Source organism: Aegilops tauschii, chromosome 6 (genome assembly GCF_002575655.3).
Source record: "Aegilops tauschii subsp. strangulata cultivar AL8/78 chromosome 6, Aet v6.0, whole genome shotgun sequence".
NCBI classification, from domain to species: Eukaryota; Viridiplantae; Streptophyta; class Magnoliopsida; order Poales; family Poaceae; genus Aegilops; species Aegilops tauschii.
In genome coordinates, this window is record NC_053040.3 from 35,167,824 (window position 1) to 35,312,002 (window position 144,179).

Consider the following 144,179-nt stretch of genomic DNA (forward strand, 5'->3'; position numbering starts at 1 on the left):
TGCATCACCCTTTCCTCTTCAAGGGAAAACCAACGCAGTGCTCAAGAGGTAGCAAGAAGGATTTCTGGCGCCGTTGCCGGGGAGGCTTACGCAAGGTCAATTCAAGATTTGGACTCCCGACAACGAGCCATTTCTGGCGCCGTTGCCGGGGAGGTCTACGCAAAAGTCAACATACCAAGTACCCATCACAAACCCTTATCTCCCGCATTACATTATTTGCCATTTGCCTCTCGTTTTCCTCTCCCCCACTTCACCCTTGCCGTTTTATTCGCCCTCTCTTTCTCGCTCGCCTTCCTTCGCCATGTCGGAACCAAAAAGAGTTGGGGGTTCTCTCCCGAGCTTTAGTGCTTTGGACAATCCTTCTATTCTATCTAAACTCATAAATAATACTATGGAAAAACCTACCGGAGTTGTTAATGAGAGTCCTAATAATTTTGATGAAGATGATTCTGGAATTTTTCATTATTTACTTGATGAATCTTTGAAAGATGCTTGGGATAGGCTGTTAAGGATCCGGGCTAGCTATGTACCCCAGTATCAAATTGAGGTTTATCTAAAAAGCTTTTATGTTGGGTTGCCCGCTTCGTTCAAACAAGTTTTAGATTCTATTTTTGAAGAGGGTTTTCTTGAAGGGGACCCCATAGATACCTATGAAAAGATGAAAACTATATTTGGGCATCCCATGAATGAGAAAGTTGAATCCACGTCTCTTTTGCTCTCCTACCAAAACAAATCTATTAAAGAGATAAAAGCTAGCCTAGATGCAAATTTCCGCAACGTGCTTAATCTTTATTCTACCATCAATAGCCACATGCTTTATCAAAATAGAAAGATTAATTCCATAGATAACAAGTTTGCTCTTTTCTTCCCTAAAACCAAAGATGGCAATACCTAGATCTATCCTTGCTTCTATGCCTAGCTAGGGGCGTTAAACGATAGCGCTTGTTGGGAGGCAACCCAATTTTATTTTTAGTTTTTGCTTTTTGCTTATGTTTAGGAATAAATATTTGTTCTAGCCTCTGTTTAGATGTGTTTTTATGTTTTAATTAGTGTTTGTGCCAAGTTAAACCTATAGGATCTTCTTGGATGATAGTTATTTGATCTTGCTGAAAATTCCAGAAACTTTCTGTTCACGAAAATAATTTTTAAAAATCACCAGAACGTGATAAAATATTGATTCCAATTGCTTCTGATCAATAAACAAATTGTCTAGGTCTTCCTATTTTGGCTGAATTTTTGGAGTTCCAGAAGTTTGCGTTAGTTATAGATTACTACAGACTGTTCTGTTTTTGACAGATCTGTTTTTCGTGTGTTGTTTGCTTATTTTGATGAATCTATGGCTAGTAAAATAGTTTATAAACCATAGAGAAGTTGGAATACGGTAGGTTTAACAGCAATATAAATAAATAATGAGTTCATTACAGTACCTTGAAGTGGTCTTTTGTTTTCTTTCGCTAACGGAGCTCACGAGATTTTCTGCTGAGTTTTGTGTTGTGAAGTTTTCAAGTTTTGGGTGAAAGATTTGATGGATTATGGAAAAAGGAGTGGCAAGAGCCTAAGCTTGGGGATGCCCATGGCACCCCCAATATAATCTAAGGACACCTAAAAGCCAAAGCTTGGGGATGCCCCGGAAGGCATCCCCTCTTTCGTCTACTTCCATCGGTAACTTTACTTGGAGCTATATTTTTATTCACCACATGATATGTGTTTTGCTTGGAGCGTCTTGTATTATTTGAGTATTTATTTTTTTAGTTTACCACATTCATCTTTGCTGTACACACCTTTTGAGAGAGACACACATGATTCGGAAATTATTAGAATACTCTATGTGCTTCACTTATATCTTTTGAGTTATATAGTTTTTGCTCTAGTACTTCACTTATATCTTTTAGAGCACGGTGGTGGATTTGTTTTATAGAAACTATTGATCTCTCATGCTTCACTTAGATTATTTTGAGAGTCTTAAATAGCATGGTAATTTGCTTAAATAATCCTAATATGCTAGGTATTCAAGATTAGTAAAAACTTTCTTATGAGTGTGTTGAATACTAAGAGAAGTTTGATGCTTGATGATTGTTTTGAGACATGGAGGTAGTGATATTAAAGTTGTGCTAGTTAAGTAGTTGTGAATTTGAGAAATACTTGTGTTGAAGTTTGCAAGTCCCATAGCATGCACGTATGGTAAACGTTATGTAACAAATTTGAAACATGAGGTGTTCTTTGATTGTCCTCCTTATGAGTGGCGGTCGGGGACGAGCGATGGTCTTTTCCTACCAATCTATCCCCCTAGGAGCATGCGCGTAGTGCTTGGTTTTTTATGACTTGTAGATTTTTGCAATAAGTATGTGAGTTCTTTATGACTAATGTTGAGTCCATGGATTATACGCACTCTCACCTTTCCACCATTGCTAGCCTCTTCGGTACCGTGCATTGCCCTTTCTCACATTGAGAGTTGGTGCAAACTTCGCCGGTGCATCCAAACCCCGTGATATGATACGCTCTTTCACACATGAACCTCCTTATATCTTCCTCAAAACAGCCACCATACCTACCTATTATGGCATTTCCATAGCCATTCCGAGATATATTGCCATGCAACTTTCCACCATTACGTTTATCATGACACGTTCATCATTGTCATATTGCTTTGCATGATCATGTAGTTGACATAGTATTTGTGGCAAGGCCGCCGTTCATAATTCTTTCATACATGTCACTCTTGGTTCATTGCATATCCCGGTACACCGCCGGAGGCATTTATATAGAGTCATACTTTGTTCTAGTATCGAGTTGTAATCATTGAGTTGTAAATAAATAGAAGTGTGATGATCATCATTTTCTAGAGCATTGTCCCAAGTGAGGAATAAAAAAAGAGAAAGGCCATAAAAAAGGCCCAAAAAATGAGAGAAAAAGAGAGAAGGGACAATGTTACTATCCTTTTACCACACTTGTGCTTCAAAGTAGCATCATAATCTTCATGATAGAGAGTCTCTTGTTTTGTCACTTTCATATACTAGTGGGAATTTTTCATTATAGAACTTGGCTTGTATATTCCAACAATGGGCCTCCTCAAGTGCCCTAGGTCTTCGTGAGCAAGCAAGTTGGATGCACACCCACTCAGTTCCTTTTGTTGAGCTTTCATATATTTATAGCTCTAGTGCATCCGTTGCATGGCAATCCCTACTCCTTGCATTAACATCAATCGATGGGCATCTCCATAGCTCATTGATTAGCCTCGTTAATGTGAGACTTTCTCCTTTTTTGTCTTCTCCACATAACCCCCGTCATCATATTCTATTCCACCCATAGTGCTATATCCATGGCTCACGCTCATGTATTGCGTGAAGGTTGAAATTTTTTGAGATTACTAAAGTATGAAACAATTGCTTGGCTTGTCATCGGGGTTGTGCATGATGAGAGCATTCTTGTGTGACGAAAATGGAGCATGACCAAACTATATGATTTTGTAGGGATGAACTTTCTTTGGCCATGTTATTTTGAGAGGACATAATTGCTTAGTTAGTACTCTTGAAGTATTATTATTTTTATGTCAATATTGAACTTTTATCTTGAATCTTCCGGATCTGAATATTCATACCACAATTAAGAAGAATTACAGTGAAATTATGCCAAGTAACATTCCACATCAAAATTCTGTTTTTATCATTTACCTACTCGAGGACGAGCATGAATTAAGCTTGGGGATGCTTGATACGTCTCCAACGTATCTATAATTTTTTATTGCTCCATGCTATATTATCTTCTGTTTTGGACATTATTGGGCTTTATTACACACTTTTATATTATTTTTGGGACTAACCTATTAACCGGAGGCCCAGCCTAGAATTGCTGTTTTTTTGCCTATTTCAGAGTTTCGCAGAAAAAGAATATCAAACGGAGTCCAAACGGAATGAAACCTTCGGGAACGTGATTTTCAGAACGAACGTGATCCAGAGGACTTGGACCCTACGTCAAGAAAGCTACCAGGAAGCCATGAGGTAGGGGGCGCGCCTACCCCCCTGGGCGCGCCCTCCACCCTCGTGGGCCCCATGTTGCTCCAACGACGTACTCCTCCTCCTATATATACCTACGTACCCCGAAAATACCAGATATGGAGCCAAAAACCTAATTCCACCGCCGCAACCTTCTGTACCCGTGAGATCCCATCTTGGGGCCTGTTCCGGAGCTCCGCTGGAGGGGGCATCGATCACGGAGGGCTTCTACATCAACACCGATGATGTGTGAGTAGTTTACCTCAGGCCTTCGGGTCCATAGTTATTAGCTAGATGGCTTCCTCTCTCTTTTTGGATCTCAATACAATGTTCTCCCCCTCTCTTGTGGAGATCTATTCGATGTAATCTTCTTTTGCGGTGTGTTTGTTGAGACCGATGAATTGTGGGTTTATGATCAAGTTTATCTATGAACAATATTTGAATCTTCTGAATTCTTTTATGTATGATTGGTTATCTTTGCAAGTCTCTTCGAATTATCGGTTTGGTTTGGCCTACTAGATTGATCTTTCTTGCAATGGGAGAAGTGCTTAGCTTTGGGTTCAATCTTGCGGTGTCCTTTCCCAGTGACAGTAGGGGCAGCAAGGTACGTATAGTATTGTTGCCATCGAGGATAACAAGATGGGGTTTTTATCATATTGCATGAGTTTATCCCTCTACATCATGTCATCTTGCTTAAGGCGTTACTCTGTTCTTATGAACTTAATACTCTAGATGCATGCTGGATAGCGGTCGATGTGTGGAGTAATAGTAGTAGATGCAGGCAGGAGTCGGTCTACTTGTCTCGGACGTGATGCCTATATACATGATCATACCTAGATATTCTCATAACTATGCTCAATTCTGTCAATTGCTCAACAGTAATTTGTTCACCCACCATAAATACTTATGCTCTCGAGAGAAGCCACTAGTGAAACTTATGGCCCCGGGTCTATTTTCCATCATATTAATCTTCCAACACTTAGCTATTTCTTTTGCCGTTTTTATTTTACTTTCTTTACTTTGCATCTTTATCATAAAAAAATATTACCTTATCATATCTATCAGATCTCACTCTCGTAAGTGACCGTGTAGGGATTGACAACCCCTTATCGCGTTGGTTGCGAGGATTTATTTGTTTGTGTAGGTGTGAGGGACTCGTGTGTGGCCTCCTACTGGATTGATACCTTGGTTCTCAAAAACTGAGGGAAATACTTACGCTACTTTGCTGCATCACCCTTTCCTCTTCAAGGGAAAACCAACGCAGTGCTCAAGAGGTAGCAAGAAGGATTTCTGGCACCGTTGCCGGGGAGGCTTACGCAAGGTCAATTCAAGATTTGGACTCCCGACAACGAGCCCAGGGGGGTAGGCACACCCCTGCCTCGTGGCCTCCTCGTTGATTGCTTGACGTCCACTCCAAGTCCTCTGGATCACGTTTGTTCCAAAAATCACGTTCCCGAAGGTTTCATTCCGTTTGGACTCCGTTTGATATTATTTTTCTGCGAAACACTGAAATTGGCAAAAAAACAACAATTTGGGCTGGGCCTCCGGTTAATAGGTTAGTCCCAAAAATAATATAAAAGTGTATAATAAAGCCCATTAAACATCCAAAACAACTATATAATAGCATGGAACAATCAAAAATTATAGATACGTTGGAGACGTATCAAGCCTCCCCAAGCTTAATTCCTGCTCGTCCTCGAGTAGGTAAATGATAAAAACAGAATTTTTGATGTGGAATGCTTCTTAGCATAATTTTCAATGTAATTATTTTTATTGTGGCATGAATATTTAGATCCGAAAGATTCAAGATAAAAGTTTAATGTTGACATAAAAACAATAATACTTCAAACATGCTAACCAAGCAATTATGTCTTATCAAAATAGCATAGCCAAAGAAAGCTCATCCCTACAAAATCATATAGTTAGGCCATGCTTCAATTTCGTCACACAAAACGTTCTCATCATGAATAACCCCGATGACAAGCCGAGCAATTGGTTCGTACTTTTTAACGCGCTTCAGCCTTTTCAACCCTTACGCAATACATGAGCGTAAGCCATGGATATAGCACTATGGGTGGAATAAAGTATAATGATGGGGGTTATGTGAGAAGAGAAAAAGGTAGAAAGTCTCACATTGACGCGGCTAATCAATAGGCTATGGAGACGCCCATCAATTGATGTCAATGAGAGGAGTAGGGATTGCCATGCAACGGATGCACTAGAGCTATAAATATATGAAAGCTCAACAAAAGAAACTAAGTGGGTGTGCATCCAACTTGCTTGCTCACGAAGACCTAGGGCATTTTGAGAAAGCCCATCATTGGAATATACAAGCCAAGTTCTATAATGAAAAATTCCCACTAGTATATGAAAGTGACAACATAGGAGACTCTCTATCATGAAGATCACGGTGCTACTTTGAAGCACAAGTGTGGAAAAAGGATAGTAACATTGTCCCTTCTCTCTTTTTCTCTCATTTTTTTGTTGGGCCTTCTCTTTTTTTTCTTTGACCTTTTTTTTAGTCCGGAATATCATCCCGACTTGTGGGGGAATCGTAGTCTCCATTATCCTTTCCTCACATGGGACAATGCTCTAATAATGATGATCATCACACTTTTATTACTTACAACTCAAGAATTACAACTCAATACTTAGAACAAAATATGACTCTATGTGAATGCCTCCGGCGGTGTACCGGGATATGCAATGAATCAAGAGTGACATGTATGAAAAATTATGAATGGTGGCGTTGCCACAAATACGATGTCAACTACATGATCATGCAAAGCAATATGACAATGATGGAGCGTGTCATAATAAACAGAATGGTGGAAAGTTGAATGGCAATATATCTCGGAATGGCTATGGAAATGCCATGATAGGTAGGTAAGGTGGCTGTTTTGAGGAAGATATAAGGAGGTTTATGTGTGATAGAGCATATCATATCACGGGGTTTGGATGCACCGGCGAAGTTTGCACCAACTCTCAAGGCGAGAAAGGGCAATGCACGGTACCGTAGAGGCTAGAAAATTGTGGAAGGTTGAGAGTGCGTATAATCCATGGACTCACATTAGTCATAAAGAACTCATATACTTATTGCAAAAGTTTATTAGCCCTTGAAGAAAAGTACTACTACGCATGCCCCTAGAGGGATAGATTGGTAGGAAAAGACCATCGCTCGTCCCCGACGGCCACTCATAAGGAAAGCAATAAAAGAACACCTTGTGTGTCAAAATTGTCACACAACTTTTACCATACGTGCATGCTACGGGACTTGCCAACCTTAACACAAGTATTTCTCAATTTCACAATTACTCAACTAGCACACTCTAATATTACCACCTTTATATCTCAAAACACTTATCAAGTATCAAACTTCTCATGATATTCAATGAACTCAATATGGAAGTTTTTATTATGCTCATCTTGGATGCCTATCATATTCGGATTAATTTCACAATTAAAGCAAATTAACATGCTGTTTAAGACTCTCAAAATAATATAAGTGAAGCATGAGAGATCAATAATTTCTATAAAATAAAACCACCACCGTACTCTAAAAGATATAATTGAAGCACTAGAGCAAAAACTATATAGCTCAAAAGATATAAGTGAAGCACATAGAGTATTCTAACAAATTCTGAATCATGTGTGTCTCTCTCAAAAGCTGTGTACAGAAAGGATGATTGTGATAAAATAAAAAGCAAAGACTCAAATCATACAGGACACTCCAAGCAAAACACATATCATGTGGTGAACAAAAATATAGCCCCAAGTAAAGTTACCGATAGACGAAGACGAAAGAGGGGATGCCTTCCGAGGCATCCCCAAGCTTAGGCTTTTGGTTGTCCTTGAATTTTACCTTGGGGTGCCTTGGGAATCCCCAAGCTTAGGCTCTTGCCAATCCTTGTTCCATAATCCATCAAATCTTTACCCAAAACTTGAAAACTTCACAACTCAAAACTTAACAGAAAATCTCGTGAGCTCCGTTAGCGAAAGAAAGCAAAACACCACTTCAAGGTACTGCAATGAACTCATTCTTTATTTATATTGGTGTTAAACCTACTGTATTCCAACTTCTCTATGGTTTATAAACTCTTTTACTAGCCATAGATTCATCAAAATAAGCAAACAACACACGAAAAACAGAATCTGTCAAAAACAGAACAGTCTGTAGTAATTTATAACTAACGCAAACTTCTGGAATTCCAAAAATTCTATCAAAATAGGACGACCTAGATAATTTGTTTATTGATCTACTTCAATTGGAATAAGTATTTTATCACGTTCTGGTGATTTTTAACAATTGTTTTCGTGAACAGAAAGTTTCTGGAATTTTCAGCAAGATCAAATAACTATCATCCAAGAAGATCCTATAGGTTTAACTTGGCACAAACACTAATTAAAACACAAAACCACATCTAACCAGAAGCTAGATGTATTATTTATTCCTAAACAGAACCAAAAAGTAAGAAACTAAAATAAAATTGGGTTGCCTCCCAACAAGCGCTATCGTTTAACGCCTCTAGCTAGGCATAAAAGCGAAGATAGATCTAGGTATTGCCATCTTTGGTGGGAAATTCTTCAATAAGACACCTATAACCCCTAGGAGTTTCTTTCTTTTTATTAATTATCAAACTCCTAGGCACGAAATTGAGAAAATCATTTGTAGCAAAAGGTTCCTTAAGGATATCGAGAAAGTTGGGGTGAACACTTATGGATTTGAGGTCCGCATTTCCCGTACTAGAAGTTTCACCCTTATTTTTAGGAACATACATTAATTTGGCAATCTTAGCATTAGGAGGAGAGTTTTTCACGGAAGAAAAGGCAGACCCTAGGTTGGTAATAATATCCTCAATTTTATCAATTCTAGTGGAATCTTGATCTATCTTTTCATTAACCATAGGTTCTTTTTCTTTAAAAAATTTAAGAGCAACTCCTACCTTAGATCCGTATTGGGTAATTTGGTTATGGATCTTTTTATCCAAATTTTCAATCAACTCTACGGTGGCAACTTTATTTTCAATAATTTCAAGTCGTTGCATCACATGTTCCAAAGTTAAAATAGTTCCATTAACCAAAAGAGGTGGTGGGCCAAACAAATCTATCATAGCATTATAAGAATCAACAGTATGGCTACCCAAGAAATTTCCTCTGGTAATGGTATCAAGAATATATCTATTCCAAGGAGTGATGCCTACATAAAAATTGCGAAGAAGAACGGAAGCAGATTGCTTCCTAGTAGATCTATTTTGCGCATTGCAAATTCTGTACCAAGCATCTTTTAGATTTTCTCCCTCCCTTTGTTTAAAATTAAGAACTTCATTTCTCGGGAGACAAAGGAGTAGATAAAGGACTAGCCATGATGGCACACGGGACACAAAAGGCAAGCAAAAAAAAGAGGCGTACGGAAAAGAGGGCGAATAAAACGACAAGGGTGAAGTGGGGGAGAGGAAAACGAGAGGCAAATGGCAAATAATGTAATGCGAGGGATACGAGTTTGTGATGGGTACTTGGTATGTCTTGACTTGTGCGTAGACTCCCCGGCAACGGCGCCAGAAATGGCTCGTTGTCGGGAGATCAAATCTTGACTTGACTTGGCGTAAGCCTCGGCAACGGCGCCAGAAATCCTTCTTGCTACCTCTTGAGCACTGCGTTGGTTTTTCCTTGAAGAGGAAAGGGTGATGCAGCAAAGTAGCGTAAGTATTTCCCTCAGTTTTTGAGAACCAAGGTATCAATCCAGTAGGAGACCACGCTCAAGTCCCTCTCACCTACACAAACAAATAAGAACCTTGCAACCAATGCGATAAAGGGGTTGTCAATCCCTTCACAGCCACTTGCAAAAGTGAGATCTGATAGAGATGATAAGATAATATTTTTGGTATTTTTATGATAAAGATTAAAAGTAATGATTGCAAAATAAACGGTAATAAAAATAGCTTGTTGACGGAAGATTAATATGATGGAAAATAGACCCGGGGGCCATAGGTTTCACTAGTGGCTTCTCTCAAGATAGCATAAGTATTACGGTGGGTGAACAAATTACTGTCGAGCAATTGATAGAATTGAGCATAGCTATGAGAATATCTAGGTATGATCATGTATATAGGCATAACGTCCGTGACAAGTAGACCGACTCCTGCCTGCATCTACTACTATTACTCCACACATCGACCGCTATCCAGCATGCATCTAGAGTATTAAGTTCATAAGAACAGAGTAATGCTTTAACCAAGATGACATGATGTAGAGGGATAAACTCATGCAATATGATATAAACCCCATCTTTTTATCCTCGATGGCAACAATACAATACGTGTCGTTTCCCCTACTGTCACTGGGATCGAGCACCGCAAGATTGAACCCAAAGCTAAGCACTTCTCCCATTGCAAGAAAGATCAATCTAGTAGGCCAAACCAAACTGATAATTTGAAGAGACTTGCAAAGATAACCAATCATACATAAAAGAATTCAGAGAAGATTCAAATATTGTTCATAGATAATCTTGATCATAAACCCACAATTCATCGGATCTCCACAAACACACCGCAAAAGAAGATTACATCGAATAGATCTCCAAGAGAATCGAGGAGAACTTTGTATTGAGATCCAAAGAGAGAGAAGAAGCCATCTAGCTAATAACTATGGACCCGAAGGTCTAAGGTAAACTACTCACACATCATCGGAGAGGCTATGGTGTTGATGTAGAAGCCCTTCGTGATCAATGCCCCCTCCGGCGGAGCGCCAGTAAAGGCCCCAAGATGGGATCTCACGGGTACAGAAGGTTGCGGCGGTGGAAATAGGGTTTTGGCTCCTCTGCTGATGGTTTGGGGGTACGTAGGTATATATAGGAGAAAGAAGTAGGTCGGTGGAGCCACGAGGGGCCCACGAGGGTGGAGGGCGCGCCCAGGGGGGTAGGCGCGCCCCCTGCCTCGTGGCCTCCTCATTGATTGCTTGACGTCCACTCCAAGTCCTCTGGATCACGTTTGTTCCAAAAATCACGTTCCCGAAGGTTTCATTCCATTTGGACTCCGTTTGATATTCTTTTTGTGCAAAACACTGAAATAGGCAAAAAAAACAGCAATTTGGGTTGGGCCTCCGGTTAATAGGTTAGTCCCAAAAATAATATAAAAGTGTATAATAAAGCCCATTAAACATCCAAAACAGAATATATAATAGCATGGAACGATCAAAAATTATAGATACGTTGGAGACGTATCAGGGAGTTGCATAATCTCATAGTCACAGGAACATGTATAAGTCATGGAGAAAGCAATAGCAGTAAACTATACGATCAAGTGCTAAGCTAACGGAATGGGTCAAGTCAATCACATCATTCTCCTAATGATGTGATCCCGTTAATCAAATGACAACTCATGTCCATGGCTAGGAAACTTAACCATCTTTGAATAACGAGCTAGTCAAGTAGAGGCATACTAGTGACACTATGTTTGTCTATGTATTCACACATGTATTATGTTTCCGGTTAATACAATTCTAGCATGAGTAATAAACATTTATCATGATATGAGGAAATAAATAATAACTTTATTATTGCCTCTAGGGCATATTTCCTTTAGCATCAAATGACGGGCTCCTCTGGCGTGGGACTGGCCGCCGCCGGTGTGCTCGGCGTCGGCGTGGCTTCGGTGCTCGGGCTGGTCGGCGTCGGCGTGGCTTCCGTGCTCAGCGTCGGTGTGGCTTCATCGCTCGGGCTGAGCGTCGGCGTTGGGGTCGGAGTGGGCGTAGGCGCGGTGGTCGAAGGCATCTGGTTCAAGATGAGGCCGCGCTCCGCCAAGTACCACGCCTTGACCTGCTTGTCCATCATCGACATGTCCGCCCCCGTCAAGAATGCCAGGTTGGTGTTCCACTTCTTAGCAGCGACGTTGGTCCGGAGTAGGTGGAGCTTGACGGCGCTGGTTGTCATCAACGCCGACCACCGCGCGTCGGATTTCTCCTCCCTCCTTGCGGCGTTGCTCTTGCCGTCGGCGATGCACTGCTCGATCGATGATTGCAGTCGCTCGGCAGCCGGTGTCGCGCCCCTCGTCATCTTGACTCTTTTGTTGCCATCAGGGCGCCCATCAGCCGCGCCCGGGGCGGGCGCGTCCGGCTTGTAGGTCTCCTTGGCCTTGGCGAGGGTGAGCCGGACATCCCTCCACTTCTCGCACGACTCGATCGGGGAGAACACGTGAAGGAACTTGAACTATTGGTCTCTGTAGTCCTGGCGGTACATGGTGAACATCCGGACCATCTGCGCAGCCGAAGAACAAGTGTCGGCGACGTGCACGACGAAAGAAATGGGCCGGTGGCTGGACATACCTGACCCTCGACGTTGGCGCTGTGATGACCCAAAAGTATAGGGGATCAATTGTAGCTCTTTTCGATAAGTAAGAGTGTCGAACGCAACGAGGAGCAGAAGGAAATGGCAAGTGGTTTTCAGCAAGGTAATGTCTACAAGTGCTGAAATTGTAAGTAACAGAGTAGTTTAGCAAGATAATTTGTAATGAGCAAGTAACGATAATAGTAGCAAAAGTGGAGCAAGGTAGCCCAATCCTTTTGAGGCAAAGGACAGGCCAAAACGGTCTCTTATAGTAAGCAAAGCGTTCTTGAGGGTACACGGGAATTTCATCTAGTCACTTTCATCATGTTGATTCAAGTCATGTTCGCTACTTTGATAATTTGATATGTGGGTGGACCAGTGCTTAGGTGTTGTTCGTACTTGAACAAACCTCCTACTTATGATTAACTCTCTCGCAAGCATCCGCAACTACGAGAAAAGTATTAAGAATAAATTCTAACCATAGCATTAAACTTTTGGATCCAATCGGTCCCTTACGGAATAGCGCATAAACTAGGGTTTAAGCTTCTGTCACTCTCGCAACCCATCATCTAATTACTACTCCACAATGCATCCCCTTAGGCCCAAATATGGTGAAGTGTCATGTAGTCGACGTTCACATGACACCACTAAGGGAATAACAACATACATACTATCAAAATATCAAACACATATCAAGTTCACATGATTACTTGCAACATGATTTCTCCCGTGACCTCAAGAACAAAAGTAACTGCTCACAAATGATAATCATGCTCAAGATCAGGGGTATTAAATAGCATATTGGACCTGAACATATAATCTTCCACCAAATAAACCATATAGTAATCAACTACAAGATGTAATCAACACTACTAGTCCTCCACAAGCACCAATTTATAGTTCCGGTAACAAGATTGAACACAGGAGATGAACTAGGGTTTGAGAGGAGATGGTGTTGTTGAAGATGTTGATGGAGATTGCCCTCCCCAAGATGGGAGAGTTGTTGGTGATGATGATGACGATGATTTCCCCCTCAGGGAGCGAAGTTCCCCCGGCGAAATCGCTCCGCCGTAGGGCAAAAGTGCTCCTGCCCAAGTTCCGCCTCGAGACGATGGGGCTCCGCCCTGAAAGTCATCTCTTTATTTTTTTAGGTCAAAATGACTTATATACTAGAAGATGGGCATCGGAGGTGGGCCTGGATGAGCACAACCCACCAGGGCGCGCCTGGGGGACCAGGCGCGCCTGGGGGACCAGGCGCGCCCTGGTGTCTTGTGCTCACCAGGGTGGCCCCCTCCGGTACTTATTTGCTCCAATATTCCTCATATATTCCATAAAAAATCTTCATAAAGTTTCAGCTTGTTTGGAGTTGTGCAGAATAGGTGGCCTGACGTAGCTTTTCCGGGTCCAGATTTCCAGCTGCCAGAATTCTCCCTCTTTGTGTGTACCTTGCATATTAAGAGAGAAAAGGCATTAGAATTACTGCAAAAAGCATTATTATGCATAAAAACATCATAAATAACAGTAGGAAAACATGATGCAAAATGGACGTTTCAACTCCCCCAAGCTTAGACCTGCTTGTCCTCAAGCGAAAACCGAAGTCGAAAAACATGTCCACATGCTTAGAGAGAGAGAGGTGTCGATAAAAAACAAAATACGGACATAGAAGCATCATGTTGATTATTATAACAGCAACAAATTTAAACATAAGACTTTTATCATAGAACTCTTATCATACACTTATCATGAATAAGTGACAATTCATCACACTATCGAAGTATAAAGCATAAACTCTACTAGAAACCAACAACCTATGTTCTTAGTCAGCTTTGAAACTACAATTCGTCATCTTTTCAGGAAGGGTCACGTATCGGAGCCTTTAGGCAAGTCCACATACTCAACCAGCATATAGTCTTCTTTGATTGCTAACACTCACCGCATACATATGAGCAAAACGTTTCAACCAGACACATAGAAAGATAGAGGCTTATAGTTTCGCCTCCCAACGTATTCACCTCGAGGGTGATGTCAACAATAATAACTCATGCTACCCATGTTCAACTAGACATATGTTCCTAGATCTTTCCTCACCACATGATGCTTGCCAAAGGAGAAAAATAAAAAGGAATAGAGAGAAAAACATTGACTCTTGCATAAAAGTAAATACATAAAATTAAAAGATAGGCCCTTCGCAGAGGGAAGCAGAGGTTGCCATGCGCTTATTTGTTTGTATGCTCAACCCTTTAGTGCAAAAGAATGTCACGTTGTATTGCCCCTTGTGATGGAAACCTTTATTATGCAGTCTATCGCTTTTATTCTTCACCATCACAAGTTCGTACAACGCTCAATTTTCTCTTACACTAAATGATCTCACACTTATGGAAGCAATTTTTATTGCCTTATTGCACCGATGACAACTTACTTGAAGCATCTTGCTCAATCCTGATAACCCACAAGTATAGGGGATCGCAACAGTTTTCGAGGGTAGAGTATTCAACCCAAATTTATAGATTCGACACAAGGGGTGCCAAAGAATATTTGAAGGTATTAGCAGCTGAGTTGTCAATTCAACCACACCTGGAGATTAATTATCTGCAGCAAAGTGATCAGTAGCAAAGTAGTTTGATAGTTTTGATAATAGTAACAGTAGTCATGGTAACGGTAACAGTGATAACAGTAATTTTGTAGCAAGTGTAACAATGATGATAGCAATAGTAACTTAGCAAGAACAATATAAGATACATTCGTAGGCATTGGATCCGTGACTTGTTGGATGATATTCATCATGAGATAGTTATAACCTAGGGTCATACGACACTAGCTCCAGTTCCTCAATATAATGTAGGCATGTATTCCGTAAATAGTCATACGTGCTTATGGAAAGAACTTGCATGACATCTTTTGTCCTACCCTCCCGTGGCAGCGGGGTCCATATTGGAAACTAAGGGATATTAAGGCCTCCTTTTAACAGAGAACCGGAACAAAGCATTAACACATAGTGAATACATGGACTCCTCAAACTACGGTCATCACCGAGAGTGGTCCTGACTATTCACTCCGGGGTTGCCGGATCATAACATGTAGTAGGTGACTATAACTTGCAAGATCAGATCTAAAACATGGAAATAATGATGATAACATAAACGGTTCAGATCTGAGTTCATGGCACCCGGGCCGAAAGTGACAAGCATTAAGCATAGCAACATCAATCTAAGAACATAGTGGATACCAGGGATCAAGCCCTAACAAACTAACTCAATTACATGATGAATCTCATCCAACTCCTCACCGACCAGCGAGCCTACGAAGGAATTACTCACTCCCGGTGGGGAGCATCATGGAATTGGCGATGGAGAAGGGTTGGTGATGATGAAGAACGAAGATCCCCCTCTCCGGAGCCCCAAACGGACTCCAGATCTGGCCTCCCGATGAAGAACATGAGGTGACGGCGGCTCCGTCTCGTGGATCGTGATAATTCTTTCTCCCTGATTTTTTTCTGAAAAAATAGGATTTTATAGCATCGATTTCAGGGTCTGTGGGGCCACCAGGTGGGGACAACCCACCTGGGTGCGCCTGGGAGGGCTGGCGCGCCCTGGTGGGTTGTGCCCACCCAGGTGCCCCCCTCCGGTGGCTCTTGGCTCCAGAAATTCTCTTTATTGATATAAAAAATCCTCGCAAAGTTTCATTCCATTCTGAGAAGTTTTATTTCTGCACAAAAACAACGCCATGGTAGTTCTGCTGAAAACAGCGTCAGTCCGGGGTTAGTTTCATTCAAATCATGCAAATTAGAGTCCAAAACAAGAGGAAAAGCGTTGGAAAAGTAGATACGTTGGAGACGTATCAACTCCCGCAAGCTTAAACCTTTGCTTGTCCTCAAGCAATTCAGTTGATAAACTGAAAGTGAAAAAGAAAAACTTTTATGAACTCTTTTGCTCTTGTTTGCATAAATAATCTTAAACAGCACCCAGGTTTTCGGCCAATATTATAACTAACCGTGCCGACAATAACTATTAAAGATTATATTAACTCATATCAATGACATAATCAGCTAGCGAGCAATAATAAGATATCTCAGATAGCAACATGTTGTCAAAACAACCATGATATAATATGACAATAGTGGTATCTCGCTAGCCCTTTCTGAGACCACAAAACATAAATGCAGAGCACCTCCAAAGTTCAAGCAGCAACTAAACATTGTAATTCATGGTAGAAAAGATCCAGTCATGATGCACCCAATATTAGCTACGCACAATGCATAAGTCATGACATCAGTGCTCTCAGGTTCTGGCGCTTGTTTTAGAAGGTGATGACACAACATAAAAGTAAATAGATAGTCCCTTCGCAGAGGGAAGTAGTGATTTTCAGAGGTGCCAGAGCTCAAGTTTTTAAAACAGAGGTAAATGATATTTTGAGACATGCACCCTTCTCATTTACTTCACGACTATCAGTTATCAATATCTTCCATGCTAAGCACGCTAGTGGCGGTTCCCAAGCGATAAAAGTAGAGGTTTTGACTCCATTGGGAGTTTTTGTTTGATTATTTGTAAGCTTTTTCTGTTTGCAGTTTGGGACTGGGCATCCCTATTACCGCCCTTTTCTCGTGCGATGGCGAGTGAATAAACACTCGACCTGAGAATAACCCGCTTAGCATAGAAGATACCAACCACCTCCTGTCGTTCCATGAACAATCCAGGCACACAAAAAGGATATTTATTAGAAGTTTTTAGAGGTGGCACATGCAAATTTACTTAGGACAGCAGGGTAATACCGTATATAGGTAGGTATGGTGGACTCATCTGGAATAACTTTGGGTTCAAGGTTTTTGATGTACAAGCATAATTCCCACTTAGTACAGGCGAAGGCTAGCAATTAGGTCGAGAAGCGACCAGCTAGAGAGCAACAACGGTCATGAACATGCATTATGCATAAGTAACATTGGACACTAGCATGAGTAGGATATTGATAGCCCACAAGTATGGGGGATCGCAACAGTTTTCGAGGGTAGAGTATTCAACCCAAATTTATTGATTCGACACAAGGGGAGCCAAAGAATATTCTCAAGTATTAGTAGTTGAGTTGTCAATTCAACCACACCTGGATAACTTAATATCTGCAGCAAAGTATTTAGTAGCAAAGTAATATGGAAGTAACGGTAATGGTGGCAAAAGTAACAGTGATAGTTTTGTAGTGATTGTAACAGTGGCAACGGAAAAGTAAATAAGCGAAGAACAATATGTGAAAAACTCGTAGGCATTGGATCGATGATGGAGAATTATGTCGGGTGCGATTATTCATGCAACAGTTATAACATAGGGTGACACAGAACTAGCTCCAATTCATCAATGTAATGTAGGCATGTATTCCGAATATAGTCATACGTGCTTATGGGGAAGAACTTGCATGACATCTTTTGTCCTACCCTCCTGTGGCAGCGGGGTCCTATTGGAAACTAAGGGATATTAAGGCCTCTTTTTAATAGAGTACCGGATCAAAGCATTAACACATAGTGAATACATGAACTCCTCAAACTACGGTCATCACCGGGAGTGGTCCCGATTATTGTCACTTCAGGGTTGCCGGATCATAACACATAGTAGGTGACTATAGACTTGCAAGATAGGATCAAGAACTCACATATATTCATGAAAACATAATAGGTTCAGATCTCAAATCATGGCACTCGGGCCCTAGTGACAAGCATTAAGCATAGCAAAGTCATAGCAACATCAATCTCAGAACATAGTGGATACTAGGGATCAAACCCTAACAAAACTAACTCGATTACATGATAAATCTCATCCAACCCATCACCGTCCAGCAAGCCTACGATGGAATTACTCACGCACGGTGGTGAGCATCATGAAATTGGTGATGGAGTATGGTTGATGATGACGATGGCGACGGATTCCCCTCTCCGGAGCCCCGAACGGACTCCAGATCAGCCCTCCCGAGAGAGATTAGGGCTTGGCGGCGGCTCCGTATCATAAAACGCGGTGAATCCTTCTCTCAGATTTTTTCTCCCCGAACGTGACTATATAGAGTTGGAGTTGAGGTCGGTGGAGCTCCAGGGGCCCCACGAGGCAGGGGGCGCGCCCCCCACCCTCGTGGACAGGGTGTGGGCCCCCTGGCCTTGATTCTTTCGCCAGTATTTTTTTAATATTTCCAAAAATAATCTCCGTTGATTTTTAGGTCATTCCGAGAACTTTTATTTCTGCACAAAAATAACACCATGGCAATTCTGCTGAAAACATCGTCAGTCCGGGTTAGTTCCATTCAAATCATGCAAGTTAGAGTCCAAAACAAGGGCAAAAGTGTTTGGAAAAGTAGATACGACGGAGACGTATCAACTCCCCCAAGCTTAAACCTTTGCTTGTCCTCAAGCAATTTAGTTGATAAACTGAAAGTGATAAAGAAAAACTTTTACAAACTCTGTTTGCTCTTGTTGTTGTAAATATGTAAAGCCAGCATTCAAGTTTTCAGCAAAGATTATGAACTAACCATATTCGCAATAACACTTAGGTCTCATGTTTACTCATGTCAATGGCATAATCAACTAGCGAGCAATAATAATAAATCTCGGATGAGAACACTTTCTCAAAACAATCATGATATGATATAACAAGATGGTATCTCGCTAGCCCTTTCTGAGACCGCAAAACATAAATGCAGAGCACCTCTGAAGATCAAGGACTGACTAAACATTGTAATTCATGGTAAAAGAGATCCAGTCATAGTCATACCCAATATAAATTAATAGTAATGGATGCAAATGACAGCGGTGCTCTCCAGCTGGTGCTTTTTAATAAGAGGGTGATGACTCGACATAAAAGTAAATAGATAGGCCCTTCGCAAAGGGAAGCAGGGATTTGTAGAGGTGCCAGGGCTCGGTTTTGAAATAGAGGTAAATAATATTTTGGGTGGTATACTTTCATTGTCAACATAACAACTAAGAGATCTCGATATCTCGCATGCTTCACACATTATAGGCGGTTCCCAAACAGAATGGTAAAGTTTATACTCCCCCTCCACCAACAAGCATCAATCCATGGCTTGCTCGAAACAATGAGTGCCTCCAACTAACAAGAGTCCCGGGGGAGTTTTGTTTGCAATTATTTTGATTTGATTTGCATAAAGCATGGGACTGGGCATCCCGGTGACCAGCCATTTTCTCGTGAGTGAGGAGCGGAGTCCACTCCTCTTGAGAATAACCTGCCTAGCATGGAAGATACAGACAGCCCTAGTTGATACATGAGCTATTCGAGCATACAAAACAGAATTTCATTTGAAGGTTTAGAGTTTGTCACATACAAATTTACTTGGAATGGCAGGTAGATACCGCATATAGGAAGGTATATTGGACTCATATGGAATAACTTTGGGGTTTATGGAAGTGGATGCACAAGCAGTATTCCCGCTTAGTACAAGTGAAGGCTAGAAAAAGACTGGGAAGCGACCAACTAGAGAGCGACAACAGTCATGAACATGCATTAAAATTAATAAACATCGAGTGCAAGCATGAGTAGGATATAATCCACCATGAACATAAATATCATGGAGGCTATGTTGATTTTGTTTCAACTACATGCGTGAACATGTGCCAAGTCAAGTCACTTGAATCATTCAAAGGAGGATACCACCCTATCATACCACATCACAACCATTTTAATAGCATGTTGGCACGCAAGGTAAACCATTATAAACTCCTAGCTAATTAAGCATGGCATAAGCAACTATAATCTCTAATTGTCATTGTAAACATGTTCATTCATAATAGGCTGAATCAGGAACGATGAACTAATCATATTTACAAAAACAAGAGAGGTCGAGTTCATACCAGCTTCTCTCATCTCAATCAGTTCATCATATATCGTCATTATTGCCTTTCACTTGCACGACCGAACGATGTGGGTAATAATAATAGTGCACGTGCATTGGACTAAGCTGGAATCTGCAGGCATCTGACATATAGGAGAAGACAAGGTAATATGGACTCTTGGTTAAATCAACAATAATGCACATAAGAGCCACTTCAGCATTTTAATTATGGTCTTCTCCTCTCGACCCCCAAAGAAAAGAAAAGAAATAAAACTATTTACACGGGAAAGCTCCCAACAAGCAAAAGAAGAACGAGAAATCTTTTTTTGGGTTTTCTTTTAATTACTACTACAAGCAAGGAAAATAAACTAGCTAAAAGCTACAACTAATTTTTTTGTTTTTTTCAAAAGGTTTTTCAAACACACAAGAAGAAAGCATAAAAAGGAAAATAAACTAGCATGGATAGTACAATGAAAGAGTATGAGCACCGACAACTAGCATGAGTGTGCGAACATGAATGTAATGTCGGTGAGAAATACGTACTCCCCCAAGCTTAGGCTTTTGGCCTAAGTTGGTCTATCTCCACGGCTGGCCTGGCGGATATCCAAAGTTGTAGTTGGGTCGTACTGAGATGCAGTGGCTATTGCATGATGGGCTGCAGCTTGAAGGCGAGTTGTCTCAGTCCTCCTCTCATACTCGTTCGCCTCCTCCCTGGTTATAACATGTCTCTCTTTTGCCTGAAAGTCAAAGAAAGTAGGAGCAGGGAGGGCGACGTGGTAGGTGCGTCGTCTGTCAAAGATTAGTCGGTACTGGAGGAATTGATCGTTCCTCTCAACAAACTGATGACGAACCATAGCCTCGTAATCTAAATAAACAGGAGGCAACTCAACATCATACTCACGTACGGGTATATCAAGAAAATTAGCTAAAAGGGTTGCATAAATTCCACCAAAGAAATCTCCATTAATTCTATTATTATGCAACCTACGTGCAACAATGGCTCCCAAATTATAATGTTTATCTCCTAATACAACACTCCTGAGAACACTGAGGCCAGGGACACATATGTGGCATGCTTCATCCTTACCATTTATGCACCTACCTATGAAGAGAGCAAAATAATGTATAGCAGGAAAATGAATGCTCCCTATGGTAGCTTGTGTTATATCTCTAGACTCTCCCACAGTTATACTAGCAAGAAAATCTCTAAACTCAGATTTGTGAGGCTCACTAGTGCTACCCCATTGTGTAAGTTTGCAAGCAGTATTAAAATCCTCTAAGTCCATAGTATAAGAATTTTCATAAAGATCAAACAGGACAGTTTGATAATTGTGTGATGATGAAAATTCAAACCTTCTCACAAAGGAATCAGTGAGATAGTGGTTGACGGCACTTATCTGCCTTGAAGCTCTCAAGATCAGCATTACGCACATATGCGTTAAATTCTTCCTTGATTCCTGCTCGATCCATAAAGTCCTCTGAAGGCCATTCACAAGCCCGCACTTGAGCTTCCCTCGGTGGTTCATCGTCCGCATCGCGTATTGCGAGCCTGGGTCCTTGCTTCCTTGAAGGACCACCTTGATACATTTTCCTAAACATATTTCTTCCTCTGAAAAATTTCTGAAATTTTTAGTAACTTCAAAATAAAAGTGTACCAAACTCGACAAGATTGATAGCAACTACTCCCACAAGTGCCTAGGGGCCATATCATGCATTAGAACTACTTGGAACCATATAAATTTGTCATGCAAGCTCAAGAACATGGTCACCTAGGCAGCAAAAATTTGCAATGAATAAAGCACTAGAACAAAAACTAATTGGACCATTGGAGGAGTCACATACCAAGGAACAATCCCCCAAAGCAGTTTTGTGAGAGGTACTTTGAGCTAGGAGATCGAAAATAGCAGCAAGATGAGCAAGAACTCGTGCTTGAGCTGGTTGGTGATTTTTTTGGGAGGAAGAAGGAGTGTGTGGTGGCTGGAATAAGTAGAGGGGAGCTACCATGGGCCCAGGGGGTGGGCGCTCCCTGGACCCTCGTGGCCAGGTGCTTGCTCCCCCTGATGTGTTCTCAAAGCCAGATATTCTCAAATATTCCAGAAAAAATCATATTTCAATTTCGGGGCATTTGGAGAACTTTTATTTTCGGGGTATTTTTTTATTGCATAGATAATTCAGAAAACTGACAGAAAAATACTAATTTTGCTTTATTTAATCTAAATAACATAAAGTAAAAGAAGGGTACAGAAGGTTGTGCTTTCTAACTTCATCCATCTCATGCTTATCAAAAGGAATACACTAACAAGGTTGATCAAGTCTTGTTAACAAACTCATTCCGAATCGCATGAAACCGGAGAATTTTCGAATAGCACTAGGTTACCTCAACGGGGATATGCACATCCCCAATAATAATAATATCATATTTCTTCTTGACAGTAGGAAGAGGAAATTCAAAACCTCCAATAATAATCGATGGAATTTTTCCAATAGAATTTATACTATGAACTTGAGGTTGTTTCGTCGAAAAGTGTACCGTATGCTCATTACCATTAACATGAAAAGTGGCATTGCCTTTGTTGCAATCAATAACAGCCCCTGCAGTATTCAAAAAGGGTCTTCCAAGAATAATAGACATACTATCGTCCTCGGGAATATCAAAAATAACAAAGTTCGTTAAAATAGTAACGTTTGCAACCACAACAGGCACATCCTCACAAATACCAACAGGTATAGCAGTTGATTTATCAGCCATTTGCAAAGATATTTCAGTAGGTGTCAACTTATTCATATCAAGTCTACGATATAAAGAGAGAGGCATAACGCTAACACCGGCTCCAAGATCACATAAAGCAGTTCTAACATAGTTTCTTTTAATGGAGCATGGTATAGTTGGTACTCTTGGATCTCCAAGTTTCTTTGGTATTCCACCTTTAAAAGTATAATTAGCAAGCATGGTGGAAATTTCAGCTTCCGATATCTTTCTTTTATTTGTAACAATATCCTTCATATACTTAGCATAAGGATTCATTTTAAGCATATCAGTAAAACGCTTACGCAAAAAGATAGGTCTAATCATTTCAGCAAAGCGCTCAAAATCCTCATCATCCTTTTTCTTGGATGGTTTAGGAGGAAAAGGCATGGGTTTCCGAACCCATGGCTCTCTTTCTTTACCGTACTTCCTAGCAACAAAGTCTCTCTTATCATAACGTTGATTCTTTGATTGTGGGTTATCAAGATCAACAGCAGGTTCAATTTCTACATCATTATCATTACTAGGTTGAGCATAAACATGAACATCATCATTAACAGTATCACTAGGTTCATGTTCATTTCCAGATTGTGTTTCAGCATCAAAAATAGAAATATCATTGGGATTCTCAGGTGTGTCTACAACAGGTTCACTAGAAGCATGCAAAGTCCTATCATTTTTCTTTTTCTTCTTTTTAGAAGGACTAGGTGCATCAACATTAGTTCCTTGAGAATCCTGCTCAATTCTCTTAGGGTGGCCCTCAGGATACAAAGGTTCCTGAGTCATTTTACCCCCTCTAGTCATAACTCTAACAGCATTATCATTATTCTTACTATTCAATTCATTGAGCAAATCATTCTGAGCTTTAAGTACTTGTTCTACTTGAGTGGTAACCATAGAAGCATGTTTACTAATGAGTTCAAGTTCACCTTTAACTCTAGACATATAATCACTCAAGTGTTCAATCATATAAGCATTATGTTTTAATTATCTACCAACATAAGCATTGAAGTTTTCTTGTTTAACAATAAAATTATCAAACTCATCTAAGCATTGGCTAGCAGACTTATAACGAGGAATATCACCTTCATCAAATCTATAGAGAGAGTTTACCTTTACTACATGTGTCGGGTTATCAAGACCATGCATCTCTTCAATAGGTGATGGATTAAAACCATGTATTTCTTCAATACGCGGTAAATTAAGACCATGTATTTCTTCAATAGGAGGTAAATTCTTAACATCTTCAGCTTTGATACCTTTTTCCTTCATAGATTTCTTTGCCTCTTGCATATCTTCAGGACTGAGAAATAGAACATCCCTTTTCTTCAGAGTTGGCTTAGGAGTTGGTTCAGGAAGTGTCCAATTATTTTCATTGGTCAACATATTATTCAATAGAATTTCAGCTTCATCAGCTGTTCTTTCCCTGAAAACACAACCAGCACAACTATCCAGGTGGTCTCTGGAAGCATCGGTTAGTCCATTATAAAAGATATCAAGTATTTCATTTTTCTTGAGAGGATGATCAGGCAAAGCATTGAGTAATTGGAGAAGCCTCCCCCAAGCTTGTGGGAGACTCTCTTCTTCAATTTGCACAAAATTATATATTTCCCTTAAGGCAGCTTGTTTCTTATGAGCAGAGAAATATTTAGCAGAGAAGTAATAAATCATATCATTGGGACTACGCACACAACCAGGATCAAGAGAATTAAACCATATCTTAGCATCACCCTTTAATGAGAACGGAAATAATTTAAGGACATAATAGTAGCGAGTTTTCTCATCATTAGTGAACAGGGTAGCTATATCATTTAATTTAGTAAGATGTGCCACAAGAGTTTCAGATTCATAGCCATAGAAAGGATCAGATTCAACCAAAGTAATTATATCAGGATCAACAGAGAAATCATAATCCTTATCAGTAACAAAGATAGGGGAAGTAGCATAAGCAGGGTCATATTTCATTCTAGCATTAAGAGATTTTTCTTTCAGCTTAACTAATAATTTCTTAAGATCACTTCTATCATTGCAAGCAAGAAAGTCTCTAGCAGTTTGTTCATCCATAACATAACCCTCAGGCACAACTGGCAATTCATATTTAGGGGGAGAATCTTCATCATCACTTTCATCAATATTATCAGTTTCAATAATTTCATTCTCTCTAGCCCTAGCAAGTTGTTCATCAAGAAATTCACCAAGTGGCACAGTACTATCAAGCATAGAAGTAGTTTCATCATAAGTATCATGCATAGCAGAAGTGGCATCATCAATAACATGCGACATATCAGAATTAATAGCAGAAGCAGGTTTAGGTGTCGCAAGCTTACTCAAAACAGAAGGTGAATCAAGTGCAGAGCTAGATGGCAGTTCCTTACCTCCCCTCGTAGCTGAGGGATAAATTTTGGTTTTTTCGTATTTCAAGTTCTTCATAGTAGCCAGCAGATATAAATCCCAAGTAACTCAAAGAATAGAGCTTTTCTCCCCGGCAACGGCGCCAGAAAATAGTCTTGATAACCCACAAGTATAGGGGGTCGCAACAGTTTTCGAGGGTAGAGTATTCGACCCAAATTTATTGATTCGACACAAGGGGAGCCAAAGAATATTCTCAAGTATTAGCAGTTGAGTTGTCAATTCAACCACACCTGGATAACTTAATATCTGCAGCAAAGTAATATGGAAGTAACGGTAACGGTGGCAAAAGTAACAGTGATAGTTTTGTAGTGATTGTAACAGTGGCAACGGAAAAGTAAATAAGCGAAGAACAATATGTGAAAAACTCGTAGGCATTGGATCGATGATGGAGAATTATGTCCGATGCGATTATTCATGCAACAGTTATAACATAGGGTGACACAGAACTAGCTCCAATTCATCAATGTAATGTAGGCATGTATTCCGTATATAGTCATACGTGCTTATGGGAAAGAACTTGCATGACATCTTTTGTCCTATCCTCCCGTGGCAGCGGGGTCCTATTGGAAACTAAGGGATATTAAGGCCTCCTTTTAATAGAGTACCGGACCAAAGCATTAACACATAGTGAATACATGAACTCCTCAAACTACGGTCATTACCGGGAGTGGTCCCGATTATTGTCATTTCGGGGTTGCCGAATCATAACACATAGTAGGTGACTATAGACTTGCAAGATAGGATCAAGAACTCACATATATTCATGAAAACATAATAGGTTCAGATCTGAAATCATGGCACTCGGGCCCTAGTGACAAGCATTAAGCATAGCAAAGTCATAGCAACATCAATCTCAGAACATAGTGGACACTAGGGATCAAACCCTAACAAAACTAACTCGATTACATGATAAATCTCATCCAACCCATCACCGTCCAGCAAGCGTACGATGGAATTACTCACGCACGAAGGTGAGCATCATGAAATTGGTGATGGAGGATGGTTGATGATGACGATGGCGGCGGATTCCCCTCTCCGGAGCCCCGAACGGACTCCAGATCAGCCCTCCCGAGAGAGATTAGGGCTTGGCGGCGGCTTCGTATCGTAAAACGCGATGAATCCTTCTCTTTGATTTTTTTTCTCCCCGAACGTGAATATATAGAGTTGGAGTTGAGGTCGGTGGTGCTCCAGGGGGCCCACGAGGCAGGGGGGCGCGCTCCCCACCCTCGTGGACAGGGTGTGGGCCCCCTGGCCTTGATTCTTTTGCTAGTATTTCTTATTATTTCCAAAATAATCTCCATTGATTTTCAGGCCATTCCGAGAACTTTTATTTCTGCACAAAAATAACACCATGGCAATTCTGCTAAAAACAACGTCAGTCCGGGTTTGTTCCATTCAAATCATGCAAGTTAGAGTCCAAAACAAGGGCAAAGTGTTTGGAAAAGTAGACACGACGGAGACGTATCAGATATGAACAGCATGAACATGAATATCATAGGCTATGTTGGTTTTGATTCAACTACATGCATGAACATGTGCCAAGTCAAGCCACTCGAACATTCAGAGGAGTACCATATCATAATAGTACATCACAATCATTTTAACGCAATGTTGCTATCCAAGATAAATCATTATCCACTCCTAGCTACTTATGCATGGCATGAGAAACTATAATCTCTAATTGTCATTGCAAACATGTTTAATCATAATGGGCTGAATCATGGATACTAGGTTAAACATATTTACACAAACAGAACAAGTCGAGTTCATACCCGTTTCTCTCTGCCACGGCCAGCCCATCGAATATCGTCATTATTGCCTTTCACTTGCACGACCGAACGATATGAAAATAATAATAGTGCAAGAGTGCCGTGGACTAAGCTGGAATCTGCAAACATTTTATTCAAAAGGAGAAGACAAGGTAAAATGGGTTCTTTATTAGATCAACAGTTATTCATATGAGAGCCACTCAACATTTTCATCATGGTCTTCTCCTTGATATGACTCGAATTAAAAGAAAAGAAATTCAGAGAAACACACTAAAATATTTTTGGAGTTTTTGGCTTTCTTGAGCAGGCAAATAAAAGAGAAAAGCAAAAACGAGAAAAAACTATTTACACGGGAAAGCTCCCAACAAGCAAAAGAAGAACAAGGAAATCTTTTTGGTTTTTCTTTTTAATGCTACAGCTAAGCATGCATAGAAAGTAAACTAACTACAACTATTTTTTTTGTTTTTTCTAAGGTTTTTGAAACACACAAGAAGAAAGCGAGAAAATAAAATTAAGCATTGATGATACAATGGAAAAGTGTGGAAACCAACAAATGAAATAAATGAACATGAATGTAATGTCGGTGAGAAACACGTACTCCCCCAAGCTTAGGCTTTTGGCCTAACTTGGTAATCAATCAGTAGTTGGGGTGCTGAGGAGCGGGCATCCACTCATCCCACTGCTGAGGCTCCTCCTCTGCTGCAGCTTGATCGTTCCGGTAGGCGATGATATCCGCAGGCATAATCCTATATCCGCCCCTGGCAACAGGATCAAACAAAGTAGGAGCAGGCAATGGAATAATATCACGAGTCCTCACATTAAAAACAGGGTTATATGGAATAGGGATGTCAGGAGAATTGTTATCAGTGACATGATGGTGATCCATGGCCGCGCGATCTAGGTAAACTTTGGTAAGAGGGTGATCATGGAGGCGTATCTCAACATTGAAGTGAGCCACCCAACGAGTAGCAAAAATCCCACCATGTATCTTACCCTTAGACTTACTGATGTGGAGGCGACGTGCCACAATAGCTCCCAAGCTATAAGTGTTGTCGCCCTCTAATGCACGACGCAAAACAACAGGTCTGGTGAGCTGAGCGCACCCATCTTCTCTCTAGCAAGCAAGCATTTTGCAATGAAAAGAGCAAAGTAATGAACAGCAGGAAAATGCAAGCCAGCGGCAGTGATAGCAGACACCCCTCTCTCATCTCCCACTATCAAGGTACGATAAAAGGCCTCAAACTCTGCTGGCCTAGGCTCGGCTAAGCTCCCGTCAGAAGGGATCATGCATATGTTACAAAATTCAGTGAGTGGTATCTGACGGGTTTCAGCATATAAATCAAACCGCACCTCAGGAGGATTATTCCTAGGGAGAAAAGTAAAACTTTGAAAAAAGATGTTTGTGAGGAGATGATACTGTTCACATTCAGCTGTGATAAAGTCGGTGAGGCTGGCATTAGCAGCATATTGTGTGAACTCCTGAAGAATTCCAGCCTCTTCCATGAACTGGGTGTGCGGCCATTCGCATGGCCGTACCTCCGCCAACCTCCGAGGATGGAGATCACTGTCAGACGACTCCCCAGTAACACCCTTGGAGTTCTCCTTATAAGCAAACTTCCTAAAGATATTCATCCTTTTCCTATGAACAAAAATTCTGAAATTTTTAGTCCACAAACTTTTCTCACCAAAACTTCTCAAAATTGATAGCAACTACTCATAGGGATACATAGAAGCCATAGCAAGCATTCAAACTACTTATAAATCTAAGAATTCAACATGCAAGCTCATCTACAGAAGCACCAAGAGTAGCTAATTATTCAAAATATAAACCACTAAAACAAAAACTAATTGGACAAACGGTGGAGTCACATACCAAGCAACAATCCCCCAAAACAGTTTCGGAAACGAAGCTTTGAGCAAAGAGATCGAAATCCGCGGGTTTGAGAGCAAGAACACGGGAGAGAGAGAGAGCAAAGGTGAATTTTTTCTGGAGGTAGGTGATGATGTGGTGTGAAGAGATAAGTGAGGGGGGCCACATGGGGACCACAACCCACCAGGGCGTGCCTGGGGGTCCTGGCGCGCCCAGGTGGGTTGTGCCCACCTGGTGCACCTCCCTCTGATATTATTTACACCCGAAATTCTTAAATATTCAGAAAAAAATCGTATTAAATTTTCAGAGCATTTTGAGAACTTTTATTTTTGGGTCATTTTTTATTGCACGGGAACTTCAGAAAACAGACAAAACATGGCATTTTGTTTTATTTAACTAATGAAAACAGAAAACAAAAAGTAGGGACAGAAGGTAGTGCTTACTAAATTCATCAACTTCATACCTCTCAAAAATGATCCATTAATAAGGTTGATCAAGTCTTATTAACAACCACTTTCGATTAGCATGAAACCGAAGAACTATCGTATATCACTAAGTTACCTCAACGGGGATATGAATGTCCCCAACAATAAGCATTTCATATTTCTTTTTGACAGTAGGTAGAGGTATTTGAAAACTTCCAATAGTGATTGTCGGAGATTTTTCAATAACATTAATACCATTCGCTTGGAATTGTTTCTTCGGAAAGTGCACTGTATGCTCATTACCATTGATGTGAAAAGTGACCTTGCTTTTATTGCAATCAATAACAGCTCCTCCAGTATTCAAGAAGGGCTAACTAAGGATAATCAACATGTTGTCATCCTCGAGCATCTCAAGTATAACAAAGTCAGTCAAAATAGTAACATTAGCAACAATAACGGGCACATCCTCACAAATACCAATAGGTATGTGATGTCTACTACGCAACTTTATTCTTGTAGACACGTGTTGGGCCTCCAAGCGCAGAGTTTTGTAGGACAGTAGAAATTTTCCCTCAAGTGGATGACCTAAGATTTATCAATCCATGGGAGGCATAGGATGAAGACGGTCTCTCTCAAACAACCCTGCAATTAAATACATGAAATCTCTTGTGTCCCCAACACACCCAATACAATGGCAATTTGTATAGGTGCACTAGTTCGGCAAAGAGATGGTGACAAAAGTGTAATATGGATGGTAGAAATATATTTTTATAATCTGAATAAATAAAAACAGCAAGGTAGCAAATAGTAAACGGGCACAAAAACGGTATTGCAATGCTTGAAAATGAGGCCTAGGGTCTGTACTTTCGCTAGTGCAATCTCTCAGCAATGCTAATATAATTGGATCATATAACCACCCCTCAAAGTGCGACGAAGAATCACTCCAAAGTTCATATCTAGCGGAGAACATAAGAATAAATTGTTTGTAGGGTACGAAACCACCTCAAAGCTATTCTTTCTGTTCGATCTATTCAAGAGTTCATACTAAAATAATACAAAGCTATTCTTTCCGTTCGATCTATCCTAGAGTTCGTACTAAAATAACACCAAATAAATTCATATTCATAATACTCAATCCAACACAAAGAACTTCAAAGAGTGCCCCAAGATTTCTACCGGAGAAACAAAGACAAGAACGTGCATCAACCGCTATGCATAGATTACCCCAATGTCACCTCGGGAATCCGCGAGTTGAGTGCCAAAACATATATCAAGTGAATCAATACGATACCCCATTTTCACCATGAGTATTCATATGCAAGACATATATCAAGTGCTCTCAAATCCATAAAAGTATTCAATCCAATAAAACGAAATCTCAAAGGGAAAACTCAATTCACAACAAGATAGAGAGGGGAAAACACCATATGATCCGACTATATTAACAAAACCCGCAGTACATCAAGATATTGACATCTCAAGAACACGAGAGAGAGAGAGAGAGAGAGAGAGAGAGAGATTAAACACATAGCTACTGGCACAAACCCTCAGCCACGAGGGTGGACTACTCCCTCCTCAACGTGGTGGCCGCCGGGATGATGAAGATGGCCACCAGAGATGATCCCCCCCTCTGGCAGGGTGCCGGAACGGGGTCTAGATTGGTTTTCGGTGGCTACAGAGGCCTGTGGCGGCGGGACTTCTGATCTAGGATTATTTCTGATGGTTTCTCTATTTATAGGATTTTTGGGCATCGGTTTCACGCGAAGATGGGCCTCGAGGTGAGCACAACCCACCGGGGCAAGCCAGGCCCACCAGGCGCGCCCTGGTGGGTTGTGCCCTCCTCGTGGCTCTTCTGGCCCCCCATGAAGCTTTGGGGTCTCTTTTGTTCCAAAAAAATTGTCAAAAAGTTTCAGATCATTTGGAGAACTTTCATTTCTGCACAAAAAACAACACCACGATAGTTCTGCTGAAAACAGCGTCAGTCCAGGTTAGTTCCATGCAAATCATACCAAAACCATATAAAATTGTTGTAAACATGGCATGAATACTTCATAAATTATAGATACGTTGGAGACGTATCAGCATCCCCAAGCTTAATTCCTACTCGTCCTCGAGTAGGTAAATGATAAAAGAAATAATTTATGAAGTGTGAATGCTAGCAAAGTGCATAAGTTTGATCAATGATAATTTCAATCACTTTTCCTAGAATCATATCAGCAACTCTTTCTCATAAAACTTATCATGATAAAGTAGCAATTGAAAATGGAATATTTGTTGTGGAAAGCTATCTATCATATTCATCCCATACTCTTTTCTTTTGTAGTATGGACATTTGGACTTTTATCTGGTTCAAAGCAATAGTCTAGTTTTGACATGAGGACTTAAATACTCAAGCATACCAACAAGCAACCATGTCTTTCAAAATATCAACGCTAAAATAAGTTATCCCTAGCCCATCATGCTCAATCATTGATCCATTCATGAAACACACTCGCATATTAGCTACACCCAATGCTCAAGTACGATCATAGTGCCTCCTAGTTGGTGCTTTATAAGAGAAGATGGAGACTCAAATTAAAAATAAAAATTGCATAAAGTAAAAGAAATTCCCTTCATAGAGGGAAGTAGGGATTTGTAGAGATGCCAGAGCTCAGAGCGAAAATTGAGAGATAAAAAACATTTTGAGAGGCATACTTTACCCACCAACGAAACCAACTTAGAGCTCCCAATACTTTCCATGCTAGATATATCATAGGCGGTTCCCAAACAGAAAATAAAGTTTATTCCTTTTTCCACCATACTTTCACTTTCCATGGCTAACCGTATCCACGGGTGCCCTCCATACCAACACTTTCCAAGGAATTTATTATTTGACATCATAAAGTAAATTCATTTTCATTTCGGGACTGGGCATACCTAAAACCTTTGCCTTATTCTCGTGCAATGACAAGTGAATAAACACTCATCGTGGGAATAACACATCTAGCATGGAAAATATTAGCCACCCCTCACCGCCTCGCGAGCGGTACGAGCACACAAAAGAGAAATTTATTTGGAATATTAGAGATGGCACATACAAATTTGCTTAGAACGGCAAAAGAATACCACATATAGGTAGATATAGTGGACTCATGTGGCAAAACTGGTTTAAAGGATTTTGGATGCACAAGTGGTGATCATACTTAGTGCAAAATGAAGGCTAGCAAAAGATTGAGAAGCGACCAACCAAGAAACGAATAATCTCGTAAGCGAGAATTGAGCATAATTAACACCGAATAATGCACAACAAGTAGGATGTAATTTCATTGCACAACTATTGACTTTCATGCTTGCATGGGGAATCACAAACCTTAACACCAATATTCTTACTAAAGCATAATTACTCATCAACATGACTCACATATCACATCATCGTATCTCAAAACTATTACGAGGAATCAATTTTATTTTGTCCAATGATCTTCATGAAAGTATTTATTATATCCGTCTTGGATATCTATCACTTTGGAACTAATTTTCGTGTGTTGCTTTTGATAAGCTCAAACAAATATAAGTGAAGATCATGAGCATAATATTTCTTTCTCTCAAATTAATTTAAGTAAAGCAAGAGATAATTTCTTCAAAAGACTAAAGCACACCGTGCTCAAAAAGATATAAGTGAAGCACTAGAGCAATTCCATAGAAAAGAGCTTCGTTGACGGGATGTGAGCGTCGCTTACCTAGCCTCCCTGGCAACTATTTGAGGACTCTATTTTATTTAAAAACTTTTAGATCTAAGTACTTTATTAAAACAGCAAGCAAACAAAATGAAATGATTCCAAGGATAGCACACATCATGTGGAGAAGCAAAAACTTAGGATCAACCGGTACTAACTGATAATTGTTGGTGAAGAAATGTGGGATGCCTACCGGGGCATCCCCAAGCTTAGATGCTTGAGACTTCTTGAAATATTATCTTGAGATGCCTTGGGCATCCCCAATCTTGAGCTTTTATGTCTCCTTAATTCCTTTTATACCACGGTCTCCTAAATCTTACAAACTTCATCCACACAAAACTCAACAAGAACTCGTGAGATAAGTTAGTATAAACCAATGCAAAAACCTTATCATTCCCTACTATAGCAAATCACTAAAATTATTATTCGACATTTCATACTAAATGCCTCTGCATATTTAATACTCCTATCCTCAAATAGAATCATTAAACAAGCAAACATATGCAAACAATGCAAACATAATAGCAATCTGCCAAAACAGTACAGTCTGTAAAGAATGCAAGAGTATCAATACTTCTTAAACTCCAAAGATTATAAAATCTACCACACTGTAGAAAATTTATCAGAGCTTATTTTTCAAAAAAAAATCAACATTTTATCACATTCTGACTTTTCTAGGGAATTTTTGCAACAGCGGTAAACTTTTTGTTTTCAAACAGCAACATGTAGACTTGTAAAATAAGCATAGTAAAGGCTATCATTGCCAATTTTATTGGAATAAAATATGCAAAACATTATTATAAATAACAGCAAGCAAATCCTAACAAAATAAATTGACGCTCCAAGCAAAACACATATCATGTGATGAATGAAAACATAGCTCCAAGTGAGGTTACCGGTAATGTTGGAGACGAAAGAGGGGATGCCTTCCGGGGCATCCCCAAGCTTAGTTGCTTGGATATTCCTTGAATATTACCTTGTGGGTTCCTTGGGCATCCCCAAGCTTAGGGTCTTGTCACTCCTTATTCTCCTCATATCGACATCTCACCCAAAACATGAAAACTTCAATCACACAAAACTTAACGAAACTTCGTGAGATAGGTTAGTATGATAAAGAGCAAACAATTTCACTTTGGTACTGCCAAAGACAAGATTCATAATTGTTTCCAAACAATGCATACTGTAGCATATCATTTCCACAATTTATATTGAGCAATATAAGCCATAGAAACTAGAAAACAAGCAAACTATGCATTGAAAACAGAATCTGTCAAAAACAGAACAGTCTGTAATGATCTGGATAACTACCATACTTCTACTACTCCAAAAATTCTGGAAAATTGGAAAAAGTAGAAAATTTGTATATCAATCATTTGTAAAAAATTCAGAATTTTATCACGCTCCGGTGAATTTTCAAAATTCCTGGACTGAGCGCAAAAGTTTCTGTTTTTGGACAGAATCAAGTCAACAATCATCCACACTATCCCAAAGGCTTTACCTGGTACTTTATTGAAACAAAAGCTATAAAACATGATTACTACAGTAGCATAATCATGTGAAAACACAAAAACAGTAGGTAAAAGTGTTGGGTTGTCTCTCCCAACAAGCGCTTTTCTTTAATGCCTATTAGCTAGGCATGATGATTTCAATGATGCTCGCATAAAAGATAAGAATTGAAACACAAAGAGAGCATCATGAAGCATATGACTAGCACATTTAAGTCTAACCCACTTCCTATGCATAGGGATTTTGTGAGCAAACAACTTATGGGAACAAGAATCAACTAGCATAGGAAGGCAAAACAAGCATAACTTCAAGATTTTCAACACATAGAGAGGAAACTTGATATTATTGCAATTCCTACAAGCATAAGTTCCTCCTTCATAATAATTTTCAGTAACATCATGAAGAAATTCAACAATATAAACATCACATAAGGCACTCTTTTCATGATGCATAATCATAGAAATTTTGTTACTCTCCACATAAGCAAATTTATTCTCATCAATAGTAGGGGGAGCAAATCAACAAAATAACAATCATGTGATTGAAAATTAAAAGCATGATGACAAGTTTCATGGTTATCATTATTCAATATAGCATACATGTCATCAGCATAATCATCATAGATAGCAACTTTGTTTTCATAATCAATTGAAACCTCTTCCGAAATAGTGGATTCATCACTAAATAAAGTCATGACCTCTCCAAATCCACTTTTATCATTATAAAAATAAGATTTAACACCCTCCAAAATAGTGGGATCATTAGTACCTAGAGTTGACACACTTCCAAACCCACTGTCACCAATATAATTATCATAAATAGGAGGCATGCTTTCATCATAATAAATTTTCTCATCAAAACTTTGGGGACTAAAAATACCATCTTCATCAAATATAACATCCCAAGCTTGTAGCTTTGCATATCCTTAGCATCATGGATATTCAAAGAATTTATACTAACAACATTGCAATCATACTCATCATTTAAATATTTTGTGCCAAACATTTTATTGACTTCTTCTTCTAACAATTAACCACAATTTTATGATCCATCATTTTCAAGAAAGATATTATAAAGATGATCAATAATATGATGCAACCTCAATTCCATTTTTTGTAGTTTTCTTTTATAAACCAAACTAGTGATAAAACAAGAAACTAAAAGATTCAATTGCAAGATCTAAAGATATACCTTCATGCACTCACCTCCCCGGCAATGGCGCCAGAAAAGAGCTTGATGTCTACTACGCAACTTTATTCTTGTAGATACGTGTTGGGCCTCCAAGCGCGGAGTTTTGTTGGACAGTAGCAATTTTCCCTCAAGTGGATGACCTAAGGTTCATCAATCCGTGGGAGGCGTAGGATGAAGATGGTCTCTCTCAAACAACCCTGCAATCAAATACAAGAAATATCTTGTGTCCCCAACACACCCAATACAACGGCAATTTGTATAGGTGCACTAGTTCGGCGAAGAGATGGTGACAAAAGTGTAATATGGATGGTAGAAATATATTTTTCTAATCTGAATAAATAAAAACAGCAAGGTATCAAATAGTAAACAGACACAAAAACGGTATTGCAATACTTGAAAATGAGGCCTAGGGTCCGTACTTTCGCTAGTGCAATCTCTCAGCAATGCTAATATAATTGGATCATATAACCACCCCTCAAAGTGCGATGAAGAATCACTCCAAAGTTCATATCTAGCGGAGAACGTAAGAATAAATTGTTTGTAGGGTACGAAACCACCTCAAAGCTATTCTTTTTGTTTGATCTATTCAAGAGTTCATACTAAAATAACACAAAGCTATTCTTTCCGTTCGATCTATCCTAGAGTTCTTACTAAAATAGCACCAAAGAAAATTCATATTCATAATACTCAATCCAACACAAAGAACTTCAAAGAGTGCCCCAAGATTTCTACCGGAGAAACAAAGACAAGAACGTGCATCAACCCCTATGCATAGATTACCCCAATGTCACCTCGGGAATCCGTGAGTTGAGTGCCAAAACACATATCAAGTGAATCAATACGATACCCCATTGTCACCATGAGTATTCATATGCAAGACATATATCAAGTGCTCTCAAATCCATAAATGTATTCAATCTGATAAAACAAAACCTCAAAGGGAAAATTCAATTCACAACAAGATAGAGAGGGGAAAACACCATATGATCCGACTATATTAACAAAACCTGCGGTACATCAAGATATTGACATCTCAAGAACACGAGAGAGAGAGAGAGAGAGACTAAACACATAGCTACTGGTACAAACCCTCAGCCCCGAGGGTGGACTACTCCCTCCTCATCGTGCTGGCCGCCGGGATGATGAAGATGGCCACCGGAGATGATTCCCCCCTCTGGCAGGGTGCCGGAACGGGGTCTAGATTGGTTTTCGGTGGCTATAGAGGCCTGCGGCGGCGGAACTCCTGATCTAGGGTTATTTCTGATGGTTTCTCTATTTATAGGATTTTTGGGTGTCGGTTTCACGCGAAGATGGGCCTCGAGGTGACCACAACCCACCGGGGCAAGCCAGGCCCACCAGGCATGCCCTGGTGGGTTGTGCCCTCCGCGTGGCTCTTCTGGCCCTCCCACGAAGCTTCGGGGGTCTCTTTTGTTCCAAATAAATCGTCAAAAAGTTTCAGCTCATTTGGAGAACTTTCATTTCTGCACGAAAAACAACACCACGGTAGTTCTGCTGAAAACAGCGCCAGTCCGGGTTAGTTCCATGCAAATCATACCAAAACCATATAAAATTGTTGTAAACATGGCATGAATACTTCATAAATTATAGATACGTTGGAGACATATCGGTATGGCAGTTGATTTGTCCGCCATTGGCAATGATATTTCAGTAGGTGTGAGTTTATTCAAATCAAGTCTTTTATATAAAGAGAAAGGCATAACACTAACACCAGCTCCTAAATCACATAAAGCAGTTTTCACATAATTCTTTTTGATAGAGCAAGGTATAGTTGGTATTCCTGGATCTCCAAGTTTTTTAGGTACTCCATCTTTAAAAGTATAATTAGCAAGCATAGTGCAGATTCCAGCTTCCGGTATTTTTCTCTTATTAGTGATGATGTCTTTCATATACTTTGCATAAGGATGCATTTTCAGGATATCAGTCAAGCGAGTACGCAAAAAGACTGGCCTCGGCATTTCAGCAAAGCGTTCAAATTCTTCATCATCTTTCTTTTTAGTTGACTTAGGTGGAAAAGGCATAGGTTTTTTAACCCATGGTTCTCTTTCTTTACCGTGTTTTCTAGCCACAAAGTCTCTTTTATCACATCTTTTATTCTTTGGTTGTGGGTTATCAAGATCAACAGGTGGTTCTATCTCAACATCATTGTCTGGTTCTTTATTATTTTGTTGAGCATCTTCATGAACCTCATCATTATCTTTTTCATTATCAGAAGGTGAGTGTTCATTACCAGTCTGAGTTTCAGCATCAGAGATAGAAGTTTCATTATCATTATCAGGATGTTTTTCTATTTCAGGTTCACTAGAAGCATGCAAAGTCCTATCATTTTTCTTCTTCTTTTTCTTTCTAGAAGGACTAGGTGCATCAGTGTTAACTCTTTGTGAATCTTGTTCTATTCTTTTTGGGTGTCCCTCAGGATAAAGTGGTTCCTGAGTCATTTCACCTCCTCCAGTTGCAACTCTAACAGCAAAGTCATGTATATTGTTATTCATTTCATCAAGCAACTCTCTTTGAGATTTAGCGACTTGTTTTAACTGAGTTTGAACCATAGAAGCATGTTTTCCAACACCTCTAACATCATTTGAGATTCTAAATAACAAGTCACTCAAGCGAGCAATCATATCAGAATTGTATTTCAATTGTTTCATAACATTTGCATTGAAGTGATTTTGTTTTCTAATGTAGTTTTCAAACTCATAAAGACATTGGCTAGGGTGCATATTGTGAGGATTGTCATTATCATTGAACTTCATTAAAGAATTTACCTCTACCACCTTAGGCAGTGGTGGTGTATTAAGCCCATGTATTTCTTCAATAGGAGGTAAATTTTTGACATCATCAGCTTTAATACCTTTGTCCTTCATAGATTTCTTTGCCTCTTGCATATCTTCAGGACTGAGATATAATATACCCCTGTTCTTCGGAGTGGGTTTAACCGGTGGTTCACGGAGAGTCCAATCATCATAATTTTTCAATATGTTATTCAATAATTCTTCAGCTTGCCCAACAGTTCGTTCCCTGAAAACACAACCAGCACAACTATCTAGGAAATCCCTAGAAGCATCGGTTAGTCCATTATAGAAGATATCAAGTATTTCATTTTTCTTAAGAGGATGATCAGGCAAAGCATTAAGTAACTGGCAAAGCCTCCCCCAAGCTTGTGGGAGACTCTCTTCTTTGGTTTGCACATAGTTAAATATTTCCTGTAAAGCAGCTTGTTTCTTATGACCAGGGAAATATTTTCCAGAGAAGTAATAAATCATATCCTGGGGACTACGCACACAACCAGGAGCAAGAGTATTGTACCAAGCTTTAGCATCACCCTTTAGTGAGAATGGAAATAATTTGAGAATAAAATAATAGCGAGTCTTCTCATCATGAGTAAAAAGGGTGGCTATGTCATTCAACTTAGTAAGATGTGCCACAACAGTTTCAGTTTCATAACCATGGAAAGGATCAGATTCAACCAAAGTAATTAACTTTGGGTCGACAGAGAATTCATAGTCCTTGTCATCAATAAAGATCGGTGAAGTAGCAAACTTAGGATCATATTTCATTCTAGCATTCAGAGATTTTTCTTTATACTTGCATAATAATTTCTCTAGATCATCTCTATCCCTACAAGCAAGAATATCTCTAGTTGTCTCCTCATTCATAACATAACCTTCCGGTACCTTAGGCAATTCATATCTAGGAAGGCTAGTTCTAGCAGGTGTTTCAGGAGTTTCAGTTTTAGGCTCATCATCAGATTCAACAACATCATGTTGTATTACTATAGCAATTTGTTCATTGAGAAAGTCACCAAGTGGCACATAATCATTATCAAGCAAGGTACTAGCATCATCATAAGCATTATCCATAGCAGAAGTAGCATCATCAATAACTGGCGACATATCAGAATTGATAGCATGTGGTGATGTTGCAAGTTTACTTATAATAGAAGGTGAATCTAAAGCAGAACTCGATGGCAGTTCCGTACCTCCCCTCATCTTAGAGGGATAAATCTTAGTCTTAGCATCCTTCAGATTATTCATAGTGATAAATTGATAGTAATCCCAAGTGACTCAACAAATATAGCTATGCTCCCCGGCAACGGCGCCAGAAAAAGGTCTTGATAACCCACAAGTATAGGGGATCGCAACAGTTTTCGAGGGTAGAGTATTCAACCCAAATTTATAGATTCGACACAAGGGGAGCCAAAGAATATTTGAAGGTATTAGCAGCTGAGTTGTCAATTCAACCACACCTAGAGATTAATTATCTGCAGCAAAGTGATCAGTAGCAAAGTAGTTTAATAGTTTTGATAATAGTAACAGTAGCAATGGTAACGGTAACAGTGATAGCAGTAATTTTGTAGCAAGTGTAACAGTGATGATAGCAATAGTAACTTAGCAAGAACAATATAAGATAAATTCGTAGGCATTGGATCCGTGACTTGTTGGATGATATTCATCATGAGACAGTTATAACCTAGGGCGATACGGCACTAGCTCCAGTTCATCAATATAATGTAGGCATGTATTCCGTAAATAGTCATACGTGCTTATGGAAAGAACTTGCATGACATCTTTTGTCCTACCCTCCCGTGGCAGCGGGGTCCATATTGGAAACTAAGGGATATTAAGGCCTTCTTTTAATAGAGAACCGGAACAAAGAATTGATACGTCTCCGTCATATCTACTTTTCCAAACACTTTTGCCCTTGTTTTGGACTCTAACTTGCATGATTTGAATGGAACTAACCTGGACTGACGCTGTTTTCAGCAGACTTTCCATGGTGTTATTTATGTGCAGAAACAAAAGTTCTTGGAATGACCTGAAACTCCACGGAACGTATTTTTGGAAAATATTAAAAATACTGGAAGAAGAATCCATGTCAGGGGGCCCGCACCCTGTCCACGAGGGTGGGGGGCGCGCCTGCCCCCCTGGGCGCCCCCCTGCCTCGTGGGCCCCCTGACGCTCCACCGACCTCAACTCCAACTCCATATATTCACTTTCGGGGAGAAAAAATCAGAGAGAAGGATTCATCACGTTTTACAATACGGAGCCACCGCCAAGCCCTAAAACCTCTCGGGAGGACTAATCTGGAGTCCGTTCGGGGCTCCGGAGAGGGGAATCCGTCACCGTCGTCATCATCAACCATCCTCCATCACCAATTTCATGATGCTCACCGCCGTGCGTGAGTAATTCCATCGTAGGCTTGCTGGACGGTTATGGGTTGGATGAGATCTATCATGTAATCGAGTTAGTTGTGTTAGGGTTTGATCCCTAGTATCCACTATGTTCTGAGATTGATGTTGCTATGACTTTGCTATACTTAATGCTTGTCACTAGGGCCCGGGTGCCATGATTTCAGATCTGAACCTATTATCTTTTCATGAATATATGTGAGTTCTTGATCCTATCTTGCAAGTCTATAGTCACCTACTATGTGTTATGATCCGGCAACCCCGAAGTGACAATAATCGGGACCACTCCCGGTGATGACCGTAGTTTGAGGAGTTCATGTATTCACTATGTGTTAATGTTTTCTTCCGGTACTCTATTAAAAGGAGGCCTTAATATCCCTTAGTTTCCGCTAGGACCCCGCTGCCACGGGAGGGTAGGACAAAAGATGTCATGCAAGTTCTTTTCCGTAAGCACGTATGTCTATATTCGGAATACATGCCTACATTACATTGATGAATTGGAGCTAGTTCTGTGTCACCCTATGTTATGACTGTTACATGATGAACCGTATCCGGCATAATTCTCCATCACCGATCCAATGCCTACGAGCTTTTCACATATTGTTATTTGCTTATTTACTTTACCGTTGCTACTGTTACAATCACTACAAAACCCAAAAATATTACTTTTGCTACCGTTACCGTTACTTCCATACTATTTTGCTACTAAATACTTTGCTGCAGATACTAAGTTATCCAGGTGTGGTTGAATTGACAACTCAACTGCTAATACTTGAGAATATTCTTTGGCTCCCCTTGTGTCGAATCAATAAATTTGGGTTGAATACTCTACCCTCGAAAACTGTTGCGATCCCCTATACTTGTGGGTTATCAAGACTATTTTCTGGCGCCGTTGCCGGGGAGCATAGCTCTATTCTTTGAGTCACTTGGGATTTATATCTGCTGGTCACTATGAAGAACTTGAAAGACGCTAAGACAAAAATTTATCCCTCAACTACGAGGGGAGGTAAGGAACTGCCATCTAGCTCTGCACTTTATTCACCTTCTGTTTTCAGCAAGCTTGCGACACCTAAACCTGCTTCTACTATTAATTCTGATATGTTGCATGTTATTGATGATGCCACTTCTACTATGCATGATACTTATGATGAAATTACTTCTATGCTTGATACTACTGTGCCACTTGGTGAATTTCTTGATGAACAACTTGCTAGGGCTAGAGAGAATGAAATTATTGAAACTGATAATATTGAAGATAGTGATGATGAAGACTCTCCCCCAAATAAATATGAATTACCTGTTGTGCCTGAGGGTTATGTTCTGGATGAAGAATCTGCTAGAGCCATTTTAGCTTGCAATGATAGAAGTGATCTTAAGAAGTTATTAGCTAAATGGAAGCAGCAATCTCTTAATGCTAGAATGAAACCTGACCCTGCTTTTGCTACTTCACCTATCTGTGTTACTGATAAGGATTATGAATTCTCTGTTGATCCTGATATAATTACTTTGGTTGAATCTGATCCTTTTTATGGCTATGGATCTGAAACTGTTGTGGCACATCTTACTAAATTAAATGATATAGCCACCCTGTTCAGTAATGATGAGAAATCTCTCTACCTTTATATCCTTAAAATATTTTCGTTCTCATTAAAGGGTGATGCTAAGATATGGTTTAATTCTCTTGATCCTGGTTGTGTGCGTAGTCCCCAGGATATGATTTATTACTTCTCTGCTAAATATTTCCCCGCTCATAAGAAACAAGCTGCTTTAAGGGAAATATATAATTTTGTGCAAATTGAAGAAGAGAGTCTCCCACAAGCTTGGGGGAGGCTTCTCCAATTACTTAATGCTTTGCCTGATCATCCTCTTAAGAAAAATGAAATACTTGATATCTTTTATAATGGACTAACCGATGCTTCCAGAGATTACCTGGATAGTTGTGCTCGTTCTGTTTTCAGGGAAAGAACACCGGATGAAGCTGAGATTCTATTGAATAATATGTTGACAAATTAAAATAATTGGACACTTCCTGATCCAACTCCAGAGCCTATTCCTAAACCAACTCCGAAGAAGAGAGGTGTTCTATTTCTCAGTCCTGAAGATATGCAAGAGGCAAAGAAATCTATGAAATAAAAAGGTATTAAAGCTGAAGATGTTAAGAATTTACCTCCTATTAAAGAAATACATGGTCTAAATTTACAGCCTGTTGAAGAAACATATGATATTAATTCATCACCTATTGAACAAACTCATGGCCTTGATAACCCGACACAGGTAGTAAAGGTAAATTCTCTCTATAGATTTGATGAAGGTGATATTCCTCACTATAAGTCTGCTAGACAATGCTTAGAAGAGTTTGATAATTTTATTGTCAAACAAGAAAACTTCAATGCTTATTTTGGTAGACAATTGAAATACAATTCCGATACGCTTGAACACTTGGGTGATTATATGTCTAGAGTTAAAGGTGAACTTAAACTCATTAGTAAACATGCTTCTATGGTTACCACTCAAGTAGAACAAGTACTTAAAGCTCAAAATGATTTGTGCAATGAATTAAATAGTAAGAATAATGACTATGTTGTTAGAGTGGCTACTAGAACTGGTAAAATGACTCAGGAACCTTTGTATCCTGAAGGCCATCCTAAGAGAATTGAGCAAGATTCTCAGAGAAATAATATTGATGCACCTAGTCCTTCTAAAAGGAAGAAAAAGAAAAATGATAGGACTTTGCATGCTTCTAGTGAACCTATTGCTGAAACACCTGAGAATCCAAATGATATTTCTATTTCTGATGCTGAAACACAATCTGGTAATGAACATGAACCAAGTGAAAATATTAATGAAGATGTTCATGATGATGCTCAACCTAGTAATGATAATGATGTAGAAATTGAACTTGTTGTTGATCTTGATAACCCACAATCAAAGAATCAACGTTATGATAAGAGAGACTTTGTTGCTAGGAAACACGGTAAAGAAAGAGAACCATGGGTTCAGAAACCCATGCCTTTTCCTCCCAAACCATCCAAGAAAAAGGATGATGAGGATTTTGAGCGCTTTGCTGAAATGATTAGACCTATCTTTTTGCGTATGCGATTAACTGATATGCTCAAAATGAATCCTTATGCTAAGTACATGAAAGAAATTGTTACTAATAAGAGAAAGATACCGGAAGCTGAAATTTCCACCATGCTTGCTAATTATACTTTTAAGGGTGGAATACCTAAGAAACTAGGAGATCCAGGAGTACCAACTATACCTTGCTCCATTAAAAGAAACTATATTAAAACTGCTTTGTGTGATCTTGGAGCCGGTGTTAGTGTTATGCCTCTCTCTTTATATCGTAGACTTGATTTGAATAAGTTGACACCTACTGAAATATCTTTGCAAATGGCCGATAAATCAACTGTGATACCTGTTGGTATTTGTGAGGATGTGCCTGTTGTGGTTGCAAACGTTACTATTTTAACGGACTTTGTTATTCTTGATATTCCCGAGGATGATAGTATGTCTATTATTCTTGGAAGACCTTTTTTGAATACTGCAGGGGCTGTTATTGATTGCAACAAAGGCAATGTCACTTTTCATGTTAATGGTAATGAGCACATGGTACACTTTCCGAGGAAACAACCTCAGGTCCACCGTATCAATTCTATTGGAAAAATTCCATCGATTATTTTTGGAGGTTTCGAATTTCCTCTTCCTACTGCCAAGAAGAAATATGATATTCTTATTATTGGGGATGTGCATATCCCCGTTGAGGTAACATAGTGTTATTCGAAATTTCTCCGGTTCCATGTTATTCGGAATGAGTTTGTTAACAAGACTTGATCAACCTTGTTAGTGGATTCCATTTGATGAGCATGAGATGGATGAAACTAGAAAGCACAACCTTCTGTACCCTCTCTCTACTTTCTGTTATTTAGTTGAAATAAAGTAAAAATAGCATTTTCCTGTCTGTTTTCTTAATTATCTGTGCAATATAAAAATACCCCGAAAATAAAAGTTCTCCAAATGCCCTGAAAATGAAATATGATTTTTTCTGGAATATTTGAGAATATCTCGCACTGAGAACACAGCAGGGGGAGCAAGCACCTGGCCACGAGGGTCCAGGGCGCGCCCCTGCCTCGTGGGCCCACGGTGGCTCCCCTCCACTTATTCCTGCACCCACACACTTCTTCTTCCTCCCAAAAAAATCATCATCCAGCTCAAGCATGAGTTCTAGCTCATTTTGCTGCGATTTTCGATCTCCTTGCTCAAAGCACCTCCCACAAAACTGCTTCGGGAGATTGTTCCTTGGTATGTGACTCCTCCATTGGTCCAATTAGTTTTTGTTCTAGTGCTTTATTCATTGCAAATTTGTGCTGCCTAGGTGACCATGTTCTTGAGCTTGCATGTCAAATTTATATGGTTCCAAGTAGTTCTAATGCATGATATGGGCTCTAGGCACTTGTAGGAGTAGTTGCTATCAATTTTGTTGAGCTTGGTTCACTTTTATTTGAAGTTACTAAAAATTTCAGAAATTTTTCAGAGGAAGAAATATGCTTAGGAAAATATACCAAGGTGGTCCTTCAAGGAAGCAAGGACCCAGGCTCGCAATGCGCGATGCCGATGATGAGCCACCAAGGAACGCTCCAGTGAGGCCTTGCGAATGGCCTTCAGAAGGCTTTATGGATCGAGCGGGAATCAAGGAAGAATTTAACGCGTATTTGCGTAACACTGATCTTGTGAGCTTCGAGGGAGAAAAGTGCCGCCAGTACCACTATCTCACTAGTTCCTTTGTGAGGAGGTTTGAATTTTCATCTTCACGCAATTCTCAAACTGTCCTGTTTGATCTCTATGAAAAATCTTACACTATGGACTTAGAGGATTTTACCAATGCTTGCAAACTTCCACAATGGGGTAGTACTAGTGAACCCCGCAAATCTGAATTTAGAGAATTTCTTGCTAGTATAACTGTGGGGGAATCTAGAGACATAACACAAGCTACCATAGGGAGCATTCATTTTCCCGCTATACATTATTTTGCTCTCTTCATAGGTAGGTGCATAAATGGTAAAGATGAAGCATGTCATATGTGTGTCCCTGACCTCAGTATTCTTAGGAGTGCTGTGTTAGGAGATAAATCTTATAATTTGGGAGCCATTGTTGCACGTAGGTTGCATCATAATAGATTTAATGGAGATTTCTTTGGTGGAATTTATGCAACTCGTTTAGATAATTTTCTTGGTGTAACCATAAGTAATGATGATATTGAATTGCCTCCTACTTATTTAGACTTTAATGCTATGGTTCACCACCAGTTTGTCGAGAGGAATGAATCACCTCTCCGGTATCGCTTAATCTTTGATAGACGTCGTGATGTCCGTATTACTCTCCCTGCTCCTGCCTTCTTTGATTATCAGGCAAAAGGAAGACATTTTATTACCAGAGAGGAGGCAGATGAGTACGAGAGGAGGGCGGAGGCAGCTCGCCGCCACGCTGCAGCCCAGGAGGCAATAACTGCCGCATCGCAGTACGACCCCAACTACAACTATGGATATCTGCCAGGCCATCCGTGGCAATAAACCAACTTAGGCCAAAAGCCTAAGCTTGGGGGAGTACGTATTTCTCACCGACATTACATTCATGTTCACACACTCATTGCTAGATGTCGGTGCTCATACTCTTTCACTGTAATATCCATGCTAGTTTATTTCCCTTTTTCTTGCTTTCTTCTTGTGTGTTTAATAAACCTTAAGAAAACCAAAAAAAATAGTGTAGCTTTTAGTCAGTTTACTTTTCTTGTTGTAGTAGTAATAATTAAAAAGAAAACCCAAAAAGATTTCCCGTTCTTCTTTTGCTTGTTGGGAGCTTTCCCGTGTAAACAGTTTTATTTCTTTTCCTTGGGGGTCGATAGGAGAAGACCATGATTAAATTGTTGAAGTGGCTCTTATATGCATTATTGTTGATTTAACCAAGAGCCCATATTGCCTTGTCTTCTCCTGCTTATTGAATGCTCGCAGATTCCAGCTTAGTCCAATGCACGTGCACTCTTATTATTTTCGCATCGTTCGGTCGTGCAAGTGAAAGGCAATTATGACGATATATGATGGACTGATTGAGATGAGAGAAGCTGGTATGAACTCGACCTCTCTTGTTTTTGTAAATATGATTAGTTCATCGTTCCTGATTTAGCCTATTATGAATAAACATGTTTGCAATGACAATTAGAGATCATAGTTGCTTATGCCATGCTTGATTAGCTATGAGTTATAATGGTTTACCTTGCGTGCCAACATGCTATTAAAATGGTTGTGATGTGGTATAGTGGGGTGGTATCCTCCTTTGAATGATTTAAGTGACTCGACTTGGCACATGTTCACACATGTAGTTGAAACAAATCAACATAGCCTTCACGATATTTATGTTCATGGTGGATTATATCCTACTCATGCTCTTACTCAATGTCTATTAATTTTAATGCATGTTCATGACTGTTGTCGCTCTCTAGTTGGTCGCTTCCCAGTCTTTTGCTAGCCTTCACTTTGTACTAAGCGGGAATACTGCTTGTGCATCCAATCCCTTAAACCCCAAAGTTATGCCATATGAGTCCACCATACCTTCCTATATGCGGTATCTACCTGCCGTTCCAAGTAAATTTGTATGTGCCAAACTCTAAACCTTCAAATGAATTTCTGTTTTGTATGCTCGAATACCTCATGTATCAACTAGGGTTGTCCGTATCTTCCATGCTAGGCGGGTTATTCTCAAGAGGAGTGGACTCCGCTCCTCACTCACGAGAAAATGGCTGGTCACTGGGATGCCCAGTCCCATGCTTTATGCAAATTAAATCAAAATAATTGCAAACAAAACTCCCCCTGGGACTGTTGTTAGTTGGAGGCACTCGTTTTTTTGAGCAAGCCATGGATTGATGCTTGTTGGTGGAGGGGGAGTATAAACTTTACCATTCTGTTTGGGAACCGCCTATAATGTGTGTAGCATGGAAGATATCGCCATCTCTTGGTTGTTATGTTGACAATGAAAGTATGCCGCTCAAAATATTATTTATATCTATTTTAAAACCGAGCTCTGGCACCTCTACAAATCCCTGCTTCCCTCTGCGAAGGGCCTATCTATTTACTTTTATGTTGAGTCATCACCCTCTTATTAAAAAGCACCAGCTGGAGAGCACTGCTGTCATTTGCATTCATTACTATTAATTTATATTGGGTATGACTGGATCTCTTATACCATGAATTACAGTGTCTAGTCAGTCCTTGATCTTTAAAGGTGCTCTGCATTTATGTTTTGCGGTCTCAGAAAGGGCTAGCGAGATACCATCTTGTTATATCATATTATGATTGTTTTGAGAAAGTGTTGTCACCCGAGATTTATTATTATCGCTCGCTAGTTTATTATGCCATTGACATGAGTAAACATGAGACCTAAGAGTTATTGTGAATGTGGTTAGTCATAATCTTTGCTGAAAACTTGAATGCTGGCTTTACATATTTACAACAACAAGAGCAAACAGAGTTTGTAAAAGTTTTTCTTTATCACTTTCAGTTTGTCAACTGAATTGCTTGAGGACAAGCAAAGGTTTAAGCTTGGGGGGGGGGGGTTGATACGTCTCCGTCGTATCTACTTTTCCAAACACTTTTGCCCTTGTTTTGGATTCTAACTTGCATGATTTGAATGGAACTAACCTGGACTGACGCTGTTTTCAGCAGACTTTCCATGGTGTTATTTATGTGCAGAAACAAAAGTTCTCGAAATGACCTGAAACTCCACGGAACGTATTTTTGGAAAATATTAAAAATACTGGAAGAAGAATCCATGTCAGGGGGCCCGCACCCTGTCCACGAGGGTGGGGGGCGCGCCTGCCCCCCTGGGCGCCCCCCTGCCTCGTGGGCCCCCTGACGCTCCACCGACCTCAACTCCAACTCCATATATTCACTTTCGGGGAGAAAAAATCAGAGAGAAGGATTCATCGCGTTTTACGATATGGAGCCGCCGCCAAGCCCTAAAACCTCTCGGGAGGGTTGATCTGGAGTCCGTTCGGGGCTCCGGAGAGGGGAATCCGTCGCCGTCGTCATCATCAACCATCCTCCATCACCAATTTCATGATGCTCACCGTCGTGCGTGAGTAATACCATCGTAGGCTTGCTGGACGGTGATGGGTTGGATGAGATCTATCATGTAATCGAGTTAGTTTTGTTAGGGGTTGATCCCTAGTATCCACTATGTTCTGAGATTGATGTGGCTATGACTTTGCTATGCTTAATGCTTGTCACTAGGGCCCGAGTGCCATGATTTGAGATCTGAACCTATTATGTTTTCATGAATATATGTGAGTTCTTGATCCTATCTTGCAAGTCTATAGTCACCTACTATGTGTTATGATCCGGCAACCCCGAAGTGACAATAATCGGGACCACTGCCGGTGATGACCGTAGTTTGAGGAGTTCATGTATTCACTATGTGTTAATGCTTTGTTCCGGTACTCTATTAAAAGGAGGCCTTAATATCCCTTAGTTTCCGCTAGGACCCCGCTGCCACGGGAGGGTAGGACAAAAGATTTCATGCAAGTTCTTTTCCATAAGCACGTATGACTATATTCGGATACATGCCTACATTACATTGATGAATTGGAGCTAGTTCTGTGTCACCCTATGTTATGACTATTACATGATGAACCGTATCCGGCATAATTCTCCATCACCGATCCAATGCCTACGATCTTTTCACATATTGTTATTTGCTTATTTACTTTACCGTTGCTACTGTTACAATCACTACAAAACCCAAAAATGTTACTTTTGCTACTGTTACCGTTACTTCCATTCTATTTTGCTACTAAATACTTTGCTGCAGATACTAAGTTATCCAGGTGTGGTTGAATTGACAACTCAACTGGTAATACTTGAGAATATTCTTTGGCTCCCCTTGTGTCGAATCAATAAATTTGGGTTGAATACTCTACCCTCGAAAACTGTTGCGATCCCCTATACTTGCGGGTTATCAAGCATTAACACGTAGTGAATACATGGACTCCTCAAACTACGGTCATCATCGAGAGTGGTCCCAACTATTGTCACTCTAGGGTCGCCGGATCATAACACGTAGTAGGTGACTATAACTTGCAAGATCGGATCTAAAACATGGATATAATGATGATAACATAAATGGTTCAGATCTGAGTTCATGGCACCCGGGCCCAAAGTGACAAGCATTAAGCATGGCAAAGTCATAGCAACATCAATCTAAGAACATAGTGGATACTAGGGATCAACCCCTAACAAAACTAACTCGATTACATGATGAATCTCATCCAACTCCTCGCCGACCAGCGAGCCTATATAGGAATTACTCACTCCCGGTGGGGAGCATCATGGAATTGGCGATGGAGAAGGGTTGGTGATGATGAAGAACGAAGATCCCCCTCTTCGGAGCCCCAAACGGACTCCAGATCTGGCCTCCCGATGAAGAACAGGAGGTGACGGTGGCTTCGTCTTGTGGATCATGATAATTCTTTCTCCCAAATTTTTTCTGGAAAAATAGGATTTTATAGTGTCGGTTTCAGGGTCTGCGGGGCCACCAGGTGGGGACAACCCACCTGGGCGCGCTTGGGAGGGCTGGCGCGCCCTGGTGGGTTGTGCCCACCCAGGTGCCCCCCTCCGGTGGCTCTTGGCTCCAAAAATTCTCTTTATTGATATAAAAAATCCTCGCAAAGTTTCATTCCATTCCAAGAACTTTTATTTCTGCACAAAAACAACACCATGGTAGTTCTGTTGAAAACAACGTGAGTCCGGGGTTAGTTTCATTCAAATCATGCAAATCAGAGTCCAAAACAAGAGGAAAAGCGTTAGGAAAAGTAGATACGTTGGAGACGTATCAAATCCCTAGGTAGGTATGGTGGAATCTTGAAAATAAGATTTGGGTTTAAGTTCTTTTGGATGCACAAGTAGTATCTCTACTTAGTGCGGAATTTTTGGCTAGCAAAGATAGGGGGCAAGCACCACATGTTAAAGGATCTATGACAATATAACTTCTGTGTGAATATGAACAAACATAAATCATTACGTTGTCTTCCTTGGCCAACATCAACAATTTTGGCATATAATATTTTGATGGGGGCTCACAATCACAAAAGATTTCCAGGATAGTGTATTTATATGTGAATCTTCTCTTCCCTTATTAATTCTTTCATGAATTGCATCATCGACCAATGCTATGTTTGTCAATCTCTAATAAAATTTTCTACTTATACTTTTCATTATGTGGTGTCATCACCTACCATAAGATTAGCATATGATATTTTTAATTTATTTCCTTTCTTCTTATTTATTTTCTTTCTTTGTATTGCAACATGAAAGTAAAGAAAGCAAAAACTCAAACTAAACTTTATTATATATCTTGCACACGATTACAAGGATAGATCACTAAGCAAACTCTCGAAAAGAAAGGATTGAACTAAACTTTTAGTCATCTAAAGCAAAAGATTAAACTAAAATAAGTAAAGGCAAAAGATAGTGGGGATGATACGATACCGGGGCACCTCCCCCAAGCTTGGTGGAAGCCAAGGGGAGTGCCCATACCCGATACTCAATTTTCTTTTGGTGATGAAGAAGGAGGTGGTGGTGAAGTAGTGGTATTCTCCAATATAACCATGAGTAGATCCTTCAAACCTTGAATCTCCCGAAGGGCTCGATGAAGTAACTCACTATTTTTCTTCACCTCAGCCATTATGTGTTTATTTTCCGAGGCCCAGGGGTTTGTTCCTGCATTGTTTTCTCTTGGGAGAGATATGTCCCAATTGGACGGTATGTGCCTACGAGGAGTATTCTCGAACCCATAACTGTGAATCAAATTGCAAAAATTGTTACGATGTAACCTGTGTAAAGGCCTTCTTGGTGGGATTTCTTCTTGCACTTCGAGTCTCTCTTGACTATTTGATGATCTCATAGCTTGATGAGGATTTTGATGAGTAGAGATGCCAGCCAATGTGCCTCTCTCGGAAGCCGGAGAGTGAACCCCAAAAGGATTTTCCTCTTCTTCCTCCATAGCGACTTCTTCAGCTTCCTCTTTCCTTAGATCCTCCTGAAACACCCCTGCGTCTTCTTCTCCGTTGTTGGAGGGTGAGGAAGACATGATGCTGGCCTAACTGGATCTGTCAGAAAACAGCAAGAAAAAGAAAACAAAAGATTTCTCCGCGATACGGTGGTCAATAGGTTCGGGGCGCATATAAAGATTTTCTATCTTGGGAGGAGTCCGGAAGGTACCCGAGGTGGGCACAACCCACCTGGGCGCGCCTGGGTGTCTTGTGCCCACCAGGGTACGCTTCCTGGTTGTTTCTTATTTTCCTAATTTTTGTTATATTCCAAAACTGACAAAAAATATTTTTGCCGATTTTTCGGAGTCTGTTTACTTACCATATCACATACCTCCTTATTTTCACGATTCTGGAGTGTTCCGGAAGGACTCTTTTATGTGTTCTTCCAGTGCCAAAGTTTGGATAATATTGCTTTCAACATTGATGGGCGTACCTGAGATATAATGTTTTATTCGTTGCCCATTAACAACCTTCGGGTTAGTAGCTTCAGCATTATTTATTTTGATGGCTCCAGTCCGATAAACCTCCTCTATAACATAGGGTCCTTCCCATTTGGAGAGGAGTTTTCCTGCAAAGAATCTAAAACGAAAGTTGTACAAAAGAACATATTCTCCAACTTTAAACTCACGCTTTTGAATTCTTTTATCATGCCATCTTTTAACTTTTTCTTTAAATAACTTGGCATTTTCATAAGCTTGGGTTCTCCATTAATCTAATGAGCTAATATCAAATAACCTCTTTTCACGGGCAAGTTTAAAATCATAGTTGAGTTCTTTGATTGCCCAATATACTTTATGTTCTAACTCAAGAGGTAAATGACAAGCTTTTCCATAAACCATTTTATAAGGAGACATACCCATAGGATTTTTATATGTTGTTCTATAAGCCCAAAGTGCATCATCTAATTTCTTAGACCAATTCTCCCGGGACCTATTGACAGTCTTTTGCAAGATTAATTTATTTCTCTATTGCTAACTTCAACTTGACCACTAGACTGAGGATGATAGGGCGATGCAATTCTATGGTTAACATCATAATTAGCAAGCATTTTACGGAAAGCACCATGAATAAAGTGTGAACCACCATCAGTCATTAAATATCTAGGGACTCCAAACCTTGGTAAAATAACTTCCTTAAGCATTTTAATAGAGGTATTGTGATCAACACTACTGGTTGGAATAGCTTCTGCCCATTTAGTAACATAATCGACTGCAACCAAAATACGTGTATACCCATTAAAGGAAGGAAAAGGTCCCATGTAATCAAATCCCCAAACATCAAATGGTTCAACAACAAGTGAATAATTCATAGGCATTTCTCGACGCTTACTGATATTACCTATTCTTTGACATCCATCACGAGATAAGACAAACTTACAGGCATCCTTGAAGAGAGTAGGCCAATAAACCCAGATTGCAATACCTTGTGAGCAGTTCTATCTCCAGCATGATGCCCTCCATAAGCTTCAGAGTGACATTTCCGTAGGATTTGTCCCTGTTCATGCTCAGGTACACAACGTCTAATAACACCATCTACTCCTTTATAAAGACGTGGGTTATCCCAAAAGTAATGTCTTAAATCATAGAAGAATTTTTCCTTTTGCTAGTAAGTAAAGCTAGGTGGTAAATATTTAGCAACAATGTAATTAGCATAATTAGCATACCAAGGAGTGTTGTGAGAAACATTTATTGCAGCTAACTGCTCATCAGGAAAGCTATCATTAATAGGTAGTGGGTCATCAAGCACATTTTCAAGCCTAGACAAGTTATCAGCTACGGGGTTCTCAGCTCCTTTTCTATCGGTGATATGTAAATCAAATTCTTGTAGCGAGAGAACCCATCGAATAAGTCTAGGTTTAACATCTTTCTTTTCCATAAGATATTTAATAGCAGCATGATCGGTGTGAACAATTACTTTTGAATCAACAATGTAAGATCTAAATTTATCACAAGCAAACACCACTGCTAGAAATTCCTTTTCAGTAGTTGCATAATTTCGTTGAGCACTATCTAGAGTTTTACTAGCATAATGAATAACATTTAGTTTCTTATCAACTCTTTGTCCTAGAATAGCACCGACAACATAATCACTAGCATCACACATAATTTCAAAAGGCAAGTTCCAATCAGGTGGTCGAACAATAGGTGCAACAATTAAGGCTTTCTTGAGTGTTTCGAAGGCTTCTAAACAATCATCATCAAAAACAAGAGGAGCATCCTTTTGCAAAAGATTCGTAAGAGGCCTAGAAATTTTAGAAAAGTCTTTGATAAATCTCCTATAGAAGCCAGCATGACCTAGGAAACTATGAATACCTTTGATATCTTTAGGACATGGCATTTTCTCAATTGCATCAACCTTAGCTTTGTCCACTTCAATACCTCTTTCAGAAATTTTATCGCCCAAAACAATACCTTCATTAACCATAAAGTGGCACTTCTCCCAATTCAAGACAAGATTTGTTTGCCCGCGTCTCTGCAAAACTCGATCAAGATTGCTTAAGCAATCATCAAAAGACTTCCCATAAATAGATAAGTCATCCATGTAAACCTGAACAATCTTTTCACAAAAGTCAGAGAATATAGCAGTAATACATCTTTGAAAGGTAGCAGGTGCATTGCATAAACCAAAAGGCATACGTCTATAAGCATAAGTTCCAAAGGGACAAGTGAAAGTGGTCTTTTCTTGATCAGGTTGAGAAACGGGTATTTGTGAAAAAACAGAATATCCATCAAGAAAGCAAAAATGCGTGTGCTTAGATAATCTTTCTAGCATTTGATCGATAAAAGGCAGAGGGTAATGATCTTTTCTAGTTACTTTGTTTAATTTTCTAAAATCAATTACCATTCTATAGCCTGTAACAATTCTTTGTGGAATAAGTTCATTCTTATCATTAGGAACAACAGTAATACCTCCTTTCTTGGGGACACAATGAACATGACTTACCCATCTACTATTAGCTATAGGATAGATTATACCTGCTTCCAAAAGTTTTAAGATTTCCGTTCTTACCACTTCCTTCATTTTCGGGTTTAACCGACGTTGGTGATCAACAACGGGTTTAGCATCAGGTTCCATATTAATCTTGTGCTAACATAGAGTGGGACTAATGCCCTTTAAATCATCAAGAGTATATCCAATAGCAGCTCGATTCTTCCTTAGAACTTTCAATAATCTTTCTTCTTCATGTTCTGAAAGGTTAGCACTAATAATAACAGGATATATCTTCTTTTCATCAAGATAAGCATATTTCAAAGTGTCTGGCAATTGTTTTAATTCAAACACAGGATCACCTTTAGGTGGAGGAGGACCTCCTAGAGTTTCAATAGGCAAATTTTGTTTAAGCAGAGGACGTTGTTCAAATAAAATCTTATCTATTTCATTTCTTTCATGCATATGTAAATCATTTTCATGGTCTAGCAGATATTGTTGTAGTGGATCAGAAGGAGGCACAACAATAGAAGCAAGACCAATTATTCCATCCTTACTTGGCAATTCTTTTTCATGAATCTTTCTACTAAACTTGGAAAAATTAAACTCATGAGACTCATCACCAAAACTAACACCGACAATTTGTTTCTCACAATCTATTTTAGCATTAACGGTGTTCAAGAAAGGTCTACCAAAGATAATGGGACAAAAGTCATCTTGTGGGGAATCAAGAACAAGAAAATCAGTAGGGTATTTTATTTTCCCACACAAGACTTCAACATCTCTAACAATCCCAATTGGTGATATAGTATCTCTATTAGCAAGTTTAATAGTAACATCTATGTCTTCTATCTCTGCGGGTGCTATGTCATTCATAATTTCTTGATAGAAAGTAAAGGGAATAGCACTCATGCTAGCACCTATGTCACATAAACCATGATAACAATTATCTATTTTAACTGAGACAACGGGCATGCCAACAATAGGTCTATGTTTATCCTTTTTATCAGGTTTGGCAATTCTAGCAGCTTCTTCACAGAAGTAAATAACATGCCCATCTATATTTTCTTCCAAGAGATCCTTAACCATATCAACACTAGGCTCTACTTTAATTTGTTCATCAAGTTTAGGTATTCTAATATAACTTTTGTTGACCACAGTTGAAACTTTAGAATGTTCCTTTATCCTAACAGGGAAATGTGGTTTCTCAGTATAAGCAGCAGGAACAACTGGATCAACATTATAAAGTATAGTTTCCTCTTTAGCTAGTACCGGTTCTTTAAATTCTTCTTTAGTAGGTGGGTGATATTTAAACCACTTCTCTTTAGGGAGATCAACATGAGCAGCAAATGATTCACAGAAGGAGGCTACTATCTCAGAGTCAAGTCCATATTTAGTGCTAAACTTTTGAAAAACGTCGGTATTCATAAAGGATTTAACACAATCATAGTTAAGCTTAATATCTGTCTCTTTACCTTCGTCGAGTTCCCAATCTTCAGAGTTGCGTTTAATTCTTTCCAAAAGATCCCACCGGAATTCAATAGTCTTCTTCATAAAAGAACCGGTACAAGAAGTATCGAGCATGGATTGATCATCACGAGAAAGCCGAGCATAAAAATTCTGAATAATAAGTTCTCTTGAGAGCTCATGATTGCGGCATGAATATAACATTGACTTAAGCCTCCCCCGAGCTAGAGCGATACTTTCTCCTTCACGAGGCCAAAAATTATATATGTAATTCCGATCATGATGAACTAGATGCATGTGATAATTTTTTTGGTGGAACTCCAATTTCAATCGATTCCAATTCCAAGATTCAATATCATCGCATAGCCTATACCATGCCAATGCTTTTCCCTTCAAAGATAAAAGGGAAAACCTTCTTCTTAACTTCATCTCCGGGTAAACCTGCAAGCTTAAAGAATCCAAAATTTTGTTCCACATATATCAAGTGCATATCAGGATGTTCAGTTCCATCTCCTGCATAAGGATTAGCTAGCAGTTGTTTTATCATACCCGAAGGAATTTCATATTCAATATTTTCAGTAGGTGTAGTAGGTTGAGGGGTAGCTAATTGTGGTTCCGGTCGAGGTGAAGATACCCCGAACAAACCCCTCAAAGGATTGTTTTCCATAGTAACAAGTGATAGTAAATTTCAGCACACTATATAAATGTTTCCTTACCAAATTCCACTTACCAAAGGCGCTTCACTCCCCGGCAACGGCGCCAGAAAATAGCCTTGATGACCCACAAGTATAGGGGATCAATTGTAGATCTTTTCGATAAGTAAGAGTGTCGAACCCAATGAGGAGCAGAAGGAAATGACAAGTGGTTTTCAACAAGGTAATGTCTGCAAGTGCTGAAATTGTAAGTAACAGAGTAGTTTGATAGCAAGATAATTTGTGATGAGCAAGTAACGATAATAGTAGCAAAAGTGCAGCAAGGTAGCCCGATCCTTTTGAGGCAAAGGACAGGCCAAAACGATCTCTTATAGTAAGCAAAGCGTTCTTGAGGGTACACGGGAATTTCATCTAGTCACTTTCATCATGTTGATTCGATTCGTGTTCGCTACTTTGATAATTTGATATGTGGGTGGACCGGTGCTTAGGTGCTGTTCTTACTTGAACAAACCTCCTACTTATGATTAACTCTCTCGCAAGCATCCGCAACTATGAGAAAATTATTATGAATAAATTCTAACCATAGCATTAAACTTTTGGATCCAATCGGTCCCTTACGGAATAACGCATAAACTAGGGTTTAAGCTTTTGTCACTCTCGCAACCCATCATCTAATTACTACTCCACAATGCATTCCCTTAGGCCCAAATATGGTGAGGTGTCATGTAGTCGACGTTCACATGACACCACTAAGGGAATAACAACATACATACTATCAAAATATCGAACACATATCAAGTTCACATGATTAGTTGCAACATGATTTCTCCCGTGACCTCAAGAACAAAAGTAGCTACTCACAAATGATAATCATGCTCAAGATCAGAGGGGTATTAAATAGCATATTGGATCTGAACATATAATCTTCCTCCAAATAAACCATATAGTAATCAACTACTAGATGTAATCAACACTACTAGTCATCCACAAGCACCAATCTATAGTTCTGGTAACAAGATTGAACACAAGAGATGAACTAGGGTTTGAGAGGAGATGGTGCTGTTGAAGATGTTGATGGATATTTCCCTCCCCAAGATGGGAGAGTTGTTGGTGATGATGATGACGATGATTTCCCCCTCAGGGAGGGAAGTTCCCCCAGCGGAATCGCTCCGCCGGAGGGCAAAAGTGCTCCTGCCCAAGTTCCGCCTCGAGACGGCGGCGCTCCATCCCGAAAGTCCTCTCTTTTATTTTTTTCTAGGTCAAAATGACTTATATACCAGAAGATGGGCACCGGAGGTGGGCCTGGATGAGGACAACCCACCAGGGCGCGCCCGGGGGACCAGGCCCACCCTGGTGTCTTGTGCTCACCAGGTTGGCCCCCTCCGGTACTTATTTGCTCCAATATTCCTCATATATCCCATAAAAAATCTCCATAAAGTTTCAGCTTGTTTGGAGTTGTGCAGAACAGGTGGCCTGATGTAGCTTTTCCAGGTCCAGATTTTCAGCTGCCGGAATTCTCCCTCTTTGTGTGTACCTTGCATATTATGAGAGAAAAGGCATTAGAATTACTCCAAAAAGCATTATTATGCATAAAAACATCATAAATAACAGTAGGAAAACATGATGCAAAGTGGACGTATCACGCCGCTTTCCGGGGGAGCCGCGATCTCCTCGACGATCCCATGCCATTTGTTGCAGGCCGCCTTGATGATCGCCCAATGGTTCGCCATGGCCTTTCGCCGCACTGCATGAGGATGGTGGCGAAGTAGGGGTCGACCAACTTGCGCTCATCGAACGCTGACTTGATCCGTCTCTTGTACACGTCGACGTTCTGGTTCGCGCCGGTGATCGGGTCGATGCTGACAGTCTTCCATGCTTCGGCGAGGCACTCATCTTCTTTGGACGTCCACTTGACGCGCGGCTCGCCCGTCCTGACATTTGCCCCCCGCTTCTTCTTTCCCCTTTTCCTCGCCGGTGCCGGCTCCATCTCCTCCTCCTCCTCATCCTTCCCCTCCTCGACATCGTCGAGCTCCTCGTCCATGTCGACGGCGGTGTCCATTGTGTCATCTTGCGCGTGGAACCCGGGGTAGGAGGCGGCGGCGACCGAGCCGCTCGTGATGATCTCGTCCATGTTGGCCTCGGTCGCGTCGGGGTTACCTAAATGTGGCGCCGAGGCTTGTGAGAAGGGTAGGACGCCCCGGCATAAAGGCGTCGCCAGCGAGGCTGAGTACGCCGGTGGCGAGTAGTTGTACTGGGCGTGGAGGCCGGCGAATGCGAGCGAGGGAGTGTGCTGGTCGGGGTTCAGCCCGAAGGGTGAGGCACGCGGCGGCGCGCCATGTGGGAACGTGATGTTGGGGTTGAATCCACCATGCGCGTCCCCGTCGGAGTAGCCAGGCGAGGGAGCGTACCCCAGGACGGTGGCGATGGTGAGAAGTTGGCCGGCGATGCGACGCTCTATTGGCTCCCCACGTAGCTTGCGTGCCGTGTCTGGACGGATTCATCATCCCCGTGCGAGACGCCTCTGCCTGCTCCACCGCCGCCGCCGCCGCGTCCCTGGCCTTCTTGGCGTTGAGCCTATTCTGCCGGTCGGTGTTGACAGCCTCCCGGCGCTGAACCTCTGCCCTCCATTTGTCGTTGGATACACCCGGTGGTTTTGCCTCCGGCGCCCTTGGCTTCCTCTGTTTCGGCTGGGTGGAATCGGCAGTGGTAGCGGACTGAGGGGGTGAATACTTCTTCGGCGGCATGGCGGCCAGATTGCGGGGAGCGATAGGAGAATGGCGGGAGAGGCGGGGCAGGAGGGGGGAAGCAGTGAGGAAATGGAGGGAGGGGGGGGGGACGGCGGGAAATGGCTAGTCTGTCGCCGACAGAGCGATCCCACGCGCCTTTTCGCTTTGGCTCTCACACCGGTCTCTATTGCCACAGCCCTCTTTGAATCCCCCTGACCCGAGAAGTCCAAGTTGCGGAGGGAGAAAAGACTTAAAATGTTCATGAGTTTTTTGATGAATTTTAAACAGTGGTCAAATTTTTTTGAAAGTGATTTTGAAAAATCTTTGTGAATTTTAAAAAGTTTTTTTTTAACTTAAAATTTTAAAAAGAGCATTTTTTATTGAAAAGTGATCTAAAAAAATAAAAGTAGACAAAAAATCCGAGTGAAAACCGAATTAACAAACACAGGAAAAGAAGATAAAACCCATCTGAAAGCTTCACAAAACCTGTTGAAAGTGAATATTTACATGAGCCGGCTCAGTTAAAGAGAGTGGCCAGTGTTGGCTGAGCGCCAAAGAGAGTGTCCAGGGAGCAGCTTCGAGCCGCCGATTGCTTGACACACTAGCGCGGGGCAATTCGTGAGAAAACACACCTCCTCCCGCCCACGCCCCCGCTCCACGCCACCTCAGCGATCCGCGCCACCCCTCCTCTCCCACTCCCAGCCATCCATCTGCCATCCGACGGCCCACACCCCGCATCACGCGGATCGCTCCCTTCTCCTCCCCGGAAACCTCGCGGCTATAAATCCCCCACACCCCAGCTCCGTCCATCTCATCTCACCACACCGCCGCAACAACCACCACCAGCAACACACACACACAGCAGCCAAGAGAAGCTCGCCGGAGAGAGAAGAGTCGACGATGTCCGGCCGCGGCAAGGGAGGGAAGGGCCTCGGCAAGGGCGGCGCCAAGCGCCACCGGAAGGTGCTGCGCGACAACATCCAGGGCATCACCAAGCCGGCAATCCGGCGTCTGGCTCGGCGGGGCGGCGTGAAGCGCATCTCGGGGCTCATCTACGAGGAGACCCGCGGCGTGCTCAAGATCTTCCTGGAGAACGTCATCCGCGACGCCGTCACCTACACCGAGCACGCCCGCCGCAAGACCGTCACCGCCATGGACGTCGTCTACGCGCTCAAGCGCCAGGGACGCACCCTCTACGGATTCGGAGGCTAGGCCGCGCCGGCCCACTCGAATCCACCTCGCGCCACCGCATTAGTATCTAGCTATGAATGTTCAGTGTTGATGGTCTTGGGTGTAATGGAATGGCCGCATCTCGCTGCTGTCTGTTGTTTCGATGTACTGCTTGTGTGTAATGGAAATCTCAGCATTTTACCCTTGAATTCGTCTGCAATCTCTTGCTCTGCTGTTAAATCTTAGCAGTGCGCTTTGTTAAATCTGAGCTGTTTGTCTGTCGCTGTACTTTTCTGCCCCCAAATCGATATTGTTGGCGTCAGTATGCTGTTGATTTGAACCATACCTGCATTTCTGTGTCAGCTGTGAAGTGTGAACTACCCCCCATGAGCTGAATCAAAACTCTGGAATTTTCCCCAATTCCATGGCTGCTAGCACTTCATCTTGTGCTCCGCCAATTGAACCATGTTTGAAATATGAGGATGTGGTTCGCTTTTGAGACCTAGCTTTCTGACTTGTACATTTGAATGTTGAGTGCTCTGCAATTGAACAAGTCCACGGGAAGCAGCTGATTTTTTGTTTTGCTAGTTTTTGAACATGTATGCTGACAATCTGATGCGTTTTTTAATCGTGATATGAGGCATTTGGCCCAGTAGGGATTTCTGACTGCCTTACATGAGTTTTTGAATCATGATTAGCAGTTGATTTCTTTGGCTGCAGATATCACCTGATCGCAGATGGAAAAGATGAACCGGAGTGGAGCTCAAGGTGCAGACATCAGGCTCATGGTTAGTGTCCTTGGTTTACAGTTTTCCATGTTTTCATGCATCCAAGGATCTTTATCATCGCCCCAATGCTTAGGTTTCAGGCTTCCTGAAATGATCAAAGGAGCACGATGATGTATAAACAGCTAGCTAGAACTTGCATCTGAAGAGCTGTCTGGAAACTGTATTGAGACAAGGCTATGTGTTATTTTGCGATGGCACAGTAGCACCACTATTGTACATTTTGCAACTCATGGACATTTGAACATTAATACATACGGTTCACTGACTATCATATTGGCACCACATCACATAGTTTCAAATCAGTATTTCAGAGTTGAATTTGATAAGTTCCAAACCAACCGACTTTCCAAAACTGAACCATACTGGAATTTCTTATATACTGTATATCTAACTAACTGGAGGCACCAATGGAGCCTCCATTTCAAGTTTCGGAAATCACATAAGACTAACCTTAATATCTTAAATTCTAGAGTCCTAGAAGATCGAAATCTGAAGTCGGAGTACTAGCAAGATGGAATTAAGCACCTGGCCTGACCAGATGATAGTTGCATGCTGTCAGCTTAAAAACCAGAAATTCAGAAGATTGAAATCTGAAGTCGGAGTACTCACTACTACTCACCCATACATGTTCATTACGTTGCCTAGCCACTAATTAAGTGCTACTCCACTTACATATCAGGGTAAGTAGCAATATAGAAAGATTCACCACACCCTTTTTGTCTTCGTCATCATCAACTTCTTAGCTGCCGTACTTAGTTTTTCGTTGCTGTCATCATCATCAGCATACTATGCAACTTATGCAGGTATTTTACCAACAGGGCTTCCACCAAGCATGCTGAATTTCACCTGACCAAGTGTCTTGCTCGCCGGGAAGCGTATCTTCTGAAATAATTAACCATAACAAATATTACTAATGTTATAGGTTCTGAATTTATAACGAGTGCACGATAGTTGCAAGTTGCAAGAAGCAAAGGTTGTGCAGCAAGCAAAAGTAATCTCCCAGGTTAATCACAAGCAAGCATATACGTACAGGCACAACAGTATGATGCAGCAGATAGGCATAAGGTGTGCACGGTATTTGCAACTTGCAACAAGCAAAGGTTGTACAACAAGTAAAAGTAATTTCCCAGGTTATTCACAATCTAACATATATGTACAGCAGTATGACTGAGCAGATAGGCATACAGGACTAGCCACTTAAATTTTTTACTCTTTACTGTCTGGTCATTTCAATGGCTGCTGTACATGGAACTCTTGGTTGCACTACAACCAATCATCGGCAACAGTTTAGTGTTAATCCAAATTAAGCACTAGAGTCAACATCCTGCGGAATGATAATATAGCATGATCTATTTGACTAGGCAAATGACATTCTTTCACCAGCACAAAACAGAGTTTTTATTTCTGTGGAATGCAGTTGCAGAGAACAAAGTAGTACCTGGCCGTGAACACCGAATTCAAGTCTGAGCTGCAGCTTGTCGGCGACGAAGACGAAGCGGAAGGTGAGAGACTCCCTGGCGTTGCCGCGCAGAAACGAGAAGGTCTTCTTCCACCACGCTTCGCAAGGGGCCCTCGGCGGCGCGGCCACCGGAGCAGGCGGGTAAGCTGCAGCGGAGCCGACGGCAATGCCATCATCCGTGACAGCAGCAGCAGCTGAAACATGGCTGTGAGGAGGAGATGCGCTGCGGGTACAATCTGAACCTGCGTCATCCAAGTTGGCTGACGGACTAATCTTGCGCTCCTTGTCGTCCCAGAAGATATCTGAATCTGAAGAACGTGCCGGCTGGTTACAGCCCAGCGCCTCCGTCTCGCTATCGCAGCTGTTCTTCTCCGGGCAGGGGATGCCGAGACCATCCAGCGGTAGCGTGGCAGGGGTGGATTCTAACTCTTGGCCCCCACCGTTGAGAAGACCGGCAGGCGCTTCCTCCGCCGGCAGATTGAAGTGCTGGGACATGAAGGTTGCAGCAGCAGCAGCAGGAGGGTCAGCCTGAAGCAGCGGCGGCGGCGAGATTGGGCCTGGAGCGGCGGCGTAGGCGGACGCGGTGAGCGACACGAGCTCCGAGTCGTTGCCGCCGTCTGCGGCGTCGGCCATTTTCTTCTTGCTTTCTCCTGTCAGTGGAAAGATTTACAGAGGAACAGAGGCGCTCGCTGTCAGATGGAATGATGGATAGATCATGTGAGCAGACAAAACAACGGCTACGACAGCAAGGAAGGGAGGGAGGAAGGAATTTGAGGCCGCACCTGCAGCATCGCCGACGAGAGAAGCGATCGGTCGATCGAAGGGGAGGTGGATGCCTCGCTTCGCTTGGGAACGAAAGCAGAGCAGAGCAAACGAGGAGAAGTGGATAGGGACGGACGGTTCGCGTGCGTGGTGTGAGCAGTTGAAACAAAGAAATCCCAAACTATTATGGGATTTTCACGTCCGTGCCCCTGGTTCCTTAGCTCTACTTATTCATCCTCGCGCTCTTAACTTTTACTCAATTTTTCCCACTTCCTTGCCAGAAACCCTCATAACTGGGCACAATGGACATTGCCGTCGGGTCAAAGGCTTGACCGTTAACTCTGACTAGTGGGGCCACGCTGGACTGTGTCGTCCGTTCGACCTGACAAGTAGGGCCGTTCAACCGTTGGGCCGTGGTTTCGTTGGACCGTCCCTTGCATTAAACGTCTGCGCGTGCCGCCAGGACAGAAGCCTGCTATGCATGCACCCAGCAAAGCCTGTCTGCATGCGTCGATCGAGCCTGTATGCGCCGATGCCACGATCCCACGATGCGCCGACCGAGCCTGCATGCGCCGACTGAGCCTGCATGCGCCAATGCGTCCGCCACAATGCACTGACCGAGCAGCTTTCTTGCACGCCAGCCGCCACGGATGCAGCGACGGTCACTGCCGCTAGTTCCTCTCTTCTAGCTAGGTGGCTACATATTTGTGGCTTGTTTAAAAAAAAGAGCCACTCCCTTGCTTAGCTCTACTCATTCATCCCTACTAACAAAGCTTGCTTGCATGCACTAGGTGGTTACTAACAAGGGAACCCTACTAACAAGCCGAGCTCTCTAAGAAAACAACTAACAAATATGTAGTCCCAATATGTAGATAGGGCCAACAAGCCCATAGCACGATCACATAGTTCAAACTAGGAAGAACTTAATAATATAATAGATAGAAAACTTAAGCCAACAAGCCCATAGCAACTCCAACATAGTTCAATTACAACTTAACATAACATAGACTAAAAAAAGATAGAGGGTTTAGAACCCTAGCCGCCGCCTTCTCCACCTCGCTCCTCCTCCGGGGCCCTTTTCACTGCCCCTTTGAGGCGTTATCGATGGGGTACGGAAGAGTGTGCATGCGCGTCGCGGTGGGGAAGATGTTGGTGTACTCCGTAAACCTGTTGTTGGTGGTGAAAGCGATGAACTCGGAGCCACACCAAAACACCCGGCTGAGGAGGTAGAAGGTGTCGAATGTGTTGGTGAAGTGGTAAAGGAGAGCAACCACCACCCGGTTTTGGATGATCTCCTCGACGCGGAACATCGTTGGAGATCCCCTCGGGAGGTGGTGGTAGCCGGACGCGAGGAAGAACTCGGTGAAGTTCCTTGCGGTCCTCAGCGTTGATATCGCCCACACACGTAGAGTGCGATCAACGTACACGCCGGTAGGGTAGAGCCTCTCCGGCATGGTGGGTGGGAAGCGGTAGGTTGGTCCGGTGTACTGCATGGCTGAGGGATGTGCAGAAGAAGGAGAAGGGGTCGAAGAGCAAGAAGGGTAGATGGATGAGGGATGGCAGAGGCAGAGGGTGCGAGATGGCAGAGGCAGAGTGGCTTAAATAGCCGTAGTGCTACGTGTTATTTGGCCGTGGCAATAATGGGGTCAAATGTGAAGTTAGTAGCCCGTTTGGCAAACCCACCGCAGCATCGGGAGTGTACATGCGTGGGAAATGGTGGTTTGAAAAGAAGAAGAAAAAGAAGCTAATTGCATGCCTGGGAATCCGTGGTCATATACCCTATATTATATGAAAAAAGAGACAATTTTTGAAGGGCTTGTGGCCATTTTGCATGATAAAAATAAATTTAAAAATTTGGTCATTTTGCATGATAAAAAAAAGATAGAGGGATTGTGGCCATTATACAAATGCAAAATGACCCATTTTTTAATAGTTTGTGGCCATTTTGCATGATAAAAATAAATTTAGCCCTTATAAATTTAGTCATTTTGCATTTGTATAGAACAAAAAGAACTAAATTTTCTACGCAATGTCAATTGATGTGTAATTTCAAACGATGCAAAAAAACAGAGCCAACACGTTCACAAAAAACAGAGCCAACACGTTCAAAAAAAAAGACGCAATTCGACAGCCCAACCAGAGCTTGGTTTCCTTTTGGGCCCAATAACAACGTTTTTTTCGCGGAGTCAGTGGTGGGCGAGCAGCCGAGCACAACCAACAGGATCGCCTCTCGTGGATCGCCCCACGATCCAACAATGCGGAGCCGTCCTTGTGATCCAACGGCCCGGAGCCTGCATGCAGCCTACCTACCGATTTCCTTCTAGAAGACCACATCCGAGGGTTGTCGCTTGGCGCCAGGGTATAATCGGACGGTTGACGTTCGGAGCTAGGGTTAGGCGAAACCCCGCAGGGATTGGAGGGGTTTGAGCTGGTCAACGGGGTTACGAAAGCTTTGATTGAGCATAACTAATTTAAAAAAAATTGAAAACATATGAAACCTTCGCCGTTCGTCGTTTTATAAGACACACTAATGAAGAAAAATACTAAACTTGGTCTATGGTCATTTTCATGAAAAAACCCTAGCTGGCACGATCGAGGTCAAATGGACATCATTAATTTAAAAAAAATCAAAAAAATATGAAACCTGCGCACAATGTAAAAATATGAAGATTACTTAAAAAAAGTGAGACTTTGAATCTACACTATATAGATTGAATAGGTGTTAATAAAAAACATTTGACTCATTTAGAGTAGGTCCAAAAAAACTTGATTGCAAATGGGCTGTTTACCCTACCCTGGGAGCTCATTTGGAGCACATTTCTCAAATTCAAATTTCTTTCACTTCCTCTAAATCACCTCAAATTTTGCACACATGATCTCCTACACAAATATAGATAGTTTGCCAAGTTTTTTTTACATTTTCTTGAATTTACACAAACATACATAGATAATTTGCTGGTGGGAAAAAGCATGCATTTGATTTGATTAATAAACATGAGACCAATAACATGTGTGATCAGTGAAGAACACTGAAACAACATGTGATCAATGAAGCAACACTGAAGTGATCAGTGAAGCAACACTGAAACAACATGTCTGATCAGTGAAGCAACACTGAAACAACATGTTTGATCATTGCAGCACCTAAACTCATAGTTCACAACATCTAAATAGAACTAACCATACACCACAGGCAAATATAAGGACATACAAATATAGATAGAATAATACGTACTAGCATCACCATAGATTAAGTTCACACCATAAACTGCCACATTATGTTTACCATAAGTAACCGGACCCTAAGTACCCAAAAGATTAAGATTCAGTTCACAGCATCACAACATCACACCATCACAGCATCATTGCATCACTTCACGCCGGAGTCAGGGCCTTCGCGAGCGCAGCATGCTGCCCCTGATCATGTAGTCCTTCCCGCGGATCGCTACATCCTCTGCATGAGATAGAAGGTGATCGAAGCGGCCATCCTTGGGCTTTGGCTTGGTGGTGCAGTAGGGGCAGTGCCACTTCTTGAACTTGCGGTTGTAGAAGGAAGCAACTCCCTTGGCCTTGATCTTCTCCACCTCCTTGGCTATGAAGGACGCGACGTTGCCCTTGTACACATCATCTCCAGAATCATACTGCACACATGAATGAATTGCATCAATACATTATAGATTCATATACACCATGTCAAAGGAACTAAATGAACAAGGGATAGGCTTACCTCATATTCAGAATCGTCACTAAACGCCCCCTCGTACGGGTCGTAGTCGGCCAGCTTCCTCTTCCCCCCCCAACCATCATCCTCCTGAATATACAATTACATCCGTTGATCGAAAACCCCAATATGACATTCAAATAACACATTGATCATTGGTCATGCACACACATTGAAGAACAGAGCTAATATAACTATATATTGTGGACAAATTTATATACTAATGAATCAAATAACTAGTAGCCAATTGAAAATTTAGATATGCACACATGACACATTGATCATAGGGCTAATATACTCCCAATATCAGAAATATTTTAGAAGTGGGTTTTTTTTATTTCTGTGCCCCTTAGCTCTATGCATTCAAAAACCACATCCATCACTAGTATATCAATGTATTAGATTTGTACACACATTGATCAAAAACCCCAATATGACATTCAAATAACACATTGATCATTGGTCATGCACACACATTGAAGAACAGAGCTAATATAACTACATATTGTGGACAATTTATATACTAATGAATCAAATAACTTCTTAATCAATGGATTCCATTTGGGCATATGACATTCAAAACCCCAATCTGAGTAGCATTCAAAAACAAATCTAATAGGGACCCAATCTCCCAATCTAATAAGCATGCATGTCTGTAGCATTAAAAACTCCAATATGTGAGGATTAAAAACAAATCTAATAAGCATACATCTGTGTAGCACTGAAGCACATCTAATAAACAGATCTATGTAGCATTTTTGCAACGAATTTATCCAACAAACCCTAGTACAAAAACCCCCATCCCCCCAATACAGAAAACCCCGGCCCATCCGTCAAACCAACTACTCTAACCATCTGAACTACGGTATGAATCCACAATCTAACCAATCCAACTAAATCTACAAGCTAATATCCTAAAGCAAAGCAAGTGCAAATACCTCCTACTCCTCGCCAGGCTGTGCATGGGGGGGTATCAGGATTGACTGTGTCGCTCGACGCCGTCACATTCTGCAGCGCTGAGGCGGAGCCCGCCACCTCCTTCTCCACATCCGCAGCGATTGTGAGTTTCCCCGCACCGCCGTGGACGCCACCGACATCCGCGGTCACCGCGCCCTGCAGCTCGACCACATCTCCGGCCGCTGTGCCGGCGTCGCCACGGGCTTCGGCCATCTCCGGGTGAAGGCGATGAAGGTGAGGAAGAGGTTGCGGTGGGGGAGAGCGAGACGGTGCGGTCGAGGCAGTGGAGGTGAGCGAGACGACGCCGGTGGGGGAGAGGAAGACGATGCGGCAAGGAGGGGATTTGGGGGAAAATGGTAGGGGCAATGGAGGTGGTTGCCCCTCTTTATACGATGTGACGTTTCAGGCATGTCCCATGGACATGTGCTACCCCACGACCGCGGTCCGTTGCTTGCGCCCACGTATACAAATACCTGTACGGTCAGCATGCGAAACAACTATACGGGTAACAGTCAAAGGTGTACTCGGCCCTACGCGGCCCCACTTGTCAGAGTTAACGGTCAAAGGCATTGACCCGACGGCAATGTCCATTGTAACCTGTTCTGAGGATTTTGGGCAAGGGAGTGGGGAAAAATGAGCAAAAGTTAACAGAGTGGGGATGAATGAGTAGAGCTAAGGAACCATGGGCACAGAAATAAAAAACCCAACTATTATACACTCCAACGTGAGTGACACACCATCCATCTCGCTGGGCCAACCCATGTAAGAGCATCTCTTGCATACCCTGCAAAAAAGTCCATCCCGTAAATAACTGCCGATTTAGAGGACGAGCGTCTTTTTTCCGGCTCAATCAGATTCCGTAAAATCGGTCGTCTGTGATTTTTTTGCGGGATCCTGCATAGTCATGGTCGTTTCCGCCATATGTATAGTATTCAGCCCTGTTTTTGCCGATTGCCCTATCCTTGGCTCAAAGGCAACTTCCACCCCTTTTGTTCCGGCTCCACGCGGCGCCACCTTCGATCTCACCGTCACCTCGCCGTGCCGCCATCCTTCCCTCTGGAGTACCAGCAGCCCTCTGGGGCCGCATTTCATGCGTCGCCGCTCTGTCCTCCCGCGCCTCCCTCGGTCGTGCATGTCGGCGCCGCCCCCACATCTTCCTCCGATGGTGGCAAGAGGAAGCGGCAGGGCAACCACCTCGTTCAAGGGGGTGTAGCCGACACGACACCACCTCCTACCGTCCCTGCTCCGGTTCGTCCCGTCACGGCCGCCGACGCGTTGAAGAAAACCGCCTCCACCGGCCCGGCTGGTGCATGGGCGAAGCAGCTGAGGAAGAAGGTGGTCGTGACAAGAGGCCGTCCTCCCCGATCATGTTGCGCATGATTTTAGATGTGATGAGCTAATGTGATGATGAACTAATGATGTTGTATATATAAATTTCATGCATCAATATGCAAGCACTAGTCAATATTTGTCCAATGATTTTTTTGCGGTACTGCGAGGCCTACGGCGCGGAACAGATCCTCTAAATTGGTCCTGCAAAAAGTTTACAGGACATGTTCCGCTGGAGGCCCCGCGGTACCGTACTTTTTTATAGGCGTCCCGTAAAAGAATTTTACGAGAGGCGGGTTACCGGATCTGCTAGAGATGCTCTAAAACTACTATACTACCACAAAGTGGATCAAGCAAGTTAGGATATGCCCAAGTGTGCTACCTCAAATGGAGGAAAACCGCTTCACCCCAACTGCTCTTGTGTCGATCTGAGAGGCGAAAAGCTTTGTCCCCTCCCTCTGCCAGTGAGGCTGGTGAGTCTGCCACTCCAGTGACGGGAGGTGGAGGGGACCCCGACGTTTTGAATCCGACGTGTAGTTATGGTAGGATTAGTGTTTCCTGGAGGCGTTGTTTTAGTGGAGAGGACGATGCCGCGTCGGAATAAATTGCCGATGTTCTTTCTCCAACATGGTGGTTCTCCAATCGGTGATGTTGGGGAGCAGTCGACTCAGCCGTCTTGTCAGTCTACGGTTCCGACGAACTTAGGTTCTGGTGGTTGGCGTCTGTCATTCCTGACAGCTGCGTGGTCGACCTCCGCACATAAATTTGATGGCCTTAAGTTTGGTGAGCGGATGCAGGTTGGAGGCGGCGCTCTTCTTCCTCGACTACATCGTGTGAAGACGGCGGTGCAGGGATCAGGTGGACATGGGGAAGATCCCCGGCCGATGTGCCACAACAACTCGATCTTGTCGCTTGCAACGGATTGTTTAATTGGCTAAAAAACATGGTATATGATGGTGCTCCTCCTGATCTTGCTTTGAAGGATGATCCACTCTGCCTCCAGAGGCGCTACCGCGACGGCGGTGACCGACTGGTGATAGTCCGGCAAGGTACAAGGGGATCTGATGTTCAGAATGTGTATTTTCCTTTTACAGGTACCTCTGTGCATAACTTCTTGACATTAGTTTCTATGTATGTCTTGTATGGTTTCCTTCATGTTTAATGAAATGTGGTTACTTCTCAAAAACAAGTGTGCTACCTCAAAAAAAAGTTGCTCGCAGTTCTCCCTCATGTATGCTTGCATGTCTCATGTCTGTGTCATTCCCCCTCAACTTGCTTTCAAGAAACCGCCGTTGCATTGCAGGAACGTAGACTATTTAGTTCATTAGAGCATCTCCAACAGCCCTGTAAATATTGCGCGCGTGGGGGAAAACTGTGTTTTAGCGCGTGCAAAGCGGTTTCGCGCGCTCCAGCAGGCGCAAGAGATTCCGGCGCGCGGCAAAAAATCACGCGCGCGCGGTCTATAAAACGCGCGCGTCCGAGCTTGCCAACTGGACACTCGAGCGCCCCGCCCTCTTCTTCCTCGCATCTGACGCCCCGCTGCCGCCGCCGCGCCCTTCTCCCGACGCCTTCTCCCCGCCGCCGACTCCCCCGCTGCCGACATGCCGCCGCGTGCCCGGAGCAGCTCCGGCTACCACGGCGTCTGCGTTCGCCCCTCTGGCACATTCTACGCGGAGATCCACTCCAGTGGCGTGTGTCTCGGTCTCGGGACGTTCAAGACCGTGCACGAGGCTGCCCACGTGTACGACGCAGCGGCGTGGCGCCTCTCGAGGCCACGCTCGTAGATGAACTTCGATGACGCGCGGACGTGCGAGCAGGCGTAGGAACTCGCGCCTCCAGCGCGGCTAGTAACCAACGGCGACCGTCAGGAACACCATTGGCAGTAGCACCGCCTCCTCATCGCCGAGGTGGACAAGCAAGCCATGGCGGAGTGGCGCCAACGCTACCCGTGGGATGTCGCCAACGAGAACGCCTTCTGGGCGGAGAGGAGGGCAAAGCGGCGCAGGGAACGAGTGGGTAAGCATCATACCCTCAGTGTTGTTTTAGGACTATCGTTACACTTAACGATGTCCTAAGATCCGGAAAAACGTAATCACCAACAACACTTGAGCTAGTCTTAGAGATGAGACTATGAATCTTATTTTACTGTTTATCATTCCACACGTGCATATGAATTTTCCACTAAATCGCATATTCCAGGATCATGGCAGTTATAGCATGGAATATAAACTCTTAGGTATGAATATAGAAATATAATAATACAATATTATTGTCTCTAGGGCATACTTCCAACAACAATTACTCCATAATACTCCATTTTGGAGTATTCAGAGTATTATGCAAAGTTTACAATACTTGCAAATTTACAATATTTGCAGTAAATTTTGCAAATTTTGCAAATGGAGTACTCCTCTTGCGAGTTTATTCCATTTTGAGTGGAGTACAATATTTCTTGGTGCAGTATTTTGCAAGTTTACAATATTTGCAGTAAATTTTGCAAGCAAGTAGTAATATTTTTATTTTTTGTATTTCTTTTTGCAGGAGTTGAGCAAGCATTTAGAAAAAGGAAACCCTCAATGGCCAGCAAAAATATGTTGCTTATGTGGCATCGCATGCATTGTGTATGAGCAGAGGTGGCAAGTTTAAGAGAAATGATAAGAAAGACATTGCAATTTTTCCAGTCAAATGTCAGAAGTATACAAAGAATTCGACAAAAGTCAATGAAGCAAATTGCACATGGTTTGAAGGTGGATATTCAAATCAGAAAAAGGAAGATGTCAAAGAAAGACTAAAGACACCAATTTAGATCAAATCCCTACAATTCCACTCAACAAAAGGTCTACCATCATGTCACTAGCTTGGAAATTGGGATGTATCCCTATCACACTCTATAGAAAGTTCAAGCTGAAGTTGAAAAACAAGCATACAAATTCTGTGAAGCCAATTCAAAATCTTGTAAAGAACTCCAAAGTAACATATTTAAAAAGCTCAGTGCACCGAAAAATCCACGAACTACCACTTCGACCAGCCAAACACGTCTAAAGTCACTTAATACAAAACATTATATCTTATTTATACAAAACACTTGTAACTTTTTATCAGGACTGCTTGTTATTAGCATGTATTGCATTACCAAAAATGGCAACATATATCACTATTAAATATCAAGGTATATCATACTCGAAATACAATTCTAATTTCCCGATTACAAATATACATGCATTAAATTGAAAAACAATATTTGTGACCAAGTTTATTTGAGACATTGTTTCCTATGGACAAAAACCTTTTATTCAAATGCTTCTCTAAGGTCAAACCAAAATAATAATTCCAAAAGCACATTATTCTCTAGATTAATTTGTGTCACTTATGTGTTCACATATACTTTAGTATATATTTAAATGTCTTGTAAGTAGATCTAAAGTAAAGTAATTAACATATATCTTGATAAATATATCTAGAGGTTATATACTTGATTAATTGAGGTGTAAATAAATAGAAAGCTCTAGAATGTTTGAGAACCCCACAAGTTGCATGTCGCTAGCATTATCAGTTTCTTTGTCATTCATAGCAAAAAAGCATGAATAGTGCGCTTTTTCTGATACGGTGTTCTAAACCTACATATAATATTATAATATCACAAAGTTACCCTTAATTTGTAAATCTTTATTAGAATGTTCCGAGTTGTGAGCATATGCAGAATCAAGAAATAACCACAATCATTGTAATATCTTAGAATTACTCTCGTGTTGTGAGCTGGACCAGCTACGCGGTGCACGCATGGACGTATAGTCCTAGTGGCACATGGACACAGGGAGCCTGGTGGCGGTGGGTTGATATTAACACCGACCTACAGGTTGTGGGGAGGGCAGTGATCATAAGTGTTGGAAGAAATGCCTCACGAAGGTTATTCTATTGGACAGACGACTCGCAAACAACACCTCCAAAGATATTGCTAGGGACCTTTTTGCAAAATATCATAACTAACATTAGTGCATAACCCCTTATAGGATTTCCTTATTAGTTCCGTGCCAAAAAATTCCTTACCTTGTTTAGTAAGTGTGTTCACCTTGACTAACGACTTCAATAGACTTTCAGAATGGATGTTGGAAGGTTCCTTCACACTAACTTTGAGGAGGAGGATTATCATAGATGGGTTGCACTATTGTTAGAAATGAGCGCTTACCAGCTTAATTCAGGGGAGGGCATCGTCATTTGGCGTATTGTGAATTCTAGGGCTTTAAGTAGAATATGATCACAATAAGGGAGGCCATTGATATCACGAAGAGTTTTTGGGGAGGCCATTGATATCATGAAGAGTTTTGGGTGTCAAAATTCCCATGAAGATCAAGATCTTTATGTGGCAACTAATGTTAGACAAGCTTCCTTCTATACTTTAAGTGCATAAGAGGAGGGTCCGAGGAATGGTTTGTGTGTGAACTTCCTCATATCCGGATAATATGTTCTTCCTATGCATCGCAAGCGGGTTAGTTTGGGCATGATAGGAATGGATCACCCTTGTAGCTCAGCTGTGGGCCCTTTGGAAGATGTGGAACAAAATAATTTCTGGCATTGAATTTCCATTCATCTCGTTGATTACTTGTTCAACACTTCGATCTACTTGCAACAATGGATGCAACTTTGGAAGGGGGGATGTTGGTGGTGGTCAAGAAGATCGTTTTATTGATCTAGCACAAATCATCAACATGAAGATGACCATGGATGATGTTCCGAAGCCAAGCAACATATATTTTAAATGGAGGCAAAAGATTTGCCGCATCCATTAATTAAGCAGAAGAGAGTTGCCTAGTTAGTGGTGCATGATAGATGTCACCTAGTGTGATCTTTTTGTTGGTTTGACGTTATGTTGTTGCATGCCATTCCTTGTTAGTGATCTCAATTGTGTGAACCAAGATGACAAGATCAACCAAAGACATATAAAGATGCTTCCACCAAGCAAGAAAAATATTAGTGATGCTGAATTGAGATCATAAACTTCCAATCTTCAAAACTGAAAAATCAATCCTACTTCCACATCATCCAGTTAGTAAGTCGATGTCAATGACTGGATGTGATCTTTTTCTAAACCTTTTGCATTTGCTTTGGCATTTATGCGGTATACTCTCATTTATTTGAATACAACATTGTATCTTTTGGTATTTGAAGAGAATACCAGATACGCAGGAAGTACATACAAGTGTACAATTGAAATAATGACTAAAGTTTCAAATTGTCAGAAATTAATTTTCTTGAAGAAAATTTAGAAAAACTTTTCAAATGTTTGATTTTGAATTTCATGACATAATGATTTCAATTAATTTGGGAATGTGTTTTACTTAATTTCAATACAATTCAAAATTATTTCAATACATTTTACCACTCAAGTGCGTCTTCAACATTTCCAATGCATTTCCATGGTTGCCGCCTTGCCCCCTACTATAACTTTATTAGTGGTATACGTAACTAAAGTCATGTGTCATAACAAGTGTCAGAAATTTGAGGCGCAAATCAATCTATCAACAACAAGCAATCAAAAACATGATACCGAACATCGGTTCTCCGGGCATGACTATGACACTCCTCCCCATGTACTAAATCACATAGTACAACAATGGCAAGCGGGTCGAGGCCGTCACACATCGTATCCAACCACCCACCACTACTGGTCTGACCACCCCCGACTCTCCCTTGTAAGAAGGGATGCAACAATGTTAGGGGTAAGAGTCTGATTAAGAAGATGATCTAGTGCTAAAAGCTGTTGTAGCTAAATAGTTAGCAACCTCATTTGATTCTCTATAACAACGAACTAAAGCAACATGGCCAAAATCATTATCTAGCTTCTCATGATCTCTTTCTAACTACCTATCGGTTTATGTGTAATCTATTCAGCTACCCACGGTGTCTTTATATATTTGGCGTGGGTTACATGATCCACTTGAACACATAACTCTTCGCTAGTTACAAGTCTAATTATAACCTTGACACGTGCACATATATATTTGACAACATATTTTAACAAGAGTGAAATGTGCCACTAGGCCATGAACTCAAATTGATTGCACGCTTTAGGCCAACAACTCGAGAATGATCGGATTTAGTCCGTAAACTTGTTAAATTTGATCAAATAAGGCCAACATTGATTTGAGAGAGAAAACCCGGCCACATGAATGCCAAATCATTGTCCTTTAAGCGCTCACAAACTAAACATTTGTGTATGATGATGTTAAAAAAGACATGTGTTGCAAGGCCGTTAGCTGTTGGAAAGGTCTGGCTTACCACTAAAATATCAACCAGTTTATGTTCTGAAATGCAGCCTATTCTATATATTCAAACTGAATAAGGGAAACAAAAATTAAAACCTATGTTGTGCATCATGGATTAGCAATCGACTACGTGACCACTCAAACACGAAAATATTTGTGTATTACTGTGCAACTTACCTTATAGCTTGTCTGAAGAACTATGTGGTGGATAGTTTTAGAACTATGTGATCATTGCAATGTTTTAGAACTTTGAATGCTTTTGCCACTCAAGATATGTTCTATATACATTATCTGAAGTATGAGCTATGTGTTGAATGTGAGGTTTTATACTGTTCTCATGATGTACATATTTCACTTTTATACAGTCCAAAATCCATTAATTCTATACATAATAGTAGACAGCTCACAGCGTCTTAGAGTGATCAGGACTCTGATTGATAACACAAAAGCTTGGTGGGTTCGAATCCTATGGAACAGAACACATGTTTATTTATTCTCCTGATTCTTCATGAATATAAGGTAAGCTAGATTTTTTCACCTCCAAACGGCCGTGGTTCGATCCCTAGGCAATCCAAGGGTTTTTTATATAATTTTTCCCTCCATACGCTGTTATAATGGCTTGTGAGAAAAAACCTGTTTAATTTACAAATAGATCCCTGTAAAATAGTTAGTTCACAAGCGGTTAAAACATGCAATCAATTAGAGTTCATGGACTAGTGACGCATTTCACTCTTTTAACTATAAGATGCACAACATATTATTTCCCTGGCATGCAAACTCAAAATGTCAAGAAATGGAATATCTATCTGCCAGATTTGTACACGCACTAGTAGAAAACATGGCTTTGGTTGGGGCCTGGCCAGCCCATTAGTCCATGTTCAGTCACGAACCGGGACCCATGGGGGGCATACGTCCCGGTTCGTGCGCCCAGGGGGCTGGCCGGGCCTCGTGGGGCATTGGTCCCGGTTCGTCTGGACCCATTTGTCCTGGTTCCAGGCATGAACCAGGACCAATGGCCCTCGCTCCTAGCCCACAGCCATTGGTCCCGGTTCGTGGCTGGAACCGGGAGAGAAGGGGGGACATTAGTCCCGGTTCCAGCCATGAACCGGGACCAATGAGTTGCCTATATATACCCCATCGCCGCAGCAGAGCACTCCACACTGCTCTGCTTTTTCTGGCCGGCGAGGGGAGTGCTTTGTGGTGCTCTAGCTCACCTCCTATGCACATGAGGTGTTCAATGAAATGCCCGAGCCACACTAGTTAAGCTTTCTCCTCTCGAAGCTCGACCTCCAAACTCCATTTTCCCCGAGGTTTGTCTAGGTTTAGCGGTCCGTCACGTCCCGTCCCCGTCTTCACTGCCGTCGATCGCCCGCGCCGAGCTCGTCGCCGGCACCACCGTGGTGAGCCTCTTGTTCTTATCTTCTTTCTAAAAGAAAAAAAATACTTACTTTAGATAGATACTTGTCTATTTTTCTTACTTTTATTATTGCTTGTTATTATATAGTGCGATGGTTTTGGTATCCGCCCCAGTCGGCCCTCGTCCTGTCTATGATTCGGATGTGGTATATACTATCTTTTATAACTATTTGGTTCATTTATTGTTTATGACAATTATGCCGACCAACATGACATATATTTTATTTATCTAGGAGGTATGTGAACCGGAAATTCCAACCGACCCTATTGTCGAGAGTTTAAATTTAGTTGAAGAAGAAAACAATTACTTGAAGGAAAAAATAAAAAATTTGAGGAGAAGATGATATTGGAGTTGCATGTTGCGGATGTCGTCGATGATCACAAGATCAAGATGGACGCAATGCGTTTGAAGATTAGAAAGATTAGAAAATATACCATTCATACCGAGGCTTGGTATCATTATGCCGTTGGATCAATTGTTACCTTGGTTGCGATTATGATCGCATTTGTTGTTGCATTGAAATGTTTTACATAGTTTCAATGTATGGTTTAATTAGATGCTCTGGGAGCTATATGTTGTTCAATGAGAACTATGTATGTACTTTGGTTTTAATGTGATGACGAACTTCTATTAATTTGGTCACTTATCTATCCATGATGTCATGTAATGGTTTTTGACACACTTAATTATATATAATGCATGCAGATGAACCGGCAATGGATGTACGGTGACAGACACACCTCCGAGTACGTTAAGGGCGTGCATAATTTTCTCGAAGTGGCCTAGGCAAACAAGCAGAATGGTTTTATGTCCTGTCCATGCCCTATATGTGGGAATACGAAGTCTTACTCTGACCGGAAAATCCTTCACACCCACCTTCTTTATAAGGGTTTCATGCCACACTATTATGTTTGGACCAGGCACGCAGAAATAGGGGTTATGATGGAAGACAGCGAAGAAGAGGAGGACGATGACAACTATGTGCCCCTGGAATACGGTGAGGCTGCAACGGGGGAAGCTGATGAAGATCAAGAGGAACCAGACGATATTGTGCCCGATGATGATCTCCACCGAGTCATTGTTGATGCAAGGAGACAGTGTGAAAGTCAAAAGGAGAAGCTGAAGTTCGATCGCATGTTAAAGGATCACAAAAAAGGGTTGTACCCCAATTGCGAAGATGGCAACACAAAGCTCGGTACCGTACTGAAATTGCTGCAGTGGAAGGCAGAGAATGCTGTGCCTGACAAAGGATTTGAGAAGCTACTAAAAATATTGAAGAAGAAGCTTCCAAAGGATAACGAATTGCCCGACAGTACGTACGCATCAAAGAAGGTCGTATGCCCTCTAAGATTTGAGGTGCAGAAGATACATGCATGCCCTAATGACTGCATCCTCTACCGCAGTGCGTATGAGGATTTGAACGCATGCACGCTATGCAGTGCATTGCGGTATAAGATCAGACGAGATGACCCTGCTGATGTTGATGGCGAGCCCCCTAGGAAGAGGGTTCCTGCCAAGGTTATGTGGTATGCTCCTATAATACCACGGTTGAAACGTCTGTTCAGAAATGAAGAGCATGCCAAGTTGATGTGATGGCACAGAGAGGACCGTAAGAAAGACGGGAAGTTGAGAGCACCCGCTGACGGGTCGCAGTGGAGAAAAATCGAGTGAAAGTACGGGGCTGAGTTTGCAGGTGATCCAAGGAAAGTATGGTTTGGTTTAAGCACGGATGGCATTAATCCTTTCGGGGAGCAGAGCAGCAATCACAGCACCTGGCCCGTGACTCTATGTATGTATAACCTTCCTCTTTGGATGTGCATGAAGCGGAAGTTCATTATGATGCCAGTTCTCATCCAAGGCCCTAAGCAACCCGACAACGACATTGATGTTGGGGAACGTAGTAATTTCAAAAAAATAACAACGCACACGCAAGATCATGATGATGCATAGCAACGAGAGGGGAGAGTGTTGTCCACGTACCCTCGTAGACCGAAAGCGGAAGCGTTAGCACAACGCGGTTGATGTAGTCGTACGTCTTCACGATCCGACCAATCAAGTACCGAACGCACGACACCTCCGAGTTTAGCACACGTTCAGCCCAATGATGTCCCTCGAACTCCGATCCAGCCGAGTGTTGAGGGAGAGTTTCGTCAGCACAACGGCATGGTCATGATGATGATGTTCTACCGACGCAGGGCTTCGCCTAAGCACCGCTACAGTATTATCGAGGTGGACTATGGTGGAGGGGGGCACCGCACACGGCTAAAAGATCAAACGATCAATTGTTGTGTCTCTAGGGTGCCCCCTGCCCCCGTATATAAAGGAGCAAGGGGGGAGGTGCGGCCGGCCAGGAGGGGCGCGCCAGGTGGAGTCCTTAGGACTCCCTCCCTTTTCCTAGTTGGGTTAGGAGTGGAGGCGAAAGAGGAGGGAGAGAGGAAGGAAAGGGGGGGCGCCACCCCCCTCTCCTTGTCCTATTCGGACTAGGGGGATGGGCGCACGGCCCTGCCCTGGCCGCCTCTCCTCTTCTCCACAAAGGCCCACTATGGCCCATTAAGCCCCCGGGGGGTTCCGGTAACCCCTCGGTACTCCGGTAAAATCCCGATTTCACCCGGAACACTTCCGATATCCAAATATAGGCTTCCAATATATCAATCTTCATGTCTCGACCATTTCGAGACTCCTCGTCATGTCCCAGATCACATCCGGGACTCCGAACAACCTTCGGTACATCAAAACATATAAACTCATAATATAACTGTCATCGAAACGTTAAGCGCGCGGACCCTACGGGTTCGAGAACTATGTAGACATGACCGAGACACGTCTCCGGTCAATAACCAATAGCGGAACCTGGATGCTCATATTGGCTCCCACATATTCTACGAAGATCTTTATCGGTCAGACCGCATAACAACATATGTTGTTCCCTTTGTCATCGGTATGTTACTTGCCCGAGATTCGATCGTCGGTATCTCAATACCTAGTTCAATCTCGTTTCCGGCAAGTCTCTTTACTCGTTCCGTAATACATCATCCCACAACTAACTCATTAGTTGCAATGCTTGCAAGGCTTAAGTGATGTGCATTACCGAGAGGGCCCAGAGATACCTCTCCGACAATCGGAGTGACAAATCCTAATCTCGAAGTACGCCTACCCAACAAGTACCTTCGGAGACACCTGTAGAGCACCTTTATAATCACCCAGTTACGTTGTGACGTTTGGTAGCACACAAAGTGTTCCTCCGGTAAACTGGAGTTGCATAATCTCATAGTCATAGGAACATGTATAAGTCATGAAGAAAGCAATAGCAACATACTAAACGATCGAGTGCTAAGCTAACGGAATGGGTCAAGTCAATCACATCATTCTCCTAATGATGTGATCCCGTTAATCAAATGACAAGTCATGTCTATGGCTAGGAAACATAACCATCTTTGATCAACGAGCTAGTCAAGTAGAGGCATACTAGTGACACTCCGTTTGTCTATGTATTCACACAAGTATTATGTTTCCGGTTAATACAATTCTAGCATGAATAATAAACATTTATCATGATATAAGGAAATAAATAATAACTTTATTATTGCCTCTAGGGCATATTTCCTTCAGTCTGCCACTTGCACTAGAGTCAATAATCTAGATTACACAGTAATGATTCTAACACCCATGGAGCCTTGGTGCTGATCATGTTTTGCTCGTGGAAGAGGCTTAGTCAATGAGTCTGCAACATTCAGATCCGTATGTATCTTGCAAATTTCTATGTCCCCGACCTGGACTAAATCCTGGATGGAATTGAAGCGCCTCTTGATGTGCTTGGTTCTCTTGTGAATTCTGGATTCCTTCGCCAAGGCAATTGCACCAGTATTGTCACAAAAGATTTTCATTGGACCCGATGCACTAGGTATGACACCTAGATCGGATATGAACTCCTTCATCCAGACTCCTTCATTTGCTGCTTCCGAAGTAGCTATGTACTCCGCTTCACACGTAGATCCCGCCACGACGCTTTGTTTAGAACTGCACCAACTGACAGCTCCAGCGTTCAATGTAAACACGTATCCGGTTTGCGATTTAGAATTGTCCGGATCAGTGTCAAAGCTTGCATCAACGTAACCATTTACGATGAGCTCTTTGTCACCTCCATAAATGAGAAACATATCCTTAGTCCTTTTCAGGTATTTCAGGATGTTCTTGACCGCTGTCCAGTGATCCACTCCTGGATTACTTTGGTACCTCCCTGCTAAACTTATAGCAAGGCACACATCAGGTCTGGTACACAGCATTGCATACATGATAGAGCCTATGGCTGAAGCATAGGGAACATCTTTCATCTTCTCTCTATCTTCTACAGTGGTCGGGCATTGAGTCTTACTCAACTTCACACCTTGTAACACAGGCAAGAACCCTTTCTTTGCTTCATCCATTTTGAACTTCTTCAAAACTTTGTCAAGGTATGTGCTTTGTGAAAGTCCAATTAAGCGTCTTGATCTATCTCTATAGATCTTGATGCCCAATATATACGCAGCTTCACTGAGGTCTTTCATTGAAAAACTCTTATTCAAGTATCCCTTTATGCTATTCAGAAATTCTATATCATTTCCAGTCAGCAATATGTCATCCACATGTAATATTAGAAATGCTACAGAGCTCCCACTCACTTTCTTGTAAATACAGGCTTCTCCAAAAGTCTGTACAAAACCAAATGCTTTGATCACACTATCAAAGCGTTTATTCCAACTCCGAGAGGCTTGCACCAGTCCATAACTAGATCGCTGGAGCTTGCACACTTTGTTAGCTCCCTTTGGATCGACAAAACCTTCCGGTTGCATCATATACAACTCTTCTTCCAGAAATCCATTCAGGAATGCAGTTTTGACATCCATTTGCCAAATTTCATAATCATAAAATGCGGCAATTGCTAACATGATTCGGACAGACTTAAGCATCGCTACGGGTGAGAAGGTCTCATCGTAGTCAATCCCTTGAACTTGTCGAAAACCTTTTGCAACAAGTCAAGCTTTATAGACAGTAACATTACCGTCAGCGTCAGTCTTCTTCTTGAAGATCCATTTATTCTCAATTGCTTGCCGATCATCGGGCAAGTCAACCAAAGTCCACACTTTTTTCTCATACATGGATCCCATCTCAGATTTCATGGCCTCAAGCCATTTCGCGGAATCTAGGCTCACCATTGCTTCTTCATAGTTCGTAGGTTCGTCATGGTCTAGTAACATAACTTCCAGAACAGGATTACCGTACCACTTTGGTGCGGATCTTACTCTGGTTGACCTACGAGGTTCAGTAATAACTTGATCTAGAGTTTCATGATCATCATCATTAACTTCCTCACTAATTGGTGTAGGTGCACTAGTAGAAAAAGGGTCATCTGTCCCAGTTGGTAAGGGCCTTTTGTCCCGGTTGTTGAACCGGGACTAAAGGGTCCTTACTATAGCCCTAGCCCTTTAGTCCTGGTTCTTACACGAACCGAGACAGATGGGCCTCCACGTGGCCGGTGCGGCGAGCCCAGGCAGGAGGGCCTTTGGTCCCGGTTGGTGGCACTAACCGGGACCAATAGGCATCCACGTGTCAGCATTTCAGGGGCTGGGTTTTTTGTTTTTTTGAAAGCGGGGGGGGGGGGGGGGGGGGGTTGGGGGTTTTGGGGGGTTAATTTAGGTGTTTCATATATTGTGTTAGCTAGCTAATTAATAGAGAGAAGTGTCCTCTCTTATCTCCGTGCTTGGTCGACGCTACGTACTATATACGTATAGAGAGGACTAGACACGCTAGCTAGTAAGCAAATGAAGGAAACAGAAGATCGTCATGAACATATGCATACAGAGAGAAGTGATATCGACCACCTCTGCTTCTCCGAGAGATTGGTCGAACAACAAGTTCTCGTATATCTATCCGACACTACCGGGTACATATATACAATAATTATCTCTTACAATATAATCTCCTAATTATATATGAACACAGGGTCCACATAGTATTCTCCGTTTTCAGCGATCACGTGGTCAAGGAAGAATGCCGCCAATTCCTCTTGAATTGCTCGCATACGATCTGGTGGCAGGAGTTCATCCCGCATCCGAAAGATCTAATTTGAAGAAGGGGGTCAATACATATATATATATATATATATGAATAAATGAAACTCAACACAAATGATGGTAATAAAATAAAATTGTGAATATTATTGCTTACGCACTTCATATTGTTCGTCAGAGTAGCCCCGCTCACAGGTCGTGTGGCGGATGGACTCGCAAACGTAGTATCCACAGAAATCATTCCCTTGTTCCTGCCACAACCACTTTACAAGAAATAGAGGTCAATCAAACTGATAAGCAAGCATGCTAAATGGTATTGATGAAACTAGCGCTTGAATCACTAGGAGATGTGCGGAACATGCTACTGTAGTACTTACTTTCGGGTGTCTAAATTGCAGCTTCTTCGGCAGTCCCGGAGCTTTTTTGGTGAATTTTCTCCAAACCCTGCCAGACAAAGAAAATAATTACTTGATATCAGGAAATGAACAAAGTTGCTGATATGGTGGATAATGATCGATTTAACTTACTTCTTGAGCATTTGAGTCATGTCCGCATAGTCCTGGGGATCTTTTCGTCTCGAGTCTAAGACGGTTACTAGTCCCTGCTCAAGCTTAATCTCTAGGAGACTATAGTGGAAGCTGCGCACACATGCATAAGTCATCAATTACATTACTATAACCTGGACTAATAAGGGAAACCGAATATGCACAAGACAGTAACACTCACTTGAAGTTGTAAGGAAAGAGTATTATATCTTTGTTTTCATTTATTACCAACGATCGTAGCAAGTTGGCCTCGGTATTTTCGACATGATATTTAACCTCAGTTGCATCTATGAGATTTGTGTTAATGAACCCAATATCACCGATTTGTCTTTTCTTCAATTCGGCGATCTTCAATCTGCATAATATAGTGAGGATAATTATAAATACATGCAATGAAAGAGCTAACCTATATAGAGAGACTTAATGACAGAAGTAGTACTACTTACAGACAGTAGCAAGTGACCGTTGATTTATCGAGGGCCTTTTGATTGAAAAACTGGAAGAACTCCTCAAATGGAACATTCAACAGTTCAATTCCAACGAGGTCATGCTCCTCTTTAACTCTCAGCGTCAAAGTATTCCTCCCCCCAGACTCTCTGCAGGTTTTCATGTACCAATCATGGAATCTTCGCATCATCGTTGTTAGAGATCTTTCATATTTGACGAGAGGCTTCCCGTACTCGTATCTGTGTCCCTCCACCTCCAAGAAATCATAATGTACATCGTCGGGCAGGTAATCTCCAAGATTGCTATAACCGGGCACCATCCTCGGATCATTAGCGATGATTTTGCTAGACACCTTGAGCGGGGGGCACGATTGGTTCGCTTGTTCGCCGAGCTGGGCAATTTTTTTCCCAGCTCGTCGTTCTTTTAACCTTTGATCACTGATAGTACTTCCCGACCGCTCCGCTTCGACAAATGTCTTTGCAATAATGCGCTCATAGTTGCCTTTCGGCGGAGACTTTGGTGGTTTTGTCAGGGCAGCCAGAGTGTGCTTCGCTTTCACCGGATCTACCTTCTCCTCCGGAGGTGGATGTTTCTTTGCTTTCACCCCTTGAAAGAAGTTCGTCACTTCGGCTCACACGATCTTCGCGTTCTCCTCCGGGGTCCTCTCGTATGGTAACTTCTCTGGAGTCTCCAGAGAAGGACCGAATCTGTATTGCCTCCCGCCTCTGGCTGTACTGCTAGACGCCGGCAGAGCAGACGGAGCGGCTGCGGCTGTCTTCTTTCCTTGCTTACGAGGCGGAGGAGAAGGACTACGACGCGCCGGAGCAGCCGGAGCAGCGGAGGTTCTCTTCCGCCCTTGCTGACGAGGCGGAGAAGGAGGAGGCTGGCTGCTCGGGCGCGCCGGCGCAGGCGGAGAAGGAGGCGGAGTGCCGCCACGCGCCGGAGAAGGAGGCTGAGTGCCCTGATCACTCGCCGGAGGAGGAGGCAGAGGAGGAGGCGGAGTGCCCTTACTCGCCGGAGGAGGAGGAGGAGGAGGCGGAGGCGTCCAGTTCGGAAGGTTGATGAGCTCCTTCCGCCATAGGCATGGAGTCTTCAGAGCAGAACCCAGCCGAGTCTCCCCTTCACCGGTAGGGTGGTCAAGCTGGAGGTCCTCAAATCCCTCCGTTATTTCGTCCACCGTCACCCTAGCATATCCTTCTGGAATCGGATGATAGTGAAAAGTTGCGCCGGGTTCAGGAGGTCGAACAGAGCCGACAGCCGCCTTGACTTTGAAGTTCTGCCATTGCGTCATAAGGTGGCAATGTTGAGACTCCGTGATAGCATCCACGGGGTAGCTAGCAGGAGCCGTCAAGACATGCTCCGGCTGAAGCAGCTCGGTGGAAGCCACGCTGCTTCTCCGCTGAGATGGCGGGGTAGTTTCGGCAGGTCGCTTGCTGTGAGCTACGTCTTGTTCCTCTAGCGCTTGAACCCTTTCGTGCAGCTTCTGAATTTGGGTCTGCTCCACTTTTTTCCTCCTCTCCTGGCATTTGTAACCGCCTGCGTCCGGAAAACCAGCCTTCCACGGAACGGAGCCTGGCGTGCCTCGTGTCCGTCCAGGGTGCTCAGGATTCCCGAGGGCCATTGTGAGCTCGTCGTTCTCTCTGTCTGGAATGAACGTCCCTTGCTGCGCTGCATCGATATAGTGCTGAAGCCTCTTGACTGGTATTCTCATTTGCTCGTCCGTCCAAACGCACTTCCTTGATACAGGGTCCAAGGTTCTGCCAGCCCCGAAGAACCAAGTCCGGCAACGGTCTGGCCAGTTCATTGTCTCTGGTTCGATCCCTTTATCAAGCAGATCATTCTCAGCCTTGGCCCACTTAGGCCAGGCTTTGAGGTAGCCACCTGACCTCGTGCGATGGGGAAGCTTCTTCTTCGCAGCTTTTTTCTTGTTTTTCGCTGACATCTTCTTAGTCTTTTCCGATGTCTTGTGGGCCACAAATGCGGGCCAGTGATCTCTGATCTTCTCATATTTGCTGATGAATTCTGGTGTCTCTTCTTTGTCGACAAACGTTTTCAGCTCATTCTTCCACCTCCTGAATAGGTCTGCCATCTTCTTAAGAGCATGAGACTTGATTAATTGCTCTTTAACTGGCTTCTCCGGATCCTCCTCTGGCGGTAGGGTGAAATTTGCCTTCAGCTCAGTCCAAAGATCATCTTTCTGCATATCATTGACATAAGACACCTCAGGGTCTTCCTTCTTAGGCTTATACCATTGGTGGATGCTGATTGGGGTCTTGTCCCTAACAAGAACCCTGCACTGAGCAGCAAATGCTTCCTTTGTCCGGATGGGTTCAATCGGTTGGCCGTCGCGCGCGATTGCTGTGATCTCAAACCTTTCATCCGAGCGCAACTTTTTCTTCGGGCCTCGTCTCTTCACCGAAGTTGTGCTCGATCCGGAGGGCTAGAAAAAAGAAGAAAGACGAGAGTTAATTAATATGTGTACATACCAAAACAATGAATGCATCAATTAGCTAGTCAGCACAGGCTTAACTAATATATTTACCTGGCCGGACTCTGTTCGGTCACCGGAGCCGTCACCACGGGCTCCTTCTTGCACCAGCATTGGGTCACCGGAGCCATCAGAATCATGTCTTTCTCCTCCACTCTTCGATCACCGTAGCCTGCTTCTTCACCCTGTTCTTCCAGACCATCATTGTCGTTAAGATACGACAAGACATCACCTCCGGCTAAGATTATGTCCCCCAACACCTCTTCTGCTTCCTCGTCTCGTCCGTGCTCCATTGTTTCTGCAAATATTACAACATGGCAATTATTACACAAACATGACAACAGGTGGATATATTAGTGCAAACGTAGACCTAGCTTATTCCGGGTTTGGGGTGGCCTCGGCAACGCTTCAAGGGTAGGGGTGCGGCGGGAGGGGGTAGGAGACCGACACCGTTTTTTCTAGGGTTTGGGTGTCCTCTAGAGTTTTGGTCGAGCGAGAGGGCCGGGGGGGTGCTCCCGTTGTATAAGTTATCACGGTCGAAGTTATCCGGGAGGGGGTTATATTGACAACGACGACATACATACATGGGAAAATAATGTTATCGGGGAGGGGGTAGGTCGAACCCCGCGCCCCCCTCGTGTTGAAGTTATCGGGACACGGGGTATATCGACAACGACATATCTGATAAAAAATAAGAAGACGAAGAAGAAATAAAAAGAGGAGAAGAAGATATTAATAGAGGAGAAGATTGAAGAAAAAAAAGAAGAAAAAAAAGAGGAGAAGAAGAAAGGAATAGAGGAGAAGAAGAGAAAAATAGTTCAGGGTTTAGGGTTTCTTCTCCTCTATTCCTTTCTTCTTCTCCTCTTCTTTTTCTTATTTTTTCTTCTTCTTATTTATTTCTCCTCTTCTTCCTCTCCTCTTCTTCTCCTTTCTTCCTCTTCTTATTTTCCTTTTTCCTCTCATTCTTTTTCTTCTTCTTCCTTTCCTAGCTAGATATATAAAACTTTTCTAAAAATGTAACTTTTGCATATATACATGGAAGAAAATGTTATCGGGGAGGGGGTATATCGACCCCCCCTCGATCCTCTTTTCCTTCTTCTTCCTTCTTCCTTCTTCCTCTTTTCTTCTCCAACACAAAACACATCTCATCTCATCTCATTTCATCCAAAAATAATTCTTTGCATATGAACATACATACATTTACTTTTTTTTCTTAAATGTTACATATGAACATTTTCTTAAATGAGCATATGAACATTTTCTTAAATATTAATGAGCATATGAACATACATATCACCAAAAAATAGACCTTTTTCTTGGTAACAAAAAAAATGCAAAAACGAGCATTATATAGCATATACAGAGCATTATACAGTGAACATACATACATACATCGTAACAAAAAAAAATGAAAAATAGGCCGGTGGTCGGCGACGGCGACGGCGACGATGGTTGGCGGTGGCGCGCGCTTACGGATGGCGTGCGGGGACGGCAATGAGAAGGAAAGGGGAGGAGGCAGGGGCTCACAGCGCGGGGAGGGGTCGAGGTCGCCGGCCGGAATCGGTGCGGCGGCGGACGAACGGCCTCGGGGATGAACGGGTCGCGGGAGCCAGCGTGGTGCTTCCCCGTAGCGACGGCGACGACGACGGCGGGCGGCGCCGGGGCAGGGGCGACGACGGGGGCGCGCAGACGGCGTCGGGGCGGCGCGCGGACGGCGTCTGGGCGGCGGGTAGCGTTGGGGCGGTGGACGTTGTTGATCTGGGCAGCCTGGCGGCGTCGATGAGCTCGGCGTCCTCGGGCGGGCCGGGGGGCAACTGGCGATGAGTTCGTCAAATTTTCCTAAGTACTACTTATATACCTAGGCCTTTGGTCCCGGTTCATAGCAGCAACCGGGACCAAAGACACCCTTTAGTCCCGGTTGGTGCCACCAACCGGGACTAATGGGGGGGCATTGGTCCCGGTTGTTGCCATGAACCGGGACCAAAGGGTGGCATTGGTCCCGGTTCGTGCCACCAACCGGGACCAATGGCCTTGCACAGCGGCATGGTGGTGGGAGTTTAGTCCCACCTCGCTAGTTGAGAGCGTCGACTACCTGTTTATAAGCACTGCTGCCTCCTCCCTCTCGAACTCCTCTGAACTGCAGGCCTATGGGCCTAATTTGACACTGCTTTGCCTATGGGCCTGCTGGGCCTTCTACAGGCCTGAATCCTGGCCCAACTAGCTTGGTTTCTAGTCGTATTCAGGCCGTGGTGGCCCAGGAGGTGGCATTTTTTTTATTTTTTTCCAGTTTTTTTGTTTTCTTTGTTGCTTTATTTTTTATTTTGTTTCTACTTACAACAAAATACTTACTGTTGCTATTTTATTTATTTTATTAAGGTTTATTTATTTTTGTTTTATTATAGTTTATTTTATTTTATTTTGTTTCTACTTATTTATTTTATAAAAGTTTATTTTATTTTATTTATTTTGTTTCTACTTATTTATTTTATTTTATTTTGTTTCTACTTATTTATAAAAGTTTATTTTGTTTATACTTATTTATTTTATTTTCTTTTTTGCTTTTTGTATTTATTTTATGAAATTCTTTTTGCTTTTAATGTTTTGAACAGAAAATACTTTGATAATTTTAGTTGCATAAATTCTATATAATTTTAGTTTCAATAATACTAGAGGTTTATAGAAGCTTTGTAGTTGATTCCTTTAGTACCGGTTCTTTCTGCCCTTTCTAACTTCATTTGTTATTTTTCATGCATTTATTGATTATTTTGAGCTATAAGACCCTGAAATTGAAAAGCATTTCAAATGAACTATGAAAAGGTTGAAAGTTGGCATGGTATCATCATTTCATCCACATAGCATGTGCAAGAAAGTTGAGAGGGTTATGGCAAAAACTGGATGCACTTCGTGTACAAAACGGACAATGGTATCATACTCGTCTATTACAAAGTTGGCATGGTATCATCATAATAGTTGCGGGAGAAAGTCTTCACTTTTTCTTCGCTTGTGTCATGTGCTTATTGCGCCGTAACCATGGATAATCTTCATCGTTTATCAGGATGCTTGGGTCAGCCTTGACTTTGAAGGGAGGAATTTCATGAAACTTTTCATAATCTTCAGACATGTCTGTCTTGCCCTCCACTCCCATGATGTCCCTTTTTCCTAAAAGAACTATGTGGTGCTTTGGCTCATCGTATGATGTATTTGCTTCCTTATCTTTTCTTTTTCTCGGTTTGGTAGACATGTCCTTCACATAGATAACCTGTGCCACATCATTGGCTAGGACGAACGGTTCGTCAGTGTACCCAAGATTTTTCAGATCCACTGTTGTCATTCCGTACTGTGGGTCTACCTGTACCCCGCCTCCTGACAGATTGACCCATTTGCACTTAAACAAGGGGACCTTAAAATCATGTCCGTAGTCAAGTTCCCATATGTCCACTATGTAACCATAATATGTGTCCTTTCCCCTCTCGGTTGCTGCATCAAAGCGGACACCGTTGTTTTGGTTGGTGCTCTTTTGATCTTGGGCGACCGTGTAAAATGTATTACCATTTATCTCGTATCCTTTGTAAGTCAATACAGTCAAAGATGGTCCTGGCATATTTATTATTCCCTTTATATTCGACGAGAAGCCAGTTGGGACCTTCATACTGAGCAGGCATCACCATCGCACGGCGTCAGGTGGCTACCTTAGAGCCCGGCCGTTGCGGGACAAGGCTGAGAATGACCTGCTTGATAAAGGGGTCCAACCAGAGACATTGCACTGGCCAGACCGTTCAAGGACTTGGTTCTTCGAGGTTGGGAGATCGTTGGACCCTGAAACAGGGAAGTGCGTTTGGATGAACGAGAAACTAAGAATACCCGTCACGAGGCTTCAGGAGTATATCACCGCAGCGTAGGAAGGGATGTTCTTTCCCGACAGAGAGAACGACGAGCTCACACAGGCCCTCGGGAATCCTGAGCACCTTGGACGGACATGAGGCACGCCAGGCTCCGTTCCGTGGAAGGCTGGGTTTCCGGATGCAGGCTGTTACAAAGGCCAGGAGAGGAGGACGAAAGTGGAGCAGACCGAATTGCAGGTGCTGCATGCAAGGGTAAAAGCGCTAGAAGAATGAGAAGCAGTTCACAACAAGCGACCTGCCGAAGCTACCCCGCCATCTCAGCGGAGAAGTAGCGTGGCTTCCACCGAGCTGCTTCAGGAGCCTGTCTTCACGGCTCCTGCTAGCTACCTCGTGGATGCTATCACGGAGTCTCAACATTGCCACCTTATGACGCAATGGCAGCAATTCAAAGTCAAGGCGGCTGTCGGCTCTGTTGCACCTCCTGAACCCGGCGCAACTTTTCACTGTCGGCCGATTCCAGAAGGATATGCTAGGGTGATGGTGGATGAAATAACGGAGGGATTTGAGGAGCTCGAGCTTGACCACCCTACCGATGAAGGGGAGACTCGGCTGGGTTCTGCTCTGAAGACTCCATGCCTATGGCGGAAGGAGTTCATCAACCTTCCTAACTGGACGCCTCCGCCTCCTCGTCCTCCTCCGATGAGTCAGGGCACTCCGCCTCCTCCTCCTCCTCCGGCGAGTGATCAGGGCACTCCGCCTCCTTCTCCGGCTTCTCAGGCGCGTGGCGGCACTCTGTCTCCTTCTCCGCCTGCACCGGCGCGTCCGAGCAGCCCGCCTCCTCCTCTGCCTCGTCAGCAAGGGCGGAAGAGGGTCGCCGCCGCTCCGGTTGCTCCGGCGCGTCGTATTACCCCGCCTCCTTCTCCGCCTCGTAAGCAACGAAAGAAGACAGCCGCAGCCGCTCGGCCTGCTCCGGCGTCTAGCAATACAGCCAAAGGCGGGAGGCAATACAGATTCGGTCCATCTCTCAAGCCTTTAGAGAAGTTACCATACGAGAGGACCGACGAGGAAAATGCGAAGATCTCTAAAGCCGAAGTGAAGGACTTTTTTGCAAAGAAACCTCCACCTCCGGAGGAGAAGATAGATCCGGTGAAAGCGAAGCTCAGTTTGGATGCCGTGAAGTGACCACCACCGTTTCCACCGCAAACCAACTATGACCACATTATTGAAAGGACATATAAGGAAGCGTCCTGGTCGGGAAGTACTTGTACTGATTGAAGGTTAGCAGAATGAAGAAGTGGGAAAACAATTCCCCAGCTCGGCGAACAAGCAAACCAATCGTTCCCCTCGCTCAAGGTGTCTAGCAGTATCGTCGCTAATCATCCGGGGATCTTGCCCGGTACGAATCCTGAAGATTACATGCATGACGACGATGCACATTTTGATATAATGGAGGTGGACGAATTCAGATACCAGTACGGGAAGCCTCTTGTCAAACCTGGTCATCCTCCTCTAACAACGATGATGCGAAGATTCCATGATTGGTACATGAAAACCTGCAGAGAGTCTGGGGGGAAGGATACTTTGACGCTGAGAGTTAAAGAGGAGCATGACCTCGTTGGAATTGATCTGTTGTCTGTTCCATTTGAGGAGTTCTTCCAGTTTTTCAATCAAAAGGCCCTCGATAAATTAACGGTCACTTGCTACTGTCTGTAAGTACTACTTCATTCATTAAGTCTCTATATATAGCTCAGCTCTTTCATTGCATGTATATATAATTATCCTCACTATATTATGCAGATTGAAGATCGCTGAATGCAAGAAAAGACAAATCGGTGATATTGGGTTCATTAACACAAATCTCATAGATGAATTTACGGTTAAATTTCATGCCAAAGAAACTGAGGCCAAATTGCTATGATCATTGGTAATAAATCAAAACAAAGATATAATACTCTTTCCTTACAACTTCAAGTGAGTGTTACTGTCTTGTGCATATTTGGTTCCCCTTATTAGTTAAGGTTATAGTAATGTAATTGATAAGTTATGGATGCGTGCGCAACTTCCACTATATTCTCCTAGAGATTAAGCTTGAGCAGGGACTAGTAACCGTCTTAGACTCAAGACGAAAAGATCCCCAGGAGTATGCGGACTTGACTGAAATGCTCGAGAAGTAAGTTAAATCGATCATTATAGCACCATATCGGCAACTTTGTTCATTTCCTGATATCAAGTAATTGTTTTCTTTGTCTGGCAGGGTTTGGAAAAAATTCACCGCACAAGCTCCGGGACTGCCGGGGAAGTTGCGATTTACACACTCGAAAGTAAGTACTACTAGCTAGTTACGCGCATCTCCTAGTGATTCAAGCGCTAGTTTCATCAATACCATTTAGCATGCTTGCTTATCAGTTTGATTGACCTCTATTTCTCGTAAAGTGGTTGTGGCAGGAACCCGGGAATAATTACTGTGGATACTACATTTGCGAGTCCATCCGCCACGCGACCTGTGAGCGGGGCTACTCTAAAAAACAATATGAACTGCGTAAGCAATAATATTCACAATTTTATTTTATTACCATCATTTGTGTTGAGTTTCAATCATTCATATATATGTATTGACCCCCTTCTTCAGATTAGATGTTTCAGATGCGGGATGAACTCCTAGCACAAGATTGCATGCGAGCAATTCAAGAGGAATTGGCGGGATTCTTTCTTGACCACGTGATCAATAAAGACGGAGAATACCATGTGGAACATGAGTTCATATATAATTAGGGGATTATATTGTAAGAGATCTTATATTGTATATATGTAGCCAGTAGCGTCGGATAGATATACGAAAACTTGTTGTTCGACCAATCTCTCGGAGAAGGAGAGGTCGATCACTTCTCTCTGTGTATATTCATGACGATCTTCTGTACTTAATGGTTTCCTTCATTTGCTTAGTAGCTAGTGTGTCGAGTCCTCTCTATACATATAGCACGTAGCATCGACAAAGCACGGAGATAAGAGAGGACACTTCTCTATATTAATTAGCTAGCTAACACAATATATGAAACCCCTACATTAACCCTACAAAACCCCCAAACCCCCACCCCCTTTCAAAAAAGAACCCAACCCCTGTACTGTTGACGCGTGGATGCCTTTTTGTCCCGGTTGGTGCTACCAACCGGGACAAATGGCCCCCCTGCCTGGGCAAGCCGCAGCGGCCACGTGGAGCCCCATCTGTCCCGGTTGGTATAAGAACCGGGACCAAAGGTACTGGGCATTAGTACCGACCCTTTAGTCCCGGTTCCCTAACCGGGACAAATGGGCCTTATAAACCGGGACAATTGGGCCTTTTTCTACTAGTGACGCAGTGGCCAGCCAAACGGAGTATGATCAACAGAAGGATATTCACGGTGTGATGGAATAAACACCCCGACCACAAAACTGCTTGGCTTGAGCATGCATGTCAGAAGCAAGCAGATCGGACGGAAGCCAATGCCCGGCTCGACTTGTCAAGATCCGTGCCGATCGACAGCCTCCTCGTTTCCGGCGCACCGCCCTTGACCGCGGCTTCCCTCGTCGCCACGTCTACGCGCACCTCAGCCTCGGCGTCGTTGTCTGGTGCCTCGACGTCCGCGCGGCACAACAGGCACGTGGAGTTCCCGCGGAACCACACGTCGATGCACCCCACATGGAACCGGTGGCCAGACCGCGGCAGTGTGCGTGCATCCTCGCCGCGCTCGAGCCCCGCGAGGCAGACCGCGCAGTCCCCGGCGCCATCGCCCGCGGCGGCCACGGTGAGCGCGCGGAGCACCGCGGGGTCCAGCCCCCGCGGCGAAGGCGCCACCGCCACGCCGCCGTGGACGGCGCCACTGGAGATAGACGGCAGGCTGTGGCGGAGATGGATGCGGTCGCGTGAGCGCCGGCGCCGGGCGCTGTTGTACGCGTGCAGCGCGATGAAGGCCAGGAGGACGCCCGGGAGCGCCCCGGCCGCGGCGACCAGGAGCTTGCCGGAGAGCGCGTAGGGATGACCCACAAGTATAGGGGATCTATCGTAGTCCTTTCGATAAGTAAGAGTGTCGAACCCAATGAGGAGCAGAAGGAAATGACAAGCGGTTTTCAGTAAGGTATTCTCTACAAGCATTGAAATTATCGGTAACAGATAGTTTTTTGATAAGGTAATTTGTGACGAGTAACAAGTAACAAAAGTAAACAAGGTGCAGCAAGGTGGCCCAATCCTTTTTGTAGCAAAGGACAAGCCTGGACAAACTCTTATATAAAGGAATATGCTCCCGAGGACACATGGGAATTATCGTCAAGCTAGTTTTCATCACGCTCATATGATTCACGTTCGTTACTTTGATAATTTGATATGTGGGTGGACCGGTGCTTGGGTGCTGCCCTTCCTTGGACAAGCATCCCACTTATGATTAACCCCTCTTGCAAGCGTCCGCAACTACAAAAGAAGTATTAAGGTAAACCTAACCATAGCATGAAACATATGGATCCAAATCAGCCCCTTACGAAGCAACGCATAAACTAGGGTTTAAGCTTCTGTCACTCTAGCAACCCATCATCTACTTATTACTTCCCAATGCCTCCCTCTAAGCCCAAACAATGGTGAAGTGTCATGTAATCGACATTCACATAACACCACTAGAGGAAAGACAACATACATCTCATCAAAATATCGAACGAATACCAAATTCACATGACTACTTATAGCAAGACTTCTCCCATGTCCTTAGGAACAAACATAACTACTCACAAATCATATTCATGTTCATAATCAGAGGGGTATTAATATGCATAAAGGATCTGAACATATGATCTTCCACCGAATAAACCAACTAGCATCAACTACAAGGAGTAATCAACACTACTAGCAACCCACAGGTACCAATCTGAGGTTTTGAGACAAAGATTGGATACAAGAGATGAACTAGGGTTTGAGAGGAGATGGTGCTGGTGAAGATGTTGGTGGAGATTGACCCCCTCCTGATGAGAGGATCGATGATGATGACGATGGTGATGATTTCCCCCTCCCGGAGGGATGTTTCCTTGGCAGAACAGCTACGCCGGAGCCCTAGATTGGTTTCGCCAGGTTCCGCCTCGAGACGGCGATGCTTCATCCCGAAAGCTTCCTTTTGATTTTTTCCAGGGCGAAAGACTTCATATAGCCAAAGATGGGCACCGGAGGCCTGCCAGGTGGCCCACGAGACAGGGGGGCGCGCCCAGGGGGTAGGGCGTGCCCCCACCCTCGTGGCCAGGGTGTGGGCCCCCTCTGATTGATCCTTTCGCCAGTATTTTTTATTAATTCCAAAACCGACTTCCGTGGAGTTTCAGGACTTTTGGAGTTGTGCAGAATAGGTCTCTAATATTTGCTCCTTTTCCAGCCCAGAATTCCAGCTGCCGGCATTCTCCCTCTTCGTGTAAACCTTGTAAAATAAGAGAGAATAGGCATAAGTATTGTGACATAATGTGTAATAACAGCCCATAATGCAGTAAAGATCGATATAAAAGCATGATTCAAAATGGACGTATCAACTCCCCCAAGCTTAGACCTCGCTTGTGAAGGAAATATGCCCTAGAGGCAATAATAAAGTTATTATTTATTTCCTTATTTCATGATAAATGTTTATTATTCATGCTAGAATTGTATTAACCGGAAACTTGATACATGTGTGAATACATAGACAAACATAGTGTCACTAGTATGCCTCTACTTGACTAGCTCGTTAATCAAAGATGGTTGAGTTTCCTAGCCATAGACATGAGTTGTCATTTGATTAACGGGATCACATCATTAGGAGAATGATGTGATTGACTTGACCCATTCCGTTAGCTTAGCACTTGATCATTTAGTATGTTGCTATTGCTTTCTTCATGACTTATACATGTTCCTATGACTATGAGATTATGCAACTCCCGTTTACCGGAGGAACACTTTGTGTGCTACCAAACGTCACAACGTAACTGGGTGATTATAAAGGTGCTCTACAGGTGTCTCCGAAGGTACTTGTTGGGTAGGCGTACTTCGAGATTAGGATTTGTCACTCCGATTGTCGGAGAGGTATCTCTGGGCCCTCTCGGTAATGCACATCACTTAAGCCTTGCAAGCATTGCAACTAATGAGTTAGTTGTGGGATGATGTATTACGGAACGAGTAAAGAGACTTGCCGGAAACGAGATTGAACTAGGTATTGAGATACCGACGATCGAATCTCGGGCAAGTAACATACCGATGACAAAGGGAACAACGTATGTTGTTATGCGGTTTGACCGATAAAGATCTTCGTAGAATATGTGGGAGCCAATATGAGCATCTAGGTTCCGCTATTGGTTATTGACCGGAGACGTGTCTCGGTCATGTCTACATTGTTCTCGAACCAGTAGGTTCCGCACGCTTAAAGTTCGATGACGGTTATATTATGAGTTTATGTGTTTTGATGTACTGAAGGTAGTTCGGAGTCCCGGATGAGATCGGGGACATGACGAGGAGTCTCGAAATGGTCGAGACGTAAAGATCGATATATTGGACGACTATATTCAGACATCGAAAAGGTTCCGAGTGATTCGGGTATTTTTCGGAGTACCGGAGAGTTACCGGAATTCGCCGGGGAGTATATGGGCCTTATTGGGCTTTAGGGGAAAGAGAGAGGAGAGGCTGGGCGCCCCCCAAGGCCTAGTCTGAATTGGACTAGGGGGAGGGGCTACGCCCCCTCCTTCCTTCTCTTCTCTCTCCCCTTTCCTTGACTCCTACTCCTACTACTTGGAAGGGGGGAATCCAACTCCCGGTGGGAGTAGGACTCGTCCTAGGGCGCGCCATAGAGAGGGTCGGCCCTCCCCCTCCTCCACTCCTTTATATACGGGGAGGGGGGCACCCCTTGGAGACACAACAATTGATCATTGATCTCTTAGCCGTGTGCGGTGCCCCCCTCCACCATAGTCCACCTCGATAATATCGTAGCGGTGCTTAGGCGAAGCCCTACGTCGGTAGAACATCATCATCGTCACCACGCCGTCATGCTGACGAAACTCTCCCTCAACACTCGGCTGGATCGGAGTTCGAGGGACGTCATCGGGCTGAACGTGTGCTGAACTCGGAGGTGCCGTGCGTTCGGTACTTGATCGGTCGGACCGTGAAGACGTACGACTACATCAACCGCGTTGTGCTAACGCTTCTGCTTTCGGTATACGAGGGTACGTGGACACACTCTCCCCTCTCGTTGCTATACATCACCATGATCTTGCATGTGCGTAGGATTTTTTTTAAATTACTACGTTCCCCAACAATGGCATCCGAGCCTGGTTTTATGCGTAGATGTCATATGCACGAGTAGAACACAAGTGAGTTGTGGGCGATATAAGTCATACTGCTTACCAGCATGTCATACTTTGGTTCGGCGGTATTGTTGGATGAAGCGGCCCGGACCGACACTATGTGTACGCTTACGCGAGACTGGTTTTACCGCCGTGCTATGCACACAGGTGACTAGCGGGTGTCAGTTTCTCCAACTTTACTTGAACCAAGTGTGGCTACGCCCGGTCCTTGCGAAGGTTAAAACAGAACCAACTTGACAAACTATCGTTGTGGTTTTGATGCGTAGGTAAGAACGGTTCTTGCTCAGCCCGTAGCAGCCACGTAAAACTTGCAACAACAAAGTAGAGGACGTCTAACTTGTTTTTGCAGGGCATGTTGTGATGTGATATGGTCAAGGCATGATGCTATATTTTATTGTATGAGATGATCATGTTTTGTAATCGAGTTATCGGCAACTGGCAGGAGCCATATGGTTGTCGCTTTATTGTATGCAATGCAAACGCCCTGTAATGCTTTACTTTATCACTAAGCGGTAGCGATAGTCGTAGAAGCATAAGTTGGCGAGACGACAGCGATGCTACGATGGAGATCAAGGTGTCGCGCCGGTGACGATGGTGATCATGACGGTGCTTCGAAGATGGAGATCACAAGCACAAGATGATGATGGCCATATCATATCACTTATATTGATTGCATGTGATGTTTATCTTTTATGCATCTTATCTTGCTTTGATTGACGGTAGCATTATAAGATGATCTCTCACTAAATTATCAAGGTATAAGTGTTCTCCCTGAGTATGCACTGTTGCGAAAGTTCTTCGTGCTGAGACACCTCATGATGATCGGGTGTGATAGGCTCTACGTTCAAATACAACGGGTGCAAAACAGTTGCACACGCGGAATACTCAGGTTAAACTTGACGAGCCTAGCATATAACAGATATGGCCTCGGAACACTAAGACCAAAAGGTCGAGCGTGAATCATATAGTAGATATGATCAACATAGTGATGTTCACCATTGAAACTACTCCATCTCACGTGATGATCGGACATGGTTTAGTTGATTTGGATCACGTGATCACTTAGAGGATTAGAGGGATGTCTATCTAAGTGGGAGTTCTTAAGTAATATGATTAATTGAACTTTAATTTATCATGAACTTAGTCCTGGTAGTATTAGCATATCTATGTTGTAGATCAATAGCTCGTGTTTAGCTCCCCTGTTTTATTTTGATATGTTCCTAGAGAAAACTAAGTTGAAAGATGTTAGTAGAAATGATGCCGATTGGATCCATGATCTAAGGATTATCCTCATTGCTGCACAGAAGAATTATGTCCTTGATGCACCGCTAGGTGACAGACCTATTGCAGGAGCAGATGCAGACGTTATGAACGTTTGACAAAAGCTCGGTATGATGACTACTTGATAGTTTAGTGCACCATGCTTTACGACTTAGAACGGGGACTTCAAAAATGTTTTGAAACGCCACGGAACATATAAGATGTTCCAAGAGTTGAAATTGGTATTTCATACTCATGCCCGTGTCGAGAGGTATTTGACCTCTGACAATATTTTGCCTACAAGATGGAGGAGAATTGCTCAGCTAGTGAGCATGTGCTCAGAATGTCTGAGTACTACAATCACTTGAATCAAGTGGGAGTTAATCTTCCAGATAAGATAGTGATTGACAGAGTTCTCTAGTCACTATCACCAAGTTACTAGAACTTCGTGATGAACTATAATATGCAAGGGATAACGGAAACGATTCCCAAGCTCTTCGTGATGCTGAAATCGACGAAGGTAGAAATCAAGAAAAACATCAAGTGTTGACGATTGACAAGAGCACTAGTTTCAAGAAAAGGGCAAAGGGAAGAAGGGGAACTTCAAGAAGAACGGCAAGCGAGTTGCTGCTCAAGTGAAGAAGCCCAAGTCTGGACCTAAGCCTGAGATTGAGTGCTTCTACTGCAAAGGAACTGGTCACTGGAAGCGGAACTGCCCCAAGTATTTGGCGGATAAGAAGGATGGCAAAGTGAACAAAGGTATATTTGATATACATGTTATTGATGTGTACTTTACTAGTGTTTATAGCAACCCCTAAGTATTTGATACTAGTTCAGTTGCTATGATGAGTAACTCGAAACGGGAGTTGCAGAATAAATAGAGACTAGTTAAGGGTGAAGTGACGTTGTGTGTTGGAAGTGGTTCCAAGATTGATATGATCACCATCGCAGGCTCCCTATACTTTCGGGATTAGTGTTGAACCTAAATAAGTGTTATTTGGTGTTTGCGTTGAGCATGAATATGATTTGATCATGTTTATTGCAATACGGTTATTCATTTAAGTTAGAGAACAATTGTTGTTCTGTTTACATGAATAAAACCTTCTATGGTCATACACACCAACGAAAATGGTTTGTTGGATCTCGATCGTAGTGATACACATATTCATAATATTGAAGCCAAAAAGATGCAAAGTTAATAATGATAGTGCAACTTATTTGTGGCGCTGCCGTTTAGGTCATATTGGTGTAAAACGCATGAAGAAACTCCATGCTGATGGGATTTTGGAATCACTTGATTATGAATCACTTGATGCTTGTGAACCATGCCTCTTGGGCAAGATGACTAAAACGCCGTTCTCCGGAACAATGAAGCAAGCAACAGATTTGTTGGAAATCATACATACTGATGTATGTGGTCCGATGAGTGTTGAGGCTCGCGGTGGGTATCGTTATTTTCTGACCTTCACAGATGATTTGAGCAGATATGGGTATATCTACTTGATGAAACATAAGTCTGAAACATTTGAAAAGTTCAAAGAATTTCAGAGTGAAGTGGAAAATCATCGTGACAAGAAAATAAGGTTTCTACGATCTGATCGCGGAGACGAATATTTGAGTTACGATTTTGGTCTTCAATTAAAACAATGTGAAATAGTTTCACAAATTCGTGCCACCTGGAACACCACATCATAATGGTGTGTCCGAACATCATAACCGTACTTTATTGGATATAGTGCAATCTATGATGTCTCTTACCGATTTACCACTATCGTTTTGGGGTGATGCATTAGAGACAGCTACATTCACGTTAAATAGGGCACCATCTAAATCCGTTGAGACGACACCATGTGAACTGTGGTTTGGCAAGAAACCAAAGTTGTCGTTTCTTAAAGTTTGGGATTGCAATGCTTATAAGAAAAAGTTTCATCCTGATAAGCTCGAACCCAAGTCGGAAAAATGTGTCTTCATAGGATACCCAAAGGAGACAGTTGGGTACACCTTCTATCACAGATCCGAAGGCAAGATATTCGTTGCTAAATTTGGATCCTTTCTAGAGAAGGAGTTTCTCTCAAAAGAAGTGAGTGGGAGGAAAGTAGAACTTGATGAGGTAACTGTACCTGCTCCCTTATTGGAAAGTAGTTCATCACAGAAACCGGTTCCTGTGACTCCTACACCAATTAGTGAGGAGGCTAATGATGATGATCATGTAACTTAATATCAAGTTACTACCGAACCTCGTAGGTCAACCAGAGTGAGATCCACACCAGAGTGGTACGGTAATTGTTAAGGCATATCTCTCTAGATGTAGTTTTGGTGATTGATGACAACATGTTTGCGGACTAATCGTGTGCTTTGAGCATTCAGAGATTCATCCTTTGGCACGAGACGATTTCTTTCCCCTCGGAGTGTCATTCAAGACAATGTAGCTCTTTTGCTTCTTTTTGGTGGACTACTTTCGTAGGAGTCACCGTACTATCAAGAGGGGGTCCGTTTTGGTAAGGCTAGGGTGGAATCAACACGTACACATCCTCTTTACACCCTCTGAGCCTTTCCGCTTCATTGGAGATCTCTTTCCCTTTCTTTGGGCTATGTCTGGTCCCAGCGGTAGTACCGCTTAGGGGTCACAGGCGGCAGTACCGCTCCACAGCGGTAGTACCGCCGGTGGGTCCTCAGCAGTAGTACCGCTGCGGTACCAGGCCCCTACCGCGTCGACTCGAGGGGTCATTTCTCGTGTCGGACTGTGCGGTACTTTGCAGCGGCAGTAGAGCGGCAGTGCCGCTCATGAGCGGTAGTACCGCCCTACCACTGCGGCAGTACCGCTCGGGTCCGTCTCTCTCCTGCCCTCCTATCTTCACGGTAGTACCGCCAGGGGGAGCGGTAGTACCGCTGTTCTCAGCGGTAGTGCCGCTGCCTCCTGCGGTAGTAACGCCCTCTGCGGGACTGTTTTGGGGGGTAACGGTTGGATTGTTCCCCCCACTATATAAGGAGGTCTTCTTCCCCAAAGTTGACCTACCTCTTCCCCCAAAAGCTCCATTGTTGCTCCAAGATCCATTTTCGCCCGATCTCTCTCCCTAGCCAATCAAACTTGTTGATTTGCTCGGGATTGGTTGAGAAGGCCCCGATCTACACTTCCACCAAGAGAAATTTGATCCCCCCCCACTTATCCCTAGCGGATCTTGTTACTCTTGGGTGTTTGAGCACCCTAGACGGTTGAGGTCACCGCGGAGCCATAGTCCATTGTGGTCAAGCTTTGTGGTGTCGTTGGGAGCCTCCAATTAAGTTGTGGAGATTGCCCCAACCTTGTTTGTAAAGGTCCGGTCACCGCCTTCAAGGGCACCAATAGTGGAATCACAGCATCTCGCATTGTGTGAGGGCGTGAGGAGAATACGGTGGCCCTAGTGGCTTCTTGGGGAGCACTGTGCCTCCACACCGCTCCAACGGAGACGTACTTCCCTCAAAAGGAAGGAACTCCGGTAACACATCCTCGTCTTCACCGACTCCACTCTTGGTTATCTCGTCCCTTTACTTTCGCAAGCTTACTTGTGTTAAATCCCTTGCTTGCTTGTGTGCTTGTTGTCATTGCATCATATAGGTTGCTCACTTAGTTGCATATCTAGACAACCTACTTTGATGCAAAGTTTAAATTGGTAAAGAAAAGCTAAAAATTGTTAGTTGCCTATTCACCCCCCTCTAGTCAACTATATCGATCCTTTCAATTGGTATCAGAGCCTCATCTCTTTATTAAGGACTTTACCGTCCGAAGAGTATGGTTGACGTCGTAGACAGTGTGGAGGAGCACTCCGGTGTGAATCCGGTCTCGTCTACGGGGGATGGGGGAACCGCGGTCTCTCATGAGGAATTCAATGTGGCGTTGGACACATTGAAAACCTCCATGACTACCGAGGTCGAAAGCATGTTTAATAAATTCTTAGAAGGGCTTAAACTTTGCACCGCACCGTTGAAAGTGGGTGATCCCGCCAACAAGATGACGGATGCTACCTCCGACAAGGGGGAAGCTACTAGCGAGAAAGCTCCTTTTTCTAGTGGTAAAAATGGCACCGGCATCTTTGCCCATGTGGAACCTCCACTTGTCTATGGTGGACCGCTCCCTTCCACTCATTTGAATCATGCCGACCCGACCCCTAAGATTGAGAAGAATGTAGATTTTGATTCTTGGGTCTATCGTTTTAAGCGTCATTTAAATCATGTGAACACTAACCTTTGGAGAATCATTGAAGAAGGTTTCTATCCGCATGACCGAAGTAACTTCACTCCAAGAGAAGTCGTGGATCATCAATTCAATGAGAATGCTCTCTTCATCATCCAAGAAGCAATCCCATCCGAAGATCTTCCTCATCTCCGGCCCTACACCGTGGCCAAAGATGCTTGGCTCCAAGTTGTTTCCCTCTATCGGGGAAGCGTAAGCATTCAACGCTCCAACTATGAAGTGGTGCAAGATGAAGCCGATGAGTTTGCAATGAAAGAAGATGAAGAACCTCATGAGTTGTTTCGGAGAGTAACCAAACTCGCGGTCTCTCTCCGAGATCATGGAAGTAAGGACACTGATGACAATTGGATCAAGCGCAAATTCCTCAAGGCAATGATGCCCTACCACAAAGCCATGTTCTCCATCATTCGTCAAAGGCCGGACTTCCACACCTTATCCTCAAGTGAAGTGTTGGATGAGTTCGTTGCTATGAGCATTTTGGACAAGACCGCCGACAATGCGGTTCTTCGCTCTCAAAGAGTAAAGAAGCCCAACCTTGCTCTGAAGGCCAAGGTTAGTATGGAGGAAGAGGATGAAGAGGAAGAATATGAGAGCAACCTCGAAGATACGAAGTATGCCTATCATGAACACATGGCTCTTGCTTCAAGGCGATTTTGGAGCAAGAAGAACACCAGGCCAAACTTCAACAAGAACAATTCAAGTGGCGCAAAGGGCAAGCAACGAGTGATGACTTGCTTCAATTGTGGCAATGTGAGCCATTTTGTTGCAGAGTGCCCTTACGAGAAGAGGGAAGACAATGGTGGCAAGCTCATCCGAAAGGACAAGGCCAAGTCGTATCCCAACAAGAGCAACTTCACCAAGAAGACTATTCCCAAGGCATTGGTGGTACAAGAAGAGTACAATGAGGATGATGACGATGATGAAGATGGTGAGTCGGTTGCCATGGCCTCCGTTGCCATTGCGATGACTCCACGGATGTCTCTCTTCGACTCACCCAATGAGAACATCACCGCCAAGTGCCTCATGGCTAAAGCCACCAACAAGGTAACCCCCAACATCAAAACTACCATCATTAATCATCCTTCTTCGACGGATAGCATTGATGAACATGAGGGGACAAATGTGGAGGAAAATGAGTTTGAGACCTTTATGGGTAAACTCAAGGGTAAATCCAAGAAGCACTTCGTTGCTCTCTTGGAACAACTTGGTGAAGCCAATGACATGATCGAGGCTCACGAAGATACCATCTCTAAGATGGAGGGGCATAGTCGTGACTATGCCGATGAGATTTCGGATCTTTCCAATGCTCTTGACGAAGAGCGTGGTCTTCGTTTGGCTCTTGAGGAGTCATACAACGATGATCATGCTAAGTTAAAGAAAGATCTTGATCATGCTCTTGTTGTGTCTCGTGTGCTAAACTCCGAGAAGGCAAAGCTTGGGGTTGATCTTGCTAGACTCAAAGAGGAGTTTGACATTCTCGACAAGGCTCACAAAGTCTTGAAGGGTGTTCATGCTAGCCTCAAGGTGTCTCATGATCAACTCCAAGTGAAGCTAACTAAGGAGAAAGCCACCTTTCCTCATATGGTGTTAATTGATAATGCAAATGCTACTAACCCTTGTTGTGAGCATGTGCATCTTGTTGAGGAGAATGCTAAGTTGAAGGAGCAACTTGAGAAAGGCCTTGTGTCATGCATACAAGGTGAGAAGAACCTCAACGACCTTTTGAGCAATCAAAAGGAAGTTGTGTCCAAGGAGGGGATTGGGTTCGCACCCAAGTCCAAGAACAAGAAGAAGAATGACAAGACCAAACGACCTCCTCCTCTCAAGCAAACTTTTGTGAAGGAGGGAGAGGGTGCTTCCGAGGAGAAGAAGAACAATGTGAAGGGTGGCAGTGTCAAGAAGGGCAATGCCACCCCTTCCAACAAAGCCGGCGACTTTAATCCTTCTTATGTGCTATGTCATGCTAGTGATCGGCATGTTTATGCCAAATTTGTTGGTTCTCCTCATGAGTATATTGAATGGTCTATTTGGGTTCCTAAGACCCTTGTTACTAACATCAAAGGACCCATTACAAAATGGGTACCTAAAACCAAGCATTGATCTCTTGTAGGTGTTTGCTTCCGGTGGGGGATCCTGGTTGCTCGATAGTGGAGCTACAAATCATATGACCGGAAGCAAGGACTTGGTGGTGGACGTGCACAAGATTCCATCTATGCCCACCAATGTCGAGTGGGGTGATGCCTCGTCTTCTAAGGTATTGGGACTCGGCAAAGTTGTCATTTCTCATGATCTCACGATCGAGAAAGTCATGCTTGTTGAGTCCCTTGCATACAATTTACTTTCCGTTCGTCAACTTGCAATCATGGGCTTTGCCACCTTCTTTGATATTGATACCGTGGCCCTCTTGTGGAGCAAGACTCTTAAAGTAGCCTTTGTTGGGCATGTCGAGAACGGTCTCTATGTGATTAACTTTTCGGAGCGACCCACTAAGACCGCGACATGCCTAATGGCTAAAGTTGACGTGGGATGGCTTTGGCATCGCCGTTTAGCCCATGTCAATATGAGATCTTTGCAAAGTCTTCTCAAGGGGGACCATGTCCGTGGACTAACGAACATTAGTTTTGCTAAAGATCGTGCTTGCAGTGCTTGTATCGAAGGAAAGCTTCATGAGAAGGCTCACCCTCCCACGACTCTCATTTACTCGAAGAGGCCTTTGGAGCTCCTTCATTTGGATCTCTTTGGGCCTCCATCCTTTGATAGTCTTGGGGATAGAAAGTATTGCTTGGTTATTGTGGATGACTATTCAAGATACACTTGGGTGTATTTCTTCAAGAGGAAGAGTGAGACCCAACAAACCGTCATTGACTTTGCAAATGAAGCCCAACGTCAACACAATGCAAAGATCTTAACAATAAGAAGTGACAATGGCACCGAGTTCAAGAACTACACCTTGGATGAGTTTCTTAGTGATGAGGGGATCAAGCATCAATATTCCGCACCTTACACCCCTCAACAAAACGGTGTTGCGGAGAGGAAGAACCGGACGTTGATGGATGCCGCGAGGACCATGATGGCGGAGTTCAAGTCTCCATACAACTTTTGGGCCGAAGCCATCAACACCGCGTGGCATGCATCCAATCGGCTCTACCTCCGCAAGGGCTTGAACAAGACTCCATATGAGACTCACCGGTAACAAGCCCAACCTCAAGTACTTTCGGGTGTTCGGGTGTAAGTGTTTTATTCTCAAGAAAGGTGTTCGGTTGTCTAAATTTGAGGCTAGAGCTTATGAGGGCATATTTCTTGGTTATGCTACAAACTCTCATGCTTACCGTGTCCTCAATAAATCCACGGGACTTACTGAGGAGACGTGTAACGTGGAGTTTGATGAGAATAACGGCTCCCAAGTGGAGCAAAGTGGCACTTGTGATGTAGGTGATGAAATTCCTCCTCAAGCCATAAGAAGAATGGGTGTTGGTTTTATCCTACCCATTGAGGAACCCCTTGTGGCCGAAGGAGAAGGACAATGCTCCACCCAAGTGGATCCATCACCAACCCAAGGCCCACACGCTTCCAAAGAACAAAGTGAAGGCCCTCAACCTCGTGAACAAGACCAAGGGCAAGATCATGCTCAAGACGGTGGTGACACACCAAGTGATGCCCAAGGTCAAGTTCTCTCCCCCGAGCAAGTTCAAGATCAAGAACAAGCTCAAGACGGCGCTCAAGATGATCAAGTGACCGCTCCTCAACTCACCACCGAGGAGGAATTGGAGCGTCGTGCCGCCAAGATTGCTTCCAAGCTCTCCACCAAGGGTCATCTCATGAAGAATGTGCTTGGAAGCATTCAAAAGGGGGTAAGCACTCGTAGACAATTGGCAAACTATTGTGAACATCACGCGTTTGTCTCTTGTGTGGAACCCCAAAAGGTATATGAAGCACTTGAAGATCCGGATTGGCTTAATGCCATGCATGAAGAACTCAACAACTTCGAGTACAACAAGGTGTGGAGATTAGTGCCAAGGCCAACGGGGAACCACAGTGTCATTGGAACCAAGTGGATATTCAAGAACAAGCAAGATGCTCATGAGACCATCATCCGCAACAAGGCACGATTGGTGGCACAAGGCTACTCCCAAGTCGAGGGTATCGACTACGGTGAAACCTTTTCTCCCGTTGCTCGCCTTGAATCTATTCGTTTGTTGATTGTTTATGCTTCTCATCACAACTTTAAGTTGCAACAAATGGATGTGAAGAGTGCTTTTCTTAATGGTCCTATTAATGAGTTGGTTTATCAAGCAACCCCCCGGGTTCGAGGATCCCTACTTTCCCGATCATGTGTATCAACTCGATAAGGCACTCTATGGCCTTAAACAAGCCCCACGTGCGTGGTATGACCACCTTACCGAGTTGTTACAAGATCGTGGGTTTGAAGTTGGGCTAATCGACCCCACTCTTTTTACTAAGAAGGTCAAAGGGGAGTTGTTTGTGTGCCAACTATATGTTGATGACATTATCTTTGGTTCCCCTAACAAAGCTTTCAATGAGGAATTTGCCGCACTCATGACCTCAAAGTTCAAGATGTCTTCCATGGGAGAGTTGAAGTTCTTTCTCGGTTTCGAAGTAAAGCAAAGAAGAGAAGGAACCTTCATCAACCAAGCCAAATACACTCAAGACATGCTCAAGAGATTCAAGCTAAGTGATGTCAAGCCGGAGTCCACTCCAATGCCCACCAAGTGCCAACTTGACATCGATCCCAATGGTAAAGCGGTGGATCAAAAGGTATATCGCTCCATGATTGATTCCTTACTTTACCTTTGTGCATCTAGACCGGATATCATGTTGAGTGTGGGAATTTGTGCATATTTTCAAGCCGCACCTAAGGAAAGCCACTTTGTGGCGGTCAAGCGAATCTTTCGATATTTGGCTCATGCCCCAAACTTTGGCTTATGGTACCCAAGAGGAGCAAACTTCAAGCTTGTAGGGTATTCGGACTCCGATTGGGCAGGAGACAAAGTGGATAGGAAGTCCACTTCCGGAGGGTGCCAATTCCTTGGTTGCTCTTTGGTAAGTTGGTCTTCCAAAAAGCAAAGTTGTGTGTGTCTCTCGTCCACCGAAGCGGAGTATGTGGCGGCCGGCAGTTGTTGTGCACAACTCTTATGGATGAGGCAAACTTTAAAGGATTACGGTGTCATTTGTGACAAAGTGCCTCTTTGGTGTGACAATGAAAGTGCCATCAAGATTTCTCTCAACCCGGTGCAACACTTCAAGACGAAGCATATTGAGATTAGGTATCACTTCATCCGGGATCATATTAGGCGAGGGGAGATCGAGCTCAACTATGTCAACACTCATGATAACCTTGCAGATATTTTCACGAATCCGTTGGATGAAGCAAGATTCCGCGAGTTAAGGCATGAGTTAACTATCATTGATTAGAGCAATGTTGCTTGAACACTTGCACTCCCCACCATACTCAACTTATTATCTTGTTTAGGTGTAGGCATGGACATAGGGGGAGTGTTGTTCTCTTAATGAACTCTCCCTCCCCTTATTATGCATAAATTGATCAACTCTTTCACATTAGCCATTTTTATGGTACTTGTGCTTCAAAGACGAGTTTTGGTCATGGGCCCAAGGATAATTCTTCGCAGTGCCATACCATTTGACTCAAAAATAGGTGGCTCCGGCCACCGCCCTCTCCTTGGAGAGGCTGTGTCTTGTGGTTGGTCCTCGTTGTCTCTTGCCTTTCTTTCTCTCTGCTTTGTCTTAGTCTCCTCTTCTTGCCTTTTTGTTTTTCCCTTCTTTTTGAGCTAGCCGTTTGGTGTCTAGTCTTTGGGTCTTGCTGGGCGATACTACCGCTGGTGGTGCGCGGTACACCGCCCACCCGAGCGGTACTACCGTTGGGGGGCGGGACCAGGGGGTTATATCGGGGCAGGGGGAGGTTTCTCCTCCCCCATACCCATTCACACCACCCCCTCGTCCCTCTTCCTCTCTCCAGCGTCGCCTCGCCGCGGGAGGGCTCGGGCGGGCCGCCGTCTCCGGGCCATCCCTCTCCATTCCCTTTGGTGGAGTCGATCCCCACCTCGTCCTCTTGCCATGGATGCCGGTATTGCCCTCGTTCCTTCTCTCTTTTTGTCTAGTTCTCAGATCTAGCGCTTTTGGGGCAATAGTGGTTGCATGTCTCGATTTTTGGCTAAATCCCGGCTTGAGTAGTTTGGAGAAGGCATCTAGACTGTGTGGATTAAGTTTTGGTAGGAGTATTTTTGAATTTGGCAGTCCGGTAGTGCCGGATCTGACCATGGCAGTAGGAACCGCCGCTTCCCAGCCTTGAGCGTTACTACCGCTCCCACTGGAGCGGTACTGCCGCCTATGGCCAGCGGTACTACCGCTGCTTGCCCGATTCCATCATTTTCCTACCACTGTTTGATCCATGTTGTTTTGTTTGGAGGCTTATGCTCTTTCTTTCGTGTTGGCTCTTCTGTTCATGTGTGTGGTTCCAGGTGATGAACGTCCTGAGCAGCAACTCCGCCGTGTCAACCCCGGTCGTGCAACATCAAAGCGCTACCGCACCTCTGAGTCAGCAGGTGCTTCCTCAAGTGCGGCACCTCTGCCTCAACTCCAGAAGAAACCTGCCAATAGACCGAAGCCAAGGGGCAAGACTGTGACTGAGTTGTCTGCCAAGGAGTTCTGGGAAAGGCGTCGCCGCAACCCCTATGTGGAAGACCAAGAAGCCAATTTGGTCAACCGCCCATTCTGGAACCGCTTTCAGTTTGCCATCTACTTTGATGTGATCAAGGCCAAGAAGAATCTTTATGTTGATGTTCGCTCCATCGACACGGATGCCATGGAAAAGGATCCTGAATACTTTGGTGAAGCTCTTCAGATGTGTGCTCAGCTCAACATTCTCAGAATCATGATGTTCAACAAGGACTTTGATGCAGATTTGGTGGCTCAATTCTATGCTACTGTCCATCTTGGCACTGATGAAGAAAGGACTCTGACCTGGATGACAAATGGCAAGTTACTGTCTGTCAAGTGGAAGGCCTTCATGGAGTTACTTGAGGTGGAAGATCACGGGCTTGAGACTCCTGTCGGCTTTCGCCCTCACCGCAATGTCAACTCCACTCACAAGCAAGCCCTCTGGCCCTACTGCACTATGAAGGTTCACCCTGTGACTAAGAAGGAAACCTATGAGCTGTCTACTGTAGCAACCAGACCTCAGACGGTCAAGTCTCTGTGCATCAGTGTCATCCCTGGATCAGTAATGCTGACACGCACAGTACTCGAAGGATTTATAACAAAGTAGCAATCACACACTTATTACATCGAATGTATGAAAAGAGAACTTAATACAATAAATATGGCTTAAGGCCATCTAAAAACGATAACAGCGGAAGACTTGGAAGATAAGCGAGTACATCAACTCCAACGGCATCACTGAGTATAGAACCACGACCTAAGGCACCTTACTCGTCGTCTGAAAAGTCTGCAACATGAAACGTTGCAGCCCGAAAATGGGCCAGCACATGGAATATGCTGGCAATGTAACACATAGAGAGTAATGAACAGAATAATGCTATACTACATGCATATTTGGCTGGTGGAAAGCTCTATGGTTACAGTTTTGCGAAAAGCCAATTTTTCCCTAGTACAAAGGAATAAATTTTATTTAACTATCATGGTGGTTGTTAAACATTGAGAATGGGTGACACCATCTCAATCCCAATTAAGTTTCAACATTAATCCCAACAAAATTAATTAAAGTAACATGGTGAGATTCACATGATAATCCAAGTACTAGATACTCAAGTTGTCCATAACCAGGGACACGGCTAAGCATGATTAGTTTATACACTCTGCAGAGGTTTGCGCACTTTTCCCCACAAGACTCGATCTCCTCCGTTGGGATTCTCGCACTACATGATGTTTGAGAAACGGATGACCGAGTCATAGTCTTTCAGAAGCGTTTGCACCTTACGATCGGGTAGACAGTACCACCTACAACCCCTACATCTGCTAGTCTACCACTGTAAGAGTTCACACAACTTAATCAACTATGCTAGAGCCCATAATAGCTTGTGGCTGCACACGGAAGTTTCTAGCATGAATAATCTCATGATCCCTTTGAGCCTGGGTGGCGGTCCATAAAAAAAACAGGCAATCGCTGGAATACCCAGGTGCCTCAATCCACCCAGATGTGTGTTTAAGTAGCCACCTTAAATTGAACCATTAATTAACAATCTCACATCTGTCATGGATACACTCACCCAATCCATGTCTACTAGCATAGCATAGCAATATAAGCAAACGTAGAAGTAACTCCCAAGGGTTTGGTAATAAACAGGGCAATAGGTTCTACCTCATCAGCTACTTCCCAACCCACAATTTAATCAGACCCTAATCATGCAATTGTTTGAGGATTGATCTAATGCAATAAAACTGGGTATGAAAAGAGGTATGATCAAAGTGTTACTTGCCTTGCTGATGATCCGTGAAACCTAGGGATTCGAAGTAGCAAGCGGCGCACTCCGGGTACTCTATCGCAGACAAACAAGCATACAATAAGTACTCGTCTAATGCACAGGTAAAACTCAAATAAGAGATCTAACCAGAAAGTTCAACTTAAGAACTCCGGTTTGCAAAAAGAATCAAATGAAACGAAGCAACGAAAGTCAAACGGCGAAAGAAACAAGCTTCGTTTACTAATCTGGACCTAAGTCAAATTTTACAGTAGCAAAAACTTGTTTGAGTTGGTTAAACAGAAAGAGGGTTTCGAGACGAAACTCTAGGCGCTTGAATCGCCTGATTCCGACAAACGAGCGAAAAGTTAAACCAAAACGAAAAACAGATCGGAGATCGCGATCAGAAATAATCGCGGAAAATCCGAGAAAAAGAAATACTGATGAACAGTTTAACGAACGGACATTCGTTAACTATAACTAAACGATGAACGCGTTCGTTAAAACGAACGAACGAGCGAACGCTCGCTAAATAAGAAAACCGAAAAAAAAACAAAACAAAACCGATCTAAAAAAACCTAGGGTTTTCTAAAAAACCGAATTGGTTTTCTTCAGAAAACCGGGCGGCGGGCGGCTACCTCGGCTCGGGGCTCCCGCGAAGTCCGGCGGCTCCGGCGGGGCGACAGGAGGCGGTGTGGGGCAGCGGGGCTACGGGCGTCGGCGGCGGCGGCTTTCCCGGCGGCGGCGGCGACCTTGGGCGGCGGGGCGGGTCGGCGGTGGCGCGGCTCCGGCGGCGGGGCGGGTTCCGGCGGCGGGGCGGGTTCCGGCGGCGGGGCTGCGGGTTCCGTGGCGGGGTGAGGGTCGGCGGCGGCTATTTAAGGAGGGGGGCGGCGCGGCTTGGGGAAGGGGGCGCCTCGGGAGGCGTGCTCCTCCCGGACTCGGGCGGCGACGGCGGTCTCCGATCCGGAGACGGCGGCGGGAGGCGGTGGCACGGGCGGGCCGGCCTGGTTCTGCTGGGCTTCGGCCCAGTCGGGCGCGCGGGAGTTTTTTTTTAAATAAAAAAACAATTCCGCCGAGACTAAGAAATATTCTAGAAAATAAAATAAAATTCTAAAAATGTCAAAATAAATTTTCACCGTCTAAATAAAATATTTAGAACAAGATGAACATTTTCTTTGCCCTAAAATGCAATTTTGAAAACGTGCAATTTTCCTAAATTCAAATAAAATAGCAAAACTCCAAATAAAATAAGATTTGATTTTTTTTATTAAATCCTCAATATTTCTTATTTTTGGGAAAGTCATTTTATTCCCTCTCTCTTATTTTTATAAATGAAATAATTGAAGATAAAATAAATAAAATCAAATGATCCTATTTTTTCAAAATTTGAGAAAACCCAAATATGAAAATAACGAAATCCCCAACTCTCTCCGTGGGTCCTTGAGTTGCGTAGAATTTCTAGGATCAAACCAAAAATGCAATAAAATATGATATGCAATGATGATCTAATGTATAACATTCCAAATTGAAAATTTGGGATGTTACATCTACCTACCTGGACATCCTTCATCGTGTCTTTCGAGAGACCCTCTTTCCTCGCATTAGGAATCTGGATATGGTCCACTCCTATCTCGTGGATATGCTTCTCTTCTGCCAGCATGAGAAGGAAGCAAACACTGGCGAGTCCCTGGACATTTCTCATGTTATGTGGTCTGAACTTCTCACTGCCATTTCTGAGCGCAAGTGCCCGATCTATGGTCCGTTCATCATGCTACTCATTGAGAAGGCCTGGGCATGTGTCTATCCCTAGGTGATGCTGGAAACTGGAGAATTGGTTTCTCATGAGATCAAGCGTCCGAGGAAGAAGGACAGTTGGGGCACCCCAGCCCCTAAATCCGGGGGTCCATCTACTGCTGCTGACATGGAGACCGAAGATGGGGCTGAGGCCGATGATGGCGATGAGGATTATGAGCCTTCTGGGACAGAGCCCTCTTGGGCAAAGAAGATCAAGCGCAAGATGAAGAAGCTCTTCTGCATGGATTCTCGTGGTCAGTACATGACTGATGTGGCTGAGAAGAAGGCCAGGGGGTGTCACAAGGAGCTCATGCGTCAGTTGGGTGCGACCGTTGTCAGTGGGTCTGAGGGCCAGATCGGTGAGGAAGAGGAGTGGATTCAGCAGCACTGTCCGTGGACCGATTCCGACACCGAGCAGTTTCTGACTGAGGATGGCAGTGCAGATGACCCTGCCAGGATGTGATGAGAGAGCTCCTCAGTTTGCCTTCACCTGGAGCCGTAGCGTCGCTCTTTGCCCTTTTGGTGTCTCGATGCCAAAGGGGGAGAGAGCTTAGGGATTTGTGCTTTATGGTGTCATCGTTTCATCGTTTTGTTTGTAGTGTCGTTGTGTTTTCTCGCCATTTGCTTTGTGTGGTTTTGTGCCAGGAGACCTAAGTTCCAGACATATGGTGTAAGACATATGCTACCTTATCTTTATCTATGTCTTTCTAGTACTTTGGTATCTTATGAGTTGCTTGTCTATCCTGTTATATTACTTGCTCTCATGTATCCTATGCTTAGGTTGTTGGACTATAAAATATAGGGGGAGTGTTGATCCTAATGTGTGTGTCCTACATTCCAAAGGCACTACTAACTAGGTGCACACATTCAGGGGGAGCCCGTCTATATTTTGTAGTTCTAAGTACCTGCTCTCATGATATATCCTTGTGCAAATCCCTGGTTGTCATCAATCCACCAAAAAGGGGGAGATTGTTAAGGCATATCTCTCTAGATGTAGTTTTGGTGATTGATGACAACATGTTTGCGGACTAATCGTGTGCTTTGAGCATTCCAGAGATTCATCCTTTGGCACGAGACGATTTCTTTCCCCTCGGAGTGTCATTCAAGACAGTGTAGCTCTTTCGCTTCTTTTTGGTGGACTAGTTTCATAGGAGTCACCGTACCATCAAGAGGGGGTCCGTTTTGGTAAGGCTAGGGTGGAATCAACACGTACACATCCTCTTTACACCCTCTGAGCCTTTCCGCTTCATTGGAGATATCTTTCCCTTTCTTTGGGCTGTGTCTGGTCCCAGCGGTAGTACCGCGGTACCGAACGGTAGTACCGCTTAGGGGTCACAGGCGGCAGTACCGCCGGTGGGTCCTCAGCAGTAGTACCGCTGCGGTACCAGGCCCCTACCGCGTCGACTCGAGGGGTCATTTCTCGTGTCGGACTGTGCGGTACTTTGCAGCGGCAGTAGAGCGGCAGTGCCGCTCATGAGCGGTAGTACCGCCCTACCATCGCGGCAGTACCGCTCGGGTCCGTCTCTCTCCTGCCCTCCTATCTTCACGGTAGTACCGCCCGGGGGAGCGGTAGTACATGCTGTTCTCAGCGGTCGTGCCGCTGCCTCCTGCGGTAGTACCGCCCTCTGCGGGGCTGTTTTGGGGGGTAACGGTTGGATTGTTCCCCCCACTATATAAGGAGGTCTTCTTCCCCAAAGTTGACCTACCTCTTCCCCCAAAAGCTCCATTGTTGCTCCAAGCTCCATTTTCGCCCGATCTCTCTCCCTAGCCAATCAAACTTGTTGATTTGCTCGGGATTGGTTGAGAAGGCCCCGATCTACACTTCCACCAAGAGAAATTTGATCCCCCCCCACTTATCCCTAGCGGATCTTGTTACTCTTGGGTGTTTGAGCACCCTAGACGGTTGAGGTCACTGCGGAGCCATAGTCCATTGTGGTCAAGCTTTGTGGTGTCGTTGGGAGCCTCCAATTAAGTTGTGGAGATTGCCCCAACCTTGTTTGTAAAGGTCCGGTCGCCGCCTTCAAGGGCACCAATAGTGGAATCACGGCATCTCACATTGTGTGAGGGCGTGAGGAGAATATGGTGGCCCTAGTGGCTTCTTGGGGAGCATTGTGCCTCCACACCGCTCCAATGGAGACGTACTTCCCTCAAAAGGAAGGAACTTCGGTAACACATCCTCGTCTTCACCGGCTCCACTCTTGGTTATCTCGTCCCTTTACTTTCGCAAGCTTACTTGTGTTAAATCCCTTGCTTGCTTGTGTGCTTGTTGTCATTGCATCATATAGGTTGCTCACTTAGTTGCATATCTAGACAACCTACTTTGATGCAAAGTTTAAATTGGTAAAGAAAAGCTAAAAATTGTTAGTTGCCTATTCACCCCCCCCCCTCTAGTCAACTATATCGATCCTTTCAGTAATCCTATTCTGGAGGTCATGTTACTTGACCATGACGAACCTACGAACTATGAGGAAGTGATGATGAGCCCAGATTCCGCGAAATGGTTTGAGGCCATGAAATCTGAGATGGGATCCATGTATGAGAACAAACTATGGACTTTGATTGACTTGCCCAAATGATCGGCGAGCCATTGAGATTAAATGGATCTTCAAGAGGAAGACGGACGCTGATAGTAGTGTTACTATCTACAAAGCTAGAATTGTCGCAAAAGGTTTTCGACAAGTTCAAGGTGTTGACTACGATGAGAGTTTCTCACTCGTATCTATGCTTAAGTCTATCCGAATCATGTTAGCAATTGCCGCATTTTATGAAATCTGGCAAATGGATAAACAAAATTGCATTCCTTAATGGATTTATTAAAGAAGAGTTGTATATGATGCAACCAAAAGGTTTTGTCGATCCTAAAGGTGTTAACAAAATGTGCAAGCTCCAGCGATCCATCTATGGACTGGTGCAAGCATCTGGGAGTTGGAATATACGCTTTGATGAGTTGATCAAAGCATATAGTTTTATACAGACTTGCGGTGAAGCCTGTATTTACACGAAAGTGAGTGGGAGCACTACAACATTTCTGATAAGTATATGTGAATGACATATTGTTGATCGGAAATAATGTAGAATTATTCTGCAAAGCATAAAGGAGTGTTTGAAAGGAGTTTTTCAAAGAAAGACCTAGGTGAAGCTGCTTACATATTGAGCATCAAGATCTATAGAGATAGATCAAAATGCTTGATAAGTTTTTTCAATGAGTACATACCTTGACAAGATTTTGAAGTAGTTCAAAATGGAACAGTCAAAGAAAGAGTTCTTGCCTGTGTTACAAGGTGTGGAATTGAGTAAGACTCAAAGCCCGACCACGGCAGAAGATAGAAAGAGAATGAAAGTCATTCCCTATGCCTCAGCCATAGGTTCTATAAAGTATGCCATGCTATGTACTAGATATATTGTATACCCTACACTGTTTTTGGCAAGGGAGTACAATAGTGATCTAGGAGTAGATCACTGGACAGTGGTCAAAATTATCCTTAGTGGAATAAGGATATGTTTCTCGATTATGGAGGTGACAAAAGGTTCGTCGTAAAGGGTTACGTCGATACAAGTTTTGGCACTGATCCAAATGACTCTAAGTCTTCATCTGGATACATATTGAAAGTGGGAGCAATTAGCTAAAGTAGCTCCGTGCATAGCATTGTAGACATAGAAATTTGCAAAATATATACGGATCTGAATGTGGCAGACCCGTTGACTAAACTTCTCTCACAAGCAAAACATGATCACACCTTAGTACTGTTTGGGTGTTAATCACATAGCGATGTGAACTAGATTATTGACTCTAGTAAACCCTTTGGGTGTTGGTCACATGACGATGTGAACTATGGGTGTTAATCACATGGTGATGTGAACTATTGGTGTTAAATCACATGGCGATGTGAACTAGATTATTGACTCTAGTGCAAGTGGGAGACTGAAGGAAATATGCCCTAGAGGCAATAATAAAGTTATTATTTATTTCCTTATTTCATGATAAATGTTTATTATTCATGCTAGAATTGTATTAACCGGAAACTTAGTACATGTGTGAATACATAGACAAACATAGTGTCACTAGTATGCCTCTACTTGACTAGCTCGTTAGTCAAAGATGGTTGAGTTTCCTAGCCATAGACATGAGTTGTCATTTGATTAACGGGATCACATCATTAGGAGAATGATGTGATTGACTTGACCCATTCCGTTAGCTTAGCACTTGATCCTTTAATATGTTGCTATTGCTTTCTTCATGACTTATACATGTTCCTATGACTATGAGATTATGCAACTCCCGTTTACCGGAGGAACACTTTGTGTGCTACCAAACGTCACAACGTAACTGGGTGATTATAAAGGTGCTCTACAGGTGTCTCCGAAGGTACTTGTTGGGTTGGCGTATTTCGAGATTAGGATTTGTCACTCCGATTGTCGGAGAGGTGTCTCTGGGCCCACTCAGTAATGCACATCACTATAAGCCTTGCAAGCATTGTAACAATGAGTTAGTTGCGGGATGATGTATTAACGAACGAGTAAAGAGACTTGCCAGTAACGAGATTGAACTAGGTATTGAGATACCGACGATCGAATCTCGGGCAAGTAACATACCGATGACAAAGGGAACAACGTATGTTGTTATGCGGTTTGACCGATAAAGATCTTCGTAGAATATGTGGGAGCCAATATGAGCATCCAGGTTCCGCTATTGGTTATTGACCGGAGTCGTGTCTCGGTCATGTCTACATTGTTCTCGAACCCGTAGGGTCCGCACGCTTAAAGTTCGATGACGGTTATATTATGAGTTTATGTGTTTTGATGTACCGAAGGTAGTTCGGAGTCCCGGATGAGATCGGGGACATTACGAGGAGTCTCGAAATGGTCGAGACGTAAAGATCGATATATTGGACGACTATATTCGGACATCGGAAAAGTTCCGAGTGATTCGTGTATTTTTCGGAGTACCGGAGAGCTACGGGAATTCGCCGGGGAGTATATGGGCCTTATTGGGCTTTAGGGGAAAGAGAGAGGAGAGGCTGGGCGCCCCCCAAGGCCTAGTCCGAATTGGACTAGGGGGAGGGGCTGCGCCCCCTCCTTCCTTCTCTTCTCTCTCCCCTTTCCTTCACTCCTACTCCTACTACTTGGAAGGGGGGAATCGTACTCCCGGTGGGAGTAGGACTCCTCCCAGGGCGCGCCATAGAGAGGGCCGGCCCTCCCCCTCCTCCACTCCTTTATATACGGGGAGGGGGCACCCCTTGGAGACACAACAATTGATCATTGATCTCTTAGCCGTGTGCGGTGCCCCCCTCCACCATAGTCCACCTCGATAATATCGTAGCGGTGCTTAGGCGAAGCCTTGCGTCTGTAGAACATCATCATCGTCACCACGCCGTCGTGCTGACGAAACTCTCCCTCAACACTCGGCTGGATTGGAGTTCGAGGGATGTCATCGGGCTGAACGTGTGCTGAATTCGGAGGTGCCGTGCGTTCGGTACTTGATCGGTCGGATCGTGAAGACGTACGACTACATCAACCGTGTTGTGCTAACGCTTCCGCTTTCGGTCTACGAGGGTACGTGGACACACTCTCCCCTCTCGTTGCTATGCATCACCATGATCTTGCGTGTGCTTAGGAATTTTTTTTAAATTACTACGTTCCCCTACAGCTTGTCCTCAAGCGGAAGCCATAACGAAAAATATGTCCACATGTTTAGAGATAGATGTGTCGATAAAATAAAATACGAACATGAGGGCATCATGATCATTCTTATAGCAGCAACATATATATATATATATATATATATATATATATATATATATATATATATATATATATATATTGTCATATGATTTCTTATGCTAAAGTAACAATCTATTCACAATGTCAAGTATGAATCAGAAACTTCATTGAAAACCAACAAACTATAATCTCAGTCATTGAAGCAATTGCAATTTATCATAACATCGAAAAGAGTCAATATAAGAGCTTTTCAGCAAGTCCACATACTCAACCATCATTTAGTATTTCACAATTGCTAACACTCACGCAATACTTATGGGTATCAAGTTTTAATCGGACACAGAGAAATATAGGGGCTTATAGTGTTGCCTCCCAACCTTTTACCTCAAGGGTAATGTCAACAATAATAGTTCATGATAACTTACATCCAATTGGATATATATATCAGGATCTTTCCAACACAATGTGCTTGCCAAAGGATAAAATGTAAAAAGGAAAGGTGAAGATCACCATGACTCTTATATAAGGTATAAGACAAGAGTAAAAGATAGGCCCTTCACAGAGGGAAGCAGAGGTTGTCATGTGTTTTTGTGGTTGGATGCACAAAATCTTAATGCGAAAGAACGTCACTTTATATTGCCACTTGTGATATGGACCTTTATTATGCAGTCCGTCGCCTTTATTTCTTCCACATCACAAGATCGTATAAAGCTTATTTTCTCCACACTAATAAATCATACATATTTAGAGAGCAATTTTTATTGCTTGCAACAATGACAACTTACTTGAAGGATCTTACTCAATCCATAGGTAGATATTGTTGACCCTCATGGCAAAACTAGGTTTAAGGATATTCGGAAGCACAAGTAGTATCTCTACTTGGTGCAAAGAGTTTGGCTAGCATGAGGGAGAAAGGCAAGCTCAACATGTTGGATGATCCATGACAATATACTTTATTTCGGATATAAGAAAACATAACCCATTACGTTGTCTTCCTTGTCCAACATCAACTTTTAGCATGTCATATTTTAATGAGTGCTCACAATCATAAAAGATGTCCAAGATAGTATATGTATATGTGAAAACCTCTCTTTCTTTATTACTTCCTATTAATTGCAACGATGACCAAAACTATGTTTGTCAACTCTCAACAACTTTTATTCATCATACTCTTTTTATGTGAAGTCATTACTCTCCATAAGATCAATATGATATTTTTATTTATTTTTATTATTTATTTTTCTTTTATTTTATTTCCCTCAAGATCATAGCAAGATAATCACGCCCTTGACTCAAAACTAATCTTTATTATTTATATAGCTCACGGACTCGATTACATAGAAGGATCATAAAGCAAAACTCAAAACTAGATCATACTAAAACTTTATTCTACTAGATCAAGATATTACCAAAAGGATCGAACTAAGAAAAACCATAAAGATAGGGGGTGATGGTGATACGATACCGGGACACCTCCCCCAAGCTTGGCAGTTGCCAAGGGGAGTGCCCATACCCATGTGTTTATGTCTCTTTCTTCGGAGGTGGAGAAGATGGTGATGACAATGACAGTTGTGCCTTCAGCTTCTTCATGTTGTAATTGAGAAGAGCAATTTCCTCCTTTAAATCATCGACCTCTGATTCCAGCTTCAAGATCTTGTCACATAAATCTCATTTGCTTTTCTGCCGAAAACGAGAGGGAATAGATCGGTTGTTAAGACAGCTTATCCTCCTTAGCGAGACTAGACTTCTTGAACTTCACGTGCATATCCCCAGGTTGAGGTAGAGGGACATCCTCCTCCTCTGAACTTGAATCATTGATCCTCATCAAATGAGCATCCTCCTCATCATCCGTAGTTCGACCACAAGGAGATAGAACCCCATAGGTCTTTGGGTCAGCAATGAGATGTGAGACATAGCTCTCTCTGTTGGAATCTTGAGATGACATCTTGCTCCAAGTCTACCACAGAAACAGCTCGAAACAAAAACAGAGGATATTTGCGTGGTGCGAGGGTCAAAACCTTCGAGAGATTATATAATGAATTTTTACCGACCAAAAGAAGTATCGTGCAAGAAAATGGAGTCCGGAGAGCACACGAGGTGCCCACGAGGCAGGGGGCGCGCCCAGGGGGTAGGGCGCGCCCTCCACCCTCGTGGATGCCTCGTGTCCTTCTCGGACTACTTATTATTTTCCTATTTTCTTAAATATTCCAAAACGGAGAAAAATTTCTATTAGAACTGTTTTGGAGTCGGTTTACTTACCGTTCCACAAACCTATTCCTTTTCGGAGTCTGAAACGTTCTGGAAAGTGTCCCTTATGTATTCTTACGGTTTCAATAACATTAGTTTCAACATTTATGGGATTACCTGAGATATAATGTTTGATTCTTTGACCGTTCACCACCTTCGGATTTGTTCCTTCGAAGTTGTTGATTTTTATGGCACCGGAACGATAGACCTCCTTGATAACGTAAGGACCTTCCCATTTAGAGAGGAGTTTTCCTGCAAAAAATCTTAAACGAGAGTTGTATTGCAAAACATAGTCACCTACATTAAACTCATGCTTTTGTATCCTTTTGTCATGCCATCTTTTAACTTTTTCTTTAAACAGTTTGCCATTCTCATAGGCTTGGGTTCTCCATTCATCAAGTGAGCTAATGTCAAATAGTCTCTTCTCACCGGCAAGTTTGAAATCATAATTGAGCTCTTTAATGGCCCAATATGCCTTATGTTCTAGTTCGAGAGGTAAGTGACATGCTTTTCCATAAACCATTTTATACGGAGACATACCCATAGGATTTTTATACGCAATTCTATAGGCCCATAATGCATCATCAAGTTTCTTGGACCAATTCTTTCTAGATCTACTAACAGTCTTTTGCAAAATTAATTTGAGCTCTCTATTACTAAGTTCTACTTGACCACTAGACCGCGGGTGGTATGGAGATTCAATTCTATGATTAACATCATACTTAGCAAGCATTTTACGAAAAGCACCATGAATAAAATGTGAACCACCATCAGTCATTAAGTATCTAGGGACTCCAAACCTCGGAAAAATAACTTCTTTAAGCATCTTAATAGAAGTGTTATGATCATCACTACTAGTTGGAATAGCTTCTACCCACTTAGTAACATAATCAACAGCAACTAAAATATGTGTATAGCCATTAGAGGAAGGAAACGGTCATGTAATCAAATCCCCAAACATCAAATGGTTCAATAACAAGTGAATAATTCATAGGCATTTCTTGACGTCTACTAATATTACCAATTCTTTGACATTCGTCACAAGACAAGACAAACTTACGGGCATCTTTGAAAAGAGTAGGCCAATAAAAACCGGATTACAATACCTTATGTGCAGTTCTATCTCCAGCGTGGTGTCATCCATATGCCTCGGAGTGACACTTGCGTAGGATATGTTCTTGTTCATGCTGAGGTACACAACGTCTAATAACACCATCTACTCCTTCTTTATAAAGGTGTGGGTCATCCCAGAAGTAATGTCTTAAATCATAGAAAAACTTTTTCTTTTGCTGGTATGTGAAACTAGGTGGTATAAATTTAGCAACAATGTAATTAGCATAATCAGCATACCATGGAGTAGTACGAGAAGTATTTATGATAGCTAATTGTTCATCAGGAAAGCTATCATCAATAGGCAGTGGGTCATCAAGAACATTCTCTAACCTAGACAAGTTGTCTGCAACGGGGTTCTTAGCTCCCTTTCTATCAATAATATGCAAATCAAATTCTTGTAGCAAGAGAACCCATCTAATAAGTCTAGGTTTAGCATCTTTCTTTTCCATAAGATATTTAATAGCAGCATGATCAGTGTGAACAGTTACTTTGGAATCAATAATATAAGGTCTGAACTTATCACAAGCAAATACAACTGCTAAAAATTCTTTTTAAGTAGTAGCATAATTTCTCTAGGCACTGTCTAGAGTTTTACTAGCATATTGAATAACATTTAATTTCTTATCAACTCTTTGTCCTAGAACAACACCTACAGCATAATCACTAGCATCACACATAATTTCAAAGGGTAAATTCCAATCAGGTGGCTGAACAATAGGTGCAGAAATCAAGGCTTTCTTAAGTATTTCAAATGCTTCTACACAATCATCATCAAAGACAAAAGGAACATCTTTTTGTAAGGGATTAGTCAGAGGCCTACAAATTTTTGAGAAGTCTTTAATGAACCTCCTGTAAAAACCGGCATGACCAAGGAAACTTCTTATACCTTTAATGTCCTTAGGACACGGCATCTTTTCAATAGCATCAACTTTAGCTTTATCAACTTCAATACCTCTTTCAGAAATTTTATGCCCCAAGACAATACCTTCATTAACCATAAAGTGGCACTTCTCCCAATTCAAGACAAGATTAGTTTCTTCACATCTCTGCAAAACTCAATCAAGGTTGCTTAAGCAATCATCAAAAGAAGTTCCATATACAGAAAAATCATCCATGAAAACCTCAACAATCTTTTCACAAAGTTCAGAGAATATAGCCATCATACATCTTTGAAAAGTAGCGGGTGCATTACATAAACCAAAAGGCATACGTCTATAAGCATAGGTACCAAAAGGGCAAGTAAAGGTGGTCTTTTCTTGATCCTCTTTTGACACAGGTATTTGAGAGAAACCAGAATAACCGTCTAGAAAGCAAAAATGTGTATGTTTAGATAATCTTTCTACCATTTGATCAACAAAAGGTAAAGGGTAATGATCCTTTTTAGTAGCTTTATTTTGTTTGCGGAAACCAATTACCATTCTATAACCTGTAACAATTCTTTGTGGGATCAATTCATCTTTATCATTAGGAACAACAGTAATACCTCCTTTCTTAGGGACACAATGGACAGGACTTACCCACTGACTATCAGCAACGGGATAAATTATACCTGCCTCCAGAAGCTTTAGTATTTCTTTTCTTACCACTTCTTTCATCTTAGGATTTAACCGTCGTTGGTGATCAACAACCAGTTTAGCGTCTTTCTCCAATTTTATTTTGTGCTGGCATAGAGTGGGACTAATGCCCTTAAGATCATCAAGAGTATATCCAATAGCAGCACGGTGCTTCTTCAGAGTTTTCAATAATTTCTCTTCTTCCTGCTCTGAAAGGTTAGCACTAATAATAACAGGATATATCTTCTTTTCATCAAGATAAGCATATTTAAGAGTATCAGGTAATGGTTTAAGCTCAAACATGGGATCACCCTTTGGTGGAGGAGGATCACCTAGAATTTCAACAGGCAAGTTGTGTTTCAAAATAGGTCCCTGTTTAAAGAATACTTCATCTATTTCCCTTCTTTCATTCATAAACATATCATTTTCGTGGTCTAGCAAATATTGTTCTAAAGGATCATTAGGAGGTACGGCAATAGAAGCAAGACCAATAATTTCATCTTTACTAGGCAATTCCTTATCATGGGTTTGTCTACGAAATTTAGCAAAATTAAAATCATGAGACATATCCCCTAAACCAATAGAAACAATATCCTTTTTGCAATCCATCTTAGCATTAAGAGTATTCAAGAAGGGTCTGCCAAATATAATGCGGCAAAAGTCATATTGTGGGAAACCAAGAACAAGAAATCAGTAGGATATTTAACTCTCCCACACAAGACTTCGACATCTCTAACAATCCCAACTGGTGAAATAGTATCTCTATTAGCAAGCTTAATTGTAACATCAATACCTTCTAACTCAACAGGTGCAATATCATGCATAATTTCTTCGTATAAAGAATAAGGTATTGCACTCGCACTAGCACCCATATCACATAAGCCATGGTAGCAATGATCTCCTATTTTAACAGAAATAACAGGCATGCCTACAATAGGTCTATGTTTATTTTTAGTGTCAAGTCTAGCAATTCTAGCAGCTTCATCACAGAAGTAAATAACATGCACATCAATATTTTCGGCCAAGAGATCTTTAACCATAGCAATACTAGGTTCAACTTTAATTTGCTCAGGGGGTGTAGGCGTTCCAGCATTACTATTACGAACCACAGTTGAAGCTTTAGCATGATCCTTTATTCTAGTAGGGAAAGGTGGTTTCTCAATATAAGCGGTAGGAACAATAGGATCAACATTATAAGTGATAGTCTTTTCTTCAACTTTAATAGGTTCAGCTACTTTTACTTCAATGGGAGGATGATATTTAAACCACTTCTCCTTAGGGAGATCAACATGAGTAGCAAATGATTCACAGAAAGAAGCTACTATCTCAGAGTCAAGTCCATATTTGGTGCTAAATTCACGGAAAACATCGGTATCCATAAAAGATCTAACACAATCAAACTTAGGTGTTATACCTGACTCCTTACCTTCGTCGAGATCCCAATCTTCCGAGTTGCGTTTAATTCTTTCCAATAGATCCCATTTGAATTCAATAGTCTTCATCATAAAAGAACCAGTATAAGAAGTATCGAGCATGGAGCGATTATTGAGAGAAAGCCGAGCATAAAAATTTTGAATAATAATTTCTCTTGAGAGCTCATGATTGGGGCATGAATATAAAATTGACTTAGTCCTCCCCCAAGCTTGAGCGATGCTTTCTCCTTCGCGAGGCCAAAAATTATATATAAAATTACGATCACGATGAACCTGATGCATAGGATAAAACTTCCGATGAAATTCCAATTTCAATCGGTTGTAGTTCCATGATCCAATATCATCGCATAGCCTAAACCATGTCAATGACTTTCCCTTCAAAGATAAAGGGAAGACCTTCTTCTTGATAACATCCTCGGGCATACCTGCAAGCTTAAATAATCCACAAACTTCATCCACATAGATTAGGTGCAAATCGGGATGTAATGTTTCATCTCCTGTAAAAGGATTAGCTAGCAGCTTCTCTATCATACCCGAAGGAATTTCAAAGTAAACATTTTCAGTAGGTTCAGTAGGTTGAGGAGCAACTCTTTGCTCTACTGGTCGGGGTAAAGATACCCCGAACAAGCCCCTCAAAGGATTACTTTCCATAGTAACAAGTGACATAAATTTCAGCACACTATATAAATTTTTCCTTACCAAAGGTGCTTCACTCCCCGGCAACGGCGCCAGAAAAGAGTCTTGATGACCCACAAGTATAGGGGATCTATTGTAGTCCTTTCGATAAGTATGAGTGTCGAACCCAACGAGGGGCAGAAGGAAATGACAAGCGGTTTTCAGTAAGGTATTCTCTGCAAGCACTGAAATTATCAGTAACAGATAGTTTTGTGATAAGGTAATTTGTAACAAGTAACAAGTAACAAAAGTAAACAAGGTGCAGCAAGGTGGCCCAATCCTTTTTGTAGCAAAGGACAAGCCTGGACAAACTCTTATATAAAGGAAAACGCTCCCGAGGACACATGAGAATTATCATCAAGCTAGTTTTCATCACGCTCATATGATTCGCGTTCGTTACTTTGATAATTTGATATGTGGGTGGACCGGTGCTTGGGTGCTGCCCTTCCTTGGACAAGCATCCCACTTATGATTAACCCCTCTTGCAAGCATCTGCAACTACAAAAGAAGTATTAAAGTAAACCTAACCATAGCATGAAACATATGGATCCAAATCAGCCCCTTACGAAGCAACGCATAAACTAGGGTTTAAGCTTCTGTCACTCTAGCAACCCATCATCTACTTATTACTTCCCAATGGCTTTCTCTAGGCCCAAACAATGGTGAAGTGTCATGTAGTCGACGTTCACATAACACCACTAGAGGAAAGACAACATACATCTCATCAAAATATCGAACGAATACCAAATTCACATGACTACTTATAGCAAGACTTCTCCCATGTCCTTAGGAACAAACGTAACTACTCACAAATCATATTCATGTTCATAATCAAAGGGGTATTAATATGCATAAAGGATCTGAACATATGATCTTCCACTGAATAAACCAACTAGCATCAACTACAAGGAGTAATCAACACTACTAGCAACCCACAGGTACCAATCTGAGGTTTTGAGACAAAGATTGGATACAACAGATGAACTAGGGTTTGAGAGGAGATGGTGCTGGTGAAGATGTTGGTGGAGATTGACCCCCTCCCGATGAGAGGATCGATGGTGATGATTTCCCCCTCCCGAAGGGATGTTTCCCCGACAGAACAGCTCCGTCGGAGCCCTAGATTGGTTTCGCCAGGTTCTACCTCGAGACGGCGTCGCTTCGTCCCGATAGCTTCCTTCTGATTTTTTCCAGGGCGAAAGACTTCATATAGCCAAAGATGGGCGCCGGAGGCCTGCCAGGTGGCCCACGAGATAGGGGGCGCGCCCAGGGGGCTAGGGCGCGCCCCCACCCTCGTGGCCAGGGTGTGGGCCCCCTCTGGTTGATTCTTTCGCCAGTATTTTTTATTAATTCCAAAATTGACTTCCGTGGAGTTTCAGGACTTTTGGAGTTGTGCAGAATAGGTCCCTAATACTTGTTCCTTTTCTAGCCTAGAATTCCAGCTGTCGGCATTCTCCATCTTCGTGTAAACCTTGTAAATAAGAGAGAATAGGCATAAGTATTGTGACATAATGTGTAATAACAGCCCATAATGCAATAAATATCGATATAAAAGCATGATGCAAAATGGAAGTATCACGTAGCTTGATGGATCCCCCGCCTGTCCGACCCTGGGCATCCACTGCTTCGCGTGAATGGCTCCCTTGGGAATGGGACGCCGCCGCATGGGAAGCGGCGGACCATTGGCGCTGGCACGTGGGCCGTGAGCGTCGCCGATGCCCATGGTAGATTGTACGTACCGTATAGCTGCACACACCCGAAACAAACAAAAAATGATGGACGTGGCTCACTGGCACACGAGCGCTCGGTCGCAGCACCGAGCGCTCTCCCAGAAAAGGAAGGACCAGCCCACGCGCGCGACCAGGCAGCCGAAAAAGGAAAGTACCCCCCCCCTCCCCGCACGCGCGTGCGAAATCGACGTATCCAAGCCCACGCGAATCACGGGTGGATCGCGCGCGTGCCCCGATCACACCCGGTCCCCCTGGCCCCCGCTTCGGTCCCCACCCCCTCCCTGCACCCCCACCCACACTCCCTTGCGGTCGCCTCACACGACCCCGTCCTCCCTTTTCCTTGCAGGACAAGCCCACGCGAGGGTCCCCTTCTTCCTCCTTGCTCCTCCTTTCTTCCTCTAAACAAGATCTGCCCCATCAATGGCGTCTTGAAGAACAAAGCCGATGCAGGAACATCTCCTTCCTCCTCCTTGCTCCAAAAATCAGATCTGGAGAGAAAAAAAGAGACCTACCTCCCCCCAAAAAGGTAAGCACCACCTCCACCCGACTCCTCTCTCTTCCCTACTCAACTACCCCAGCCCTTCCCTGCTTGAACATCAACTAGACCGGTTTTTTAGTTTGTTCTTTTGATCTGGTGAAAAAGAAACTTGTAGACCGCTTTGAGCCAACCCTATGTATGGCATGCATCTTGAGCAACTGTTATGATACAAAAAGCAACACCAGTAAAAAATAGGGCAACTCTAGTGTGAAACAAAATGCAGGACCATTGCATAGTTTTGCAGGTGCATTGCAACACCAAAACATAATTTCTCTATATTGTATGCATTGAAACCTGCTTGGCTTTCTTTCCTATCCTAGTATAAGGTGGTTGGGGTTCATGAGCGACCCTGGTTAGGAAACAAACCTGACAACTCGAATAGTTAACTGAGGCAACTATGTTCATTTTTTAAGCAACTCTGGTAAAAAAAGAGTTGTGCAAGCGTAGTTGTTCAAATTCTAGAGTTGCCTCTACCAGATGTAAGAAGATGGCAACTCTAGTACTAAAACACATGTAACTTCCCTATGCATTAAAGCATGCACTATCAAGAACATAAAACTCATGTTAGAAGCAGGGGTAGAAAGTAGTAACTTGCATGTGTTAACACACAACTTTTGCCATATCAGTATGGTTCTCGCTAAAAAGACACAAACGACAAACGCACAAAACAAAGGACACGTGATAAACAGATTCGAACAATCCCACACTAAGATACATTGCTACATTGCATATGGTCTCACTAAAAAAAGACATAAACTACATCAAATGATAGGCCTCCTGCTCCTGGTAAGCTCTCCGTCAGATATGCACGTTGTTTCCCATCATCAAAAGTTGTAATCTGCTGCTGAAAAAAGGCACAAATGAATCAGCGCATGTCATGTAAAACAAATCTTTGCTGCGATATATGTGTGCCATACTGGTAGAAACATAAAACATATAAGCAAAAAAGAAGAAACAAGAAACTTTTGAGAAAAAAAGAAGATAGAAATTGCCTCTGTTTAACTTTATAGTTGCCTAAACAAGTGTTTATAGTTTATCCTTTATATTCTACAACTGTTTGTTCAAAAAAGGTCATGCATGCTTTTGTGGTGGGCTAACACACAGTTTGTTGCAGGTTGATTGTTCATGATGATTGATCTGAATGAACCACCGCTTGACGTAGAGTCCATCAACATTTCAGTCGAGTTGGGTGCACCATTCTTGCATGCAGGGGATGAGCAGGAGCATCAACATTTGGAGGAGGAGGTTGGTGAGTCTCTTGACCCCAATGTTGGCTCTAACACTACTCATGTCCCGGACAATCGTGTTGCTGCTCCCCCACCCATGGTTGCTCTTGCTAATGCTTTAGTTCATGAGGCACATGAGTTGGGAGACGAAGAAGCTAGGTCACAGCCACAACAACCTTATGTTGGCATGCGCTTCGACACATTAGAGGATGCGAGGGAACACTACAATCGCTACGCTTTGATGGAGGGCTTTTCAATCAAGTCGAATACGTCTTACAGGTCGGCCTACACAGGCGTGCTGTAAAAACAGCAATTCTGCTGTAACAAGTTCCGCAAACCAGTAGAGAGGGTTGGGATCCCGGATGTTGCCTCGTCAAGCAAAAACACTACACGCCCGAGTTCTCCTGAACAAGATGTTGAAGAGGATGTTGAGGAACACACTTTCAAGAAGAAGAGGAAGCGAGAAACTGTGAAGCAAACAAAATGCCATGCTAAGATGGTGGTGAAGCTTAAAGATGACAGATGGGAGGTTATCACTTTTATTACAGATCACAACCATCCACTGATTGACAAGCCATTGCTTTCGAAATACCTCCATTCTCACCAAGGCATCCCGCCGGAAGAGAAAAAATTTCTGACTCACCTAAACGACTGCAACTTGACAGTAGGTACAACTCACATTGGATTAAATCTTGTTACCACAGAATTGTTACTTATTCATGCATCAAGTACTTTGACATGAGCCAACTATGTTCATTTTTTATGCAACTATGTTCATTTTTTGTGCAACTCTGGTAATTAAAAAAATCATGACGCAGCAGAAAACCTTGGTGTTGCCTATTCCTACCTCAACTACTTCGATTTCTTTCCTATCCTAGTATAAGGTGCTTAGGGTTCATGGGCAACCCTGATTAGGGAGAAAAATTGGCAACTTGAACAGTAAACTGAGGCAACTATGTTCATTTTCCATGCAACTCTAATAAATAAATAAAAGACATCACCCAGCAGAAAAAAAAACTTGGTGGGATACAGGCTTGGTTCTTGTTCTACTTATGCATAATTGTTACTTTATGTTCTCTATAAAAACAAGTTGCTCGCTGCATTGTGGTTAGTCCTAACACAAGTTTCTGTTTTTTTATGGCAGGAAAGATGATGATGATAATGTCATCATACTACGGCTCGGAGTTGATTGTTTCGTACTCAACTAAAGCCATCCATAACCACTATTCGAAGGTCAATGCCCCAACTAAGGACATTGACATTGAAGAAACACTAAACTACTTTTGCAAGGTGATGGAAAACGACCCAGGATTCTTCTTTAAATGCAAGACAGATGCGGAAGGCAGGACGGAAATTTTGTTTTGGTTGGATGGTGTGGCACGGAAAGCATACGCGGAGGCTTATCATGATTGCATATCATTTGATGCAACTTATCTCACGAACATGTACAGTATGCCATTTACCCCTTCATTGGCATCAACAGACATGGGCAGTCAATTATGCTTGGGTGTGGATTTGTCCGGCAGGAACTAGCCTCAAGTTATGACTGGTTGTTTGATGCTTTCCTAGAAGCAATGGATGGTTTGGGTCCGGACAACATCATCACAGACCAAGATGTTGCTATGGCACAATCTATCAAGAGGAAGTTCCTGACAATGATTCACTGTTGCTGCCGTTGGCATATATTGAAGAAAGCACAAGAGAAGCTTGGGCATGTGTTGGCTAGGAACCCGGATTTGGTAAAAGACTTCAATGCATGCATTGACTTCAGTTTCACCCCGGCTGAATTTGAAAGGAAATGGCTTGCACTTCAGTTGAAATATGAAGGTCTTATGCATGGTCACTTTGAGAAACTCTATGAATACCGGGCTACATGGGTGCCTTGTTACTTCAAATTCAAGTTCTTCCCTTTCCTTCAGTCAATGCAACGCAGCGAAGGGTTCAATGCTGTGTTGAAGCGCTATGTGAACCCACACAAGTCAATTCTCAACTTCGTCAAGCAATATGAGAAGATTCAGGTACACATACTCGTGAGGGAGGGCGGGAACGACTACCGGACAGAGCATCTAGACGCACAAAGATGGTCGTGTTTCCCCATTGAGAGGCATGCCTACAAAGCATACACTAGGGACATCTATGTGAAATTTAGAACTGAGTTTCAGATGACTGGCCAGTACGATGTGTGTCCCGCTGGAATCAACTTCTATTACCTTGAGCCCAATATAGAAGAAGTTCTAGGGTATGACTCAAGGAAGTACCTAGTCACAGTGAGACCAGAGCCAGCTATCTATGATTGTGAATGTTGCAAGTGGCATAGGGACGGCATGATTTGTTGCCATGTCTTGAAAATCTTCACACACCTTGGTGTTAATGAGATACCTGAACACTACTAAAAGCGCCGCTGGACGCAAGATGCAGTGCCAAGTGCACCACCGCCAACTAACGAGGGCCCTCCGCGGGACTTGCCCGCTGAGTCAGAGAACCAAGTTCGGCAAGTGACTCTAATAATGGATTTTGCAAAGCTAGCCAAGAAGGCAATGACTAGTGATGAGGCAGCCGCTGCAGTTAGGAGGCACATGAAAGCAGCAGATACTGAGGTTACTAAGCTGAATAAACTAAGGAATAAGAGGCTAAAGGCAGCCCGAGAAGCGGCTCGGGCTAGGGAAGCATCAAACCCTAATGCCCCAAGTGGTTCAAAACCAACCTCCTGCCCCCCTGCTCCTATGGATCCACCTCGTTCAGTCACAAAAGGGTGCAGCCGCAGTAGTCGCTTCAAATCAGCCCTGGAGTTACACCCTAAGAAAAATAACAAGTGCAGCATTTGTGAATCAATCGATCACACTGCTGTGACACGCCTAGGGAAGCTGTTGTGATTGTTACCACATGGAGATAATGACCCCTGGGCTTGCAAAACTAGCTGAAGTAAAAAAGAAAGCAACAGTGTCCTGGTAGATGAAGCAATTGTGGTCTGGTTTCTGAGCAGATGTAGAAGAGAAATCAAGCAACTGCCAGTTTCAAAAAAAACTATGAACTGATTTGCATGGACTTGTTTTAATTTATGTGTTTTCCTAGCTTTAAATTCACAAATTGGAGACTGTGTGGAGGTGGATGCTTGGCATTTGTGCTTATATTCCTTACTCATAAACTTGCAAAAACTATGGACGCTTGTGATTTATGCAAACTTGTTATAGGTGGTTCGGGACAAACTTTTGTGAGTTTTCTAATGGAACACATTAGTATTCGCATTGATATTTTCTAATGGAACACATTGATCAGGAAAAAAATGTACCTAGTTATTCGTTCACTTGTTGGCCGGTTTGAGGATCTCCTGCCATAGAATCTTGTTCAGGTCACACTTCAGCATGGAGATGGTCATCTTCTTCCTGATGTTTGGTATGTCGCTTTGTCCGTAGTTCGGGAGCCACGTCCCGTTCCATAATAACGCGTCCATCAATGCGAATAGCTATAATCACCGCTGCAAAAAAACAAATGTCAAGAAAGCACTTGCAAAAAAAGGCAAAAACTACGTCTTATAACATCGAGATGTATGTAGGTGGGTTAGTCCTTACGATACAGTCTACTTTTGTGCATTGATATCCACAAGCGGGAACTTGTCCATTGCCTTTGCTTGTTTTGGATAGTATTTGTCCCACAGCACACGGACTGCTGCTACAATAGCCCTTGCAACATCATCCAGCCTCTTGCTTTTCTTTAACATCCTCCATGAGTCAAACACTTCGAACCTTTTGTCCCTCAGATTGATGTTGAGTAGCCAGTAGTGGTGTGCACCATCGGCGTTCTCTGGGTCTAAATTTTCAAGCACAGGAATCATAACCTTCAAGAAAAACAACCATGTCAGCATAACAAAGGACATCAACTGCCGATATGATTTTGGGCAACTCTATATGTTTTTAGGACCAACATCTGATATGATTTTTAGGCAACACTCTAGAATTTTAGGCAACTTCTGATATAGCTCTCAAAACACTAAAAAAACATCAAAAAACTTCTGACATGTGTATGAAGCTTCGGCAAATGGCTTATTAGGCAACTCTGTGGGTTTTTATGAGCAACTTATGATGTGATTTCAAGCAACTCCTATGATTTCCTGATATCAGCTTCTCAAAAAAATGATCTTAGAAAAAACACCAACTTTCTGATGTGATTTCAGGCAACCCTGAGTTGGTAGGAGCATCTTTACTTGAGTAAGTGCGACAGATATGTAAAACCAAAAATAAAGAAAAAACTAACTTCTGAACAACAAAGCACAGGCAATGCTCTTGGTTTTCAACCTGTGCAGAAAAAAATGTCACTATAACCATGCGCTTTTTAGGCAACAATGCAAACTATAACAGGCAACTTATATGTAAAGAAAAGCCAACTGACAGATACTGCTCACTCATATCTTGAGGGGGCTATTATAGTAGGTACACAGCAGGGGTGGTTTGTACATGCACAGCAGGGGGGTTGTACATGCACCTAAAGCCATCATAATGATGTGTTGCAGGTCATAGCAATTTAGACAACAAACACACACGATTATAGACAAACTGAAAAATGTTTTTAAAAGGGAAACAACTAGTAAACACACGGAGCATACCATGTCTTGCTCATCCAAACGGTTTGATTCTTTGAACTTGTCATGCAGCTCCTTCACATCGAGATCGAGTCTTTGAAGCCAAGTCTATGAAGAAATGTAGATTGAGATGATAAAGAAACAACTTCAGTCCCAAAACAAAAAAAGGAAAAAACTATGGGTTTTATTTCTCTTACCAAAAACCTAACAGGCATGATTATTTTCTTGGACCCCTCGTGTCTGTTGTACATGATTGCTTCAATCCCTAACTCAAAGACAGGTGTCTTCATCCATCCTGCCTTCCTCATTGATTGAGAAAGCTCCTTGATTGTGCAAATGTAACCACGATAGTTTATGATATGCGGCCTGTAGAACAAAAGGAATGGTCTGTTGAGAAAAATAACAATAGGAGAGATCATTGCATGCAAAAAGAAAAAAGCAGGAAAAAAGTGGCTACTGGAAAAAAATACACACGTTGTATCATCACCCTGCGACGTCCTTCTCGTCCCTCCTCCTCCTACAAGAAACAGAATCAGTGCGTACACTCTGTTTGTCTCTGCATTGCATGTGAAATCCTTCCTCATCTCTACATTCACATATGGTGACCTCTGTGATGGTGGAGCTTTCAGTATCCTCCTCTCGCGCTTCTCAAGAACGGGCTCTTCCGAGCTGCTGGGTGCACCTTTGCTCGATGATTCCCCCTCATCGGTAGTTTTTGCAACTTCGATTGGTGTGCTGAAACCGGCAGGTGACATGTGCCCCGCACTCTGTCCTACAGCATTTTTCACTGCCCCCTCGATAACTTCATCGAAATCCATCTTGCCCCAGTCAATTCCCCACTCAATGTCACCGGTGGCAGGTGCATTTGCCACCCCCTTATCCTCAGCTGCCTTGCCCTCCTCGCCTGTTATTCCTGTTGGCTCATCTATCCCAAGATCGAAAGGTGGAGATGGACAGTAAACATCCCACACAGCACTCCCAGACTTTGATCTTTGCAGCAATCGTGCTTCTTCACCTAAATCGCATGCTCCTTTGTTTGCTGGTAGATTGTAGCGACCAGACCTCAAACGGTCTAGTGTCCGTGCATCAGTGTCATCCATGGATCGGTAATGCTGACAGCACAGTACTTTGAAGGATTTATAACAGAGTAGCAATCACACACTTATTACATCGAATAGTTCAAGAGAACTCAATACAATAAATATGGCTTAAGGTCATCTAAAATACGATAACAGCGGAAGGCTTGGAAGATAAAGTGAGTCCATCAACTCCAACGGCATCACTGAGTATAAGACCATGACCTAAGGCTCCTTACTCGTCATGTGGAAAGTCTACAACATGATACGTTGCAGCCCGAAAACGGGTCAGCACATGGAATATGCTGGCAAAGTAACACATAGAGAGTAATGAACAGAATAATGCTATCACTACATGCATATTTGGCTGGTGGAAAGCTCTATGGTTACAGTTTTGCGAAAAGCCATTTTTTCCCTACCACAAAGGAATAGATTTTATTTAACTATCATGGTGGTTGTTAAACATTGAGAAGGTACCTCCAACTCAATCCCAATTAAGAACGTGATTAACCCATTCAAATTAAATTAAGTAACATGATGATGAGATTCACATGATAATCCAAGAACTAGATACTCAAGATGTCCATAACCGGGGACACGGCTAATCATGATTAATTTGTACACTCTGCAGAGGCTTGTGCACTTTTCCCCACAAGACTCGATCGCCTCCGCTTGATTTCTCGCACTACATGGTGTTTGAGAAACGGATGACCGAGACACAGTCTTTCAGAAACACTACTCTTTACTCCGGGTGGACAGTTACACCTACTTTCCCCTACATCTGCTAGCCCACCTCTTCAAGAGGTCATGTAACCTACTCAACTATGCTAGAGCCCATAATAGCTTGTGGCTGCACACGGAAGTTTCTAGCATGAATAATCTCATGATCCCTTTGAGTCTGGGTGGCGGTCCATAGGATGATCACACGGGTACTCCAGGATATCCAAAAATACAGGCAACACTGGTTTCTCCAGGTGCCTCAATCCACCCAGATGTAAATTAAAGTAGCCACCTTAAGTTGAACCATAAATTAATAATCTCACATCTGTCACGAAGAGTTCACTCAAACCCAATCCACGTCTACGAGCATAGCATAGCAATATAAGCAAACGTAGAAGTAACTCCCGAAGGTTTGATAGTAAACAGGACAATAGGTACTACCTCATCTACTTCCCAAAACCCACATATTAATCAGATCCTGATCATGCAACTGTTTGAGGATTGATCTAATGCAATAAAACTAGGTGATGAAAAGTATGATCAAAGTGTTACTTGCCTTGCTGATGATCCGTGAAACCTAGAGACTCGTAGTAGCACGCTTCGCACTCCGGGTACTCTATCGCAAACAAACAATACATACATAAGCAATCAAGCAAGGGTGCACGAAATAAAACTCAAAATAAGAGATCTAACCAGAAAGTTCAACTTAAGAACTCCGGTTTGCAAAAAGAATCAATTCAAACGAAGCAACGAAGGTCAAACGGCGAAAGAAACAAGCTTCGTTTACTAATCTGGATCTAAGTCAAATTTTACAGTAGCAAAAACTTGTTTGAGTTGGTTAAACGGAAAGAGAATTTCGAGACGAAACTCTAGGCGCTTGAATCGCCTGATTCCGATAAACGAGCGAAAAGTTATACTAAAATGAAAAACAGATCGGAAATCGCGATCAGGAATAATCGCGGAAAATCCGAGAAAAAGAAAAACTGACGAACAGGCGAACGATCGAACGTTCGCTGTCTGTAAAAAAAGAAAACCGTTCGTTAAAACGAACGAATGAACAGGCGTCCGCTATTTAACTAAACCGGAAAAAAATTAAATCGATCTAATATATATAAAAAACGCATCTCGGTTTCAAAATAAAATCGAACGGTTTTTTGAGAAAAACCAGCGGCTACCTCGGTTCGCGTGACGGCGGCGGCGGCGAGCGGCTCCGGCGGGTGGCGGCGTCGGGCGAGAGGCGGCGGGGCGGCGGCGGGGCTCCAGCGGGTGGCGGGTCGGGCGGCGGGGCGACGCGGGCGGCGGCGGGGCTCCGGCGGGTGGCGGGTCGGGCGGCGGCGGCGCGGGGCGGCGGCGGCTAGGGATTCAGGGCGGCGGCGACTTGGGCTGAGGCGGGGCTCGGGCCGCGGCTTTAAAGGCCGGCCGGGCTGAGGTGTCCGGGTCGGACACGGCCCGTAAGGCGGTTGAATTTTTTTAAAAAAAATCGAACGTGCGGAAAAAGTAAGAAAAGAAATACTAAACAGACTCCAAAAATCTTGAAATAAATTTTCCCCGTCCTCTAAAAATAAGCCGGACTAGATGAACATTTATTTGGGCCTAAAATGCAATTTTGGAAAACGCGTATTTTTCCTAATTCGAATAAAATCAAATAAAATCCAAATAAAATCAAATATTTGTTTTTAATATTTTTCCTCCAATATTTCATTATTTGTGGAGAAGTCATTTTATCCCCTCTCATATATTTTGATATGAAATATTTTCAGAGAGAAAAATAATTAAAACAAATGATCCTATTTTCAAAATTTGAGAAAACCCAAATATGAAAATAACGAAATCCCCAACTCTCTCTGTGGGTCCTTGAGTTGCGTGAAATTTCTAGGATCGCAAATCAAAATGCAATAAAATATGATATGCATGATGATCTAATGTATAACATTCCAAATTGAAAATTTGGGATGTTACAAACCTACCCCCCTTAAGATGAATCTCGCCCTCGAGATTCGGGTTGGCTAGAAAATAGGTGAGAGTGGTCCTTCCGTAGATCTTCCTCTCGCTCCCAGGTGGCTTCATCCTCGGTATGGTGACTCCACTGAACTTTGCAAAACTTGATAACCTTGCTGCGGGTGACTCGGCTGGCATACTCAAGAATCTTAACTGGTTTCTCCTCATAGGTCAAGTCACTATCCAGCTGAATCGCTTCCAATGGCACTGTATCTCTCAGTGGTATCTCAGCCATCTCTGCGTGGCACTTCTTCAGCTGAGAAACATGGAACACATCGTGAACTCCCGACAATCCTTCGGGCAATTCCAACTTGTAAGCAACTTCCCCCATACGCTCCAAAACTTTGTATGGTCCTACAAAACGTGGCGCTAACTTTCCCTTAACTCCAAAGCGCTTTACTCCTCGAAGTGGTGATACTCGAAGATAAACCCTGTCTCCGACTTCGTAAACTGTCTCCTTGCATTTAGAATCCGCATAACTCTTCTGCCTGGACTGAGCTACCTTGAGCCTATCGCGAATCAACTTCACTTTCTGTTCAGACTCTTTAATCAAATCTGGTCCAAACAACTGGCGGTCTCCAACTTCGTCCCACAACAACGGTGTCCTGCACCTCCTTCCGTACAGAGCTTCGAAAGGGGCCATCTTCAAACTGGATTGATAACTGTTGTTGTAAGAGAGCTCTGCATATGGCAAATTGTCATCCCAACTAGATCCATAATCTAGCGCACAAGCTCTCAGCATGTCCTCCAAAATCTGATTGACTCTCTCGGTCTGTCCGTCTGTCTGTGGATGAAAGGCTGTACTGAACTCTAGCCTGGTACCCAAAGTCTCGTGCAACTGATTCCAAAACTTTGAAGTAAACTGGGTTCCTCTATCTGATACAATGGTCCTCGGAACTCCATGCAGACATATGATCCTGGTCATGTATATCTTTGCCAAATTAGCACCTTGTATAAGTGGTCTTTACTAGGATGAAATGAGCTACCTTCGTCAAACGATCAACTACAACCCATATCGAGTCATAGCCTAAACGAGTCCTGGGCAATCCTGTGATAAAATCCATGCCTAGCTTATCCCATTTCCATTCGGGTATCGGCAATGGTTGTAGCAATCCTGCTGGCTTCTGATGCTCTGCCTTTACTCTCTGACATACATCACAAACTGCTACATACTCCGGCAATATCCTTCTTCATTCCGGTCCACCAGAAAGTATCCTTCAAATCCAAATACATCTTGGTATTTCCTAGGTGAATCGAATATGGTGAATCATGAGCCTCTTGCAGAATCAACTTCCTGATCTCCGGATCATTAGGCACATAAACGCGGTCCTCAAACCATAAGGTATCATGTTCATCCTCACGAAATCCCTTGGCTTTTCCTTTACTCATCCTTTCCTTTATCTCAGCAATTTCCTTGTCTGTTTTCTGAGCTTCTCTGATCTTATCCATCAAAGTAGACTGAATCTCCAATGCTGCTACAAAACCTCTTGGAACTATTTCCAAACATAGTTCACGAAGATCCTCTGCTAACTTCTTGGGTAACTCTCCGGTCATGAGCGTGTTGACATGGCTCTTGCGGCTCAACGCATCGGCTACTATGTTAGCCTTCCCTGGGTGATAATGCAATCTCATATCATAATCCTTAATGAGCTCCAACCATCTCCTTTGCCTGAGATTCAACTCCTTCTGCGTGAAGATGTACTTCAAACTCTTGTGATCCGTGTACACCTCACAATGGTTTCCGATGAGAAAATGTCTCCATGTCTTCAACGCATGCACTACGGCTGCTAACTCCAAATCAAGTGTAGCATAATTCAACTCATGGGGTTTAAGCTGTCGTGAGGCATACGAAACAACTCTTCCCTCCTGCATTAGTACTGCTCCAAGTCCTCGACGAGAAGCATTGCAATATACTTCATAATCCTTGCGTTGATCTGGCAGAATCAACACTGGCGCTGTAACCAAACGTTTCTTCAATTCCTGGAAACTAGCCTCACATTCCTCAGTCCAAATGAATTTGGTGTCCTTCTTCAACAACTCCGTCATAGGCTTTGCAATCTTCGAGAAATTCTCGATGAATCTCCGGTAATATCCTGCGAGTCCAAGAAAACTCCGGATTTCTCCAACTATCGTGGGTGCTTCCCAATTTGTCACAGTGTTAACCTTGGTGGGATCTACTGCTATTCCTTCTCCGGATATAACATGTCCAAGGAATCCAACTTCCTTTAACCAAAACTCGCACTTGCTGAACTTGGCATATAACTGATGTTCTCTGAGCTTTCCAAGTACCAAACGCAAATGCTCCTTATGCTCTTCTTCATTCTTCGAATAGACCAGAATATCATCAATGAACACTACGACGAACTTATCCAAAAACTCCATAAACACTTTGTTCATCATGTTCATGAAATAGGCAGGTGCGTTAGTCAGGCCAAATGACATAACGGTGTACTCATATAGCCCATACCTTGTGGTAAAAGCTGTCTTGGGTATATCCTGCTCTCGAATCTTCAACTGGTGGTATCCTGATCGCAAATCAATCTTGGAAAATACTTTAGCTCCTTGTAGTCGGTCAAACAGATCATTGATCATCGGCAGTGGGTACTTATTCTTGATTGTTACTTCATTCAATCCACGATAATCAACAACCAACCTCAACGATCCATCTTTCTCCTCCACTAGAAGTACGGGTGATCCCCAAGGTGACGAACTTGGGCGAATATATCCTTTATCCAGTAACTCCTTAATCTGCTTCTTAATTTCTTCCAAATCCTTAGCGGGCATCCTGTACGGTCTCTTAGATATTGGCCCAGTGCCTGGCAAAAGCTCAATCAAAAACTCGATGTCTCTATCCGGTGGCATGCCTGGCAACTCCTCTGGAAATATGTCAGGGAATTCCTTCACCACTGGTACTTCCTCCTGTACAACTCCTGATAAGGAATTCACTTGAGTCCTCTTCGGCACATGTCGGGATACATACTTACTCCTTCTTCCTTCTGGGGTAGTAAGCAAAATCGTCTTACTGGCGCAATCGATGTTTCCTCCATAAATCGATAGCCAATCCATTCCCAAAATCACATCCAAACCTTGTGACTCCAAAACTATTAGGTCTAAGGGGAAAACATGCCTACCTATGGCCAATGGCAACTGAAAACATCCTTGGCTTGCCATATACTCTGCTCCTGGCGAGGTTACTAACATAGGTGTTCTAAGAACTTTGGTGGGCAAATTAAACTTATCCACAAATCCCCTTGATATGTATGAATGTGATGCACCAGTATCAAAAAGAACGATTGCAGTAAATGACTTAACCAAGAACTTACCTATTACTGCATCAGGTTGTGCTTCAACCTCCTCCACATTAACGTGGTTCACCTGTCCCCTGTTGAAAGGGTTCGGCTTCTTTCCCGAGCTTCCATTGCCATTTCCATTCTTTGCTTCTGGACAATCAGTGGCATAATGTCCAGTCTTCTGGCACTTGAAACAGGTAATGTGGCTTAGATCCCTCTTGGCTGGGGTTGATGGGTTGGTACGGTTCTGTCCGTTGCTTCCTCCGTTCCCATTGCCATTCTTGGGGCCACTATGATTGTGCGAACTTCCTCCATTGTGATTGTGACCTCCATGGTAATGCTGAAGGTGTCCTCCCGAGTTCGGGGTAAAACGAGGCTTCTGGTGAGCTCCTGTACTGTACTTTCCTTGTCCATACTTCCTCTTACGACTCTCAATCTGCTGCTGCTTCCCTTCAATCATGAGAGCTCTATCTACCAACTCCTGGTAGTTGTTAAAAGTTGCCACCATCACCAGAAAAAAAATAACCGATCTAATATATAAAAAACGCATCTCGGTTTCGAAATAAAACCGAACGGTTTTCCGAGAAAAACCGGCGGCTGCCTCGGTTCGCGTGACGGCGGCGGCGGCGAGCGGCTCCGGTGGGTGGCGGCGTCGGGCGAGAGGCGGCGGGGCTCCGGCGGGTGGCGGGTCGGGCGGCGGGGCGACGCGGGCGGCGGCGGACGGCGGCGGGGCTCCGGCGGGTGGGGGGTCAGGCGACGCGGGCGGCGGCGGCGGCGCGGGGCAGCGGCGGCGGCGCGGGCGGCGGCGGCAGCTAGGGTTTTGGGGCGGCGGCGACTTGGGCTGAGGCGGGGCTCGGGCCGCGGCTTTAAAGGCCGGCCGGGCTGAGGTGTCCGGGTCGGACACGGCCTGTAAGGCGGTTGACTTTTTGTTTTTTTAATAATTCAGACATGCTGAAAAAGTAAGAAAAGAGATACTAAACTCACTCCAAAAATCCGGAAATAAATTTTCCCCGTCCTCTAAAAATAAGCCGGACAAGATGATCATTTATTTGGGCCTAAAATACAATTTTGAAAAAGGCGTATTTCCTAATTTGAATAAAATTAAATAAAATCAAATATTTGATTTTAATATTTTTCCTCCAATATTTCATTATTTGTGGAGAAGTCATTTTATCCGCTCTCATATATTTTGATATGAAATATTTTCAGAGAGAAAAATAATTAAAACAAATGATCCTATTTTCAAAATTTGAGAAAACCCAAATATGAAAATAACGAAATCCCCAACTCTCTCCGTGGGTCCTTGAGTTGCGTGAAATTTCTAGGATCGCAAATCAAAATGCAATAAAATATGATATGCATGATGATCTAATGTATAACATTCCAAATTGAAAATTTGGGATGTTACATAGATTGATGGAAGCTGGTGTCCGTATTACAGGTACGGTGCCAGCAGAATTACTCCTCACGAGCGGTGGCGTCGAACCTGGGCTCACACACTTCTCAAGCAGCTCGTTGATGTCCCTAATATCATGGAATGATATTTCTTTCCCCTTTGCAGAGCACGCTTCTTGTTGGGGAGTACCGGAGGCTTGTCTATTGATTCCTGGGCAGTTGCTTGCTCCTGCTCAGGGGTTGCTTCCTCAAGCACAGCAGTTGCCTCCGTACTTTGCGTGGGAGGGGCTGCTGATTCCTAGGCAGTTGCTGCCTGCATGCTCACTCTGGTTGCCTGAGTTTTTTGCTGAGTTGCTTCAAAGGTAGCACCAGTTGCTCTGTTTTCAGTCTTTGCTGATTCAGCAGTTGCTTGTTTTTTCTGTTCAGTTGCTTGCAGAATATGATCAGTTGCCCTGTTTTGCTTCTTTGCTGCTCTTTTCTGGTAAACCTTGCTTTTTGCTGGTGATGTGGCTTTCTGACTTGCGGCTTCATCTATCGGCCTCTGAGTTGTCGGAGCTTGCTAGCTGGTTGTCGTAGTTGCAGCACTTTGAACAGCCGCATCCTCGCTTCCTTTTGGAGACATAACAGAAGCCTTAACTGTCTTATGGCTCACTTTCTTGACCTTCCTCATGACAGCCGCTCCAACTCCTCCTGCAAGCTTTCTTTCCTTCTCTTTTTAGCCAAAACTTGGTAGTTCCAACTCATCT

The 144,179-nt window shown here is 43.1% G+C and overlaps 4 protein-coding genes and 1 pseudogene across 5 annotated transcripts; 2 read left to right on the forward strand and 3 right to left on the reverse strand.

Moving 5' to 3' along the window:
- Positions 1-11,574: 11,574 nt before the first annotated feature.
- Positions 11,575-59,858, reverse strand: LOC141025764 (uncharacterized; annotated as a pseudogene).
- Positions 59,859-60,637: 779 nt separating this feature from the next.
- Positions 60,638-61,219, forward strand: LOC109781647 (histone H4). Its single transcript, XM_020340231.4, has one exon. It carries the CDS (start codon positions 60,741-60,743, stop codon positions 61,050-61,052), a length of 312 nt encoding a protein of 103 aa, XP_020195820.1. The 5' UTR covers positions 60,638-60,740; the 3' UTR covers positions 61,053-61,219.
- A 1,091-nt stretch (positions 61,220-62,310) lies between these two features.
- LOC109781630 (uncharacterized) lies at positions 62,311-64,186 on the reverse strand. Of its 2 annotated transcripts, none has more exons than XM_020340216.4 (3): positions 64,040-64,186; positions 63,237-63,907; positions 62,311-62,680 (listed from the first exon to the last, which is right to left on the reverse strand). In XM_020340216.4, exons 2-3 carry the CDS (start codon positions 63,888-63,890, stop codon positions 62,594-62,596), a joined length of 741 nt encoding a protein of 246 aa, XP_020195805.1. In that variant the 5' UTR covers positions 63,891-63,907; positions 64,040-64,186; the 3' UTR covers positions 62,311-62,593. The 2 variants fall into 2 exon arrangements, with proteins under 2 accessions (XP_020195805.1, XP_040247734.1); XM_040391800.3 differs by having other exon boundaries at positions 63,237-63,946; positions 64,040-64,166.
- Positions 64,187-94,526: 30,340 nt separating this feature from the next.
- On the reverse strand, positions 94,527-102,392 carry LOC109781633 (RING-H2 finger protein ATL2-like). Its single transcript, XM_073501686.1, has 2 exons — positions 102,372-102,392; positions 94,527-95,120 (listed from the first exon to the last, which is right to left on the reverse strand). Exons 1-2 carry the CDS (start codon positions 102,390-102,392, stop codon positions 94,527-94,529), a joined length of 615 nt encoding a protein of 204 aa, XP_073357787.1.
- A 27,885-nt stretch (positions 102,393-130,277) lies between these two features.
- On the forward strand, positions 130,278-132,771 carry LOC141025765 (protein FAR1-RELATED SEQUENCE 5-like). The gene is made up of 2 exons (XM_073501687.1): positions 130,278-130,678; positions 131,862-132,771. The coding sequence occupies exons 1-2, from the start codon at positions 130,278-130,280 to the stop codon at positions 132,769-132,771; spliced, it is 1,311 nt and encodes a 436-aa protein (XP_073357788.1).
- The last annotated feature ends 11,408 nt before the right edge of the window (positions 132,772-144,179 follow it).

Bases quoted from the DNA above. Each gene is read 5' to 3' on its own strand.
- LOC141025765 (XM_073501687.1), top strand. From the start codon at position 130,278: ATGATGATTGATCTGAATGAACCACCGCTTGACGTAGAGTCCATCAAC. The intron at 130,679-131,861 runs GTAAAAACAGCA...TGGCATCAACAG, and splicing joins TCGGCCTACACAGGCGTGCT to ACATGGGCAGTCAATTATGC.
- LOC109781647 (XM_020340231.4), top strand. From the start codon at position 60,741: ATGTCCGGCCGCGGCAAGGGAGGGAAGGGCCTCGGCAAGGGCGGCGCC.
- LOC109781630 (XM_020340216.4), bottom strand. From the start codon at position 63,890: ATGGCCGACGCCGCAGACGGCGGCAACGACTCGGAGCTCGTGTCGCTC. The intron at 62,681-63,236 runs GTACTACTTTGT...TAATTATTTCAG, and splicing joins AATTCGGTGTTCACGGCCAG to AAGATACGCTTCCCGGCGAG.
- LOC109781633 (XM_073501686.1), bottom strand. From the start codon at position 102,392: ATGACCCCTCGAGTCGACGCG. The intron at 95,121-102,371 runs GTAGGGGCCTGG...ACTTATCGAAAG, and splicing joins TGACCCCTCGAGTCGACGCG to GACTACGATAGATCCCCTAT.